The 140,037-nt window shown below is 38.7% G+C and overlaps 6 protein-coding genes and 9 non-coding genes across 31 annotated transcripts in view; 2 read left to right on the top strand and 13 right to left on the bottom strand.

The window, feature by feature from the left end:
- ppfibp2b (PPFIA binding protein 2b) overlaps positions 1-17,367 on the top strand; it is a 156,930-nt gene extending 139,563 nt beyond the window's left edge. For 5 of the 17 annotated variants that reach the window (XM_038268576.1, XM_038268574.1, XM_038268583.1 and 2 more), the window contains 11 exons: positions 743-775; positions 3,610-3,745; positions 3,835-3,954; positions 5,599-5,749; positions 6,115-6,226; positions 6,309-6,397; positions 6,479-6,601; positions 7,622-7,747; positions 7,825-8,013; positions 10,326-10,520; positions 12,960-13,650. In XM_038268576.1, coding sequence (XP_038124504.1) covers positions 743-775; positions 3,610-3,745; positions 3,835-3,954; positions 5,599-5,749; positions 6,115-6,226; positions 6,309-6,397; positions 6,479-6,601; positions 7,622-7,747; positions 7,825-8,013; positions 10,326-10,520; positions 12,960-13,130 — 1,445 coding nt within the window. In that variant the 3' untranslated portion in view covers positions 13,131-13,650. Of the gene's footprint in view, positions 1-742; positions 776-3,609; positions 3,746-3,834; positions 3,955-5,598; positions 5,750-6,114; positions 6,227-6,308; positions 6,398-6,478; positions 6,602-7,621; positions 7,748-7,824; positions 8,014-10,325; positions 10,521-12,959; positions 13,654-16,536 lie in introns of those variants that run through there. The other 12 variants (XM_038268579.1, XM_038268570.1, XM_038268567.1 and 9 more) reach the window with 8 other exon arrangements.
- A 1,155-nt stretch (positions 17,368-18,522) lies between these two features.
- Positions 18,523-21,568, top strand: rep15 (RAB15 effector protein). Its single transcript, XM_038268586.1, has 3 exons — positions 18,523-18,851; positions 20,511-20,843; positions 20,940-21,568. Exons 2-3 carry the CDS (start codon positions 20,562-20,564, stop codon positions 21,483-21,485), a joined length of 828 nt encoding a protein of 275 aa, XP_038124514.1. The 5' UTR covers positions 18,523-18,851; positions 20,511-20,561; the 3' UTR covers positions 21,486-21,568.
- A 4,119-nt stretch (positions 21,569-25,687) lies between these two features.
- Positions 25,688-31,268, bottom strand: poglut3 (protein O-glucosyltransferase 3). The gene is made up of 6 exons (XM_038268592.1): positions 30,939-31,268; positions 29,792-29,989; positions 29,300-29,583; positions 29,009-29,213; positions 26,511-26,707; positions 25,688-26,404 (listed from the first exon to the last, which is right to left on the bottom strand). The coding sequence occupies exons 1-6, from the start codon at positions 31,174-31,176 to the stop codon at positions 25,967-25,969; spliced, it is 1,560 nt and encodes a 519-aa protein (XP_038124520.1). The 5' UTR covers positions 31,177-31,268; the 3' UTR covers positions 25,688-25,966.
- Positions 31,269-32,156: 888 nt separating this feature from the next.
- On the bottom strand, positions 32,157-42,374 carry LOC119772239 (NADH-cytochrome b5 reductase 2). The gene is made up of 9 exons (XM_038268593.1): positions 42,216-42,374; positions 41,924-42,070; positions 38,433-38,505; positions 38,096-38,202; positions 36,274-36,403; positions 36,053-36,136; positions 35,783-35,868; positions 35,586-35,685; positions 32,157-32,386 (listed from the first exon to the last, which is right to left on the bottom strand). The coding sequence occupies exons 1-9, from the start codon at positions 42,228-42,230 to the stop codon at positions 32,214-32,216; spliced, it is 915 nt and encodes a 304-aa protein (XP_038124521.1). The 5' UTR covers positions 42,231-42,374; the 3' UTR covers positions 32,157-32,213.
- Positions 42,375-44,550: 2,176 nt separating this feature from the next.
- On the bottom strand, positions 44,551-79,718 carry LOC119772234 (ovochymase-2). The gene is made up of 17 exons (XM_038268589.1): positions 79,591-79,718; positions 76,440-76,535; positions 76,258-76,355; positions 75,986-76,083; positions 75,731-75,900; positions 75,565-75,660; positions 72,275-72,453; positions 71,951-72,152; positions 69,024-69,050; positions 68,853-68,943; positions 68,591-68,724; positions 66,147-66,290; positions 63,212-63,336; positions 63,033-63,126; positions 53,297-53,428; positions 50,431-50,478; positions 44,551-44,762 (listed from the first exon to the last, which is right to left on the bottom strand). The coding sequence occupies exons 2-17, from the start codon at positions 76,504-76,506 to the stop codon at positions 44,593-44,595; spliced, it is 1,875 nt and encodes a 624-aa protein (XP_038124517.1). The 5' UTR covers positions 76,507-76,535; positions 79,591-79,718; the 3' UTR covers positions 44,551-44,592.
- trnat-cgu lies at positions 56,298-56,370 on the bottom strand. Its single transcript has one exon. It is a non-coding gene; the product is annotated as a tRNA-Thr (tRNA).
- On the bottom strand, positions 57,513-57,586 carry trnat-ugu. The gene has a single exon. It is a non-coding gene; the product is annotated as a tRNA-Thr (tRNA).
- Positions 58,746-58,819, bottom strand: trnat-cgu. The gene has a single exon. It is a non-coding gene; the product is annotated as a tRNA-Thr (tRNA).
- trnan-auu lies at positions 58,940-59,013 on the bottom strand. Its single transcript has one exon. It is a non-coding gene; the product is annotated as a tRNA-Asn (tRNA).
- Positions 59,972-60,045, bottom strand: trnat-cgu. The gene has a single exon. It is a non-coding gene; the product is annotated as a tRNA-Thr (tRNA).
- trnat-cgu lies at positions 60,166-60,239 on the bottom strand. Its single transcript has one exon. It is a non-coding gene; the product is annotated as a tRNA-Thr (tRNA).
- Positions 61,205-61,278, bottom strand: trnat-cgu. The gene has a single exon. It is a non-coding gene; the product is annotated as a tRNA-Thr (tRNA).
- Positions 61,592-61,665, bottom strand: trnan-auu. Its single transcript has one exon. It is a non-coding gene; the product is annotated as a tRNA-Asn (tRNA).
- On the bottom strand, positions 62,628-62,701 carry trnat-cgu. The gene has a single exon. It is a non-coding gene; the product is annotated as a tRNA-Thr (tRNA).
- A 13,097-nt stretch (positions 79,719-92,815) lies between the features above and the next one.
- Positions 92,816-125,850, bottom strand: far1 (fatty acyl CoA reductase 1). The gene is made up of 12 exons (XM_038268588.1): positions 125,733-125,850; positions 125,133-125,249; positions 121,160-121,335; positions 118,919-119,098; positions 113,508-113,685; positions 113,055-113,099; positions 107,729-107,856; positions 107,592-107,659; positions 103,596-103,767; positions 98,458-98,587; positions 96,706-96,833; positions 92,816-95,534 (listed from the first exon to the last, which is right to left on the bottom strand). Exons 1-12 carry the CDS (start codon positions 125,802-125,804, stop codon positions 95,375-95,377), a joined length of 1,554 nt encoding a protein of 517 aa, XP_038124516.1. The 5' UTR covers positions 125,805-125,850; the 3' UTR covers positions 92,816-95,374.
- Between the last annotated feature and the right edge of the window lie 14,187 nt (positions 125,851-140,037).

Genomic DNA, 140,037 nt, shown 5'->3' with positions numbered 1-140,037 from the left:
ACAAACTGACTGCGAAGCATAAGTCAGTCTGGTACAGCAAAACACTGTGTGGTCTAAAACTGACTGGACCAATCACAGCATGGCAAGTGAGCCCATTATGCAACAGGGCTTTTCTGTAACTGCAACAGTCAAGTTTGCAGCTGCAACAGAGCGAGGTTTATATATATATATATATATATCTTTTAATTTAACTGGCTGCTGTAAGCGCTTTTCTTTTCTAAAGATGTTTTTGTGCCAAATCATTTGAAATTAGGCTCTACCTGCTTCTTTCCATCCTGATATGTGGTGAACATGGTGTAAGTCAGTCTGACTGGCCAGGCTAGAGCCGATAAAGGCCCCCAAATGGGATTGTAATGACTTATTAAGGTCTGATGCCAGCAACTCAGTGCAAAGTGGGACTCATGTGAGTCGTTGTCTTTGAATTTAACCAGATTATCTTAAAATGAATATCTGACCCCTTTAACTTTACCATTTCGAGGTGTATTTAGAAAAACAGAGGGGGTGTTCTATTGTTGGAAGTCCATTGGTAAGCTCAGGCCAAGTCAGTACCCAACTAACCTGAGTAAAGCCAATATGGCCTCCATAACAAATGTTTGCAAAGAGTTTAACATGAAGGCTCATTTTAAGTTCTGAATATGTCTTTTTAACCTACTGTGCCTCACTTGCTTCATGTTTTTGCTCTTTGTTTCTTTCCTCTGTCATCTTTGCTCACGGATTGTTCTTTTTCGTGTTCTGACAACAGTTCGGTGCAGGAGTGCCAGCGCTCCAGCTTTAGGTACTGTATGTCCTCACAGAGACTCAAAGGTCAACATTATTCATCCAGAAGAATTGATCCAAAACACTGACGCTCCTGTGCTGAAGTCAGGGAAACAAAAACAGCATTAGCTGCTGAAGGAAACAGGATTTTCCATGTCAGGGTAAAGCCTCCAAAGAGAGCAGAGTCAGGTTGGGTGAACGTTTTCCCCGAGGATCACTGAGGATTAAGCCAGGATTAGTAGGACTCCCTCATGACTCAAGAGGGCTCTTTAAGATAAACCCTGGCTCTTTCTCTGACATCAGCATTTGCTAAAACTTTTTAGTTGAAGCTATAAGCTCATAGCCAGCACACTGTTTCCATCCTTATGAAACCAGAGCTTAAAGTAGGAGGGGAATCAAAGGGGATGCATGAGAGGATGAGGAGTACACACTAATAGAAAGTGCTTGTATAGGGAACCAACATAAACAAATGTTACATGAACTTAATTCTCTGTTTCCTGTCCTCATGCAGTCTGCTCTGTCGGCCAGTTTAAAGAAAGTCCAGAAATAAACAGAAGTAAAACTGAATATTTAAATTTTAAATCATTCTGGCTTAAACATGTGTATAAATGTAGTTTTATCAGACCATATTGTCCCAAAAGTTAGAAAATTTCTATTTGAATTAAAACCCTGTCTTAAAATCGTTATTTTATGCAGGCTAGTTAGTTATACGTCGGCTCGTACACCTAAATTCGGCCAATCATATATCAACTTATGTATATGTCTTAAGTCGCAGCTAATATACGCAACGGTTGAAACCAGAATCCTTTCCTTTCCCATTGAGTTGCGTCCCAGTGTTCACGGGGATGGACGTCTGTGTCTTCGGCAGGCGTAGAGCTAACAGAACTGGCAGCGTTGCGAGGCAAGGGCTCAAACATGGACGGCTGGAAGCCTTCTACACCAAACCAAGCTTCTGCCGCCCTGGCGTCCTCTTCCACAACATCTTCGTCCCCGCTTTCCTCCTCTAAATAAAACAATTGTATGATTGAGTGTAGAATATTCTGGCTGGCTCGCCAAATATGGAAGCAGCTATACTGCCTTATATATCCTTATTCGTGGCCTTATAATCCTAGCAGTACATGCTGAAGTATGAGTCTTAGCAATGATCAGATCCCTAATGGCTGATTCGTACGCAATAAGATGATATATTAAGAGGTTTTTGGCATAAACAGAGAACGTCAGTATAAACATTCTTTCCAGTGTCAGAGCAAACTCTGGTTTCGACCAGCACACATGAATTCCAGTAAAAGTTCAACAATATTTGGTTGTGCATGTGCATCTACGTAATGCGATATTGTGACTCTAAAACAGCCTGAGATGAAATGAAAGTTGGGGAGAAAACTGAGATGTCTGACGATGTAGCGCTGAATTTATGAAGTGTTGAAAACAGCAGTAGGAATTCGGAATTAAAATAAATATTTCCCCCCTCCGGTGGATAAAATGATATGAATCGCGTTCAAGTGTCCTTTTTTCTGTCATAAGGGAATTCTACCAATGAGCTTGCACAGGAGGAGACTCATCCACGACCTCCGACACTAAACTCTCCTCCTCTTGCATGTTTCCGCTGTCCATAGCGTTCCTTGACAGCGTCGTTTCTAAGTCACCAATTTAGTGCTACTTGGTCCCAATGGAATTTCCCATTGGGAACCTACTAGCACTAAGTTGCTAACTGGTTAGCAAGATGCTTCCTACAAACCGACCACAACCAAACTTGCTTGTGAACCTTTCATCAATCACATTCACTATATTCAGTCGTGTAAAGTCGGGCACCACTCGGGAGAATTCGGAAATGCAACGATTGAAACAGCTGCTTCCCTTAGACTTCAACACTAGTGGTTGCAGCTTAAACTCTGTTCTAAAACTGTGAGAAAACGAGCTGCTTGTACCAATCAGAGGCTTATAGATGTGCTTGTCATAATTGTGAAAAAAGCAGCATTTGCACAGCATTTGTTTTAAAGATGAAGTACGTGATTAACGCTGGCCTCTGCTCTCTCCTCGCTGCGCTTATCGCCACGGTCTCAGGATCTCCGGGGAAACATGACCTCTATAATGTTGGTGGGTACAGCATTTCAACCCAACAAAGAGTCTGTAAACCAAAAGTAGCTGAGGAAATCTGCTTGGAGTGAGGGGGTGTTGTGTTTAAGTTGATGGAGTCGAACCAGTTTTTAAAAACCGGCTGTTAAAAACTGAGTTAAAGGAAAAAGATCACCAATGGGAAAAGTTGCAAAACATCTGGCTTCTTGACATTCCCCTTCAGATCCTGTTCATGCTGGTGGTAAAACTGTGTCTAAATGTTTGCACACTGAAGCCTTCGATTTTACCTTATATTTAGCATGCTTTCTACATGCATGACCCCCTAAATGGAGGCTGTGGTTTTATTTAATTTGTTAATTTGAGTCTGTTTGAATGCTTTGCACATCTTTGCTGTTGTTTGTTTGCATATTTGAAGTGCAATTCTGTTACTTTGAGGATTTAGCTTATTAGGCATCATTTTTTCTATCGTGTTTTTCTGTTTGTTGCTGGTTTCTGTTAGCATGGTCACATTGCATCTCATCCTGATCTTTTTTTCCCCTTGTTTTCAGTTCATTTTCACTTTCAGCATCGATCTGAAGTTTGTTTACAGAATTAATGTGTTTAAATGTGTTACTTAGAAAAAGTAGACGATGGACAGCCCTTGAATTTTGTTGCAGGTTATTGTCTTCAATCTCTTGTCTCCTCTTCAGAGCATGAGATGTTCTTTTTTGTTCAGTCCAAGTAAAAATAATCAACTGAAACGAAAATGGATTGAATTCTTCTTTTCTTTATTTCTGTCAGACCATCCGGCGGAGCTTGAGGAGCGCATGCTATCTGATCAGTCCCCGCTATCCTCTGGACTGGACTCAGGACAACAGTCGCCTGTCTCTCCTGAGAAAAGGAAGAACCACAGAGGCATTAAAAAACTCTGGGGACGGTAAGAATCCAACCTCTGATTATTCTCTCAAAGTAAACCTGGACGTAGAAAATGGACAAATAGAAATGAAGTGTCTCTGCTGTGTGGAGGATTCGCCGCAGTCAGTCGGGCAGCCCAGTTCAGCTTCATGATCCGGAGCTGGGAGACTTCAAGAGAGGAGGCTTCAGAGCGACAGCTGGGCCGAGGCTGGCCCGTCCAGGGAAAACACGGTACAACAACACGCTTATCAACTTTCTTATCGGGTCCATGTTTCATTTATAATGACGACTCTTAAAAGACTGAAGGGAAAACAAGTTAAAGGAATAGTACACCCAAAACATGATTAGCCTTCATTTTCTACTCACCCCCATGCTGAACAATGCGCACTTTCATCTGGTTTGGTCTGCCGCGGTTTCCGTAGACTCGTGAACGCGCTTTTAGGAAATCCTATACACTACTGTTTATGCTCTAAAAACATTCTAGATGACTTCGTTTCGAGTAAATTATGGACGCTACCCTCTCAGGACACTTGGAATACATTGGACGAGCAGTATGGAGGAATATTGACACGTTTTTTGTGGACTTTTATGGACCTTTCTGCCTCGGGCGCCATAGACCTCCATTATTTGAATGTCAGCAGACAGCAAGAAGCCTCCCAGATCTCCAGATGCATTTGAGATATCAAAAAAGTACTCCAGAGTGTTGTTCAGCATGGGGGTGAGTAGAAAATGAAGGCTAATCATGTTTTGGGTGTACTATTCCTTTAAAGTGTTGCATGGAGACGACATAATCTCATTCCTAAAATTTATAACTGGTATAGATTCGATGTTTCAACCCAGAGGTTTGGATTCATCCTGGTTCTGGTGTATCACACCCATGCATACATTTAGGGAACCCAGGGGTCCCCTAAATAGGGCCGGGAACCCACGGATGTCACGAGACACCCAGCAGGGGGTCACTAGATGGATTTTACAATCATTGCACTGGAAGAAATGGAAATCTAGATAGTAATTTTTTTTTTTAAATAAGTGCATTTGTTCTAGAATTTTTGACATAAAAGAGACATTTTGCAAATGGAACAAGACAATTGAGATCTAAACTTAAAGAACATTTTTCACATACAGAGAGAGAAATAAATATAGAGAGGTAATCATGAGAATTTTAGAGGATCACCAATCTGTTGCATTTTTATTCATTTTAAATCAGTCCTAGTTGTCTTTATCCATGCTGGGTCAGATCCTGATGTTTGAAAAAGAATGCAGGCAGAATAAAGCATTAGCCTCGCTGCATGCAGTTAGCCAAGCCTTGTAGCTAAACCAGGTCCTGGAAAAGGATGTTTCTTCCGCCATGTCTCTCTCTCTCTCTCCAATGCGTCTCCAGTTTCTGCAACTTGACATGTCAATCATCTGCAAAACGTCTCCACTGAGGCGGGAGGTGGTGAGCAAATTCATTTCCTGTCACCCCAGGGTGCAGATCTCCATCACCCCGAGCTCTCCTATACCTTTGTATTGCAGAGCAGCTACTGCGCGTGTAAAACTTTTCACGGGAGTCAATGGGCAAAGATTTTTGCGCCCTAGGACGGAAATGTGTCATCAATCTGATGAAAAATTATGTGACGCTTTACTCCTCATTAAAGATTATTTATCTTGAACATCTAAAAAATATATATGAAAATATTTCAAAATATTTAACATTTTAATTTAGAATTAAATTAGAAAAAATATATATATTTTTTTATGTCTTAATCAGGGTCATTGGGTGGGTGGGGCGGCACCCTAGCGCCCTCTATTGACCAGCCGCCACTGGGTGATAGATTAAACTTTCTATTTTATTCTGGTTTTAACTTTGGCTTCTCTTCCCTTCCATATGATCAGAGATCTGAAGCTGCCATTTTCTAAGTGGAACACCGAGCAGGTTTGCGACTGGCTTGAGGACATCGGACTCGGTCAATATGCCCTCCTCGCTCAGCAGTGGGTCAGCAGCGGTCAGACTCTGCTCGCGGCTGCTCCTCACGACCTAGAGAAGGTACGGCACACACAAGTATTCCTTTTAGATTTTCTGCTTTTCCAAAGCCATTTATGTCAACTGCATGTTTACTTGTCTGTGTGCAGCTTCTCCTCAGCTTTTTTCATTTCATATCTAGGGCAATCTAAGATGTCTGCAGGTGTATCCGTTTTCAGCTTATTGCTTCTCTGTCAGTCTGATATTTAACTACGCCTGTCTCTGCTTTTCAGACGGCTCTTTAGTTGCGCCCCCATCAATGGGAATTTTACAACTAATAATGACATTTCTGTCTCTTTTATAAGCATCATAATAATTAGTCAAATCAATCTGACTGTGCTTTGGTTCTCAGATAATCTGTTTGTGTGGGTTTTTCTGTCTGTCTTCAGGAGCTGTCAATGAAAAATCCCCTCCACAGGAAGAAGCTCCAGCTGTCCTTAAAGAACGTCTCCAGCAAACAGCAGGAAAAATCAGCAGAGCTCGATTACATCTGGGTCACTCGTACGTGATCTCTACTCTGTCGTATTGAGGTTTTTCTGAGGACTTTCCTCATTAAATCCTCTCTGTGCGTTTTTTTTTCCAGGTTGGCTCGATGACATTGGCCTCCCCCAGTACAAAGACCAGTTTAACGATGGGAGAGTGGACGGACAGATGCTGCAGTACCTCACCGTGGTGAGTTTCACTGAGATAAAGCTGGATGGCGTCTCTTTGCGTTCGTTCTTCCTGCTCTTATTTTGCTCTTTGCCTTCTTAGAATGACCTTCTGTTCCTCAAAGTGACCAGCCAGCTGCACCATCTCAGCCTTAAATGTGCCATTCATGTGCTTCACGTCAACAAATTCAACCCCAACTGCCTCAAACGCAGACCTGGAAATGAGGTACATGATTCATCTGTGCGAAATATAAATCCTTAATTTAAACCTTCTGGTTTTTATTTAAATCTGTGAATTTAAAGGAGGATTTCATATTCGTGTTTAAATTTGCTTTATGCCGTAAAAAATGTAAATCCCTAAAGTTCAACTCACACTTTTCTTTTACGACAAATCTCATAAAAGAACAGTATAGATTTAAACAAGTGGCTTCTAAACTCTAAATAGTTTACAAGGTCCAAACACTTTGGTTAACATAGAATTCAATAACCTTATAAGGTTCTTTCCAGACCACAAAAGGACCGCAAAATTTCTTCAATGATTCAAAACCGTACTAAAAAGTTTCTATTCATACAGATAATGTTTCTACCTATCAATATTCATAGCCAACAATATCTACATGAATATAGGGCCGCAACTAACAAAAATTTAGTCAATTGATTAATTAATTAATCGATTAATAACCTGATTAACAAAGTTTCCTTAAGAAAACTTTTTCCTACATTACAACAGGTGAAATTAAAACTTTTCCACTTGTGGAGTTCTGGATAGAGCATACTGACAGAAGAAACATTTTTTTTTTTTATCTTAAATTCAAAATATTTATATATATTTTTATAGTTTTGGTATAATTACTGCTCTAAGTGGGTTTCTCTGTCAGCTAAAGACATGTTTACAGTCTCTATACTCCAGTTAACGATGAATTGATTACTAAATTAGTTGAAGAATATTTCAATAATGGATTACTCCAAACAACTCTTTCAGCTCTATATGAAAATGTGAAGTGATTGTCAGATGAGGCTGTGTTGAAGAATGTGTTGCATAATAGTTAAAGTCTTAAAGTCCAAAATTAGCATTAAATGCTCAGTTTTCCAGGCATGGCAATTTGCTGACTCGGCAAATCTGAGCCAATGTGCAATTCACCCAGTGGTGGTGTGCATCCTGTTAGTTTATGCTACTTTGTTTAAATGTATTATAAGAGGACTAGTATTAAGGTTGATTATGTTCTCATGTCTCCTTGTACCTCAGTGTGAGTTCAGTCCCAGCGAAGTGGTCCAATGGTCCAACCACCGAGTCATGGAGTGGCTGAGATCGGTGGACTTGGCGGAGTATGCTCCCAATCTGAGGGGCAGTGGTGTTCATGGAGGGCTAATAGTGAGCATCTTTATTCAAACGATTAAAGACAATCATGAATCCAAATCACACTCCGCTCACTTTGCTTTTCCTGATAGATGTTGGAGCCTCGGTTTAACTCCGACACAATGGCCATGCTGCTGAACATCTCTCCTCAAAAAACCCTGCTGAGGCGCCACCTGAACACCAACTTCAATAACCTAGTGGGGGTTCAGGCGCAGCAGGAGAAGAAGGAGTACACCGAAGCAGCAGGATATTCCCCACTCAGCATCACCGCTAAAGTCAAGGTAAGAAAGCATGGAATGATAGATCTGTTCTAAAACACACCCAGTTCACCGATTTCCTTTTTAATGTGTGAAGAAAAACACCTTGATCTGTGCAGAGACCTCTGCATGTCAGCTCAGTTTAATCTATGAGCCCTTCTTAGTTTAATGCTGCAAACTGAATCCTGGACTCCCCAGCTTTTTCCTCTCCTTTTTAAGACGCTGAAATCTCAGCTTTGAGTCGCTCTGTTCTTCAATGAAACATGCAAGAATAATCCACCAGAAAACTTGAAATGGAAACATTTATGGTGCAAAACCTTTGATGTTTTTAAAGCTCCATGTTGACATAAGAGAGTTTAAATCCCTCAGAAACAGATTTATGAGACAGATTTGAACTGTCATCAGTTAAAGAAATTACTAAAAGTTTTTTTATTTATTTATTTAAATTTGAAAGTAATGTATTTCGGAAAATTAGCAAATAGCAGAAATAATGGTAGATTTCTGAAAATATTTCAAACAACCACACAATAGCGATTGGTTACAGGTTGGACATAAAATTTAATTAAATCTTCAGTTCCAAACAAATCTTATTCATTTGAACATAAATAGAAGCTTATAAAATATATTCAACGTAATTACTTTGTCAATTTAACTATCCTGAGATCAGACATTTTTATTATTGATTCATGTAAATTCGGAAAAAAATGGTCGTTAACGCAGGGTTCGAATCCTTTCCTATGTCCCTCCCCCTCTCTCAAAACCTCTCTCCTGTCAGCCTACTGTCGAAAAAACGAGCCACTAGTGCCGTAAAAACTCATAGAAAAAAAAAAATCTAACTATACAGAGACTGGAACCATGAAACTTCGGTCAAGGTTTGTCGACAACAAATACTTCAGTTGGATCAGTTGCAAAGTATGAAAATGATGAAAAGCACCTCATGCCTACCAATAATCTGAGGATCTGTGATGCTGTGGGACTGTTTCTTTTCTGAATACTTGTTTAAGTGCATGGCTTACTTTTGACTTTAAAGACTCTTGATGATCAAAACAGACTTTTAAAGAGAAACAGTTAAACATCCATCTCCAACAATCTAATATTTTATAGTTACTCTTGCAGTAGCTTCTGGACAACATTTCTACCAAAACAGGCTGGTCTGTAATTGTAGCATCAGTTCTTTGTTTAAAGCATAGTTACTAGTGTTTAAATCTTAAAGGTATAGTGGAGGATTTTAACATCCCTGTAGCTGCCCAGAAGCCCATTTCTCATTGTGCAAACTCTGTTTAAAAGTTGCCCTTTGCATCACTCGTACAAGCTTACTTTCCAAAAGCAGATTTGCAATTTTTCCCTGAGCATAACAGACCTCTGCTACCCAGCCTGGACCCACAGAGAATGGTTTTATCAAATATGGAGCAGAAAGCCTTTTACCACAGCTGCACAAAAGTCATTAATCAAAGAGACCTTCAGAACTGGCCATTCTGCATCTGGACTGAAAAACTTCATGAAAAAGCACCTTAGTGGAGGACTTTACACAAGCCTCCGATCAAAAAACCAACTGGCACGATTTTACACGGTGCCATCGCCACAAACTCGTTTTTATCCGTTATTAATCGGGGTGTTTTAAACGAGTGTCCATTCTGCGGTCTGTCTGAAAACATGTTCCACGTTTTTTATGGAATGCACAAGACTAAAGACAATTCTTAGCCTTTTAATTAGTGTTTTTAGTCTTTTTGGAACAAACACTCTTTTTATAGGAGGAGTTTGCCTAAAAAAAAGGAATAAGCCAAATTAAAATTTTATAAGCAAAGATGGCCGTTTACCTGTGCCGTAGAAACAGACTGCAGGAGGGAGGTCACCTTGATGCCGTGGCTCTGTGGAAGTGCAACGTTAAAGCCAGAATAAAGCTGGAGTTTCACTTCCACAGAGCCACACAGAACATGGCGGATTTTATTCAGTTGTGGGGTTTTAATAACATTTTATGTGACGTGTCAGATGATTAACTACATTTTAACAAGCTCCACATTTAACGATTTTTAGCTAACACTTGTTTTTACCTTAATAGTGATTTTTAACTGACAAACTGTGAAAATGGGGATGAGCATGTAGGACGGCCTTATGTAACACATCACCAGAATGATTGAAAATTAGGAGGACCATTTATTTTGCTGATCCACCCAGAAATAAAATACCCTCCACTATACCTTTAAATAAAACCTTTTAAAGAATTTGAAAAAATGTCAGAAAGTTGTATTGTATAAAGAAATTTAATTTAATTAGCACATGTTCTCCTATCACCTACAGTTTGGAAGAGTAAAACTGTTTTTCTGTCTTTGCTGCAGCCAAAGAAGTTGGGCTTCTCTAACTTGACGGGCCTCAGGAGGAGACGGACGGACGAGTCCACAGACTACATCTGTCCCGTAGAGTCTTCCTCGCCTGAGTCGGGACAGTCTGTAGCCAACGGGGTGCAGATGCGCCCGTACACCGGCTTCAGGGGTCTGAGTCCCATCCTGGACCGAGAGCTCCCCCGGGACCAGGTGGGGCATGAGGAGAGAAAAACTGACGCATCTCCATGACAACCCCAGAGATAACTCTATGGACACTCCGAAGTTTCCCATCAGCCAATCAGATATCCCCTACTGCTGCTTTGCCTACTTTGCTCGCAGCCTGACCCCTTCCTGCTCGCTTCGACTCCATTTCCAACCCCGTGCCTTACTCTAGCAGAGACTTGGACCTACCCTGATAAACCCAACCAACCTACAGTCATCCTGCAGGGTGCTATTTTGTTCTCGACTTGCAGCCAGATGCCTCACTAACCCAACCTCCACCTCAGACCTTAGACTTGTGCCTAACAACCCAACCATCCCATCATACTAGAACAAAGCCTTCCTCTTGATTCCTGTTGCATCAGCTCCTAAAAGTCATGCAGCATAAACGAGCAACCTTTAATGCATCTCACACCTCCTGTAGATATTTTTTTAATCGCAGTTAACCTCTGCATGGATTTTACCTTTTATTTTCTGATCAGGCTAAGAGCAACCTGTGCAATATTATAATGAAATATATGGAGGGATTTTATTTAATATTTATGTCACTACAGAACTAATGATACTACAACGTATTTTGTTTGATACCTAAGGTGTTGATTTTTATACCATTATTTTCTTAATCATTGTAATGATATTTTTATAGCAAAGAAGATTTGCTAAACTAAGATAAAATTGTAAATGTCAAGATTTATAAAAATACTTTAAGAAAATAAATCTTGTGTGTAAAGTTTGTTTCATTCTAAACTCAGGAGTCTGTTTTATGGAAAAGTTTCTTTATAGATTAAACATGTTGTTATATGCTTCTACCATCAAATGAAAAAGGAAACAGAAATCTAATGAATTCACTGTTGCAGCTCGCTTCAGTAAACTGCATCAAGCACTAACCTGCCTTCATCCTTACCATCCTCATCACCACCGTGGCCCTTGCAGCTTCAGCAACCACTAACCAATCAGAACACCATAACATCCCCATTACAGGTAACATGGAGGTGCATGAGCATGGCTCAGAATAACTGCAGGGACAAGAAAAAAAAAAACTAGTCAGCCAACAGTTTACACTCATCACTGGTATGAATACCATTTTTTCATGGCTGACTTGTGTTTACAATTATACAGCTTTGAATCTTTTTTTTTTTTTTATGGAAGTGGGTGCACAGATTAGAAATCTCATTTAACTATTTTCAAAATCACACATCCAGGCTTAAATGCATTAATTCAATTCAGTTTATTTCTATAGCGCCAATTCACAACACGTCATCTCAAGGCACTTTCCAGTTCACCAGATCATCCAGTCAGATTGATTCAAAGTTTTCTATCTAAGGAAAACCAGTTGATTGCATCGACTCATTGACTCGGATGCAATCCCTCACATTGAGCATGCTTGTAGCGACAGTGGAGAGGAAAAATAATTTTACATCATTATTCTGTTTTCTTCCAGCATCACTCAGACTTAGACAAACTTTGTCGATTTCGACGCATACAACTTTTCAACAGTGAATGAGGATTACTATTTATAAAGTGCAGCAGTGATCAGAATGTAAACAGTGCAGGAGAAAAGGAAACCAATTTAAAGTCACGGTGCACAAGGCATTGATATGGAAAGGTTTAGTGCATCGCAAAATAAATATGGTGCAAAATGCTGCCATATTTATTTATTTACACTGCATTCATCACTGAACTCCTGGCCTAATCCTGACTGGAAAGTATTTGACTACTTTGTCTCTTAGAAACAGTTAAGGTTATTGAAACTGGATGCTATCCAGGCATCCATCTGTCTTTAAGCAGAACTTATTTTAAGATCCTCAACTCAAAGTTCCAACAATCTTCCCCTACGGCAAATATATTTGTAAAGCACAGTTTACTACAAAGACAATACAAAGTGCAAAGGAAAATGAAAGCAGTAAAGATAAAAATAAAAAAAATTATAAGAGCATGTAGCAAAGTAAATGAAACAGTTGGTCCAAAAACCTAATGATGCCTCAGTTAACAGTTTGACTTTAACGGTCAAATGCAGTTCTAAATATCCCTAGAAAAAAACAAAAAGGCAGTTGCTTCTGCTACTCTGGAGCAATAAAGGAACGATCAAGTCTGTGATTTTGTACAAAAGTATAACCTATGGTTATAAAAAAAAGCTCAAGTATCCAGGCAGAATTTGGCTACCAAAATGACTGAGATACTCGATCCAAATATAGATTTGCATATTAGACAATTTTTCTATCATGCTTAAATTATTTAATTTTAAGAGAACAAAACAAACTGTAAATAAAAGAGTTTAATTGAATCTTTAAAAACTCCAAATAGATGAGATTCGTGCCAATGATGACCGAATGTAGACTTCTGATGGGAACTGTTGAATGCATTCCAGTCTTTTAAAATGCAGAAAATGTTTCCGTCTACATCAGTGACGGATGTGTGTGTGTGTTGCAGATGGTGAACGCAGAGAGCACCATTTTAGAAATAGAAGCTTTGTCTGAAAGCATCAACAACCTCACAGTAAGCACCAACACACACGAGCTGCTGCTTAATGGCTCCTGCAGCTTGCTTCCTGTTGTCTGTAGCAACAGAAGCTCAAATCTTTCAGATGGAAACTTCAGTTGAATATTTGAGAAAAACAGCTAATCAATGTAATGCTGCACAACTGTGTGAAAATAAGGCAATAGCACTATTTTTTTTTACAAGTGAGAAACACATTGTGGTGTTTTTCTTCTCACGCTCTCAGCTGTGTTTCTTTTTGCTCGGTTCTTTTCAGGTCATCATGTAGTTTTTATCATGAAAACGGTCTCAGTCTGTAGCGACAAAGAAGTTTTACCATCTTGGAAAATTTGAGTATGGAGTGAATTTTGTTCTATTATTGTTACAATCAAATAACATGTTTTGTAAATTGAAATAAAAAAAAAATGCAATCCAGAAAGGACATTTTGAAAAACATGAAAAATAAGACTTTGAGAGAAACTTTGCCGTTTTCTTTTTTTTATTTTTTTACAATTTGTATTTGTTCACATTCTCTTTAGTTCTGGGGGCGGGCCTTCCTCTGGTGTCAGGAGCAAAGATGGATTTCTATTGGTCTGCAGAAGAGAGAATGTTTGCATTGGTCTTAAAGTGAAGAGAATGTCATCTGTGAAATGCAATTTGAAAAGAATGCAATTTGTAAAAGCTAAATCCGAAAAAAAAATTGGGAAAAAAATTAAATGTGGAAAAAATATTTAAAAAAATATATTGCAATCTAAGGAAATGTGGAAAGTTTGTCTTAAGATCTTTTATTAATTAAAACATTTTTGTAAGTTTAAAAAAAGTTTTCTTTTCTTACAGAAATTATGGAACAAAATTGACTCCATATTTGAGCCGTAATCACAAAGCTATATCTAAGCTATAGCTGTTTTAATAATATTAAAAGGCTAATTTCAATTTTAAATGAAGTATTTTGTTGTTGCTAAAATAATATTCAGTGGCTGACTTGGGATCAGTTTGAATCTGTTAGACTTCTATTATTACATTATATTAATTGAAAATTCACAAGTTTTTCTTTGGATTTTGTCAAATTACTGTAAATTACTCATTTTCTATTCATCCTTTGACCCTGACAATGGTAACGCATTGTGTGATAGATTAAAAAAACACAAATTTTAAGCATAAGTGGAAAAAAATGCAACAAAACCTAAAGTATCAAGAGTTGATCTTTCTAATGAATGTTCCTCACATTGAAGCACTTGCTCTACTGTTGTGTCCCTTGTTATTGTAGTGATACATGATTTTTTAAATCTGCCATTTCCGAATCTCAAAGCTTATCAAGTTTAATTTATGATCAAAAGCTCTAAGTTGAATTCCTGACCTGCAACTTTGGAGCTACCTCACTGTGAATATACAATTCACTTGTGCCTATGAATTGGCAATAATAAAAAGCACTTCAAACAAATACTATCAAATCAAATTTTTTATACCCCATCACACTACTGCATGTCTGCTTTGTCGTTTAATGATGCTGAAGCATTTATAATGTGATCTCCAGTGGACGAAGGCTGCCACAGACTAATTCAGGACTTCCATGATTCATGAGGGTTGCATGCATGTAGAGTTAACATGTTTTAGTTTAATCCAGTTTATTTAAATAGTGGCATTTCAAAACATGTCATCTCAAGTCACCTTAGAGAAACAATTCAGTTAGATAATACAGTTAGATTGGTTTAAAAAAAACTATCATTGAGCCCTATAACGGTACATAATCTGGTGGTACCCTATTACGTCTTTCTTTATTGGCAGATTATCTATTCCAGTTGGGTCAGCTATGATCAGATTAGTTCATTATGGCTCTTGTCAGACTTAAATGTAAATTAGGAGAACCAAGGAAGGCTGTGGGCAGCTAGAAGAAGCAACCTGGTTATAGACAGGATATGGAGAGAGAGAGAAGCGGTATTAAATGGAAGGATATTAATTAAATTCAGTTTATTTCTATAGCACCAATTCACAACACGTCATCTCAAGGCACTTTACAGTTCAACCAGATCATCCAGTCAAACTGATTGAAGGTTTTCTAAGGAAAACCAGTTAATTGGATTGACTCATTGACTCTTCAGCAATCCCTCACACTAAGCATGCTTGTAGCGACAGTGGAGAAGAAAAACTCCCTTTTAACAGGTAGAAACCTCCAGCAGAACCAGGCTCAGTGTGAGCGGCCATCTGCTGAGGCCCACTGGGGTTCAAGGAGACAGAAGCAGAGATAGAAAAATCAACTGTAAAAGGCTAAATCTAATGCGCATGTAAAGCTAAGCTAACGCTACCTATAGCTAAAACTACCTATTGGTTGCTATAAAGGTGTTTATATACACAGGAAGCCCGACATCAAAAGGTTTTGACATTATAGTTCTCAAATAATGATGTGACTTGGAATCACAATGAGCAAGCTCTAAACATAGTAATAGATCCAGATAGCGACTAATGGAAACATTGAAAAGGTGAACTGAGCGCCTTTCTCACTTGTAAGTTGGTACAAGTGGGAAAGGGGCAAATACTGATGAAGGTACACTCTCCTCAGCATGCTGAATGCTTGAAGTGGCTCTGATGGCAGGGAAACTCCTTTCTGAGGGGTCTTTGACTCAAAATGGAAACAAATTGAAAGAAAATTCTGCACATTTAAAATAGAAGCTTAAGTGACAAACAATAAATAAATAAAAAAATGAATGCCAGATGCAGACCCAATAAAAATATCTGATAATTCTCTTTAACTTAGAAACCAAATGATAATTTTCATCTTCAGAGGGAACATTTTTATAGCAGGCTAATAATGGAGGAGCGGTTTGGTTTCTTTTCACTAACAGACTCTCACAGAATCTCAATTTATTCCCTTTTTTTCAGTAAACTCTGTGGTGATTCTCTAAAAGTCAGTTTGTAACAAAAAGCAAACTATTTATTTAGAATTATCCTACTATAAACTACAGGGCATTTTCAAATTCAAGCATAAGACCTATTTTCTTCAGACAGGCTTTTATCACTATAGTTTAATGTAGAGTTTTTATTTTTGTTATCAGTATATGAATAAAACTAAGTAGTTTGTTGTGTGTGAAGGTCAACGGTGGTTGATACACTGAGTGGTTTATCAAAAAGAAAAATATTGCTCTAAAATGGTCGAATGAAAATGAGTGAGAAATCAGATGAAATCCAAAGGAAAACTTTGAAAGAGCTGAGAAATTCCCTGAGAACTATTGAACTTTTTTTTTTTTTTGGAAAGACAAAGCAGGAAGAAATCATTTCAAACTGTTGCATAGCACTTGGCATTCATATTTAAAATTACAAGTGCATTTTCTCACCTCCGTCAAAAAGTTTTTTCTTCTTAGTGTTCTATCAATAATTGATCATATAAAAAGTAAAACTCTCATTCCCAGAAAACGCTTCTGATTTGATCAGTATGGTTTTAACTGTACTGAAAGCATAAACTGATCCCAGCTCAGTTGCAAACACCAGTGCCCAACCTCTCTGACACTCCCCCACTCCCATGATGCTTTGCCTCCAGTACCTGCTGAGCCAGGAGGAGCTGCAGAAGGAGCTGAGGCGGTCACAGACGGCGCTGGTTTGAAGGATGGGTCGTCGGTTTGCTAATGCTGCAGAGCATCAGAGACCTGCTGCCAGTGCGGCCCCTCAGCCGTAACTCTGCCCTGCGGAGCCGCTTCCAATCATAACTGCTGCTTCCTCATGTAACACCCACAGAAATGGACTGAAACACTGAGAAGCACTTCTTGGATCTCAGTGAAGAGTCAAAGTTTCTTACATTTAAAGACTTTTTGCTCCTTTTTAATTCTAGCTGTTTAATGCAGCCTTTATGAATAATACTGACCACTGTGATCTGTGACTGTTGTGTCATCAGAGGGTAAACGGGTGTAGACTAGTCTGATAACATGCAAACAGATGTTGAAGACCAAAAGCAGATGGAAACACTCTAAAGTATTTAAAATAAACATAAATATGTTCTAATATAACAGTTTTGTTTAACACCCACAATCCAAACCCCACCTGCTCTTTGCTCCATATTCAAAGGTCACTGTCAGTTCATGTCGCGGGTTCAAAGATGTCCCTCCGTCTAATTATTCTGCTCTGAGGCGTTTTGGTCTTCCTGGGTATTTTCCTTTCTCTGAATTGGCTGTGTGGTAGAATCCTAGATCAGCAGTTTGTGAAACATTACGACCATCTTGTCCTGCCAACCAAGCCACATTCAGGGTCATTTCAGTTTCCTTTTTCTATTCTGATTCCGTTTAAGTTTCAGCAGGTGAACTTTTCCATGTCTGGATGATCAAATGCAATAGACTGCTATTCTTGTCTAATAAACTTTCAGTACATTCCAGCTTCACCTTTGAGACTTTGGAGGTTTTCTTTTTTTTTTTTACTAACTGGGATGTTGGTTTTCTATTAAGCTTCAGAAAATTTATACAAGATATAATGAATCAGATCTATGAAAACTCAGGTCTTGAACCCTTCATCTATAGTTTTTGTCATTTCCCAGGATATCCAGGACAATTTTAACAGGTGGGTAGAAAACCCAAAACTTTATCTCAGTCAACGGAGGCACTACTTTAACATTTCTTTACTCAAGTAAAGCAGAAAGTTAAGAAACTGCTCAAATAAAAGTTAAAATGTAGTTTATAAAATGGCTACTCAATTAACAAGTAATTATTGGATAGTAGGATTGTAACATTTGATTTAATATTCAAAATGCTGTAATCCGATGGCAAATTTTATTGTTTTAAAACTATAAAATAAGAATGAATAAAAAAAAGAATAAATAACATGCTATTCAACTGATCTCAGAATACTCATGGTGAGTAAATTAATCAGAAAGTTTTCTTGGTCAAAGTGAAAAGTACAGCTAATGAGTCAGTGTAAATAGTTACTACCTACCTCTGTATTTTAATATTCATGTTTGTAAATTTTCCAGCAAAACCAGTTTTGACGTGACTTCAAAGTCTGTTGGTAGATGTGGGAAATCATCAGGTTTCCTCTTCTAACATAGTCGTCCTTTTGAACATATTCTGCTTTTTTAGCTTTCTACCTCTGTGGGGAAAAGTCGATGAACAGGCTGGATATATAATGGAATAACTTCACAGAGCAAAAAGTGTTGGGGCACAGTAGTGGAGAATAATGATCGGGGCATAAAGGAGGCCGTTTAATCTTGGTTGCAGATGATGCAGCTTTTAAGTTCATTTTTGGTGAAATGTGAGTAAATCTGAAGTTGGGCTCAAATTCAGCCATGCACAAGAAAAAGGATCCCTAGAATGTCTGAAAAACATTCACTGTGATTGATATGCTGGAGAACTATTTATATGGACCAGTTTTTTAATAATTATGAGAGCAGGGTAAAATTAAAAAGTAGCATAAATGATTTATTTAGCATAAATCTTCCATACTGCCTTAAACCCTGGTAAAAATTACAGTACGAGTCCCGCCTAACCTGCATTTTGATGAAACTTTAATGTCTCTATCTGGATCTTCATGTCTTCAGCGCTGTTCCTTTTTTGAAACGGGACAGTTAAGCGTTTTGTTTGCTGATCAAATTCTTCTAATGCTGATGGCTGTTAACTCCTAACAAGAATCTTTTGTTGACCTACCACGCTGCAAGGTGCAAACACCACACCCAATGCTGCCAGACAGCTTTAACTGTTCCTCCCATGAGTCCTCCTTGTCCCTCTGAATGTTGAGCTGTGATGGGTTATTTCTGAGACACAGGCAGACAGACACACACAGACAGACGGACGTTGTATATCTCGGCAAGGAAAGGCAGAGGAGCTCAAAACAGGCAGAGGAGTCCATACCGCAGCGAATTCAAGACCCATCCTGGTAAGTGTTTCTTTAAATATAAGTATGTAGCACTGGCAGACCAAACAATAACAGATATTTGATATATATATATATACACTATATTGCCAAAAGTATTTGCTCACCTGCCTTGACTCACATATGAGCTTAAGTGACATCCCGTTCCTAATCCATAGGGTTCAATATGACGTCGGTCCACCCTTTGCAGCTAGAACAGCTTCAACTCTTCTGGGAAGGCTGTCCACAAGGTTTAGGAGTGTGTTGATGGGAATTTTTGACCATTCTTGCAAAAGCGCATTTGTGAGGTCGCACACTGATGTTGGACGAGAAGGCCTGGCTCTCAGTCTCCGCTCTAATTCATCCCAAAGGTGTTCTATCGGGTTGAGGTCAGGACTCTGTGCAGGCCAGTCAAGTTCATCCACACCAGACTCTGTCATCCATGTCTTTATGGACCTTGCTTTGTGCACTGGTGCACAGTCATGTTGGAAGAGGAAGGGGCCAGCTCCAAACTGTTCCCACAAAGTTGGGAGCATGGAATTGTCCAAAATGTCTTGGTATGCTGAAGCATTCAGAGTTCCTTTCACTGGAACTAAGGGGCCAAGCCCAGCTCCTGAAAAACAACCCCACACCATAATCCCCCCTCCACCAAACTTTACACTTGGCACAATGCAGTCAGACAAGTACCGTTCTCCTGGCAACCGCCAAACCCAGACCCGTCCATCAGATTGCCAGATGGAGAAGCGCGATTCGTCACTCCAGAGAACGCGTCTCCACTGCTCTAGAGTCCAGTGGCGGCGTGCTTTACACCACCGCATCCGACGCTTTGCATTGCACTTGGTGATGTATGGCTTGGATGCAGCTGCTCGACCATGGAAACCCATTCCATGAAGCTCTCTGCGCACTGTTCTTGAGCTAATCTGAAGGCCACATGAAGTTTGGAGGTCTGTAGTGATTGACTCTGCAGAAAGTTGGCGACCTCTTCGCACTATGCGCGTCAGCATCCGCTGACCCCGCTCCGTCAGTTTACGTGGCCTACCACTTCGTGGCTGAGTTGCTGTCGTTCCCAAACACTTCCATTTTCTTATAATACAGCTGACAGTTGACTGTGGAATATTTAGGAGCGAGGAAATTTCACGACTGGATTTGTTGCACAGGTGGCATCCTATCACAGTTCCACGCTGGAATTCACTGAGCTCCTGAGAGCGACCCATTCTTTCACAAATGTTTGTAAAAACAGTCTGCATGCCTAGGTGCTTGAATTTATACACCTGTGGCCATGGAAGTGATTGGAACACCTGATTCCAATAATTTGGATGGGTGAGCAAATACTTTTGGCAATATAGTGTATATATATATATATATATATATATATATATATATATATATATCTGTGTGTGTTTAAGACAGAAAATTACGCATTGCAATAAATGTAACTTTTAAAACTAAATATTTTGATTTCAGTGTCAAACAGAATTTAACATTGCTGCCATTACACATTTTTAGATGCCTCTGGAAAAGGGTCATTTATTTCGTTTATTTCTATCACAATCATTCCTTTCAATTATACTGGGCTGCTTTCTATGGGAACCACTCACCTACATTTTCTGCTTTCCTCCCTCCACGTTAAAAAAGAAAAATACTTATTAATAACTTTCAGTCTAAACTAATTCCTACTTTCAGTGCATCAGAGAGACCAGCCTTTGATCTTCTGCCCTCCTCCGACCTTCCACCATGGGCCAGAAGATCAGCAACACCACTTCTAAAAGGACGCAGAACTCCAGTTTCCTCAGCTTTCTAAAACGCTTCTCACCTCAGAAATCCTCCTTGGATAAGATCGTATTGCCGAGGAAGGGCGTCCTCGCCAAGCTGATCACACCACCTGCAAACAAGTCCAGCGATTTCACACGTGTCATTAGTGACTGCATTTCTTTTGCATCGACCAGAACCCAGGAGTATCTTGTGTTCAAAGATCCAGAGGGCAAGTTTCAGCCGAGTCCTCAGACACTGACTCAGGTAGCTGCACAAATCACCTAGAAACTTGGTCAAAATGCATGGAAATACCCTGTTAGTGTCTGTGCAGTAGATATTACACTTTCCTTTGTCCACCAGGTATTCCTGATGACTTACATGACTCAAAGCGTTAACCAAGACTTGACAGAGGCCTTCAACTGCACCGCCATGACGCCCGAGCAGCGGATCCTCCTGGGTGCTGACTGGGTTTGGGCCATCCTGGAAAAACCAACCAAGAACCCTAAAATACAGATCGCAGTGCAGGTCCTCCACCTGCCGGACACGGAGGAAGCTGAAGAAAGAGCAGCCGCCAGGAAACCCGTCAGCGAGTCCATCCAGATGGCCCAGATGGAGTCCAGGAACCAGAACGCGTACGAGCGGATGGTGGACTTCTGCACCTCTATTGGCAAGGACTGCTACGCCCTCTTTCTGTTCTTTGGAAAAAGGGACGACATGGAAAATATCTATGGTGTCCTGAGCAACAACTTTGAAGCAGCTGTTGGAAAATATGACAGAATAGACAGAGCTCTGATTGAAAACTTCCTGAAAGGTTTAAAGTACTTCCATACACCGTTAGGCATGATGCAGGCCATCTTCACAAAGAAAACAGAGGAGGCGCTCACACTAATGATTAAATTTAGCTGAGAATTGGAGGCAAGACTAACATATATTCTCAGAACGTTGGAAGTTACCTCTCAGATACATTATCCAAACAATAAATATATTTATGATGGATGCATGGGAGCCAGAGGATGCTAAAACATTCTGACATAAAAATTGGGTTTTAGCATTGATCAAGTGAGATTACAGGATTGTGCTTGATAATGAAGATATCAGTTTCAAATGATGAATAATTATAAATGGGAGCGGCCATTTTTACCCAAATATAGTAGCCCCTCCCTCCTGCCATCTTCCCGCAATAATGTCACAGTGCGGTTAGCATAGCGCCATTCTCCCCGCTTTACAAGCTAAATCAATGGCAACTACTAGACACATCTGCAATCTCCAACAATTCGAGAGGACTATAGTTAAGCTGACAATGCCCACGTGCATGGCAGTTGGATATTGGAATACATCGGGTAAAAGAGAAAAAAAATTAGTTATTTCACCTTTCTGATTCATGATGATCCAACACGGACGGGTTCATCGTTTGATCGCCAACTTGAAGAGGGAGGATTTGCCATTGAAATCCTGACCAGAGAAAAAACACGTGATATGTAGCCAACATTTGGAAGAAGAATGTTTCCAAGATGACTTGGATAATAGCGCGTTGTGACAAACACCAGATACAGCACTGGGACTTGATCAACAGCCGATACCGCACCGTGACGTCACAAACATAAGGGTGGCAGTAGTGTTCTTTGACAAACATGGATGCCTGCGGTAAGAGACATTCGAAGGAAAATTACTCTTAAAGCGCCCACCCAATTTGAAGTAATCCTCGCCTATTTTGCATACCCAAATGGAAAAGAAAATAACTTAGGAACTGTAAGCCCAATTACACGTGTGATACATCATTTTAAGGCTAACACCTTCTAGTTTCTGAAAATAGAAATGAAAATATGTGAGTAAAACACAGCCTAAGCTGCATCAGTTCAAACATGACTCAAAATAGTTATTTTTCATTCTCAAAAACAATAGGTCTTTTTTGAACAGAAGAAATAAAGACATCCTTGAGAACAGGCATGTCTCATTTTATTACATTTGTTCTACATCATGTCAACCACACATTTCAGACCTCTGGCTACAACAGTTCCAGAGCTGTGGGGCTTCAAACTTTTGGTGTCACTAGTGTCTCCAAATCTCTCCACATGTGCCAGATTGTGCCAAATCCTTTTTCTCAACCATTTCACCCATAGAATTGGAGCATGCTCTTGTTCTGATGCCAGTTTGTTTCAGCCTTTATCCAGTCTCAGGTAGAAGAGCTGGTCACATCACAGGTTATGTTCATTACAATAGGGACACTTAGCAAGGTAGAGTGAAAACACAAACTTGAAGAGGGGAGAGGGGCTTGCAGGAAAACTGAAATTCTCTGAGACATCATTTATTGGACAGCATATACAAAAATTTATATTTAAAGTAATTTTAGAAGTTTGATTTCTGAATATCTATATAGATATATATATTTGGTAACCTTTTTTTTAACCAGGAAAAAATCCCAATGAGATTTAACACCTCTTTTTAAAAGGAGTCCTGGCCAAGAGGCAGCAAAGTTACATAATAAACAAAGATACGTTAAATTAAATGACAGGTAGATTAAAAACAAAGTAAAACAATTACAGATAACTGAGGCTGCTTCAAATTCTTTCACTTTCACCTTAAAAGCATTTAAAGATAAAAACTCAGTCAACTTCTAGTTTCTTCTTCCCTGGCTCTTTGCAGCCAAAGGAACAGTGAGCAACAGCTGATCGTTGGATCTCAGAGCATAAGAAGCCATGTTTTTCTGTGTAACTAAGGTATGTTAATATGGAAGTTATGTCCCCTTGATAGCGGTTGCGCCTCAGAACTTCCCTACCGGTTCTTTTTCTGGGAGCAGGTTATTTACTACTCTTAACTCAAACTGGGTAAAACCATATAAAAAGGACTATAAAAACAGGAGTAAACAAGTAACAGAGTTTATTCCAGATCCGGTCGTTAAAGGACAGAGAAATTGCTTGGAGCTTGCACAGCTGTGGGCTCAAAAAACGTCAGCGAGCGTCCGGCAAAGATTGAGCCCAAGGTAATCTCCTGCTTCTTATACCTCATTAGTCTATGTGTCGCATCAGGTGGATGCTTAGCTGTCCGTATCAGAAACTGACACGCCATCCATGCCCTGACCTGTATGCATCTTGCCTCTATGCCAAAGAATTACAGATAGCTCCCCTTTATCAGACCGGCTCTAAGATGTGCCCATATCCTGTGTATTTCTAAAGAAACGAAGGCTGTCCTGATGAGATGACCTCCATACACACAGTGACATCCACCATGTGAAGGAAGGCCCTCTACTCTGTCTAATCTGGCTAACACAATAACAATGCCCATGATGTATAAAGAATAAACCTAACAGGTACAAATATAAGAGGGCAATAATCCAAGAAGGGCCTTGTAAATAAAAGTGTACCAATGACACTGCCTTCTAGTAGAGAGGGAAGGCCATCCCACCTGAGAGTACAGGTCACAGTGATGTCATGGCTCTACAGTTTGTAATGAGCCTTAATGAAGCATGGGAAACAGAGTCCAACATTTGAAGACATTAAGAAGTAGCATTCTTATAAAAAAGGTAATCATAATCTAAGACAGATAAAAATGTGGCAGAGACAAGGCATTTATTTAACACCTATAGTTTCCATAGTGAACATGGTTTCCTATTTTGTCAGAATTTGTATTATGGCATCTTTAATATGTATGTTACCATACTAAAAAAAATGCATAAAGTGTAATTCATTATTAGACCAATTGTCAGGCTGTGATAACAGCTGATTTACGTAGCTATTACAGAAGAGTTACAAATAGAATCCAACTGAAACATTTGGAAGGTCCTTCCCCAATCCCAAACAAAACATCCAACATGGCTGTTATGAACACATGAAGGAAGTAGCTGGAGTAATTATTTGTTCATTTGGTTTTCCGTTTACTTCTTTGCTATAATTAAGGTTGTATTGTATCAGACTGTAGTTGAACTGAAATGTGAGCATGACTGGATTGTACTAGAATACATCAAATGGATTCTTGCTGAATTTGAACATACCTGTATTTAAATTGGAACTGCTTGTCTTGTGATATTTCTTGGAAAGACATGTGTTGTAATTAAATGCTAAATAAAACTAAACCAAAAGATAAGTATCCCATATCTGACTTACAAACTGAAGGGAGCAGAGCAGAAACAAGATCCCTGGAATGTCATCTTGTTTTTTCTCCACAGAGAGCAGCGCAACTAGTTAGCTTCATATGCTAACCAGATTCCCAGCGATACACATTTTGTACATTTTAACATTTAATGATATTCAAATGTATTTAGGCAAAATGATACATAATTATATGCTTTAAATTAACATTTGTTAATAAGCCTAAAAGTGTGGCACCTTTTATGTTTGCTGTAGGGGTGCACCACAATCAATTGCATGTGGCGGGAAACCCCACATGATGACATCTGTGGACAATGCATAGGATTCCTCTACAGCGTTCTTGATGCGGCAATCTCCTTTTGAAGGCCCACAAAGTTCTTCCGATGGATTTGGTGTGATCATCCTCTTATGACTGCAGGCTGGTCAGTCGCACTTTTTTCCCTTCCACTCAACTCTTTCGTAGTATTTCAGAATCCAGCAGAATGGGAAAACCCTACTGCCCTCTATGGGTCAGTCAGTAGTCTTCCCCGACTTAAATATCATCTAATCTTTTTCATTTTCATTGTGTTTATGCTTTGTTTCCCCTCATGTACAGCACTTTGGATTGTCGTACGACTGAAATTGCTATTTATATAACATTTATATTAAAACCGTTATTGTTCTAATCTTCTGAAACAAAAATTGGGGTTTTCTTTCTCTGAAGGTCAAAATCATTGAATTTAAAAGACAAAAGATTTGAAATATTTGACTATCTTCAAAAAATAAGTTAAAAATATACTTTAACTTCTTATGATATTTGTATTTTTAGAGTTCTAACTGTATTTCCTGAAGCATTTATTGGGAGAGCAGAACTAAACAGACCCGTTCACTAGATTCAGATTTTTTTTTTTTTTTATCTCCTTTCCGTCACCCCATATATTTACACAGATTCTAGTCAGGACTCTGACTGTGCTGCTAAAAAAAAAACTATAATATTACTTTTATTAAGAAAAATTTGGCAGTAAAATGTAAAATTGTTAGAGGTATGAATCATTTCTTCTTAGCTTTATTTCAAGTAAATAAAAAAAGAAAATATTATATACATAAAAAGGCACACTTTAAAAAAGCTACATTTTCCCAATATTTATAAATACAACTTCCTGTGGTTACTAACAGTAAAAAAAAACAGACTTTGTTTAATAAAAGTATTAAAAATGGAATGAAAACATCAGAAACATTCATCAGGTTTGTTTTTTTTGTTTCAGGAATGTTTTTAACACCAAATACCCATCAAAGTAGAAACGACTAACTACAGCGGCGCGGTCATAATTCGTTCTTACTGGATTTCTGTTTGTGACTTTCGCGCCAACATGAACATGCGGCTGTATGATCGTCCGGCTGAGGCACCAGCTCCATGTCTGCCTGCAGCGTCGGCTTCCCTTTCTGCCGCTCGGCGTACGTCTGCAGCACCCTGTAGTAGTAACAGTAGAGCCGGCTGGGCTGCAGCAGTTCTCTGGCCGCCGCCTGTCCCGCCCGCGCCATCTCCGCCGCTTCAGCATCGTTCTCTTTGGCCCATTTGATTTTCTCTAAAAGGTCCGACAGGTTTCTCTTCACAGAAACGTAGTGAGTGCCTGCTCGGAGGTGTCTGTAGAAGTGTTCGTAGTACTGAGAGTCCTGTTTCAGAATCAGGCTGTTCCCCAGCATCAGGTAAGGAAACCGATACGCTGCGACCGTTCCATCCACGTTTACCTGGTATTTGTACTGGAAGAGGAGATACAAACTTTTACTCTATGCACATTTTTTCCCTTAAAAAACTAAAATTTTCATCTGGATCATTTGTAACGTTTGCATTGAAGCTTTTTCCCACCTTGAAGAAGTCAAAGAATCCCACAAGCGGCGCTTTGCCCACTTGTTTCTCTCGGTCTCTGAAGAAGAACCAGCCTGTGATGCCGGCGTCCAGCAGCTCCGGGGATTTCTTGGAAAGAGAGACGAGCTGGAGACGCTCTTCCCGACTGTCCCGACCACGGAAAAATGCCCGCTCCGTTTTATTAGCCCATGGGGGACCTGGCAGAAGGTCAACCAAACGTTAAACATACTAAATGCTCAAAAGGCTTTAAAAAAAAAAAAAAAAGATGAAGCTGAATAAAAAGTACGTCTAGCATTTCTCCTGCTTGTTCATTTGTAACGTTTTACATTCATTTTTGTGTGAACTTTAAAAAGGAAACACATTTTTGCACATTTTCATTTTCATCTAAAATACTTTAAATCAATTTAACTGTATGATCTGGTTGAAATTTCTGTAAAACGCCTTCAGATGTAATGTATTGTGAATTGGCGCTATATAAATAAACTGAATTAAAGTGCATTTTGTCGAAAAAAACAAACTATTTAACCAGGAAAAAATCCCAATGACATTTAAAACCTCTTTAAATGCCAAAAGGCAGTTGTTTTAACTGGCAGTTACATATACAGTGGCCCGACGGACAAAACAACGACAAATGTAAAAACGCCTGTGATGCAAACTTCAAAAAAATACTAAAAAATACATTCATAAAATATGTTTCAAACCTGAAATGAACAATGTATGAGTATTTTCTTTTTTACAATACGACTTTGAATTATGGGTAATCCAGAACATAGATTAAATTCATAACCGTTACGTACAATGTGTTAGCGATGATGGATACCAAAAAGAGGTACTGAAGCGAATTCCAGACAAGAAAAAGCAAAGAAGAGCTGATGGAAGAACTGAAAAAAACTTCCCAAAATAAACACGGCTCTCTCTAAGCACTGAGAGGAAGTTGTAGGTGCCACCAGAAGGTACTTAATTTTACTGAGACGTCGGTAATCTAGAGTGGGATTTCCCCCAGTTATCCAGGTCGAAACCAGAGGATTGGTGTGCATATCGGACTAAATTACCTGTAGATAATGGGAAAGGTTTGCAGTTCTAATGCACTAGAACAAAGGCAAGGTCCTAGGGAATTGCCAACTCCCCAAGGAGAAATTTTTTATTTTATGCTAAGAAAATCGAAGCATTTTCCTGAAATGAGTTTTTTGGACTTGGGATGTCTGCGTTAAATGAGAAAGTTATGTCCCCTTGAAAGCAGCTGCGCCTCGGGGCTTCCCCACCGGTTCTTTTCCTGGGAGCAAGTTATTTACTACTCTTAACTTAAACTGGGTAAAACCATGTAAAAAAGGACTATTAAAAAATGAGTAAAAAAGTAACAGAGTTTATTCCAGGTCAGGTCGTTACAGGACAGAGAAAATGTTTGGAGTTGGCACAGCTGTGGGCTCAAAAAACGTCAGCAAGCGTCCGGCAAAGATTGAGCCCCGAACAAGGTCATCTCCTGCTTCTTATAGCTCATGAGTCTATGTGTTGCACCAGGTGGATGCTTAGCTGTCCGTATCAGAAACTGACACGCCATCCATGCCCAAGGATTACAGATAGCTCTCTTCTATCAGTCCGGCTCCAAGATGCTCCCATATCCTGTGTATCTTTAAAAGACATGAAGGCTGTCCTATTTAGATGACCCACTTACACAAAGTGACACCAGATAAAGTTGCTTTCGGGCCTATAGTTGTGTCACCATTGCTCCATCCTAAACATATGCTTTGACAGTAATGCGTTCTAAGTGCCAAAAGACAAGTCATCACAGCAGACAGAGTTAATAGCTGGTGTGCCTATGAAACACACGTTGACAAGATTATTTTTGCCCTCTCGAGAAAAAAAAAATTTAATCCCCACATGGTGAGTGCGGTGCTGCCGCACGCCGGAAATCCCCCACCACACCAGAGAACTTTAAGCCCTGTATTTCCAAACAACCGGTCATTTAATTCCTTTATTTGAGAACAAATGTCCCACTCATCTGTAGTTATGTCCATTGCTGTTTCCTGTGACCCTGTTGCTAGCCAAACTGCAACCTGAGAGTAATACTGCAGCTACAGAAACTCCAGGGGCCAAAAATGCACCACTATATAAAACAAAAATTATGTAAAATAAATGCATTATTTATTTATTTATTTATTTATTTTTTTCGCCTGCGTCAAATTAATTCAATGAAGCAAATTCTTTTGCCCAGGCATACTTGAAATTCACATTTCCTTTGGATGGAAACATGTACCGGTATACTGAAAACATTTATAACAAATCAATGCTATAACACAGGAACCGTTCTTAGGTAAATTTAGGTTTTGAAAATGAATTTTTCATACTAGGTTATCAGAAATTGCCTTGTGCGTTCAAAGTGTTATTCAGTGCGAGTGTTTGGCCAAACAGACCAAAGAAATTAGGTCACATGCAGTTTATTCGCATCGTAATAAACTGCAGCCTTCACAGTTTGACTAACATGCAGCTGTTTTGCTTACCTGTGTTACCTTGAACAGAGAGGAGGTCGTTGGTGACGCCTCTCATGGTCTCCAGGGTGGAGTGCGTCACCTCGTAGGTCGGAAGGACGACGTCCCTCGTATCCGTAGAGCCACACCAGGAGAGGATCGGAAGAGCTCCTTCAATCCTCGTCTCCAAAGGCCAGTCGCCCACATTCAGGAAAAACTCCACATCAGGCACTCTCACCTTAACCACATAACAAGTAAACATCCTAATAGCCAAGCAGCAACTATTACATTCCAGAAAAAGTCTATGAATCCACACAATCTCACCTTTCTGGTCAGCGACAGCAGCATTTCATCAGAGAACATCTTGAAGTCGGTGTACTTCCCCAGGGTGCGGCGGTGCACCTTGTTGTCAATGATGGCGTAATGGATGAGGCCTCCTCTGTTGGAGAATCGGAGGGGCACTTCCTGTCGGAGACGCTGCAGGTCGATGGTGGGAAAGGATTGGAAGTCGGCCTGGATCTGAGGTTCGTTGGTGGGACACTGCAGGACGCTATGCCAAACGGAAGCGTCAGATTCAGGGCAGTCGCAGAATTCATGATAAACTGGGCCTGCAAGGAAATGAGAAGGTTTCAGTTAAGTTAATAAAAGCGGTCAAAATACACAAGTAGAGCAGATAACAAAACTGCCTGTACGGTCATTTATTAGTCGTCTCTGACTTCACACATTGATGCCGCTGTAAAATAGAAAACAACCTTCTCATTTAAACTAAACAAGACCAAATTGATAACCCAAGTTAAAAAAAAAAAGGCAACACACCTTGGATGATGTAGGGCGACTTGGCCACAGCGACGTCTTGGTTGAAGATCTCCACCTTCAGGCCTTTGAGTGCAGATCCATAAAGGCGGTACCTCATCAGAAAGGACCCGTCTCCTCTGTCCAGAGGTGGAGGAACATGAACACGGATGTACTCCTCCTCATTGAGGGGACTTATCTTCACTTTAAATGTCTCTTTACCTAAAAAAACAAACAATTATTGAACACGGAAACATCTTTCATGATAAACACATTTGTAAAAGTGCTACTGACATGTACTTTTCACCAGATGGTCAAAGCAATTTAATTAATCCACACAGAAAGAAAGCAAAACAAAATCTAAAATGACAGGAGAAATGTTAAAAAGGCTTACTGTTTATGGAAGAAATGTATTTAATAATCTTATCTTTAATAATCTTTATTGATTATTAATAATTGATCTTTTATAATCTAACCTTTAATAATATTCTTGAGTTGATTGAACTTATTAATTGACTAACGATCAATTGGTAAAGCAGCAATTTCCATTAAAGCTGGTTTTCTCTGCTTTCAAGGACATCTTTCTAAAATATTAAAAGGTTAAATCTTTTTGTAATTGATTGAATAAAAAATACACATATTTATTTTTAATGGCACCAGCTGCATTAAATGCTGACTAAATAAACAAAATTATATTTTCTTACTTATTATTAAAATAATTTATATGATTAGAAGAACATTAACCTATAATGGTACTGAATTAAAAAAGAAAAAGAACCAGGTGATAGACCCCACCACCCATCCAGGGACACAGACCGGGTGATAGACCCCACCACCCATCCAGGGACACAGACCGGGTGATAGACCCCACCACCCATCCAGGTGTCCCCTTCGATGTCCTGCTTGTAAAAATGGCCTTCATTCCCACTCCACCTTGTTGATTTTCATTACACAAACATTTAAAATACAATTAATCGTAATAAAATCTAAACTGTACCTAAACCATGGCAAATTAGGGAACTTTATAAAAAAAACTTTTTATTATTATTATTATTATTTAGATTCAGTTAAACTATTCACACTGCAAAACAGAGACTAACTTCAGTTCGGTGGGCTAGCCAGGCTTATGATCACAGGAAGGACATTAGGCTCCGTTATAAGGATGTTTTACCTGGAGACAGCGTGAGGTTTGTTCCTGCAGGGCTCACCGCCTGGATGAAGAAGTAACGGACTGGTAAAACTGCGGCGGGATCCAGACCTGGACCCCAAACGAGACATCTCTGAGGGCTGATACCTTCACCCTCAGAAACCGGTAAGTTTGGGCCAAATACCAGCGCTAAAATTACACACTTATTGGTTAAAATCCTCAACATAGATGCGATTAAGTCTGCGCCTGTCCTGCACGACATATCTCTTCAAATGTCATAAGCTAAAATACATAAAGTTGCTAAAGTTTGGACGTCAGGTTCCTACGGCGACATGTTGGTGGAGGGGCACGCGCATTACTCTGTGGTGCGTTTAAGGGCAGTCAGATATATCAGATGCAGACATTAACCCTTTCCTGCATAGACTATACCCTAAACCAGAACGTTTTATGAAACTATATATATATATATCAATATATATATATATATATATATATATATATATATATATATATATATATATATATATATATATATATATATATATATATATATATATATATAATTATTACAATTATTATATTTATAACTAGTATAATTATAATTATTTTAAATGGCATCAGTTTCTTCCCATTTGTTTATTTAGAAGGAAAATATGGATAAAGAGCTTGACATTTAAAGATGACAAAACTGTTTAGGAAGTAAATGCATTATTATAAATGTCATATTTAACTTTTATGGGAACATTTTTATATTCAGTGACAACAGTTTTTTTTTTGTTTTTTTTTTCATTGCCTTTAGTTTCCCCACCCCCTTTTTTCTACCCTTCCTTCATTCAGTGCTTAATCTTGACTCTCCATCAAACCAACCATTTATTGCACAAGAAAGAAAAGACTTCTGCATTAAAGTTGGTTGCTTTTCCATCAAGTTTCTGCTTTTGTTTTAATTGACCAATCAATTAGCGTCAAAGTTAAAATACAATAAAATATATAATAAAAGTGAAATATGAAGAGATCTAATGTGCAATGGAAGCAGGTTTTCACTGATCACAGAAAACTGTAGTAGCTATAAATTTCAGGTTTATTTTTCTGCATCTTAACATTTCCTCTTTCAGCTGGAAGGTGTCAAAACAGCAGCAGAAAAAAAGAGCTACTGTAAACAAAACCGAGGCAATGCAACAAAGCTTTATTTTCAACTCTAGCATTGGGTGGTTCTTAAGCATTTAATAAAAGTGCACTGGAGTCTTTTTTTTTTTACCTTTAAAAATAAAAAAACAAACTTGACAGATTTGAGGAACATGACTAGTATGCAAAGATGTTTTCTTGTTTGTGTCCCAGTTTTTCCAGGTTTGGAAGGCAGGCGTTACGGATCATAGGTGCAGGTCCGCAGAGGACGATGAGGACATCTCCGGACGCAGCAGGAATGTGCTCCTTAATCATGTCGAGGTTCACAAACCCTGAACTGTACGTCCAGTCTAAAGAAAACATTAAAACCCAAAGAATACATTTTTTTTTTTTTTTGTGCATGTAAAAAAAAAATGAAATATAGACTTTAACATAATGATATTGAACAGCAGTAAAGATCCTCTTTTTTTTAACCCTCCTGCTGCTTCTCTTTCAATACTCAGGATTAAACACTTCCTCTACATCCTGTCTTGTTGAGAACGATAAGGACTATTTCTGGTTGCATGAGAAAGGAAAGTAACAGGAAACATGACAGAGTTTACTGTTTTTAGTTAACTTACCATCACAGATCTCTGATACGTCTATATTAAAGCTGAAGTTTGTCTCTATAAGGGACTGAAACAGATGCTGTTGTGTTGCGTTTATGTGAGGAACTAATGAATGAAAATAAAATACAAGTAGCATTTTAGGAGTCGGTGCTAACTTTAACTTACTTTAGGGATTCCAAAAAAAAAAAAAGTTAAAAACAATCCACTGGATTCTGAGTTTGAAGACGTTTTGCTTCCCATCCAGGAAGCTTTTTCAATTCAAAATGTCAGAAATAGCGTTGAGTTCGAGGTTTTATAGAGTAGCCAAACAAAACCTTGTTTTTCTTTTGAAAAAATGCAAATTGGACGAATGGGTTTGGAATGGGGGTCGTTTGTCTTCTTTTGTTAACCTGCAATACCCCATACCTGTCTATGTCTCTGAAAGGGGGCTCTTTAAAGGGGATTGTTGGCCTGGCTGAATAGACGAGGTCCTCGCTCTCCTGTACAGGGGGTGGAGCTGCTATAAGAACGGGAAGAGATTAACTCAATAGCTGCATTGTAAGTTTTTGAAAGATGGAACCTGAGTCCTCCCCCTCTGTTAAAGGAATAGTACACCCAAAACATGATTAGCCTTCATTTTCTACTCACCCCCATGCTGAACAACACTCTGGAGTACTTTTTTGATATCTCAAATGCATCTGGAGATCTGGGAGGCTTCTTGCTGTCTGCTGACATTCAAATAATGGAGGTCTATGGCGCCCGAGGCAGAAAGGTCCATAAAAGTCCACAAAAAACGTGTCAATATTCCTCCATACTGCTCGTCCAATGTATTCCAAGTGTCCTGAGTGGGTAGCGTCCATAATTTACTCGAAACGAAGTCATTTAGAATGTTTTTAGAGCATAAACAGTAGTGTATAGGATTTCCTAAAAGCGCGTTCACGAGTCTACGGAAGCCGGCAGACCAAACCAGCGCATTCAGCTCGGCAAAGAACTCATGCTCTTCCTCAACACTGAAGTCCTCAGACATTTTTCTTTCGTTGTTTCTTTCTTTGCACAGGTAAACAGCACATTTCTTCATCTACGCTTGCATTATCGGCAGAGCAGACGCTGAATGCGCACTTTCATCTGGTTTGGTCTGCCGCGGTTTCCGTAGACTCGTGAACGCGCTTTCAGGCAATCCTATACACTACTGTTTATGCTCTAAAAACATTCTAAATGACTTCGTTTCGAGTAAATTATGGACGCTACCCACTCAGGACACTTGGAATACATTGGACGAGCAGTATGGAGGAATATTGACACGTTTTTTGTGGACTTTTATGGACCTTTCTGCCTCGGGCGCCATAGACCTCCATTATTTGAATGTCAGCAGACAGCAAGAAGCCTCCCAGATCTCCAGATGCATTTGAGATATCAAAAAAGTACTCCAGAGTGTTGTTCAGCATGGGGGTGAGTAGAAAATGAAGGCTAATCATGTTTTGGGTGTACTATTCCTTTAAGGTTGGTTTTTCTTTCTTAACCTAGATGGCTTCCTTCATGCCCCTCCTAACCCACCTGTTTTCTTTATCCAAAATGTGAAAATTCTGGTCCTCCAAAGAATGTCCATTGTCCTTTTTGAGGCCCAGAGAGAGTGGGAGACCTCACCTATTCAGCCAGGTCAACAATCCCCTTTAACAACCTCCCTTTCAGAGACCTAGACAGGTATGGGGTATTGCAGTCTAACAGAAGAGGCCAAACGACCCCCATTCCAAATTGGTGGACCCCTTCGTTTGTTCCAGTTTGCATGTTTTCAAAACAAAAACAAGCCTTTGTTACTGTTTAAAACCTCGATCTCAACGCTATTCCCGACATTTTGAATTGAAAAAGCTTCCTGGATGGGAAGCGAAACGTCTTCAAACCCCGAAACCAAATCCAGGGGATTGTTTTTTATTTTCTTTTTGGATTAATATGACCTGGATGACTGAGAAGCTTCACCAGCATACTTTAGGGATTATGCAAAAGAAGAAAAGGTGTGTTTCATTGAGCCACTTTAAGTATTATTGCATAAAGATTACTAAACTAGTCAGGACAATAAATAAAAAGTTACAACGGCTCCAAAAATCCTAAAACGTAAAGGAAAACTGCAACAAACAGTAGCTTCTTTATGTCATCAATTTATTTTTAAGCCTTTTGTACCTATCTTTATTATAATCTTTAGTATAATTTGAGTCAGACTTTTTCTCAACTGGTAACAAATATTCAGGAAACATTTAGAATATAAGATGTACTTTTATCCTTTAGCGGAGAATAAGAAAGGGCATTTATACATTTTATTTATTCACTTGGAAGCAAAACATTAATAAATCTGATAACTTTAAGCTAATGATGGTGAAAGGATCAAATCTATCTATCTATCTATCTATCTATCTATCTATCTATCTATCTATCTATCTATCTATCTATCTATCTATCTATCTATCTATCTATCTATCTATCTATCTATCTATCTATCTCTATATATATATATATATATATATATCTATTTGAAATGTGGTTTATAACTTTTTTTCTTTAAAAGAAAGATTAAAGGTATAGTGGAGGAGGTTTTTTTTTTTCCCAGGTGGATCATCAAAATAAGTGGTCCTCCTAACTGTCAATCATTCTGGTGATATGTTTGCGTAAGGCCGTCCTACGTGCTTGTCTCCATTTTCACTTAGTGTAAAAATTGCATGAGGAGAAATTGGCTCGTGCACGCTTTCGCATGCGTTTATTTTCTAAGTGGAGAGGGCGGGTCTTATCAAAAATTTGCAAAAATCCTCCACAATACCTTTAAAATATGAAATAGTTCTAGTAAACTTATCTTCAGGGTGGAATATAAATGTACAAACACTAAATAAAACCATTAAATTCAAGCAAAGTTAGGTTGCAAAGATATTTAGCTGGAAAACGTAACAGTAAGACAATTAATTTCCTGCCATCTCACCTTTTGGAGGCCTGTCCAAAGAGTACCAGATTTTAACTTTCTCCGGATGGTTCTTCTCCACCTCCTTCAGCTCATCCCACAGTAAAATGTCCTTCTCAGTCTGAAATAAGCAAACTTCAATCAGCCATGTTTCATTTACCTGCAGTTTCCAGGCATTTACCAGGCGAACACTGGTGATGTTCGCCTAAATGACCCACCTGGTTGGCAAATATGAGGGAGCACTTGGTGTTGTCAGCAGGGTCTGATGTGATCCTTCGGATTAACTGCAGCATCGGGGTGATACCTGAGACATTCAGCACTAATTATAGAGCTTGGACTGAAGATATAGGAAGGTCAAATAAATGTTCTTTTTTTCACTGAGGTAAAGATATCACTTGATATCCAACTAATCATTTAACTGGGATTGATAGTCTTGGTTTAGCCTTATTAGGTGAATAAAACACCTTTAATAACTTATATAAATGTACCTGTTCCACCTGCAATCATTCCAACATGTCTGTACTTTTGAATCTTTGGCTCCGTCTTCTTGTTGGCTCGGATGGAAAACACTCCTTAGAAGAGAAGATTATAGTCTCAGAAATGAAGAGACCCTCAAAGCATTTCAGGCTCATATTTAAACACACTGCCATCTGGTGGCAGGAAAAGGTAAAAGTGCAGCAGCAACTTTGAGAAGCACCAAACTCCATACCTTTGCCCTTGTAGATGAGCAGCCCATTGGGTCCTCTGAAGTCAATAGTGTCTCCGATGGCCATTTTATCCAGATACTGAGACATCTGCCCCCCGTCTGGGTAGTTTGGGTGGGTGCCTTTGTAGTATACCTGAAGGAAAATGTAGTTTTTATTATAAAGTCTTTTTGAACTATCACACTAAGACATGAAAATAAAAGTTATCAGTTCTATGGTTCTTTATTTCACCCTTATTTATATAACAATGAAAATGAAAGAAAAAAATGTCTAAAATATTAATCCCCCTGATATCCCTAACATCCTGAGTAGTATCAGACATGCTGCACAATGGTGCATCCTGTGGTGTCATACAGGAAAGACATTTTTTATCAATATAATTTTTGATTACTCTGACTTCATTATTGATAAACGGAAATCTTTCCAAATCTTATCCTTTTTGATTTTGTCTTTAAGATATTCCCAACCTTTTTTTAAAAGAAACGTTCTCTCAATTGATAATTACTCTCACCTAGACCGCTGCTGTAAACAACTTCAGTTATAGACGACAGTGTTTGGCCTGTTTTTTCAGTGTTTATTCCTGTTTCTCTCCTAGATATAGCTATAGGCTCATCTTCGACTCCGACTAACTGGATGTAATCTCTTTCATCTGTTTGACATGACCACCAACCCAGGGCTTTTCTGCTGAAGTAGTTTGCTGTCACATTTTCTAACAGAAGTATTTATAGATCAGTGCTTCTATGTTCCTTTTCTGTGTCTGCTTCTGTCTCCTTGAATTTTGCCTCAACAACAGGCTGCTCACACTGAGTCTGGTTCTGCTACTTTCTTTCTGTTAAACAGCTGTTTTTCTTCTCCGCTCTTTTTATATACATGCTATATACATATATATATATACATATAAATTGTAATACATCTGACTGTGATCTGATTGAACTGTGTCTGTAAAGTCCCTTCAGATGACACTTTTTGTGTATTCAAGGCTCTATAAATACACTAAATTGAGTTAAATTAATCGAACTGACAATATATATTCCTTATTTGCACCATATGAATGGGTTAGGGTTAGTGCTATGTAGAGTATAATGGCCGCCAAATAGTATTTTTTGGGCCCGATACTGATACCAAACCAATACCATCTGTTAGAAATTGATGTGTGTGTGTATATATGAAGAACTGCATACTACTTGGATGTAAAATAATTGCCATCACGGCTTTTTCAAGCTGCTCCTACCTTTGTGAGGCAGGAAAAAGACTAAAACAAAGTGAATCCAGTAGAACTTTTTATTGCCTAAGTGGAATGGCTGACAATAGTTAAATAAACTTCTGGATCTCAAAGGCCAAAATAGTGCAAAATTCAGAAATTATGTTAATTTGTAATAGTAGTGCAACAGTAAGACAGTAAAATGACTTTAGTAGTTTATTAATCTCTTTTAAATCCTGAGTTTTGGCTCTCAAATGCCAAAATAGTGCAACTTTCATGAATTTATATAACATGTATAATACTAGTGCAACAGTAAGAAAGTAAAATTACTCTCATTTGTCTAGAGCAGGCCAATAGCTGCGTTCAAGTGACATACAAACATGATAATGGTATCGGTGCCCTATTTGTTGTTACTAGCGGGTTCCGATACCAGCATTTTAGTCCTAGATTGAGCCCCCGCCCCATACTGGTATTGGTATTGGTGCAACACTACCGCCAACATGTTTTAGCCAAGCAATTCTAATGATATAATTTGCTTACTGTTACCATTAAGATGACTGCTACCCAATACATTGGTTGCTTCACAGTTTTTGATTGTTGTTTTCTGTTAATCCAAGGTTACCCACTTTGACCACTAGGTCAACAAATCCCTGGTCCTCGTCACTGGAGACTGGAGTGTAAGGTCTGACCACTAGACAGCCATTCACCTTAGCCGACAGGTAAACATGCTGACCTGAGAAAAGGTGAGTAAAGGTGAAAAATGGGTAAATATGAAGTGTTTTCTCTGTAAATTACATGTAATTAGTTATTTTTGTTTTCTAGATGTAAGAGTGTTGTGTTCCTGTATTGAGATGCTTCCATTGCTGTTCAGTGGTTGAAAAAGGTGAAATTAGCTCAGATGTTTCTAAATTATCTCTACATAACAGGATACTTTGTGAGTTTTTATCAGAGATGTTTCATTACCAACTGGCAGTCCAAGGATATGAGACTCCGATGGAAGGCCAAACCGGAATTTCTTGGTGTCATGACTGATTTCCTGCACAAGGTCACAGATAGAAGAGTTAGAAAAGGCAACAGGATGGATTCTCAAATCGACTGCTAATAAAACGAAAACCTTCAGTCTAAGGCTGTGTTGATCCATAATGTTTCTACTGTGAGATAACTTGTTCTGTGACAAAGTAGGGAATCTTTCCCTAAACTAAACAGACATGGCTGCATTTTCAATTAAAGGAGAAGTTCACTTTTTAACACTTTAAGCCCATTTTCTGTAGTGTCCAGGATGAAATCGAATGATCGACACCAAAATTTTGACAATTGGTCCTGTCTCTGCTTTTTGGCTCATTTAGAATCCCCCCCTGGCTGCTTCAGAATGGCTGCCATAGTGCATGTCCGATAATGTCCTTAAAACAACCTTAAACGTTCTTTTTTTAAAATATGCTACTCACCGTGTCGTCAGCGCTGTTCAATGACGTTCCAAAAAAAGTTTCGTAAAGAAAAAACTTTCCTGTAGTGTTTTATTTAGCATTTTGTAAATCCCATTGATTTCTGTTGGAATAGTCAATATCCCTCCGCCACCGGAAACGGAAATGGGGCCTGTTTACACAGTTGTAGTCTTTTCGCTTCACTCTGTGTACTCCGACGTCGAGAATCAAGAATCCACCTTTCGTATTCCATTTTCAGAGTTTTTTAAAGTGTTTAACAGAGACGTTAGCACCTCGACGTCAGAGTACACAGAGTGAAGCGAAAAGACTACAACTGTGTAAACAGGCCCCATTTCCGTTTCCGGTGGCGGAGGGATATTGACTATTCCAACAGAAATCAATGGGATTTACAAAATGCTAAATAAAACACTACAGGAACGTTTTGTTCTTTACGAAACTTTTTTTGGAACGTCATTGAACAGCGCTGACGACACGGTGAGTAGCATATTTTAAAAAAAGAACGTTTAAGGTTGTTTTAAGGACATTATCGGACATGCACAATGGAAGCCATTCTGAAGCAGCCAGGGGGGGATTCTGCATGAGCCAAAAAGCAGAGACAGGAGCAATTGTCAAACTTTTGGTGTCGATCATTCGATTTCATCCTGGACACTACAGAAAATGGGCTTAAAGTGTTAAAAAGTGAACTTCTCCTTTAACAAATCTGAGCTTAAAAGCAGTTCAAATATAATTGTCATTTTATACACCAATAAAAGGGTTTCTAACAAAATAAAATAAAACGTCTTAAACGGAACTGAAGAAGTCTGGATATGCTCCCCTATAAATATCCTTTAGTCTTTTGGTAAACTCTTAACATTACCTCTAAGCCAACATCAAACAAGGCATTCAGCACTTATTTTTATTGAACATATTTTTTATTTTAGGCCGGGATTTCCCAAAGATTTCAGCCTGTGACCCCAAAAAATAACAATAGAGTTTAGGTCCCTACAAATAAATATTCACTTAATTATTCAGTCAGTATTTATTTATACTTATAAACTGACGTAAGTGTATTCATTTTTAATTACATGTTTTTTTAAAGAAAATATTTAATTTATAATTTTTTATTTAAGGGGACAATAAAATGTTTAATTGTGTATTTTAGAAATATTTAATGACATATTTAATATTTGAATCGAGTTTTATAAATAAATAAAAGTCACATCTGCTTATTGTTTATTTCATGGCCCTTCTAGCCTTCCATACAGTATATGGATATACCTGATTCCTACTTTGGGAACCCCTGCCTTAGGTTTTATCAAGCAGATCTTTATATGTATAGTTAACATAAATCTTCTTTACAAATTCATCAATAAGGTGAAATAAATAATAATAGGCTATATATCCTGCTTTGCTTGGGATTTTCTGTGCAACAAAAGAGATCAGCCATGAAAGTCTCCATTGACGTTATGCAAAAAGTGGTAAATTTGTTAATAAACAAGTATCTCAGAGACAAAATCGATTTGCTGTTCTGTAATTTGCTATTTTTCTCACCTATAGAAATATTTTTGGCAGGTAGCACCGTCACCACATGCTAACTCAGGATGAAGAATCGCTGCAAAGTAAACCACTAGATGCCCCTAAAAATATTTTGACCAAATTTCCATAAAGGATCTCCTGAATTTGTCTGTTTTCCATCACCATTTCAAATTGAATCCACCTACACTCTCCGGCCACTTTATTAGGTACACCTGTCCAACTGCTCGTTAACACTTAATTTCTAAGCAGCCAATCACATGGCGGCAACTCAGTGCATTTAGGCATGTAGACATGGTCAAGAATATCTCCTGCAGTTCAAACCGAGCATCAGTATTGGGAAGAAAGGTGAATTGAGTGACTTTGAACGTGGCATGATTGTTGGTGCCAGAAGGGCTGGTCTGAGTGTTTCAGAAACTGCTGATCTACTGGGATTTTCATGCACAACCATCTCTAGGGTTTACAGAGAATGGTCCGAAAAAGAAAAAACATCCAGTTCTGTGGGCGGAAATGCCTTGTTGATGCCAGAGGTCAGAGGAGAATGGCCAGACTGGTTCGAGCTGATAGAAGGGCAACAGCAACTCAAATAACCACCCGTTACAACCAAGGTGAGCAGAAGGGCATCTCTGAACGCACAGTACGTCGAACTTTGAGGCAGATGGGCTACAGCAGCAGAAGACCACACCGGGTGCCACTCCTTTCAGCTAAGAACAGGAAACTGAGGCTACAATTTGCACGAGCTCATCGAAATTGGACAATAGAAGATTTGAAAAACGTTGCCTGGTCTGATGAGTCTCGATTTCTGCTGCGACGTTCGGATGGTAGGGTCAGAACTTGGCGTCTACAACATGAAAGCATGGATCCATCCTGCCTTGCATCAACGGTTCAGGCTGGTGGTGGTGGTTTCATGGTGTGGGGAATATTTTCTTGGCACTCTTTGGGCCCCTTGGTACCAATTGAGCATCGTTGCAACGCCACAGCCTACCTGAGTATTGTTGCTGACCATGTCCATCCCTTTATGACCACAATGTACCCAACTTCTGATGGCTACTTTCAGCAGGATAATGCGCCATGTCATAAAGCTGGAATCATCTCAGACTGGTTTCTTGAACATGACAATGAGTTCACTGTACTCAAATGGCCTCCACAGTCACCAGATCTCAATCCAATAGAGCATCTTTGGGATGTGGTGGAACGGGAGATTCGCATCATGGATGTGCAGCCGACAAATCTGCGGCAACTGTGTGATGCCATCATGTCAATATGGACCAAACTCCCTGAGGAATGCTTCCAGCACCTTGTTGAATCTATGCCACCAAGGATTGAGGCAGTTCTGAAGGCAAAAGGGGGTCCAACCCGTTACTAGCATGGGGTACCTAATAAAGTGGCCGGTGAGTGTATATTCTAATGAAGAATCTGATTGCTTTTGATTGATTTATTAGGCTAAACAGTCATTTAATCCCAGTCAGAATCAATGTGTTTTTATGCAGCCTACTGTACCTGTTTGCTAATGAGTGGTAGTGGATATTTGATGGTGGAATCCTTTAGAGTCACGGGGCCTTTCCTCTTTTCTCCTGCAGAATCTCCAAGAAGGAAATACAACAACGTCACTACGACTGCAAAAACTGCCAACACCACCGGGATCATCTGCAAGAGCATACATTATATGTTTAAAATAACCACAGATGAATGAATACTTTAGCCATTTTAGAATGTGGGTTAAGAAACGGCGGTTTGATAAATATAGAATTTCTTAAACAAAAAGGGTAAAAAAAAAAAGCAATAATCTCACCAAGGTTGAGTCCATGGCTTTTTGTGTGTTAAAGTTTGTCCTTCCCTTCCAACAGTCTGGGACCAGAGTCCACAGACAGTTCAGGCAATAACAGACTCCCCTCCCACTATAACACACACACCTCCAGTGGGATGTGGCGTCCCTTTTGAGGAGAGAGGTGATGGGTCCAACGCACCAATAGAAAGACGGATCTGATCGTGACACATGGCACAGAGGTGGTGCTCTGATGGAGGGTAGAGCCTTGTAATCAGACCACTGACAGAGTGGGAGGAGAGAGACTCTGGATTACCCCTATGACCCACAGAGATAACCATCATTTCTCATTCCCTTTACTCTGAAAGCTGGCAAACTTGCTACCTACCAATGGCTCTGTGGTAGATCTACCGTACTCAAAGGGTTGTGGAAGGAAGCAACACATCAATATCAATCTGCACAGAAAATTATAATTTCCTTCAAGCTGGAAGAGTTGAGTTTAACTAAACCCCCAGACTCAGACAGTCTTTAGGAGATTTTTTTTACGTTGATTGTTTTTTTTCTGTAACAGAAACAAAATCCATGAAGAACTGAGATCATGTATCTTCATTTGGCCTCACCTGCTTACATCCCTGATATTTCATGCCAAACATTTTTTTTGTATTTTTCATGGGAAGAGATCAAAAGATCTCATTTAAAACTTTTTTTTTTATTGTTGGAGTTGTCTTTCTTTGACAGAGTTCCTTTTACAAATGCCTTATTAACCCCAAAGGGAAATAAAATCTTGCCGTAACTCATAGTTTACTAATACTAATTCAGCTGCTGTGGACAGGAAGTCTTTTCTGTAGAGGTGTGTCCTGCACCACGTCTGGAGAAGCCTCTGACTGAAGATACTTGCTAAACAATCTGGTGAAGAAAAAGCTCACAGCTATCCATAAAGTTCTTCACTTAATGAGGAATTTATCTCCAGAGGTTCTAGAGGAGTTCTTAGAACAGAGACGGCTGTATTTATTAGCTTAAAAACACCTTTTTAAAGCCAATTTATGTATCAGTCAGAGCTAAAAGGTTCCAGATTAACTTACAAAAAAAGTCCCTTTAATAATGTCAGATAAAATGAATGAATAAGCAAAGATGAATCAAACCACATAAAAAGAGAGGTACAGAAATCATATAAAGTTTGTATTGATATAGGTTGAAACTGGATGCATCATACATTTAAAAACAGAAACAAGATTGGGCAGTCATTAAAAGTCATTGAAACTTTAAAAATAAAAAAGGATTAGGGTTAGTAACCCTATATCTTTCTGTTCCTGGTTGGATTGGAACCCCGGGTCTTGCTACGGACTCCCGGATCTCAGAACTGTCCTGTTCTGAACTGTTTTCCTGAAATGGATCGGTCTCCTGCCTGCTCACTGGGGCTGCAGCATCGGGGGCCCTCTGGACGTCTCAGCACCGCATCTCTTTGGCAGTGCATTGGTTGATCCTGCCTTTGAGAGGATGGACTGAACTGTCCAACCAGTAATGAGCGATGCTCCACCTTTCCTCTACAACTGCTGCAGGTCCTCTGATCCACAGCAGCCCGCGTTTTGCTTCTGTTCTGTTTTATTTTGTAATTAAAGGTTTTAAACCTTCCCACTGTCTGTCTCGCCTGAATATTGATTCCATCTGTATGGAGATAGATTTATGTCTTTATAATTCAATTTAAAAAGAAGGTCATTTCAAAAAAATTATGTTCAATTAAAAGAAAAGTTTTTAAACTAAGAAAAAAGTATTTGAATGCTAAAATATAGTTTAGACTAAAAAAAATACATTTAAATACTGCTTTTCTTTGATTGAAGCCGAGTTTGTTTTTGTTTAAAGCTACTTTTTTTATTAAAGTAACATTGTTTTTTTGGTTGGACCATATAATGGGTAGGACCTTTGTGTCTTTATCATTCAATCAAAAAAGAAGTTGCTTCGAACAAAAGCAACAAAATTGTGTATTTTTTTTGGGTCTCAACTATATTTTTGCATTCAAATACTTTTTTCTTTGATTGAAAACTTTTTTTCATTGAAGTGAAGGTGTTTTCGATTGAAAATATATTTTTCGATTGAAGCAACCTTTTTTAAATTGAATAATAAAGACACAAATCTACCTTCATACATCTGTCCCCGTTTATGACACATGCAATATTGCTGTAAACATGCAGTAAACTCATACTCTTTATTGGTTTTCTAACCTATAGAAATATTAATATAAAAACAAAACAAACTAAAAAAAAAAGTTGTTTTTATTGATATTATGTCTAAATAAATTTAAAGTTACCTCACTGAGATTATTTCTTCACAAATAGAGCAACATTTAAGCAGGTTTATGTGAGGAATTAATGGTTGATCACTGGTAGAAAACTAGTTTATCTGTATCTTAATGGAGAAGTGTTTCCTTCCAGGGTCCATTTCCTGAGGATTCACCACTTTGGTCTTCATGAGCTGATTTCATTTCCACATGAAACCCCTGATCCTTTGACGAAGTGGGTTTAACAAGACCCTGATGGGTCAGAGCTCTGCTGTTAGACTGCTTCCTGGATGAATCTGCAAAAAAGAAGTTCATTTCAGCAAAGAGATTGATATATATATATATATATATATATATATATATATATATATATATATATATATATATATATATATATATATATATTATATATATATACAGGTGCTGGTCATAAAATTAGAATATCATGAAAAAGTAGATTGATTTCAGTAATTCCATTTAAAAAGTGAAACTTGTATATTATATTCATACATTACATACAAACTCATATATTTCAGATGTTTATTTTGTTTAATTTTGATGATTACAAATGACAACAAATGAAAATCTCAAATTCATCATATCAGAAAATTAGAATATTACTGAAGACCAATAAAAACAAAGGATTTATAGAAATGTTGGCCAACTGAAAAGTATGAACATGAAAAGTATGAGCATGTACAGCACTCAGTATTTAGTTGGGCCTCCTTTGGCCTGTATTACTGCAGCAATGCGGCGTGGCATGGAGTCGATCAGTCTGTGGCACTGCTCAGGTGTTATGATAGCCCAGGTTGCTCTAATAGTGGCTTTTAGCTCTTCTGAATTGTTGGGTCTGGTGTATTGCATCTTCTTCTTCACAATACCCCATAGATTTTCTATGGGGTTAAGGTCAGGAGAGTTTGCTGGCCAATTAAGAACAGGGATACCATGGTCCTTCAACCAGGTACTGGTAGCTTTGGCACTGTGTGCAGGTGCCAAGTCCTGTTGGAAAATGAAATCTGCATCTCCAAAAAGTTGGTCAGCTGCAGGAAGCATGAAGTGCTCTAAAACTTCCTGGTATGTGGCTGCGTTGACCCTGGACCTCAGAAAACACAATGGACCAACACCAGCAGATGACATGGCACCCCAAACCATCACTGACTGTGGAAACTTTACACTGGACTTCAAGCAACGTGGATGAAGTGCCTCTCTTCTTTTCCTCCAGACTCTGGGACCTTGATTTCCAAAGGAAATGCAAAGTTTACTTTCATCAGAGAACATGACTTTGGACCACTCACCAGCAGTCCAGTCCTGTTTCTCTTTAGCCCAGGCAAGACGCTTCTGACGCTGTCTGTGGTTCAAGAGTGGCTTGACACAAGGAATGCGACAGCAGAAACCCATGTCTTTCATACGTCTGTGTGTGGTGGTTCTTGAAGCACTCACTCCAGCTGCAGTCCACTCTTTGTGAATCTCCCCCACATTTTTGAAGGGGTTTTGTTTCACAATCCTCTCCAGGGTGCGGTTATCTCTCTTGCTTGTACACTTTTTTCGACCACATCTTTTCCTTCCCTTCGCCTCTCTATTAATGTGCTTGGACACTGAGCTCTGTGAACAGCCAGCCTCTTTAGCGATGACCTTTTGTGTCTTGCCCTCCTTGTGCAAGGTGTCGATGGTCGTCTTTTGGACAACTGTCAAGTCAGCAGTCTTCCCCATGATTGTGTAGCCTATAGAACTAGACTGAAAGACCATTTAAAGGCTTTTGCAGGTGGTTTGAGTTAATTAGCTGATTAGAGTGTGGCACCAGGGGCCATCAATTTTGAACCTTTTCACAATATTCTAATTTTCTGATATGATGAATTTTTCATTTGTTGTCATTTGTAATCATCAAAATTAAACAAAATAAACATCTGAAATATATGAGTTTGTATGTAATGTATGAATATAATATACAAGTTTCACTTTTTAAATGGAATAACTGAAATCAATCTACTTTTTCATGATATTCTAATTTTATGACCAGCACCTGTATATATATATATATATATATATATGTATATTATAACCATTATTACAGGACCTGCTGGTGGCCAAACATTTTAAATTTTCCGTATTTAAACTAGATTCAAGGGCGTAGGTTTGATCTCAACTTTGATAGGGACACTATTGGTCTTAAGTTGAATTGGTCTAATGTCAGTGGTCCTGCGCATTATGCATGCTCCAATTTTTTTTTATGCTTGATGTGAGCATCAGGGCACATTTTGTTTAAAGAGAAAACAGCATTTTTTGCTAAATTTATACAAATCTTACAAGCACTACACACACAAGATGCTATTTATCAATGTTTGAAGCATGGGTGGCTCGGAATAATGTGGGACAACTTTACACTTTGAAAAGGGTTACATTTGAACTTACCAGTGACTAAGACGGAAGGTAAATACAAACCTTTTTAACCAAATATAGTCTAAATATGTCTGTTGTATGTGTATTTATCCGGTGTTTTTTTTTTTTTTTTTTTTTTTTTTTTAAGAAATAGAATTTTGCACAGGTAAACAGAGGTAAAACCCACTGTTATTTTTTTAATCTGATATGCTGATATTCTCTGTATTGTAAAACAAAGCAAAATAACATATTCAAGGGACTGCAAATTGATGTATTGTATTTACATTGGCGCGGGAACTATAAGAGGAAGTGACACTTAGCATTTAAAATATTCACTTCAATATACAAGTTGTGAGAAATGAAGCAACTGCTGCAACAACACTGTTTTGTAAATTATAAACATGTTATTTAGGTAGAATTATTGTTAGGGACAAGTAGGTTGGGCCAAAATTTTGGTTTGGACATGTCCCTATGGCACCTATGCAAACCTACGCCCATGTTCATGCTAATTAAACAAATGAGAGAAATTGAAAGAAGTCTATGGTTTTATGGAGGAAAAACAGTTTAAAAACCTTTAATTGAAGGATTGGAAAAGATAAACTGAGCTGAAACTTTTGAGAAAATGATGTTGATGATACAGGAGACACAGAGACAAGTTCTATCAGGAACCGCCAACCTCTACGAGGCCAAATTGTTTTTCTGATCTTTCCTCAAAAATCCAGATGATGAAAATCATTATACCATATTTAGTGAAAAATCCACAGCTCATAACTTCTGTAATCAATCTAGTAGCAAATTTAATATTTTTTGAAAAAGTTTTGGACCAAAAGTCAAAATACTGTTTTTACTGGTCATTTTTTCCTGTTCTGAATTTTGAAAGAACACCTAAATCTTAAGTTTTACATCCAATATTGAGGCAAAGTTTATTTATGTTTACAGCTGGTAATTATAGACCTCATGTGAAGCTAAAATACAGAGAAATGTAAAAAATTAAGCTAGGTGACATCAGAAAATTGACTTTTACTGTACATAACACTATAATACAAAAAAAATCTGAGGAAATAGATGTAGTTATGATTAAAAAAAAAAAATAATAAAATTTAATTAAATTTATATTAAATAATTTTTTTCAGCCTCTATAAATCATAATATTTTGTCCATAGATATTAAACGTTTATTGAATCATTGATGGTGGTAAGTTCTACAAAATGTCAGCACATCCACTTTAGCTTGTATTTTCTCAAAACTATCAGTAGGGGGCGCCATATACTACAGTTTTCTAACAACATTAGGGGTTTGCAGAACAGTCAAGTTTAGCAAAATTTAAAAATCATTGTTTGACAATAATACCTTCCTTATATTGACTGTCAAATAATAGTGGACACAATAATGTTGGATTTTTACAAAAACCTAAAAACACCAATATCCGTTTCTGACTATTTATATACTGAGGGCATGTATGGACCCACAGATGAGAAATAAATAAAATAAACTGTACAGCTAGGAGAAATAATGGCCTGTTGGATGCAAACACAGAGACCTACTGACCACAAAACTGTTGTGTTGTTGTCTCATGTGATAACGACTTCTGCCAAGTTTCCTCAATCCGCTCTCTGTTCACTGTTTGGTTTTTAGAAAGCCAGTGAAACAGAGCAACACTAGCTCACAAATAGTCGCTGTACTGCTCTGGGCTGAAGGATCTGAAATTTGGACAGACTGAAATCAAATTAAAAAATCTATTAAAATAGGGGACAACCTCCCTCTGCCTGTCCATTAGTTCCAGTTTATACACATTCTAATGCTATCAGCTTTCCTCAGGCTTAAACATACTTTTTAAAAAGTTTCCTGGTTTTATATTCATTTTTGTTACAACGTTAACCTCAGAGACACTATCCAGATTTGAAAGGTTGAACAGGTCTACATGTTTGAAGGATCTATAGGGACCACATAGACCACACCTGTTACCTACACCTACTATGAGTCACTGTGGGTGGGGTTTGACTTCCACAGACTGGGAGAAGAAAGGGATTTAGCAGGAGGAGAAGCTAAAATCACAGTCTCTGAGGTACTGGGTGTGGTGAGAGTTCACCCTGGAGACAAACAGGAAGAAAAGTGGAGCTTAGAGACAAAAGGAAAGCTTAGAGACGAAGGTAGCGCTGAAAACAACTGAAAGAGGGTGACAGGATAACACCTATCAGACAACAGATATAATCTACGCCCATTCAAACTGTTAGGGGCAGATTAAATAAAAAACACTTAAAGACACATTTTTTGATAGTGCAAAGATTTTAAAATCTGCAGCTCTTGTTCTGCAGAAGTTGTGAGACTATCTGCAGTGGTAGATGACTCCCTGCTTAGCTCCCAAGAGCTGGAAGATCAAGAACATCCATTATTTACCTTTAAGTTTATGGTGCTGGTGGCTTTTATTCTGCGCATTAAAGGGGTCATAGAGTGCAAACCGAGTTTATATAGTCATAGATGAATAACAATAGTTCAGTGGGTGAAATGGACCTAAAGAGAAGTTCAAAAACCATTGACACCTCCTTTCTCTGCAAATCTCACTATTTTAAACTTCCACCATAAAGGCAACCCTGAGTTGACGTCAATTCGGGGATCTTGCCTTATTTGGTTCTGGCCTGTACTTTTGTCACGCCCTGAAATTGACAAACAGACCAGCCCACTGGCTCGCTGGCCCAATGGAGGGGGGGCATGAAGTGTCCTCTCCTGGGCCGCTGACTGGACCAGACCTCAGTAGAGAGCCATGAGCCGCCCGTCCTCAGCCGGAGGAGGGGGACTGGGGGACAGTAACAGACATCCCAAATCTCACGGAAGTACAGGGAGTCTCCTTGATATTAATAGTTGTTCACAGATGCCCGTGAGTTGGATAAATTATCCTGGATTTTAAACTACGCTAGGTGTTTTTTTTTGTAATCCAAGTGAGAGCGTGCAGGCAATACAATAATTCGTGCACCATGTGCGGATCAGAACTGCTTCGATTGTGCAGACAACAAGAGAGAATCAGAAAAATTGTCATAGGAATATTCTCCTTTACTCCCTCGCTTTGACTGTTTAAACTCTTTAGATGTTTCATTTTAAAAATATATTTTAGTATATACTTTGTGTTAAAGTGTGATACAATTACAGTGTCATCATTTTATCTTTTATTACTGGTTAATTTAGTTAATTCTAATAGAAAAACAAATTAATTACCTCAGTTTGATTAAAACTTCCTTCCTAAAAAATCTAGGTTATCCTGGTTATCATTGTTTGTATATTTAGATCCCAAACTTTCCCCAAGCTTTTTCTTAAGCTTTAAAGTAGACACTAGATTCTACTTCAACACTAACATATTGCTGACCAAATGTTTATTGCCAAATATTCTCTCTAAATGCCACTAGCTAACAGCGTCATTGCAGATATTCAGTGACGAAAGAGCAGCTCCCCTGTATAGGACACAATAACCTGCTCAGCATCGTATACACAGGACTGCATACATCACCATTCCTCTCTCCTGTTATACCACAACCATCTGACGTGCAAAGACAAAGCAGAGGCGGAACAAATCATAGATTGTATGAGGAAGATTAGCTGAAACATGTGGCTGAGCCTCCTTAACTGGTTCATCTTGATGATGCAGATCTGCAAAATAAAATTTTGAAAGATTGTATGAAAGGCATTATATTAAAAATTGACACTGCATCATCTGAGTAGCATGTGCTATATATCAGCCATGTCAGGTCTTGCTACAGAATCAAATGCATACAAGTGATATTATTAACTTAACTCCTTGTTTGAACACCACTAAAACGGGACACAGATGCCCAACAGACCTATACCCTCATATCTGTCTGGTTCTGTTTGTTTTTTTTTTTTTTTTACAAATATTCTCTACAGCCTACACTGTTGTAAAATATTATCCCTGCTCCCTTTTCTATGCAGATAAAACCCACATTTATTTATTTAACACAGTATCTTAAAAAGTAAATTATTAGTGCATATTCTTTAGTAACTATCTAAAAGTGTTGTGAAAAAAAAAAAACTCCTAAATTTTGAAACAAGGTGGAAAAACTGATCCATGCATAATCTGTAGACTAGACTTCTGGGTCTAGGCTGTATTAGCAGGGTGCAATTACAGTTTTCAAACCACAGTATAAAAAACCCAAAAAGCTGCAGCCAGGGTTCTGTCAGGAGGTATTATTCCTGCTTCTATAAATTGGCTTAAATTTCTCAATCCAAGACAAAACAATGTTGAAATTAATCCTTCAAAAGCAGTTATTATATGGTGCAGTTGGATTTTTATGGAGAGAATTTTGCTTGATTATTTTTGCAAGCAATGAACATGTTTTCTAAATGAAAAGTACCGGTATGTAAAAAAAAAAATCCAATTCATAAATGAAACTTCAAAAATGTTTTAATCCAAAAAAGGTTTTGAGAGTAACTTTGCTGTTCTCTCATGATTTTATTCAAAGATCTGACCCACATGCAGAGGACCAAACAGAGAGACCAGGGGAAGGTTTAACAGGTTTATTGTGAACTGGTAGAGATGGGTCCAGTGCTGCTCTGAACACTGGTGAACCAGGACTGAAAAAAGAAGGGGGAAGTTCCTGTGGTTACTTCAGGCTCAGTGGGAAATTTATGCTTCGATTTGGCGAAAGGGAATAAAGGCAAAATGACTCACTTTTCCAGAAAAAGGTGTCTTTCTCTGAATCCAGTCGGTGTGGGTTGTTCCAGTAAAAGACTTGCTCGTTGGAAGGCGGACAGGGTTTACCCAGGTTGAGGTGTTTCCTTGAGGAACGGAAGAGCTGACTGCCACTTAGATTTCCAATGGTACTTGAACGGTTTCTTATGGAGGTGAATATATATATATATATATATATATATATATATATATATATATATATATATATATATATATATACAATGTTGAATATTGTAAGTGCAGTTCAATGTAATACAAGGATGTGAATAGCTCTGAGTGAAATTAATGAAAATTTTTATTTTTAGATGGTTATCGTTTCAAATATGTGACGGGTAATATTTGTTTTATTGAAAGGTTTTTCTCTGTCCCTGTTCATATGGGTTTGGCTGACATTTAAGCCTGGATTTCAATAAGTCTGCACTGTTGGGGGCTATAAATATGATATTTCGCAATGACTGCACTTCTGCTGAAGCTCCTTGAAAATGTTATTAGAACCCAGAACAGTAGTGAGAAGTTCAGCATCCATTCTTTGCCTGTTTTGTGTATCAACTGTCAGGGTTGCTGGGCGACAGAGGATACGCTGAGTGAGGGGCGTTGGAGGTCACTGAAGGCTGGACCTGTTTGAATCTGTAGCCAAACTCTTTCGGTCTCCCTATTTTACGGACCTCGAAGGGTCCTTGGAGGATGCAGCCTCTGAAATAAAACACATCAAATCTCTTCACTGTTGGGGGCGGGATTTCCTCTGGAGTTATGAGCAAATACACATTTCTATTGGTCCGCCTCAATCCTGGCAACAGCATTTTAATTCGTCAATGTACGTGTTAAGCAATTGTTTGCATTGGGCTTGAAGCGCGGAGGATATGATCTATGAAATGCAATTTGAAAAGAATGCAATTTGTCAAACTCAATCTGAAAAACTGAAATTTTAACCAAAAAATAAAAAAGAAAGATTTAGATACAAAATCTGTAAATAATAAAAAAAAAATATTTTGCAACAATAAAAACATAAAAATATTTGAATATCATTTGAAAAAAAAAAAATAATATCACAAAACATAAGATCTGAAAAAACAACAAGTTCTCGAAGCCTTGTTATTGATCAACAAGTTTGATTTCCTGATAAAGTTTTATGTAAATATATATTTACAAAAAAATGTTCGTTGGTTGCAACAATAATGGAACAAAATTCCCTCCATCTGATCTTAGCCTGGCTAGTCGATTCCAAAACTTGTCCTTCTATGTTTCAGGTAAGTGATGGCAACAGCTAAAAAAATATACTATATTTTCTGCAATTTTCTACTTAAAATGTATCTAAATATTAGTAGAAGCTTCCATTTATATTAAAGTTTGTTTATTAAATTTGAGGTGTGAGATGAAGCAAATCCACAAAAAAATATTTTTAGTTTGTTTAGTGATTTACAGCTGATACAAACAAGGGCCGTCTTAAGTTAATTTACAAATCAATCACCCATCCATTCATTTTCTGATCTCCAGCTGTCAATGGCAAGAGGCGGGGTAAACCCTGGACAGGTCGCCAGTCCAATTTATTAACAGCTGAATCCAATCATACAGACTAAAGCTCAATTTATCATATAAAGTCAAACTTGTGCATCAATTTCTTTATGCCATCATTTGCTGCATTATCACTCCGTTGGTCAAACAAATGATTTAACCCCCTAAATTATTCTGACATTCATGCCATTAAAAGGTGAATGCGGGCTCCTGAGGAGAGCTGAATGTGGATTAGATTATACGTACCTTCGATCCTGATGAATGTCAGTGCTGCCCTGAAGCCCCTGTGAGGGATGCTGCTGTCTGAGGTGAAATGAAGCAGCATGACGCTGGAGAAGGAAAGGACTGCAGGAGGAACACTACCACCACACAACACAGCTATGGAAAAAGAAACAAAAAAAAACCTAAAAGATCATTTAAAAATTTGCTGCTTTTTTATTCTACTTTACTAAGACAAGAGGTTTGCTTCAATATAAAAAGGGAATCTAACACAAAAGATAATTTTTCATTTTTGTCCTGAAACATGACATGTAGTTATTTGCAAAACACAGCCAATCAGGAAGTATTAATTTAACTCCTAGGGAGTTACATTTTAACACTTAAAGTGTCTTTATTTGACCATAAGTTAAATACCATATTTAAAAGTTTTAAGCAGTTAACACTGTGAGAGAGTTGGAACTAGTTTAGATAAACACTTATTAGGGTTTAGTATCAACAGTTAACACTATCCTCCAGTGTTAACACCAGAATGTATGGATAAAATTAGCTGAGTATTATCAGCCTTACAGTGCTAATTAATCCCATGCTTTCCCAATGTAGCCACAGCTGCCCTGCAGGTGCTACTGAGCTCTCTGAACATCATCAGAACTTCACCAACGTGAGCTGTTGATGATTCTATCACTGTAGTTTTTTCATTTATTTTAATTTGTGCTTCATATTCATCCTAAGGTAGCAGTTATACCTGCTGCTTGTCCACCTTTTCCTACTGCAGGTTTTCCTTCAACTGAACTTTCTCTTAGTAGCCTCATTACCAATTTCCTTTCTCAGCTGACCCACCTTGGAGGATGGGAGTGACAGTTTGTTAGCGAACTGTCATAAAAAGGTTTCCGAAGCCAAATTATTTACAAAACTATTGACTTTGTGCTTATTTTATATTATTTTTATTCTTATAATGACAGGACCTGTCATTTAAATCCCATAATAAAGAAACTCAGAGAATTTTCTTTTTTCATCTGCACAATATTGCAAAAAGTTGAAATCCCCTGTCCAGGGGTGATGCTGAGAAACTAGTCCATGCGTTTGTTACTTCAAGGCTGGACTGTTTTTATTCTTTTCTACCAGGAAGTCCACAAACTGTTGTTAAAATCCTTCAGCTGATCCAAAATTCTGCAGCAAGAGTTCTGATAAATTGAAAACAGGGATCATTGCTCCTATCTCTCCTATCCTGGCTTCTCTTCATTGGCTTCCTGTTAAATCCAGAATAGAATTTAAATTCCTCCTTCTCACATATAAAGCCTTAAATGGCCAATCAGATATGATTGTTCCTTATGTTGCTATAGGCTTAGACTTCTGGAGGACATAGGAACCCCTTTTTCATCAATCTGCTTCATTCTATCTCTATATTCCCACTAACTGAACTAAAAGTTAAAAGATTGGCCTGTTTTTCAGTGAAGTCCTGTTTCTCTGACTGTGACTGGCTGGATGCGCTCTCTTCCTCTCCATGAATTGAATTAAATAACATATTTTTTAATTCTCTATTTGTTGTGAGCTGTTGATATCAAACTGAAAATAAATAAATTTGTGAAATATATCCCTGCATGCTCTAGATTATTGAAATGCACTTTTATTTAAAGAAGTGTACTGTAATGATCCAGCCACAGCTAAGGTCTATGCCGACCAAAAGTGTCACAAAGTTAGATGTCTTTAGTTGTTGACCTTTGAAAGGTTAGCCCAGCAATATTAGACACAAAAAATACATTGCTACAAACCATACCCAGCAGTTAGTTGAATCAATTTTCAAAGAATTTCATAAGGTATTCATCTTCAAAGAAATTGCAAAGCCAAAACATTTTCTGGTAGTGTTTTTGCATGATCCGGGCCAGAAGGACGCTCAGGGTTAATAAGATTCTGCCACGACAGACTCGGTGTTGAAACAGACAGAGCACTTACATAAAAATGGATACAGAAGCACTGGTCCAGCACTACTTTGGAAATGAGAGAAAAGTTCAAGGTAAGTACCAATAGCTGCTGCTTTAAAGGTGTGATCCAGATAACAAGCACAGCTTAGCACAGTGGTTCCCAAAGTGTGGGGCGCGCCCCCTAGGGGGGGCGCTATGCCATTGCAGGGGGGGCGCGGGAAGCGGTATGGATGAATGAAGAAAAAAACAGCGCTTGCTTGACTGAGCATAATGGACAGTTGTGACACTGCAACCCAGATTTGAGAAGATCTACAGCAAAAAGCAGGCTCACTACAGCCAATGAAAAGATGGGAGGATTAAAGTACAAAGAAAAAACTCTCAGGGAGCTGTTCAATGTTTTCTCTCCATTTTGCACAGAGGCTTTTTTAATGTATAGATTATAGCAAAGGTAAATATTGTTACAAATAAAAAAAAGAAATATGTTTAAAATAACACAGACAACAAAGAATCCTCTTCTAATCTACATTATAGAACTATGAAAAAAATACAGTTACACAAAAGTGTTCCACTGTAAAGATGGTGTAGTTTGTTTTGCTGCAACCTGAAGTGTGAAATAAACTTCAGTGGAGTTTGAAAACAAAATATGTGTATAGATTTATTATATCTGGTTGAACGATGGGTGTGCCCAGTTTCTTCTTTTTTTTTTTTTTTTTTTGGGGGGGGGGGGGGCGGTTGGTTGGGGGGGGGCGTGGAAATTTTATTGTAATCCAAAGGGGGGCCCAGAAGAAAATCTTTGGGAACCACTGGCTTAGCAGATGAGATATCAGCTACAATTCAAGTGTTTGAGGTATTAAAGTACAGTGCACTTTGCACGTGCCATTTTGTGGCTGTGTCGCAGTTTGGGAAAAAGCAGGGAAAGGAAATGAGTGTTGATAAGTTTAAGTGTGCCGCCATATGAAGAAACAGGTTCCTATTATTTAGTTGTAGATGGCTGAGAAGGACCAACTGAAAAATATGAAGGCTAGATGATATTTTTCCATGAGCTTCTTCAAGATGATTTACAAGAAGACTGGACATCATGACCACCAAAGTGTGAATGATTAGTTAAAAGGCACTGCCGGGATTTGACCCAGGTTCTCCTGTTTACGAGACAGGCACTTTGACCAACTAAGCCACAGCGCCTTCTGCATATACATTTTGAAATGATTTTGGATAAAATAAATCCTGACACCCCCCCAAAAAAAGGATGGTAAATATTTGGTGCTAAATAAACTAGTCAAGGAAGTTTGCATAACAACAGGTCAGGTACTGCTGGGATTTGAACCCAGGATCTACTGTTTACTAGACAGGCACTTTGACCAACTAAGCCACAGCACCTAAACTTTAAGGGAGGGTGCTGACCCCTCAAAAAATTCACACAAGCCACCTTTAAACGTCTTGTACTCAAAAGCAAGAAATAGTAACAATGCTAAAGGTCAAATTCATTTTTCCCACTACGAGGAACAGATTCATTTTGAAATAAAATCTCCTCCCCTTAACAGTCAGATGATTATACATCCTGACATAACTGTCTTATATAGTGACCATTTCGCCTTTATATTATTTTAAAGAAGTGTACTGTAATGATCCAGCCACAGCTAAGGTCTATGCCAAGCCAAAGCGTCACAAAGTTAGATGTCTTTAGTTGTTGACCTTTGAAAGGTTAGCCCAGCAATATTAGACACAAAAAATACATTGCTACAAACCATACCCAGCAGTTAGTTGAATCAATTTTCAAAGAATTTCATAAGGTATTCATCTTTAAAGAAATTGCAAAGCCAAAATCAATTGCTGGTAGTGTTTATGCATGATCTGAGCCAGAAGGATGCTCAGGGTGACGACCGACTCGGTGTTGAAACAGACAGAGCACTTACATAAAAATTGATACAGAAGCACTGGGCAAGCACTACTTTGGAAATGAGAGAAAAGTTCAAGGTAAGTACCAATAGCTGCTGCTTTAAAGGTATGATCCAGATAACAAGCACAGCTTAGCAGATGAGATATCAGCTACAATTCAAGTGTTTGAGGTATTAAAGTATAGTGCGTTTTGCACGTGCCATTTTGTGGCTGTGTCACCGTTTGGGAAAAAGAAGGGAAAGGAAATGAGTGTTGATAAGTTTAAGTGTGCCGCCATATGAACAGGTTCCTATTATTTAGTTGTAGATGGCTGAGAAGGACCAACTGAGAAATATGAAGGCTAGATGATATTTTTCCATGAGGTTCTTCAAGATGATTTACAAGAAGACTGGACATCATGACCACCAAAGTGTGAATGCTTAGTTAAAAGGCAATGCTGGGATTTGAACTCAGGATCTCCTGTTTACAAGACAGGCACTTTGACCAACTAAGCCACAGCGCCATCTGTATATACATTTTGAAATGATTTAGGATCAAATAAATCCTGACACCCCCCCGAAAAAAGATGGTAAATATTTGGTGCTAAATAAACTAGTCACGGACGTTTGCATAACAACAGGTCAGGGACTGCTGGGATTTGAACCCAGGATCTCCTGTTTACTAGACAGGGACTTTGACCAACTAAGCCACAGCACCTAAACTTTAAGGGAAAGTGCTGACCCATCAAGAAATTCACACAAGCCACCTTGAAACGTCTTGTACTCAAAAGCAAGAAATAGTAACAATGCTAAAGGTCAAATTCATTTTTCCCACTACGAGGAACAGATTCATTTTGAAATAAAATCTCCTCCCCTTAACAGTCAGATGATTATACATCCTGACATAACTGTCTTATATAGTGACCATTTCACCTTTATATTATTTTAAAGAAGCGTACTGTATTGATCCAGCCACAGCTAAGGTCTATGCCAAGCCAAAGCGTCACAAAGTTAGATGTCTTTAGTTGTTGACCTTTGAAAGGTTAGCCCAGCAATATTAGACACAAAAAATACATTGCTACAAACCATACCCAGCAGTTAGTTGAATCAATTTTCAAAGAATTTCATAAGGTATTCATCTTCAAAAAAATTGCAAAGCCAAAATCATTTTCTGGTAGTGTTTTTGCATGATCTGGGCCAGAAGGACGCTCAGGGTTAATAAGATTCTGCCACGACAGACTCTGTGTTGAAACAGACAGAGCACTTACATAAAAATGGACACAGAAGCACTGGTCCAGGACTACTTTGGAAATGAGAGAAAAGTTCAAGGTAAGTACCAATAGCAGCTGCTTTAAAGGTGTGATCCAGATAACAAGCACAGCTTAGCAGATGAGATATCAGCTACAATTCAAGTGTTTGAAGTATTAAAGTATAGTGCACTTTGCACGTGCCATTTTGTGGCTGTGTCGCCGTTTGGGAAAAAGCAGGGAAAGGAAATGAGTGTTGATAAGTTTAAGTGTGCCGCCATATGAAGAAACAGGTTCCTATTATTTAGTTGTAGATGGCTGAGAAGGACCAACTGAGAAATATGAAGGCTAGATGATATTTTTCCATGAGGTTCTTCAAGATGATTTACAAGAAGACTGGACATCATGACCACCAAATTGTGAATGCTTAGTTAAAAGGCACTGCTGGGATTTGAACCCAGGATCTCCTGTTTACGAGACAGGCACTTTGACCAACTAAGCCACAGCGCCATCGGCATATATATTTTGAAATGATTTAGGATCAAATACATCCTGACACCCCCCCAAAAAAAGATGGTAAATATTTGGTGCTAAATAAACTAGTCACTGACGTTTGCATAACAACAGGTCAGGCACTGCTGGGATTTGAACCCAGGATCTCCTGTTTAATAGACAGGGACTTTGACCAACTAAGCCACAGCACCTAAAATTTAAGGGAAAGTGCTGACCCCTCAAGAAATTCACACAAGCCACCTTGAAACGTCTTGTACTCAAAAGCAAGAAATAGTAACAATGCTAAAGGTCAAATTCATTTTTCCCACTACGAGGAACAGATTCATTTTGAAATAAAATCTCCCCTTAACAGTCAGATGATTATACATCCTGACATAACTGTCTTATATAGTGACCATTTCACCTTTATATTATTTTAAAGAAGTGTACTGTATTGATCCAGCCACAGCTAAGGTCTATGCCAAGCCAAAGCGTCACAAAGTTAGATGTCTTTAGTTGTTGACCTTTGAAAGGTTAGCCCAGCAATATTAGACACAAAAAATACATTGCTACAAACCATACCCAGCAGTTAGTTGAATCAATTTTCAAAGAATTTCATAAGGTATTCATCTTCAAAAAAATTGCAAAGCCAAAATCATTTTCTGGTAGTGTTTTTGCATGATCTGGGCCAGAAGGACGCTCAGGGTTAATAAGATTCTGCCACGACAGACTCTGTGTTGAAACAGACAGAGCACTTACATAAAAATGGACACAGAAGCACTGGTCCAGGACTACTTTGGAAATGAGAGAAAAGTTCAAGGTAAGTACCAATAGCAGCTGCTTTAAAGGTATGATCCAGATAACAAGCACAGCTTAGCAGATGAGATATCAGCTACAATTCAAGTGTTTGAGGTATTAAAGTATAGTGCGTTTTGCACGTGCCATTTTGTGGCTGTGTCACCGTTTGGGAAAAAGAAGGGAAAGGAAATGAGTGTTGATAAGTTTAAGTGTGCCGCCATATGAACAGGTTCCTATTATTTAGTTGTAGATGGCTGAGAAGGACCAACTGAGAAATATGAAGGCTAGATGATATTTTTCCATGAGGTTCTTCAAGATGATTTACAAGAAGACTGGACATCATGACCACCAAAGTGTGAATGCTTAGTTAAAAGGCACTGCTGGGATTTGAACCCAGGATCTCCTGTTTACGAGACAGGCACTTTGACCAACTAAGCCCCAGCGCCATCTGTATATACATTTTGAAATGATTTAGGATCAAATAAATCCTGACACCCCCCCAAAAAAAGATGGTAAATATTTGGTGCTAAATAAACTAGTCACTGACGTTTGCATAACAACAGGTCAGGTACTGCTGGGATTTGAACCCAGGATCTCCTGTTTACGAGACAGGCACTTTGACCAACTAAGCCACAGCACCTAAACTTTAAGGGAAAGTGCTGACCCATCAAGAAATTCACACAAGCCACCTTGAAACGTCTTGTACTCAAAAGCAAGAAATAGTAACAATGCTAAAGGTCAAATTCATTTTTCCCACTACGAGGAACAGATTCATTTTGAAATAAAATCTCTTCCCCTTAACAGTCAGATGATTATACATCCTGACATAACTGTCTTATATAGTGACCATTTCGCCTTTATATTATTTTAAAGAAGTGTACTGTAATGATCCAGCCACAGCTAAGGTCTATGCCAAGCCAAAGCGTCACAAAGTTAGATGTCTTTAGTTGTTGACCTTTGAAAGGTTAGCCCAGCAATATTAGACACAAAAAATACATTGCTACAAACCATACCCAGCAGTTAGTTGAATCAATTTTCAAAGAATTTCATAAGGTATTCATCTTCAAAAAAATTGCAAAGCCAAAATCATTTTCTGGTAGTGTTTTTGCATGATCTGGGCCAGAAGGACGCTCAGGGTTAATAAGATTCTGCCACAACAGACTCTGTGTTGAAACAGACAGAGCACTTACATAAAAATGGATACAGAAGCACTGGTCCAGCACTACTTTGGAAATGAGAGAAAAGTTCAAGGTAAGTACCAATAGCAGCTGCTTTAAAGGTATGATCCAGATAACAAGCACAGCTTAGCAGATGAGATATCAGCTACAATTCAAGTGTTTGAGGTATTAAAGTATAGTGCGTTTTGCACGTGCCATTTTGTGGCTGTGTCGCTGTTTGGGAAAAAGCAGGGAAAGGAAATGAGTGTTGATAAGTTTAAGTGTGCCGCCATATGAAGAAACAGGTTCCTATTATTTAGTTGTAGATGGCTGAGAAGGACCAACTGAGAAATATGAAGGCTAGATGATATTTTTCCATGAGGTTCTTCAAGATGATTTACAAGAAGACTGGACATCATGACCACCAAAGTGTGAATGCTTAGTTAAAAGGCACTGCTGGGATTTGAACCCAGGATCTCCTGTTTACGAGACAGGCACTTTGACCAACTAAGCCCCAGCGCCATCTGTATATACATTTTGAAATGATTTAGGATCAAATAAATCCTGACACCCCCCCAAAAAAAGATGGTAAATATTTGGTGCTAAATAAACTAGTCAAGGAAGTTTGCATAACAACAGGTCAGGTACTGCTGGGATTTGAACCCAGGATCTACTGTTTACTAGACAGGCACTTTGACCAACTAAGCCACAGCGCCATCTGCATATACATTTTGAAATGATTTAGGATAAAATAAATCCTGACACCCCCCGAAAAAAGATGGTAAATATTTGGTGCTAAATAAACTAGTCACGGACGTTTGCATAACAACAGGTCAGGCACTGCTGGGATTTGAACCCAGGATCTCCTGTTTAATAGACAGGGACTTTGACCAACTAAGCCACAGCACCTAAACTTTAAGGGAAAGTGCTGACCCCTCAAGAAATTCACACAAGCCACCTTGAAACGTCTTGTACTCAAAAGCAAGAAATAGTAACAATGCTAAAGGTCAAATTCATTTTTCCCACTACGAGGAACAGATTCATTTTGAAATAAAATCTCCTCCCCTTAACAGTCAGATGATTATACATCCTGACATAACTGTCTTATATAGTGACCATTTCACCTTTATATTATTTTAAAGAAGTGTACTATATTGATCCAGCCACAGCTAAGGTCTATGCCAAGCCAAAGCATCACAAAGTTAGATGTCTTTAGTTGTTGACCTTTGAAAGGTTAGCCCAGCAATATTAGACACAAAAAATACATTGCTACAAACCATACCCAGCAGTTAGTTGAATCAATTTTCAAAGAATTTCATAAGGTATTCATCTTCAAAAAAATTGCAAAGCCAAAATCATTTTCTGGTAGTGTTTTTGCATGATATGGGCCAGAAGGACGCTCAGGGTTAATAAGATTCTGCCACGACAGACTCTGTGTTGAAACAGACAGAGCACTTACATAAAAATGGATACAGAAGCACTGGTCCAGGACTACTTTGGAAATGAGAGAAAAGTTCAAGGTAAGTACCAATAGCAGCTGCTTTAAAGGTATGATCCAGATAACAAGCACAGCTTAGCAGATGAGATATCAGCTACAATTCAAGTGTTTGAGGTATTAAAGTACAGTGCACTTTGCACGTGCCACTTTGTGGCTGTGTCGCAGTTTGGGAAAAAGCAGGGAAAGAAAATTAGTGTGCCGAATAAGTGTACCGCCATATGAAGAAACAGGTTCCTATTATTTAGTTGTAGATGGCTGAGAAGGACCAACTGAGAAATATGAAGGCTAGATGATATTTTTCCATGAGGTTCTTCAAGATGATTTACAAGAAGACTGGACATCATGACCACCAAAGTGTGAATACTTATTTAAAAGGCACTGCTGGGATTCGAACCCAGGTTCTCCTGTTTACGAGACAGGCACTTTGACCAACTAAGCCACAGGGCCATCTGCATATACATTTTGGAATGATTTAGGATGAAATAAATCCTGACACCGCCCCCCAAAAAAAGGATGGTAAATATTTGATATATATAAGGGAAAGTGCTGACCCCTCAAGAAATTCACACAAGCCACCTTGAAACATCTTGTACTCAAAAGCAAGAAATAGTAACAATCAAATTCATTTTTCCCACTACGAGGAACAGATTCATTTTGAAATAAAATCTCTTCCCCTTAACAGTCAGATGATTATACATCCTGACATAACTGTCTTATATAGTGACCATTTAACCTTTATATTATTTTAAGCTCACACAATCTAACTCATTCATCTTACCAATCTCTTGGTGTCCTTCAATGTCTCCTAGAACTGTCAGTGAATCATACAAACATCTCTCTGATTCCTCGAGGTCAAAATCAGCAAAGTCCAGCTGTAATAAAACTTCAGATTTAAAAGCATACAGGCAAGGTTTATTCTTTTTTTTTCAAAGATGTGTTTATTGAGCACTTAATTACCTTATCTATCTGTCCAGGAGGAGCGTAGATGACCCAGCGGAGTGTACAGTTATCACCATAGGATTGTGGGTAATTTGGAGTATGGATTGAAACCTGATCCTCAACCAGAACCAGGATCCCACATGCTAATGAGACACACAGTGTGGGAAAAACACAAGAACGGGTACACGTGTTTTAACCTCAAAGGGGGCAATTAGATTAAGCATACTTACAGGAAAAAAGCTTCTTAAGCAGCGAGATTCATCATCTTCACTGCCTTTCATATAGAATCTGTTTTTGGGACATCAAGTCATGGGAAATTTGCTTATATAATGTAACAACACAGTGGTCCACTTGTACCATACAGTGCAAACACTTTTTCTCCTCCTTTGTTTCCTTCATATTTTGCTCCTTGTGATTTAAATTAGCGTTGAATGGAAATGGAGTCTGATTAGTGTTTTTGTTTTGACAAAGATAGAAATGCTAAACTGAAGCCAGATCAGAACCATAGATAATTTGGAAGAAGAGCAAATAATTTTTAACAGATAAAGAAGCAAAGGAGCAATTATAATAGGACTGAATAGAAACAAAAACAATAAAGAAAGTTATTTAACTGCGTTGTCTTTGATTGACTTAATCTTTCAAGACACTGAAATAATTTCACTGTGTTTTGTACCATATCTATTTATTTATTTTTGCACTCTGAACCTTCCACATCAATGCCTTTTTGCACCATGTCTCTCCTATACTGTTTAAATTTGATCACTGCTGCACTTTATGAATGTAAATGTTCTTTTTCACTCCTAAGCTGCTGCTCATTTAATGTTGGAAAGCTGTATAAATGAAATTTCCTTTTTTATACACACTGTGCAGATAAAATGACACTAAAGTTTGTCCAATTCTAAGTCGAAAAAATAATTTGGGATCATTCTTCTTCACAATATCTGCTTTAGTTCTTTCGAGCTTACAGGCTGTATCTACACAGACAGCTTTAAAATTTGCATAAGCCATGGCAGCAAGTTTATTTTCAATTAATTTGTAATCAAAAGATATTGGTCTGGTTGAATATTTATTCTTTAAAAATGGAGAATGATTTTGTTTTTGATTTGATGTCTTTTACCTCTATGAGCAGCAGAACGCTCTTCTTTAACAAGCATTGTTCTTCTAGTACTTGCAGTTCTGTAGTGTTTTCCTGTCTCTGACAGCAAAACGCGTCTGTTATGCAATTGGATGGTTAGATTTGTGATTGATGTGACATTAACCAATCAGCCAATAGGACCCAAGATCACAGATTGCACTTACAGCTTAATTTAGCACAGATTTATTCTTTGTATGTGTAAACAGACTATTTATGGGTGACCATGTAAAAGCATTTGTAACTCACAATAATCTCATCTCAGTCCTTTCCATCAGGTTTTAGAAAGAGCCATGTTTCCCTAATAGTTCTGTCAAAGGTGGTATATGACATTATTGTTTCTCTTGATAAAATAAAATAACATTAGTTTCTTTTTATAAATTTATCAGCATCTGTTTATCCTGTGAATTATTAAGCTTTGATAGTTAGACTTCAGCTCTACAGTTTTTCGGAGAAACGTTGCCTGGTTCAAACATATAACAAAAATAAGGCAAATTGCATTAAATATGATGATATTTGTTGTGCTGCTGTAGATGTTCACAGCGGGGTGCCACATGGATCGATATTAGGTCCTCTTATATGTATAATTATATATAAGGGGCGACAGTGGCGTTGGATGTAGGAGTTTGCCCTGAAATCGAAGTGTTGACGGTTCAAGCCCAGACTCCGACTTTCAGTGTCGTTGTGTCCTTGGGCAAGACACTTCACCTGCATTGTCTACTGATGGTGGTCAGAGGGCCCGGTGGTGCCAGTGTACGGCAGCCCCACTTCTGTCAGTGAGCCCCGGGGCAGCTGTGGCTACAATGTAGCTTGCCACTATCAGTGTGTGAATGGGTGAATGAATTTAGTGTAAAGTGCTTTGGTCAAGTCTCCTAACTTGAATAAAGGTGCTATATAAGTACATGCCATTTACCATAAATAAGGGCAGAATTGGCCTGATGCAGACTTACAATTTTATGCAGATGATTCTTTTATTTATTTCAGTGGAGGAAGACAACCGAATGCTTTTTTTTTTAATTTGAAACTTGTTTCTAATTCTGAGAATGTATTTTTCCAGATCTAAGGGGTTTCAATCTGCTGAGGAAATGAAATATCTGAGCATTTTGATTGAGGATGTCCTCACTTTTAAACCCCGAGTGGAAAATCTTGTAAATAGGCTTAAATTGAAGCAGGGTTTCATTTTCCAAACAAGTTATGTTTTCCTTAAGCTTCAAGAAAATCAGCTTGTAATTAAATGGATTGTATGTGATTGCTTCTTCAGAATGATGCTTGACTCTGTTAATCTCTCCTCTCTGACGTTCATTACTGTGAATTGTGAACACACTGTTGTGATTTATAGTCGCAGCTGTTATGGTTTGGTTTGGCTACTAAAAGGAATTCCCATTGGTTAACTTTTATTTACAAGGCATTACTGGACTGCTTCTAGCAAATACCAGTTCTACAATCACACTGAGACATTTTGACTCTGCTGCTTCTTCCTGTCCCTTTTCCTCGGACTGAATGGAGCAAGAAAGACATTTTTTTCACTCAGCTCCCTGCTCCTGAAACCTGTTAAACTTTTTAAATGAACTAAACTTAACTACCAAACTTAATAGCTTTCACTAAAACACTAGTAAACAAAGCAACAATAATCGTGGCAAAAACACAAAACCATGGCTGGATGCTTCTTTTTTGTCCATCCACATATTTTAGTCTCCAGAAGCATACTGTATCATGTTATTTTGTAGATTCTATGAAAAATAAAAGCATAAAACATTTTCTACATATGCAGTGTTTTTCCCGACACTGTTCCGGTGTTGCTGGAGGTGTTTTGCTCCATACCTGGAGGAAAGTGTCTCTTGACGCCTCGATGCCTGAGTGCAAAGCCTTGCCCTGTTCTGTTAATGTCAGAGGAGAAGAGCAGTATTGCATTCTGGGAATTCTGTAGAAGCACTGGGCCTGGTAATAACTGACCGCAGAGTATTGCTGTAAACAGAAACACAGCAGGACACAGGTGAACTTCAGTTTTGTTCTATTCTATAACAAGTTTACCTTTATTAATTTGCTCTTTTGTGTTTTGAATATTTTAAGTCATTTTTCTTTTAAATTTTGATCATTTTTTGTCAAAAAGTCAATTTTTCTTGGTTTGCATCTCTTATTAATAAAAGTACATAATTTAAGTTTTAAGTTTCTAAATTAAAAAAAGTTTTCCTGTCCTGAAAACTGCACTTTTCTAACCCCACAAAGTCTAAATGCACCATAAATGCATAATTACAGGCTCATTTTAACTGAACATTTTGGCAAAAATCTGCTGAATCATTAAATATTATGGACAAATGTATGACATGAGGTAGCATCTTCAGTGCTTTCCAGCCAGGCTTTAAATTATTCCATAGTGCTGAAGCTACAGCTGAAAGACATTCTGAATGACATGCATCTTTTTAATGATTGTTCTAGAACTACTGCTATGGTATCTCTTAACCTCAGTGCTGCATGGTTATTATATTATACTAAACGAAAGACTGGATAATGCATGGGAGTTTTGTGCCAAACTAAGTTCTCTTTTGGGGAACAGATGCTTCTGGGTTGACAAAAAAAAACAAGACTTGTGGGAATATTTACTTAAAGATGATAGCTGCAAGTTTGTTCCCCCTGCCCAGTAAGATGCAAACTCGCACTCATCTGCTTAACTGAATGTTTGCCAGATGGATGCCAGATCTGCCTCTTCTAATGCTCTTTATGGAGTTATTTCTCAGCTCTATCACCGAACTGCTGGTATCTATCAATGCCTGAGCTCCTTGACTTCAACCTAACATTCCTATTGGTGCAGAATCCTGATTGCTGACATTGGCATGATAACCAATTATATTTTATACAGAAAATTTGCTGTTATATTACATTTTTTCAGTAATATTAATACTTGCATTGTCCACCACTCTAGGCAATGTATGGATGATTTATTTCTGAAAAATGAATGCTTTTGATTCAAAAGTTAAAATATATACATTTTTTTTTTGTATTTCACCAGGTAAAAGCCAGTGAGATTTTAAATCTAATTTTATAAAGGTGAGCTGAACAAAAACAGCTCTATAGTATTTTAAACATAAGTTCTAAATGATCAAAATATAAATATAAGGGGAAAAAAGTTTCCCAAACAATACAAATGTTTAGCTAAGATTACAGATTACTACAATAGCTGTAGACAGATGGATATAAATACCACAGAGTATGCTGTTTGTTACCAGATAAGTTTACTGTGATCTTAGAAACATTGTCAGAGTAAAGAGTCATAAAAGGATACAGAAAAAACACTGAATGGTTCTATTTTCAGTAGATCAGATAGAAAAAGGATAGAAATTGAGATTTATTGATCTCATAATGGAGAAGACAACTTTCTGCATTTAGTCCATCGCCATGGGGAGCCAAGGGGAGCAGTGTTGGGCGAAGGGTCTTGCTCAGAGACTCAGAGTGCAGGCTGTGTGGATCGAATCGGGTACTTGCAACCTTCTCAGAGCACCAGTGCACTGCTCTAAGCACTAGGCCAACACTCCCCCACAGTACATAGCTACTGCAGTGTGTCTTTACTGGTCTATGTACAGGGAAATCAGGCAGCTGCCACTTCCGGTATATACCGGCAACATACTATGCCAGTTCTAAAATAACTTGCCTAGAAAACCTTGTGGTTGGATCCAGCAATTTTACATGTTTCAAAATCATCCATCCATCTTCTAGCACGCTTATCCCAAGTGGGGTCAGGAGGGGTGAGAGGCGGGGTCCACCCTGGACAGGTCGGCAGTTCATCGCAGGGCAACACAGAGACACACAGGACAAACAACCATTCACACACACACACTCACACCTAAGGGGACTGTAGAGAAGCCAATTAACCTAACAGCCATGTTTTTGGACTGTTGGAGCAAGCCGGAGTACCCGGAGAGAACCCAGGGATGCTCAAGGAGAACATGCAAACTCCATGCAGAAAGACCCTGGGCTGGGAATCAAACCCAGAACCTTCTTGCTGTAAGGCAGCAGTGCTACCCACTGTGCAACTGAGTAGCCGTTTCAGAATCACAATTACTTTATTAATCTATTGCGGGAGATTCTTTAAATACATTTTTTTCTTCTAAAAAAAAAAGGATTTTTACATGTTGATCACAGAATAAAGTTTTTGTTTTCCTGTTGTTTTTCCTTCAACGTCCTGTAAATCCTTTTGATTGCATTGTGTATGAATGGTGCTATATGGAAAAATACCTCCTGGGACAGAGGGAGAAGGTAAGAATACTCACCAACAGGCCTGTGTGTTGATCCTGAGACTGTGAGCCGGTCATACAGACAAGAAGAGTCATTTTCCACATCAAAATGCTCAAACTCCAGGAGAATACTGTAACCTGGAGGAACAATGATGCTCCACAAACACAACCTGCAGAAGAATACACCAAGTCGTTTACTGTTTTGCTTTTTTACTAGTTCATTTATCTTTCCATTTATGATCTGTTCCTGATGCTGCACCAGCTTAGAGGATTCTTCCTTCATCAAGAATTCACTCACTGGTTATTGTCATAGTGGGTGTTAGGAAGACTGGGGTTCCAGATCCAACCTTGGTTTTCAGAGAGCAGCCCATCTCTTACGCTGCAAAGTCCTGACAAGCATGCATAGATAACACATGTGCATGTTATGAAATAAACACGAATAAGAACTGGTGAGAAAAGGAGGCCTCACCCGATGTGTTTTGCTGCTGCTGCTCAGCTAAGGGAGACACAAAAAATCCACAGAGAAAAAAGATCAACAGCTTGTTTAACAGATGTATGCATTTTAGTCAAAATATATTAAATACATTATTTAATAGTACAGAGCACTACACAAGCATTAAGATACTTTGATTTAATTTATGGGAAATTAAACTGTTAATTGAAAGGTTATTCATTTATTGTTCACATTCACAGAATTCACTGATGACCTTTCAGGTGACTCGTATTTTCAAACATTTGGCTTTAGTGATATGTTGAAATTGGTGTTAAATCACTTTTATTTCTTTGTTTTTTTATTTTGAACATGCTTTAATGCTTTAATATTGCAGGTTTGTAAGCAGGTACAGTGCCTCGCCAAAGTAGTGCATTTAAGGCTTCATAAATAATATATTGTAATTCTTTGTGAAGAATCAACAACAACTGGGACACAATCCTGAAGTGGAATTAACATATTGGTTAGTTTACATTTTTCAACAAGTAAAGAGCAAAAATTTGGGTGTACAAAATTATTCAGATACTTTGTAGCGCCACCTTTTGCTGCGATTACAGCTGCCAGTCGCTTGGGGTATGTCTCAGCTGGAGCTCAGTGAGGTTGCATGGAGAGCGTTTGTGAACAGCAGTTGTTTTAGATCTCGATTGGATCCAGGTCTGGACTTTGACTAGGCCATTCTAGCACCTGGTCAACAGGTGCTATCTTCCCATCAATTGTAACCATTTTCCCCTTTTCCTGCTGAAGAAAAGCGGGCCAAAACCATGATGCTGCCACCACCATGTTTCACAGTGGGGATGGTGTGTTTAGGTTGATGAGTTGTGGTGCTTCTAAACTATAAATATTGTACCTTCATCCACGTTTGCTGTGTCTCCCAGGTGGCTTCTGGCAAACTTTAAAGAAGACTTTTTATGGATATCTTTGAGAAATGTCTCCCTTTCAGAAAGGCCAGAATTGTGCAGAATGATTGTTGTCCTCCAGTCAGAGTCCCCCTCCTCAGCTGTAGATCTCTGTAGTTCATCCAGAGTGATAATGGGACTCTTAGCTGCATCTCTAATCAGTCTTCTCCTTGTTTGAGCTCAAAAGTTTAGAAGGACGGCTGGATCTTTGTAGATTCGCAGCGGTCTAATACTCCTTCCATTAAAATAGTATAATGTTCCTAGGGATTTTTAAATCTTTGGAAATCTTTTTGTATCCAAATCTTGCTTTAAACTTCTCCACAAAAGAATCTCAGGCCTGCGTTCTTGTTCTTCATGATTCTCTGTAATCTTTAAACAGACCTCTGAGACGATCACAGATGAGTCTATTTATCATCATCATTTAGGTCAATATTAGATCATTCAGAGGGTTTGCTGCACTGAAAGTAAAGAGGCAAATTGGTTGTGCATGCCCCACTCTCAAGTTTTTTATTTGTTAAAGTTTAAAATAACCAATAAATTCAATTCCACTTCATGATTATATTACGCTTGTTTTTTATTCTTCACAAAAAATCAACATTTGAATCTTTAAGTTTGAAGCCTGAAATGTGGCAGAAGGTCGAAAAGTTCAAGTGGGATGAATTCTTTCACAAGCCGCTGTATTCAGGAACAGTTTTATCTTCCATCAGCTTCATATGTTTATAGGTTACATAATGCAATAAAAAAAAGGATGGGGGTTGAGAGCAAACTGATTTTCATTAGTTCCCCCTTAGGTGCCAACTGCAAAACAAGTTATCCTTGTTTAATGACATAGTGGTAGTTTGACTGTCGTCTCTAAATGACCCTGAGGTTTGTGTTTGAATAAATAGTTGTGTGTCTCTGGGTTGCCCTGCGATGACTCGCCAACCTGTCCAGGATGTGCCCCACCTGTCGCCCATAAACAGCTGGAGATAGGCACCAGCACCCCTCGCGACCCCACTTTGGATTAAGCGTGTCTGAAAATGGATGGATGGATGTTTAACTGCTTATAATATCAAGATGAAAGTAATAAAAAAGATGAGCAGACTATTTCCCTATAAATATATCAGTAAATTCATTAGGAAAGATAAACCTTCAAATCATAAATGAAAAAAATCTTCAGTAGCATACTACTTTAAAGATACTAAAGCTATGTTTAAAGTATCTAGGATCCTACTGACTCACATATTTTGTATGTCTGTATATTTTGTATGATGGCGAAACAGAGACTCAGATATTCATCGTTACCAAAACTGCTGTAAACCCCTTTTTTTTTTACTGTTTTTAAAAGCTAGAAAAATGCAAATAATTTGAGCTTAACTGCAGTAAAAATAATCACAGTAATTTACAATAATTATACAGAAACTGTTTATTCTTTACCCTGTCTGATTAGTAAAACATTTTGTATCTAAGATAATAAAAAACAATTTTATCTCCCATAACTATACAGAAGACAGAATCAAAATAGACAAGAGAATAGACTTTAAAATCCTTTTGTTAGTCTAGAAATTACTGAATAGCATAGCTACAAAATTACAGACTGGTTTTAGGTCGATCAAACATTATTAGTTAAGTTTTCCATCCAACTTTCATCTTTCATGAATTATTTCCTCTTTTCTTTTAATACAAAAACCTAATTTTTATTACACACTTTGATTCTCTTTAACTATTTGTTTTGTCTTATTTTGTCACGTCAATGTACTTTTCTCTTTTTTCTCATGAAGCTGTTTTTCCTACCATGAAATGTGCCATTATTTTTAATAAACTTGCCCTGCTACTTAGAGCAGAAACCTGCTTAGAAAATTACGTCTCATTAAGATTCCTTTTGACTTACATCTCATTCAGAGTTTGGGCCTATTGAATAAATACGATTTTGTGTGTCATCACACGTCTAACATATCACACAGTTAAAAAAACAGTAAAAAGGACTATCTTGGCTGCTTTATTATAAAACAATCATGTTGGCCTATATACCCTGCCTCAGCTTCTGCTTGATCCAGGGTAGCAGCATCCTGACATCAGTGAAAATCCCAGGAGATCCTCTCTTTGATGGAGTCCGGCGGCTGTTACTTCCCCAGCTCCTTCCACAGCCTTTACCCCAGGAAGTTATTCCCAGTGCAACCCAGTTACCATTTCCTGACCCTGTAGGACATACCAGAGGACCCCCGGAGTCTCCCTTCAGGAAAGATAAAGTGTGGAGGGAAGATATTTAGAATGCTACAGCTGATGAAGCGGTGCCAAACTGATGGGCTCCAACTGAAGCAGACAGATGTTAGAAACAGAATGAATCACTTCTACCTGGCAGGCGTCTCTTCCTCCTTCTTCTGGTCCAGCACAAAGAACCGTCATACCTGCGTTGCGCAATCTTTGTTTCTGTTTTGCAAATGAGCTTATGATCGTCCTTAGCGTGTATTTACACTTGGCTTGTTCTACCAACCCAAGGTTGACTTCTCTCAGGACTGTCGAAAGACGCCCCCCTGCCAAAAAAGAATGTTTTTATAAATACATCAGTATTAAGAGACAGCTTTCAAAGCATTTGTTGTTCAATGAAAACATTAAAACCCCTTAAAAGTTTTCCCAATTGTCAGATTACAGAAATACACTTCCACGTTATGCATTGTGGGCTTCTATTAGCATGTAATTTTAAAGTGGAATGAAAATATTATTTTCATTCAATTTGTTTAACAAATAAAATTTTAAAAGTGAAAATGGAACAATATGTGCAATAAATTAGTCTTAATGTGAGTAAGAATCCAGCTGTTCTGTGAGGACGGTCAGAAAACACTGGTGAGCAAACCGGTGATTTTAGCCACCAGGGGGCAATCAAACTGTGTAACTTGATTGCCCCCTGGTGGTGGTGGCCTAGTGGTTAGGGCATAGAGTTAGGAATCCTCAGGTTGTGAGTTTGAAACCCACTCCCACAGCTTGCACGCTGAGCAAAGACCCTTAACCCAACACTGCTCCCTAAGGGGAACGCAGAAAAAAACGCAGGAAAACCCCCCCAGAAATGTCCAGGTTTAGCGTCCCTGAAAGGCCACTGCACTGTCACAAAACCAATCAGTCTTGGAGCTTTGAAATCTGCTAGCAGACCAGTTTGGACCATTGATCTCTATTTATTCACTGGATTGCTTGTATTCTAAAAATAATTGAGCCACCGGCTGCCATATTGGTACTCCCCACTCCTATGGAGACACCCCATAAAAACGCCTACATGTGTAGCACTTGACAAAAACAAGCAGTTTGCATTTCACAGGTAATTTCACAGTCAGTGGATGAACTAACCAAGAAAATCCATATATACCCCAATGTATCCTATAGTAGAGCATGTAGCGTAACCTTAATCTGGCTATCTCGCACTGACTTGAAGATATTGACTGAGATGGCCATTGACATTGTGTCTAATGTTAGAAAATAGAAAGTTATTCACTGTGAAATGTCAATGTAGTTTTTTGTAGTGTTTGTTGTATTTCTTATCTGAAAAAGTCATGTGCTGAAATATTTTGCCTGACTTATAGACAAAAAAAAAAGGAACTCAAACATTTTTAAAGGCTAATGCACAGACAGAGCATAAAAGTATATGGCTCCCTTTTATCTGCTCTTTCTTTTATCTTTTCTCCTTTTTCCTTTCCTGTTCTACTTTCCCATTGCAGTGTCCATATAGTCTGTAATACTCCCTGCACGAATTATACTAAAGTTATTTATATGCATAAGTCAAGCAGAACACTATGGCGATAGCCGTACTGCTCCACTTGTGAAAGTAAAATGTGTTGGGCTCTTTTTGGCATCAAGACAATTATTCTTATTGCCACATTACCAGACTGGACACTGTTGGAAAAAAAGTGGTCGTCATGACTATAGACTTAATACTGACTATGCAATGTGATGTGCCTATTTTTTATTATAAGTTACAGTAATCTACTTATGCTATGAAAAAGCAAATGTTTGTCCAAGTTATAAATTTATCTTTTTTTTAAAAGTCTTAAGCCCGCTCACTGTAGCGCACGTATTGTTTACGCTGTGACCAGTCTAACTAGGGAGTACCAATATGGCGGCCAGTGGCTTCACTCAACCCCAGTGACTAAATAGAGGTCAGTGGTTTGGACGAGCAGAATGCATATTGATGGCATTACTTTTAAAGATAAGGCCACATTCATCACTCTAAATATTGTGATCTGTTTTGCTGACATATGTTCATGTAAATTCTTTAAAGAATAGAAACTGGGTGGTGGTGGAGTGGTTGGTGCATAAAAAGCTCATTTAATAATAGGTACAAATAAAGGAAACATTTGTTGTTAACAGATAAGACCCTTAGGCTACGTTCACAGTGCAGGTCTTGATGCTCAATTCAGATTTTTTGTTGAAATACGATTTTGCCGTTCACATTTCCAAATATAGGCGACTTGTATGTGATCTCATGTGTGAACTGCATTCAGCGCATGTGTCCCGCATGCGCAGTAGAGGACGCAATGACATCACAGCTCTGTGCTCTGTGTTTACCGAAGTAAACATGGATGGTGTTATGGTCCCAACCATAAAAACACAATATTTTCAAGATGGTTAAACATAAATACTGCTCTCCGCGTCGTCGTCCGTCATGGTGGTTGGTTTTTTTTATGCAGCTTCTGCGTATTAAGACCCAGAATAGTGACCTTTGTCGGGTATTAATGGCGTTCAGGCCGGATGAATGCGACCTAGCTGTTCAGACACAGGTCGCAAGGCTAGTGATCTGGGTCGCATTGGAAAATATCAGATCTGTGTTGTTCAGATAGCCATGAAAAGATCAGATCCGGGTTGCATATGGGCCAAACAATCGGATTTGAGTCACTTCAGGCTGCAGTGTGAACCAAGCCTTTGTGACACAGTTTTTTTTTCTCTAATTCACAAAGGAAGCATCATACACTGCAAAAACAATCCAGAAATAAGTAAAAAATGGCTTAAATTAAGTATATTTAGCCTTAATTTGAGCAGGTAAATAAGATGATTTGCCAATGGAATGAGTATTTTCACTCTTAAAATAAGATAGTTAGATAATATTTACTTGAAATAAGACGATAAAATAGTTTTTTCTTATTTTAAAAGGAAATTGTCTTGTTCCATTGGCAAAGTGTCTTACTTATCTCCTCAAATCAAGGAAAAACACACTTATTTTAAGAAAAAATAACTTATTGAGATTTATATTTTTTGCAGTGTAGGACTGGAGTCCAGCTAGTTTAAAAGCTGTAGCATCTCAAAGATTGGAGCTCTTGTACTTTGAACTGCATGTACGTTGTATTAATCTGTGAGAGCCTTAGTGCTAATTCTACACCAGCAAAGCTTAAATGAATTAAGGATGTAAAAAGTGTTACATAACTGCTATACCTGTTTTGTTAGGCAGTTGGCTTACTTTCAGTAAAACATGACTGCATGCAAAGTTAAGATAAACCTGATAATTAAAAAGATATCTATAATTTTCCTAAAACTATACTATAATGTCTACAGCATAAAATCCTAATACAATATGTCTGTTTTATGGTAAGAGAAAATAAAACATTGAAAATTTTTAAGTGGTTGCATTACTTCAAAACATTTTATGGAAAATAAATACAGACTTTCTTTTGTTTTTCCCCAGCCAGCAACAGCACAGTTGGTCCATGGAGGGATTTTTAAATCAGGCTGAGGGAGACATATCGGCGTGACACGAGCTCCTGTTGAATACAGCCACATGTCAGCAATTTTTAATAGGTAAAAAAGGGACTTAAAAGATTGAAAACTTGCCCATTGTGATGTGATGATCCAGTTCCACCAAAGCTATATCATAGTTCATTGGAAATGCTGGACTGTATTTCTCATGGACTGAAACAGACTTGATCGTAAAGACTTGCTCATCTTCTTCAACTCGAAGGTCAAACTCTCCCACCAGAACCAACACGCCACTCAGAAATTCTCTATGCACAAAAAAAAAGGATGCCGTTTTGGTGATTTTTCAGCGTCTGTCGGGTCATTGGAAAGATTGAATGCAGGTTTCTGTACTTTGATAGTGATGGGAAGCAGTGTGCTGCGGTCAGGACCCAGCTCTCCGTCAGAATGGCTCCTCCACAGAAATGAGAGCCTCTGTTCTGCATGGAAACCTCAATATAAAAACACAAGACCGAATGAAACATTAACTGCTGCATAGAGAAGACCCAAAATTATAACAGGAGACTAAAATCTGTATAAAGTATCAAATAATCACACATCTAGGGTAAGTTTTTAACTGTAAAAAAGTAGCTTTTAAAAGGAAACACAAAGCGTAAGTAACAGACCAGCCATGGGTGGGATCCATGTGTAGCTTGGGTTCCCCCGACCACCCTCAGGAACTGAACCATTGGGTTCACCGGCGGAGCGGCACCACATTTCTGATCTGAACAGAAAGATGTAGAAGAAGCCTAGGTGCATCATTTCTGAGATATCTTTGTATATTTTATACGGTAACCCAAAAACTCACCGGTCTGAACAGCAATAGCACCAGAGTTCATCCAAAAACAGAAGCAGAGCAGAACAGAGGCCCTCATCTCAGATACAGCGTCTAGAATCAGGCTCACTGCAGGGGCAGAAAGAGTTTATGACAGAGTTTATTAGCGGGCTGGTAAATGTCTGCGTCGGTCATGATTGGACAAGTTTAAACTGCAGAGCGGTGTGAGAAGTCAGCAGGAAGAACCAGACGAGAGAAGAAGATAAGGTCGTTATTGGTGTGAATCAGAATCTATTTACTTTATTTCTGTCAGAGAAACTGGGATTATCACAGCAGATCACAGCTTAGACGTGTCACACATGGATCTGAGCTAAAACGATTTAAATGGTGAAATAAAATAACCAGTGGATACAGACCTTTGCATAAACAAAGCTTCTTTGGATACAGTTTAGTGTTCAGTTTAAGCCGGGTAAACACTGTGGGATATTTTCAGTCATTGCATGCAGCTACAGCTCACACTGTACAATGAAACCTGAGGGTTTAAAAGTTCAAAGTGACGCTTAGTTCACAATGTACGTCTAAAAACCACCCGCCGGACCGTGCGCCGAGAGATGGTGCTGGTTGGAGTTGCAATCTGGAAGAAGAAAAGCCTTGTTTGCACATGCACAATGCTTGAGGTTCTGGTAAATCGGCTCGTAGCTCTGCTTCAACTGCAAGATTTGCCCACAAACACTTTATGAAGGCCGACTGAATTTCAAACATGTACGATTGTCTCGTGACCATACGATTCCTGTTGGAGAGGTGGTCGTGAGTGTATACTACACAACGCAGGACTCACCATTAAGCTGGAGAATCGGCCCAGCTTGTATAAAATATAAGACTATAAATGTATTAAAAATACTGTAAAGAAAAACCTGAACTATGTAGATAAAATAAAGCTGTCAGAAAACTCCAAAACAGCTTCACACACAGACAGCTACAGATAGTGGCATGGATTGATCAAACCATGCTACTATAGTTTTTAAAAATCTCAGTAATTAGGGGATGTCCCGACCTGATACTGATATCAGGTATCGGTCAGATATCAGACAAAGAATATCAGAATATATCGACCTGCATCTAAAATCTCTGATATCACATGTGGATAGAAACGCTTTGCCTCTATCTGCTTCCTTTAAAGTTTCATGGTTAATAGCAGACGGGTCATGACTATTCTTCTCTGATTGAATAACATCATGACCAACCCGCCTCTAATACAGGGGAGAATGGAGATGGTTGCAACACTTCTTTTTTTTAAACACTCTGAGATAGTTGGTCCCACACCAGCTGTTTGTTTATATAAATTAAATGGCGGAAAAATCTATTAAATCAAACTTTCATCTGTCTTCTAATACTGTTTTAATTCGAATACATGTAACACATCTTTTAGAAATTCATATGAAGAAAAGTCGATGGTTGCAGCATTTTAAGAAACCATCAGTTTGACTAATAAACTTTTTTTTGTCTAAAGCATATTATGCTGGTAATTTATATGGTTTATGAAAATATGATTAACAACTAAACTGCAGCCCTTGGTGCTCTGAAAAGTAGACATTTTGAACTACTACATTACTACTTATTGAACATCTCAAATTAACACTGTTAAAGATAGGAGGAAAAAATGAATTCTGATAGAAATTGTAATCTTATTAAGATAAGAGAAGTTGCTTAGAGTTACAGAAAGCAGCTGCTTACCAACTGGGCTCACATCTCATGAAGAGGCTCAGATTTACAGTTAAAGAAGCATTTTATACATCTCCAGTCTGACACATCATGACATCATACACATTTGCAGGTGAGGAGATGCATATAACATGTTAACCATGAAACATCATACAGTCAGGACAGAATGGCTAAAAATTAGCCTGGGTGCCATTCCGAACTTAGTCCCGCCCACAAGAATTGAGTAAGACTATGTCAGGCTAGCTAAAAATACCCCACATAAAAAAAAATAATATTTAAAACCTTTTTTTCCAATAAATAATCTTGAATGTGTTTTCTGTTCTGCTGGTGAAGGTGAGGGTTTACCTGAGCATGTGCAGAATCAGTGTCATTAATATAACGTGTCTGATTGGAGTAAAGGAACCTGTGTCCGTCTCCGCTACATAACTACAAAGTGAGAAATAAAGTATCTATGATTCGTACAGATATTGTATCGGAACAATATTGGTATAGTTTCTTGAATTAAAGAGTTTATATTGGGACACAGGCTGCATCTAATGAGTATTTGGTAAATCGATTAATCTGTCAATTTGTTTTTTGATTAATTGATTAATCATCTGATAGCTAAAGGTTCCTTAAAGATTTTTTTACAAAATCAAACAAGATGAAAATAAAACTTTTCCACTGGATAGAGTGGTATAGGCTGGATAGAGCATACTGACAGATGAAAAGTATTTTTTTTTTTTATCTTTAATGCTAAATTTTCAGATTTTTGTTTGCAATCTAAATATAATTAATGCCATGAGTTGGTTGCTGAAAAAATATGCTAAAGGAATATTTTTCAGTCTCTATACTCCAGTTAACAATTCATTGATTATGTCAATAACTGATTAATGACGAACAATCAGATTAATTGTTTAAGACCTAATTGGGAGACGCCTAACCAGCATCAAATGTTCTAAACCTGCTAATATTACAATTCATTCCACAAGCTTGTTACAGTGCTACACCACAAGCTGTAATAATAACTATTATTCATTCAGAATCTTTGTTATATTACAATTTTAACTATATTAATCAAGAGATGAATGGCTAGAAAGATGACAATAACAATTAAGCTATTTAAAGCAACCATGTCTATGTGTTGTTGTTTTTTTTAACTCTTAGTTTATACAGATTAGCCAGTATTCACAGAAACTTAAATATAAATGTTGTAAATGTTGAGATCAGAGATGCAAACATGTCTGAAACCAACCAGAACTCGACGCTTCTATCCCATATGATAAAACAGGTTTCCCTCCTAAACCCTTTTGTTGGCTCGGATGCTGGTTGGCTTATTAAGTCTGACCTTTAAGGCAGGGATTTATAGGACTGGAAACTGGACACCGAGGCCAAACCAAACTCCCCCTAACAGGTTAACATCTGCAGCTAGAAGAAGAAAAAAACATTAAAACACACAGAGAACAAAAAGCTGAAGTTTTACCTGCAGCCGAACAAAGCAACAAATTCTTGATCAGGGTTCTTGGTATTTAAATTCAAATTGAGTGAGCTTCCTTTTATTCCCATTTATAAGGAAAAAATGTGGGAGGAGTCACAGGGAAACAAGATAACTACCTGCTACTCTGTTTCTGTTTTTACTGGAAAGACATGAGGAATGCAGTTTCCCATAAACTGGACTTTAGATTCTGTTACTTTGGGTGCTGCTGTGGAGATTTAAAGCACCATTAAACACTAACTAAGTAATTTTAGAGAGAATTATTCTTTTTTATCTTTAAATGAGTTCTTGTGCGACGGATGATAACAGGAAAAAATAAGAACTTTCAATCTCCTAATAAACTAAGAATGCTTTTTTAACACTAAATGTTTATTTTTCCAAATAAAACAAATGTGTTTTTATAACAGAGGATAATATATATTTATATATAACATTTCTTACCAAAAAATGTCTTTTTTTCCCCCTTTTTAAACCACCACTACTCATTGTATGAGTCTCATAGGACTTCATTTCCATTTTTACAAACTGATGACTCAGTCTCTTTTATAGATATTTCATGGTTCTGTATCTTTGACTTGTAATGCAATTACCATGAACTCATGGTGAACTATTTTGCTGACACAAGTTCATGTAGCTTCTTTAAAGAATAGAAACTGGGTGGAAAGGTGGATGCATAAGAAGCTCATTTAAAAAACGTACAAATAAATAGGAAACATTTGTTGTTAACAGGTAATACCCTTAACTGGGTCTTAGACCCCATAGACCCTTCACAAAGGAAGCGAGTCCAGCTACCGGTAGTTTAAAATCTGTAAATCAGTGCCATGGTCTAGTTTTTTGGGTGTATATTGTGACAATAACCTACTCTAAAGGTTGGTTTCATGCTAATGGTTTATTTTTTACTGCACTCTAAAGCTACAACATCATTACTGCTAACAAGACTCAAATTTAATTATTACAGAGGTCAGTAGATGGTTAGAATCGGTCAGGGTTTAGTTGTGGTTTGAGGACCCAAATGCAGAGGCAGAGAGGCTGAGGAGATTTCTTGCAGTTTAATGGGGCAAAAACAGTAACCAAAGGCAGGAAACCAAAAATCCAACAAATGAAAACCAAAGCAGAACTATGGAGACATCTGGGGAAACCAACCACAAGGAGCCAGGGAGAGACGAGGTAGGTGGACAACAGCATGGGGGGACAGCAAAGACAAGGAACCAACAAGGAGTGAGAGCAGAGGGAGAGTATGGCTCTGTTCGAAAACCTAGGACGCATCCTTAGAAGACCGGATTCGAAGGTCGATTACGTCATAGCGCGCCGCAGAGGTCTGGTCGGATTCCAAGAGTCCTCGTTATGCGGCCTTAAAATGCGTCCTTCTTTTTGCCCGATTTGAAGGACGGGTCCGATGTATCCTCGGTATTCTTGGATATCCCAGGATTCATTGCGAGACCAAGCAAGCCGTGATCAGAGGAAAGGTTACTTGGCGCCGAACAGTGGTGAAAATTGGAAGTTCAGTTTAATATAATACAAGTCATTTAATAGTTCCGTCTGAGATAAATGAAAAATAGTTTATTTAATGGTTATAGAGTCAGATATGTGGCGGTAATGTTTGATTTATCTAAAGTTTTTTATCTGTTACTGTGTAAATGGGTTTGGCTGTAATTTAAGGACAGATTCTAATAGATCTGCAGGGTGGGGACTATAAACCTGATAGGAGTTTTATCTTTTCATTGCTGTTTTGCAGAATATGCTTAACTACGTATTTTTTGTTGTTGAATATTAGAGATTTTGCAGATATATTTTTTATAAATACATTGTTTAGATTTACTTATATATTTCTAACCCTTTTATAGAATACAATAGAAAATCCCTTTATTGTCCCACAATGGGCAAATTTACAGCAGCAGAAAGATTATTGAAATTGGTCACACAAATGTGGACCTTAGAAAAATGTATAAGAATAACATAATAGGGAAGAGTTAAAATATAAACAATAAAATACTGTAAAGTGTTTTAACAATATAAAACTGGAGAATTAATAACCAATATGCAGCTATGGACATTTTTACAGCGATGGATATTTGAAAATAGCAGCAACATCAGAGATGTGCAGAATGACAGCAGCAGGTTATTTAACTGACTAAGGTTTCTATCATTACATTTGATTTGATTCGTTCCTTCTCCCGGTGGTTGGAACCTTTATTCCACTCTGGATTCTTGTGAGTCTTTGTTCACTTCACAATAAAAAAGAAATAAATAAACAGTTTTGAAAACTTCTGTAATTCTTTTCCTGCTTTGTGTCTCAACGTTTACGGTTGCTAAGCAACAGAGCATACAGCGGTAAAACCCGCCGAAGGGAGGACCTGGTCGAATTCACAGACAAAACTCTTCCGGTCTCCTTATTTTCAAGGACTTCGAAGGATCCAGTCTAGGTAGACCGCGTCCTTGGAGGATGCGTCCTACGTTTTCGAACAGAGCCTATATGTAGCTGACTGAGACAATGGCAGGGCAAGATAAAATCCATTTTATCTTGATATTTTTTTTTGCCTTTTTTACATTTCTATATTTGATGTATTTTGCCCTGACATCTTCTTGTTTTTATATTACTTTGTAAAGCACTACCGGTATATGAACAATATTTATCATTTATTTATCAGCTAATTAAATAAACTTTGTTTTAAATTAGTTCCGGTCTCTTGTCTTAGAAACTCAACCTCTGGTGTATTTTATTAGGATTTCTATGTAACACAACAACAGAAACATTGTGTCTGACTTTGTAATCCAACAAAGATGATAACTTTGTACAAATAAAAACTGGAGTGTATTTCTCGTCAGTGACTCAATAATTGGCAGAAACACATTTTACTGGTAATACAGTAACCAATCTTAAAACAGACTCTAAAATGGATTCAGGTCTGAACTTTGGGCGTTAGGGTTGTGCAAATAATCAATGTCTGATGTATCATATATATCCTATAATATTACAACTTAAAAAAAGGCACAAAGCAATACTATCTGTTTAAATCTAAGGCTCCCTAAGGCAGGAGAATGTTTATCAGTTGATGGCTCATTTGGCTACTACTCCATCACCCCTCAGTGGGAGTAGTAAAGGCATTTGATGCTAATAATAACAGGTTATGGTGGAGCCAGACTGAAGCTGACAATTAGAGCTGAAAAACATAGGGTCACCTAGCAACCTACCATGCTGCTGCAGAGGATCACTAAAGAAAAGGATCAGTAATCTACACTGAAAACATGTGCATGAACCAGATCCTCATTTACAATGTAAAAATATTTTATCTGCAACAGAGCTGTTTATTTTTTAAACATTCGCCATAGAATGAACCTTTGTTTGTTCCTCACACTGGAAAAAACGATCTAGAAATAAGTAAAAATGTCTTAAATTAAGTGTATTTCCCCTTAATTTGCGTAGGTAAATTAGACAGTTTGCCAATGGAATGAGTATTTTTACTCTGATTAATAAGATAATTAGATAATATGCACTTAAAATTAAACAATGCTATTCTGTTTTCTTATTCTAAGTGTAAATTGCCTTGTTCCATTGGCAAGATGTCTCTTTTACTACCTTAATCCAAGGTGAAATGCACTTATTTTAAGAAAAAAATGACTCGTCTAGATTTTGATTTTTTCCAGTGGTAAATTTATTCTCTATGAGCTGCAAATCTATGGGAAAATGGAGACACACATGGAAAACTATAGATAAAAATTATAATAAAATAGAATCAATGCAAAACTGAATCAAAAGGAAAATTCTTTCCTATAAACATTTTAGTCCACAGAGTAGTGATACCTTTTGGTAATGATTTTTTTTTTCAATATTTAGGCTGAATCATTTCCTTCTTTGCTGTTTTATCCTAATCAAGGTTTAGATATTGTCATATTGAAATTAATAAAATCTTTACTGTCAACTACAGAGCACTCAGAGCCTTAAAATCACATATCCACTGAACTGACAACCTTATCACACCTGATTACTGTTTTATTTGAGCTTTATTTGGTTTCAGTTTCATCGTCCAGCTGGAAGGTGAACTTCCACTGAAGTCTAACGTTCTGTGCTGCTTCCCTCAGGTTTTCTTCCACATTTAGCCTTTTTTTTTGTCCTTCAAGCATCATCCTGAGACTAGATCTCCCAAATATGTTAAAGCCAAATATCCTTACAGCATGATCCCTCCAGCATTAAGTTTATTTTGGCAACAGTATGTCCAGTGAAGGCTTTATCTGAACAATTCTTCCACCAGATGTTTGCTTTGTTGCCTAAACAGCTTACAGCAAACTGCAATCAGGACTTTTTGATCGCTTTCCAAATTTTACAAATGGTAAGATATCTGTAGGGGCTGATTTTTCATCATTAAATCTTTTTTTCAAAGCTGCAGGGATCCTAAACTTGCTTTGTATGCAGTGAATTGTGTTTCAGTATGATTTCAAAGAAAACATTTTGTGAAAAAAATAAAATTCAGTAAAAAATGTAATCTAGGAAAATGGAACTGTGAAAAAAGATTTCATCCACAAAAAAAAGAGTTAAAAGTAACTTTGTTGTGTTCTCAGATTTTGTTCTTTTTTTTTGTTTTAACATTTCATATTTTTGACATTTAAAAAAAACAGATTTTAAATTTGATGATGTTTTTAAAATACAGTGGGAGGTTTGGACCTGCTGTGGCAGGCTGTGGCTACAGGACCCTATGCTGCATAAATATGCTCATCCTAAGTTGTAAAAATCTTTGTTATTAAGAGGCTGGAATAGTTACAAAATCACAGAACTAAGCTCTAGTTTGTTTTTAAGATGGGGCATAGTTTATATCTTAATACCTGCCAACATAACTGTATGTTATTGCACTGATGTGTCTCTATTTAGGTTAATTGACTGAACATTGCTGGATATATATTTCTGTTGGCGTATGACCAACATAAAGCTACTTTTTCATCCAGTATCTGCATTAAAAAGCAACCTACAGATCTAGATTATTCTGTTTTCTTTGCCTCTGATTTCACTTTAAGCCCTCTAAGCCCCCTGGTCCCTGTTTATGCTGCCCCGCGGCCCAGACCCTTGGCTGTGTATGGTTGGATGTGACTCAGTGCTTGGCGAGGTTGCTGGGCCACAGTTGTCAGGGATGTGTTGCCAAGCTTTGCTGGGAGAAGAAACAACTGCTCATTGTTTTCCAGACAAGACCTCAGCTCTACAAAATTGTTGCATCTTTCTGTTATTTGTTAATAAGTTTGTTATTGTTTAACAGGAACACTAAGGGTCCTTCATCAAACGAATCCACTTTGACTGTCAGTTATTTTTACTTTTGGCTTTAAAGTTCTGGATTATTTTTTTATTTGTTAAACTATTTAATTTGCTTTATTTAAAGATTTAAAAAAGGTGATATCCATATCTGCTGAGATGTCTATAAATGTTTATCATTCTACTGGGCCAGTAATTAATCTGCATATTCTAAAACTTTCATAGACCACAAGGATAACTTATCATCAAGCAAAATTGTACTGAAAATTGTAGAAATCTGATGTGCTGTTACAGCAGTGGTAAGATGAAAGCCCATCTTGTTTTAAGAGCAAATTGTTTAAAATATAAGGATAATATTACGGTAATCTGAGTAATAAAAGCTAACCTCTGTTGGTTGAAAGCCCATCCTGTTTTACTAGATTTTCCAAAAAGCCAGACAGTGTTAACTTGGAGGAAAAAAAAAACATGGGCTTGGAAATGAATTAACAAATTTAGTTTAATTCAGTTTACTTACATTACACCAATTTACAAAACATGTCATCTCAAGGTTTTACAAAGACAATTCAACCAGATCATACAGTCAAATTGATTCCAAGTTTTCTAAGGAAAACCAGTTGATTGCATCGACTCGAGGGCAGTGTCTCACACTAACCATGCTTGTAGCAACAGTGGAGAGGAAAACTCCCTTTTAACAGGAAGGAACCTCCAGCAGAACCAGATTCAGCTCCACAGGTAGCCTCGTCCAGGAAACACACAGCCAGGTTCCAAGCCAGCTCCCATGTCAGAGGATGAAGAGAGCAGTGTTGTATAAAGTACTGAAATGTCGGAGTCAAGTAAAAGTATAAGTACCTCTCCAAAGTATGACTTTGGTAAAAGTTCAAGTCACTGACTGAAATGTTACTTGAGTAAAAGTCTTAAAGTATCTGAAATGGCTTGTACTTAAGTATAAGAATTACTGTAAAACAGATGTACTCGAGTAATGTAGTGAAAAGTGTTAGTAAAAAGTAAGTGCAGTTTGAGTGACATTTTTTTACATTTTGGTAAACTTTGAAGGTTAAATTCACTTAAAATAATATAAACAACCAACAGTAGGATAAATTTAGACTGGCTTTGCCAAACAGGCGTATCCTATTGGCAGAGGTGGAAAGTAACAAAATACATTTACTCAGGTTACTGTATTGAGGAGGTTTTTTGTGTATTTTGTATTTTTCAAGCAGTTTTTAAAATCGTTAATTAAAATTTTCCTTGATTACGTTTTGAGCGAAGTATTGTATTTCGTTACATTACAAATCCCATCCGTTACTGAGTAAAAAAAAAAAACTTTAGAAAACAGAAAGGAAGACAAAAAATCGGGCCCGGAAGCACTACAGTGAGTGACGTGATCAGGATGTAGATCTAGGCTACGTCTTTCTGTAGGAGATTGGGAACGAGATGGAGGTGAATCAGGAGAGCGACGACGGTTCAGAGAACGTTTCACTAGAAATGCTAGCTGAAACATTGAATTCTGCTGTCCAAAACGACGAAAATCCTTGGCGTCATTTGAAAGACTGCTTTTCATTTAAATTCAAGATGGCCGACAGTATCGTCATGCAATGCCAGATGTGTCTGCCAAAGGTGACTGAACGGGCAGCATTCAATAACTCCACATCTAATCTGCGGAAGCATGTTTTGGTAAGTATTTAGTGCATCGGTACTTCAAACAAAGTTTTCACGACTAATAGCCAATTAGCAAAACAACCTGTTTCGTGGCATTGCTAATTTTGTCTAGCACAGGGGTCGGCAACCCGCGGCTCCGGGGCTCTGAGTGACTTGGGAAAATAAATTGCTAAAAAAAAACTACCATAAGTATTTAATTTAAGTCAGTGTTTCCCGCAGCACTATCTTGGCGAGGTTGGCAACAGTTTTTTTTAAATGTAATTAAGTAACTTTTACTTAAAATGCATTTTAAATTAGATACTTATTACTTTTACTTGAGTAATTTTTCTGATGGGTAATTTTACTTGTACTTGAGTAATATTTTATCCAAGTATTGGTACTTTTACTTGAGTATGATATTTTAGTACGTTTTCCACCTCTGCCTATTGGTGTTGATGAACAAGCCCAGGCAAGACCCGACTTTGTAGTCAGTAGGCGGGGTCAAAACACTAACCCTAATCCTTTTTTTTTTTTACTTAGTAACTAAAACAAATATTAAAAATGTATCGGAGTAAAAGTATGCAATTAAGTTCATAAATGTACTGAAGTAAAAGTGAAAGTTCTCAAAAAAATGTATACTCTTGGAAAGTATAAAGTGCTCCAAAATATACTTAAGTACAGTAGTGAAGTATTTTTACTTCGTTACTATACAACACTGGAAAAGAGCACATCCAGTTAGTCACAGTCAGAGAAACAGGACTACACTGGAAAACAGGCCAAGCTCCAACATCTAGAAACAAAGGTGTTGATGGCAGCAGCACAGCTGATATTTCTCTCCAGGATGGAGTCACAGCCAAACAGGAACAGACCAGAGATAGAATGATGCATTAGAATGATGAAATAGGGGTCCCTATGTCCTCCAGCAGTCTAAGCCTATAGCAGCATAACTAGAGACAGCTATGTAATTTAATTCCAATTTAATAAAACCATCAATCAAAAATGCTCATAATTGTCACATCACATTTTATGAGAGTAATATGACTACACTTCAGGTCTGCAGGTGGTGGTAATATGTTTTAAAATGGCGATGGTATGAGAGTTTTAGCTAGCACACTGATGATAGCTAGAAGTTAGCACAAAGGCAGGAAGAGGAGCCTGTAGACTTCCTTTTTTTAAATGTTTTATCACACTTATACTGAACATTTGTACAAAACAGATGTAGCTGAGAACATTACTCCAGCTGATACATATTTGAGGCACACAAAAATGAATAAAATTAAGCTAATCACTATGTTAGATCTAAAATGAAGAAAAAAAAGAAACCTGTATGCTTCCTACAATAGTTCACATCAAAGCATAGGGAGCTCAGGTCACTGCTGCCAACTCTTCAGGTAAGAGAGTCACTATTGGCCGTCCCAAAGGTCACTAGATTACATCATCCCCTAATTTGCATTTTGTGTCACTTAAATTCATCAACTAGGAAAGACGATCATTAACACCAGCAAGGTGGAAAGTGATTAAAACCATGTAGAAACATTTAAAACTAAAATTAAACACTTGATGAATTTCAACCCTGTTTTCAAATTTGACCTAAAGACGTTTAGCGAACACAGAGGATGAGGCTGAGTAAGAATGACAAGCAGGGAGGGATCTGTTTTAGTGAAACAGTTTCAAAGAAAAAAACTAAAGTTACGCTAAATATATTTAGATCCAGCTTTAAGAGGGGATCAGCGGAGGATTTGTCCAGTCCATCTCTATTAAAATAAAATATATCTCTTTATGTGTCTCCTGTGTGACACATGCAGCTTCAGGTGTTTTGCTTTGTGTAACTTGCTTTTTGTTTTTTTTTCTTGGAAGGCCGTAGTCCAGTATCGTTCATTTTTCAGACGCTTAACAACATACGTGTTAGGCTGTTCAGAATCACCTCAGCTGTCTGGACTTCCTGTTCTGCCCAGGATAGAGTTCTTATTGCTGAGAAGGGAGCCAGGAGGCTAGCTATCTGATGAATTCTGGGGCAGTCATTTAACATGTAGGAAGAACACATAAAGGAATAAAAAGACAAGATCTAGAACATGATATTAGAAGTATGGTAGCAGCTAGTATTTGGATGGCAGCCCAACTTTTATTTATCTAATTGCTGAAAGCACCAACAAGAAAACTCATTGTTTACATAAACATATTACTGGAAAGACTTATTAGATACAGGAATTTAGAAATTCAGCTGCCCAAATGGAGCGGATGTCTCCCATCCTTCCATTCATGGCGTCGGTTTTAATCCCAAAAGGCAGCATTAGGTCCTAATGGAGCTGTTCAATATGCCCCTTTAATCTGGCTTCCAGATACAGTGCTGGAAGTGGAGGACTGATCTGTTATGCACCACAGGAAACAGGTCAGCTGGACAGATTGAGACTAATGGTTCATTTATTCCACCCCTGATCTCTTCCACAAGCTTTTACTCAACTACAAAAACACAAAGAAGTTAGACTGTGGAGCAAGGGGTCAATTTATCCCATTCTGCTGTTAACCAGAGGATGCCAGCTGGTAAAGTCAACTCAATTAAATTCAGTCCGTTCATATAGTGGCAATTCACATGTTACCTCAAGGCAATTTACAGAGACAATTCAACCAGATCATACAGTCAGATTGATTCAGTTTTCGATCAAAACCAGCTGTTTGCATCGACTCATTGACTCAACGGCAATCTCTTACACAGAGCATGCTTTTAGCGACATTGGAGAGGAAAACTCCCATTAACTGAAAGAAACCTCCAGTAGACCATGCTCAGTGTGCGTGGCCATCTGGTGTTCAAGGAGATAAAAGTAGATATACAGAAAGAAGCAGAGATACAAAAGCTCTATATGACAGCTGTGTCCTTTTACTGCTGTATAAAATGACGAATGGTCATTGTATTCAGCAGTAAACAGTTTTTTCCAGACTAGGTAGGATGCCCTTAGACATATAGAGCATAATTTTCTCTCCAGTTTCTTAGCGTTGTGTTAAATGTTTAGCTCTGTATAAAACCAAAGAGCCAGCTTTACTTTTTAAAATTTTTCTTTTTTATAGTGATTATATTTTCTACTCAGGGAGCTAGTAACTCCATTAACAAGATCATACATTTGTGAAGGTGAATACATGAAATGGTTGCCTTCTGCAGTATTGTTCGGTGAAACAGGGAAGACAAAAAGTGGAACAGATTCTTTACAATTTCTAACTGTATTATCGTATAATATGCTAAAGTGAAACCTTCTTCTGGAGGAGGAGAAACCTCTCAAATTATTTGGAAATTTACTAAATCGTGTTAAGAGAGGAAATACTGGTATTTCTTTACATTCAATACCATGTCAGCACAAGGTTCAAAGTATGAAAATGACAATGTGTGGGACTATTCACATTTTGAACAAAGACAAGATAAGATTAAATCATTAAAGGCTGCATTTAAGCCATCACTGTCAATAACCGCATTGATGATTAAACCCCCACTATGATGACCCTTTGGGTATTCAACACTAAATCACATACAGGTGCTGGTCATAAAATTAGAATATCATGAAAAAGTAGATTGATTTCAGTAATTCCATTTAAAAAGTGAAACTTGTATATTATATTCATACATTACATACAAACTCATATATTTCAGATGTTTATTTTGTTTAATTTTGATGATTACAAATGACAACAAATGAAAATCTCAAATTCATCATATCAGAAAATTAGAATATTGTGAAAAGGTTCAAAATTGATGGCCCCTGGTGCCACACTCTAATCAGCTAATTAACTGAAACCACCTGCAAAAGCCTTTAAATGGTCTTTCAGTCTAGTTCTATAGGCTACACAATCATGGGGAAGACTGCTGACTTGACAGTTGTCCAAAAGACGACCATCGACACCTTGCACAAGGAGGACAAGACACAAAAGTTCATCGCTAAAAAGGCTGGCTGTTCACAGAGCTCAGTGTCCAAGCACATTAATAGAGAGGCGAAGGGAAGGAAAAGATGTGGTCGAAAAAAGTGTACAAGCAAGAGAGATAACCGCACCCTGGAGAGGATTGTGAAACAAAACCCCTTCAAAAATGTGGGGGAGATTCACAAAGAGTGGACTGCAGCTGGAGTGAGTGCTTCAAGAACCACCACACACAGACGTATGAAAGACATGGGTTTCTGCTGTCGCATTCCTTGTGTCAAGCCACTCTTGAACCACAGACAGCGTCAGAAGCGTCTTGCCTGGGCTAAAGAGAAACAGGACTGGACTGCTGGTGAGTGGTCCAAAGTCATGTTCTCTGATGAAAGTAAATTTTGCATTTCCTTTGGAAATCAAGGTCCCAGAGTCTGGAGGAAAAGAAGAGAGGCACTTCATCCACGTTGCTTGAAGTCCAGTGTAAAGTTTCCACAGTCAGTGATGGTTTGGGGTGCCATGTCATCTGCTGGTGTTGGTCCATTGTGTTTTCTGAGGTCCAGGGTCAACGCAGCCACATACCAGGAAGTTTTAGAGCACTTCATGCTTCCTGCAGCTGACCAACTTTTTGGAGATGCAGATTTCATTTTCCAACAGGACTTGGCACCTGCACACAGTGCCAAAGCTACCAGTACCTGGTTGAAGGACCATGGTATCCCTGTTCTTAATTGGCCAGCAAACTCTCCTGACCTTAACCCCATAGAAAATCTATGGGGTATTGTGAAGAAGAAGATGCAATACACCAGACCCAACAATTCAGAAGAGCTAAAAGCCACTATTAGAGCAACCTGGGCTATCATAACACCTGAGCAGTGCCACAGACTGATCGACTCCATGCCACGCCGCATTGCTGCAGTAATACAGGCCAAAGGAGGCCCAACTAAATACTGAGTGCTGTACATGCTCATACTTTTCATGTTCATACTTTTCAGTTGGCCAACATTTCTATAAATCCTTTGTTTTTATTGGTCTTCAGTAATATTCTAATTTTCTGATATGATGAATTTGAGATTTTCATTTGTTGTCATTTGTAATCATCAAAATTAAACAAAATAAACATCTGAAATATATGAGTTTGTATGTAATGTACGAATATAATATACAAGTTTCACTTTTTAAATGGAATTACTGAAATCAATCTACTTTTTCATGATATTCTAATTTTATGACCAGCACCTGTAGAAACTCTGAAACCTGATCTACAAATTCAGAGTAAGGAATTGGTGGATGATACAAAGTGAAAAAAGAACAGCTTTTGTTCTTTGCAATTTGGATGAGGGAAACTAAGGGTTAAATGTCCAAAGGAGTTGACATAATCTGTAACCAAGACCAAAGTAATTTCTGGGTATGTGAAAATTTATAGAACTAGGGGAAGTTAGTCCATTTATGCGCACATAATCCTCTTGCTGCAGCCAAGTTTCTGTAAGACAAATCATTGCGATTATCATAAATCAAGTCATAAACTAACAGAAGTTTTGAAGAAAGAGATCTGATGCTAGATAAAGCGCATTTAACCGTTAAAAACTTTTCCCCCAATTGGAGTTATTTGATTCTCATGATTTACTGATTTAGGATTCTTTTCTAATTTGATTTGATTTTGGTTGTGGGCAAGACACTAGATGGAGTAATGAGTGGGTAACAGTAAAGAAGCTGCACAGAGGCGCTTTAAATTTTGAATGTCCTTCCTGGGCCATCAGGGTTTTGGAGGACTAATAAACTTCCTAGAAAGAAGAGCTGCACCATACGTTAGTTTGGAGGGTGCAGTGGCCAAATCAGACCAGGATCTCCAATCATCAATGTAGCCCATTGTTTTCAGGACAACCAGCAGTTCAATGACAACATGCGGCTAAGCATGCCTTTAAGAATTTTAATTAAGATCACTTATTGCAAGAGCGATGGGAATGAAGTTCAGCAACATAATGTATCAGAAAACTAAGCTTCTAGCATGCTTAAAATAATTTGAATAGTTAAAGGTATAGTGAAGGATAATCATCAAAATAAGTGGTCCTCCTAATTGTCACTCATTCTGGTGATATTTTCACGTAAGGTCGTCCTATGTGCTCGTCCTCAGTTTGCCATCTTTTTACGCACTTTTACGTGGTGAGCTACAGTTTCAGACAGTCATTGAAGCTTGCCTTTGTCACCACAGTTCTACGAAAATGGCCTAAATTGGCCAAATTTAGGTGTACAAGCTGACATTTAACTAACTGGCCTGCATAGGATAATGGAAAAAAAAGATTTTTAAGACAGGATTTTTTTTTAAATACAAATTTCTAAATTTTGGGACAATATCATCTGATAAGAGTACATTTATATACATGTTTAAGCCAGAATGATTTGACATTTAAATATAATTTCCCTACGACTTTAAAAAAAGGAAAATACACACAAAAAAGGAGAAATGGATTTTATTTAACAGAACATACATATTCATCAACAATGGAAAAAAAGAAACAAAATGTTTATGACCTAATGACAAATCAATACTTGCTTTACTCGTTTTCTTTTGTTATGGTAATTAAGTGCAAATATGGCATTAAACACAGAAACATTTTAAAGAACTAGTTGCAGCTCGAGAGGCTCAGTTTTGTTCACTAATCGTCTCTAATGAATCTATGAAGCTTTCAAAACTTTTCTTTTTCATTGATTATTTTAAAAATGAGGAAACTTTTACAGAAAATTCATTGTAGTTGTAATTTTTCAATCAAAGAGGGAGGCTGAATTAAAGCCATTAAATCATTTTCCTTTCGCTTCACAGTAATGAGCTACTCTGTGTTGGTCCATCAGGTAAAATGTAACAGAAAGAGTCCAGGGTCACGAGGGAGGCACCCTCAGCCATACAATAAACTTTACTTTATTCACTAGTATTTGTATCAAATCTAAATTATCTTAGGCTCTTAAAAACATTGACAAGAAAATAAATGATTATAAAAAAGCCGCTTTAGTGTGGCTAACAGTTCCTGATGGAAATGATAGACTTTTATAAGGAAAAAGTCAAACTGGGAAATGCGCACATAGAGCTGCCACGACTCATAGCACAAGAAGCATCACCAATACAACAGACCAAGTCACTTACACCATTAGGAAGAGATCAGGCACAACAGTGAGAATTTATTCACTTAACCAGACATTTTCAAAATAAATCATTTCCTCTTACATTTGCAGAAGACAAATCTGACTTTACAAAAAGAAGCTTTTCTTTTACATACAGAGAAGGAATCATGTGCATTGACACAAAGAGCAACTAAGATTTCAAAATGGTGCCAAGCGGTCGCTTTTTCTTACCATTTACAACAGCTGAGTCCACTTCAGTTAGTTTCTGTACACTAGCCACGCACCCACAAGCAGAAAAACAGCTCTGTGCATCGCTCCAAGTCTACCCTAACCAGAGCTGGACATAAAACTATTTAGAAAAACAAAACACATCCGACTGCTCTTTTTCACATTCGCATATCAACAGTTGAGGCACAGAGTTCAAGGTTTCTGTATATTTCTTTATGCTGTGAGAATCACATTCCTTAAAGAGGCTGGTACACAGACAGGGCGGACATGAAGGCCTTTATCTGGAGCCTTTCAGAAGACAGGCAGGTATGATTAAAACTCACCGGCGGCTGGTGGGTTAAATAAATAAGGTAGGTAACAGAGGGAAAGTGTGACAAAGTGCTTACAGTAATGAGACACCGTGGCGTCAACGTTTAAAGCCCAGAGAAATTAGAAGAGAGTAGAAAACTTTGACAGGAAGAACAAAAAAAAGGTTTAAAATAAAAAGGTTGAATTTCTGTTCTGCTTTCTGAGGTTTATAGAAGCAGAAATGTAACAGGCAGACCCCACACAACCTGGGAAGAACGAGTACAGCAACAAACGCCAAGTTAGTTCTACAGGGAGAGAATATAGGCGGCGCCCAGGATATCAGCTCATCCTGAAGGTTTTTTTTTATAATTTTTATTTCCTCAGAGAAAGCAGGAGAAAGAAGAGGCAAAAAGATGAGCATTTCTCCTCCAAAATGCACCTGAGCCGCCTGAACAAAAGGAACTTGGCTAATTTAAAAACTGCAACTTGACACAAAAAATAAATGATCTGGAAAAAGACAAAAGTAAAGTTTTGCTGTTGCAAGAGAAGTCAGTATAGGCACTCAGTAAAGCCATCAGGATTTGCATTGTGCTTAGTTGAGGATAAAGAAACGGGCCGCTGCAGTCTGAGGAAGTTTGGGACTGCATCGTTGTTGACAGGTTATTTTCGCCCGGCAGAAACGGGGTGGGGGGTGAGCGAGTACTTCCTGTAAGGCATGATTCAGCACAAACACCACCCCAACAGCCTAAAACGTTGCTTTACAGCGGCCTTAATGGTGGAGGAAAGCGTCTGCAGTTGTGTGTGGTGGGGCGTTTTAACTCAGCGAGCTGATGGCGAAAAAACCCTGAAAACATTTGATGCCCCCACTGGAGAAAATGCACTGAGGTGAAATATCAGTGTTCAAAGCAACGTTTAAAGAAATTTAGGCTTGACTTTGATCCATCTAAGCTTATTAAAAAAGGGCCTGTTCATACAACACAAGAACAGAAGACTAAAGGACAAAAGCTGTGTGATTTTAATCTCTCATCTCTGGCTGAGTGAAATAACTTCTGCTCTCGAGGAGTAATTCAGCCTGACACAAACTAGCAAAAGGCTTCTGAGCAGAGCATCGTTCACCATAGCTTTGCAGAAGGAGCAGAAGGAAACAGAACAAGGTATTTTTCGTCATAAGCCCAATCGCTGCTGGTCTGAGTTTCATCCAAGGCTTCTATAGCGATCCATCAAGTTAGAGAGAAGTTGGGTATTTAAGGACTAAAGTCACTGCAGACTCAAGGTTCGTCCAGTTTCTGGTGTCGCTCCTTTCACCGTATCGAGTATGGTCTGCCGCCGCCATGTTCTTCAATCCTCCAACTCCTTTCCTTGCTCTGAGTCCTTTGTTCATTATCTCATGGTGGAGGAAGCTCTGAAGTAGGAGAGGAATTTGAAACAGAGGCTCACCACAAAGTACCAGATGTTGCGAGCCATCTGGGAGCGGGCGATGAAGACGCGCCAAATAAGAACCACCAGGATGGTGTTGAAGGTGTAGCGAATGTTCCTCAGCCTGGAGGAGCAGAAACATTAGACTTTATTCAGCTGATCACAAAAATACACCGCAGTCATTTTTACCACCGTCTTAAATATTTAAGATCTTCTGAAGAATCTTTCATTTTTTGCCCTTTACAAGCAAATTTTTTTTTTTTTTAAACAGGTTGCTTACAGCAGTTTCAAAAACACCCTAGAAGAACATATAACAGAGTAGGGAAGCATAGCCATGTATCAGCAATGCACAGTAAAACATTTTCACACATTTGAACCCTAAATCGTCAGAGATCAACTAAACCCGCTGTATTAGTCTACTGTTCCACACGCTACACTTTCTAAGCAGCTTCTTGTAGAGAAAAAAAAAAAAAAAGCCATATATTCATCTTCAAATAGAAACAAAACACACTAAGCATGCATCCTGATAGTGTTTACTTAGTCATTATATCAATAAGTATGTTGAGCGCCATCTGCTGGCAGCTTACATTACCTAACTGGAAGCTTAAATATTGAACAACAAACCCATGATTTAAAACTAAAACCAACGACCTAAAGGTTCTTTCACATCAAAATTTCTGCTTGGTTCATCTGAGGTTTGTCGCTAGGGATTTCAGCTCTGTCGCAAAGATCTGTGGTATGGCAAGCTATTTTAACTCTTAATCAGCTTAATTTGCCAGATTTATCAGACAGCTATGGCGCCATAACTGGTCTAACCTGCACAATCAAGTAATTCAGTTTTGACAAGGCAACATTATGTTTCTGATGATTACATCTTAAATTGTCTTGCCATACTTATGGCTACTGCAGAAAACTTTTGTCCAGTTCTGTTGTGCGTTTGGCTCACTTTACCCTAACTTTTATAAGCAAGCTTTGCCTCTGCTGTGTACCTTCACATGACATCACAGCCACATCCAAACCCTGATTGGTTAATGGTAAGCAAAATAAACGAATTTCAGATTTTTCAGCTTTTGCTTAATTTGGCTTCGTTCTCTCAAGGTTTCCACAGGCACTCATGTCAAACCATTTGTTAAAAAAAATTATGAAGTGTGACATTTTGGCCTCTATGCATTCGGCAAAAACGGAGAACTGGCCTCATTACCGTTTCAAATCCCTCAGCCACCTTTGGTAAACGTACAGCCTAATGTTAGCCCCGCCAGTGTCTCTGCATGCAGGCAGATCCACAGACGCCTTACTTGTTGAGGTGTTTCCGTGCAGCAGGCAGTCCAGACAGCTCCTCATTGAGGACGTATTTTTTCGTTCCCATGCAATAATTTTCCATGTACTCTGCCCAGTGCAGTTGGCGCACATCAAAGTTAAACACCTACAGAGAGAAAAAATCTCTACTTATCAGGGAAATATTTTTCCACAGTATTTTAATTCCATTGTTTCACCATCATTACCGACAGCTTCCTAACCTCAGGTTCTGCCAAACTATAAAATCCCAGACATCATTTTAGCCTAAATAAAAAGCATCATTTGATGTATTCATGTGAACATTATGAGATTCCTAAAATGTTTTTTCTAACATATTTGTACATATTGAATTTTTTTAACTGTAACTGAAAAATGTAAGTCACATAAATGCACAAATTAAAACATAAAACCACAGTTTCTGGAACAGAATATGCTCTTATGTATCCCCCATTAAAATGCATTAGCCATGTTAGGACTTTCAGGTTTTCCTGCATGCGCCCCTCCCCTCTGTTGTCATTCCACCTTGCAAACTGTCATTATTGCAGTGCCAATAAACTCATACTACCAGCCCCAGTGCATGTTGGAGAAGAGCTGAACCAGGCAGTAATGAGAGCATGTTTCAGATAGTTTTATCTACCATTACAATTTTGTTTTCCAACCGCTTTTCAATGTGGAAAATTTTATGATACATTTTTAAGTCTGTATTTTAATTTGTTCTTGAGTGTAATTTAGTGTATTAATAATATAAACAGTGCCTGACCATTTTAAGCTAGTGGATACTTTCCTCTTACTATAAATAGGCACTGCTCTAAATAATCTCATTTTCTATATTTAATCTTTACATCAATATCAGCTTCAGTTGTAAAATTCAGTTTAAGATATGAGATTTTTTTATTAAAGATTGATACACTCTGTTCCTGTAAAGTCTGGTAAACTGTCCATCCACCCAAAAATTTTTTTTAATCAGGTCATCTGTATGTCACTGCATTATAGGACAGAAAATGTTTTACTTTTTGATTTGATAAATCAATGAAAACAGACCGTCATTCCTATTTACACTGCTGCTGTGATCTGTAATACAAAGATGTGCATCAACACCTTGTGTGCATCAGTTTGTTATAAAAGTGCACACATCAGGGTGAATCTGATAATCTAATACATAATAGATTCCAGAAAAAAAATCTAAATAAAAACATTACAGCTTTTATTTACACTGCTTCTGGGTACATGAGACTGAATGGATTTTCCCAGCAGCAAAGCAGAGCACACAACATTCTCTACCACGCTGAATATATCAGGTTGAATATTCAAACGGTTGCATGTAGCTCAGCATCAACACGATTCAGGGTCTCTAATTTCAGCCATTCGTTCTCTATAGCTCCCTGTTCTCTGTGTTTCACTTCCAAATTATAGTCCCTTAATCAGATCAGCAGCGAGTTAGATGGCCGCCGACTCCGGAGGCTGAAAGTCCAACTGCTGGTGGCAAGAAGCATCTCATGGTAGGTGTCTTAACTTATTCCCAAAGCTATTGGAAAAACATTTTTATGTGTATTTTGCTCAATAAGAAGAGATGAGGTACATTTCTGTAGAGCCTCATTAATCCATCTAATTAAATCAATTACCAATGACAATAAATTAGATAAGCTCTTAAAAAGCAAACATTTTCTTAAAATTAAAAACCTTAAAAAGGGTAATTTTCACAAGATTATATAATTTAATCAAAGTTCGATTAAAAATGTGGTTAAAAATACCTTCTTATCCTCAGGGCTCATGTGGGACAGCAGCATGGCCACATTGTCTGTGTTCCACACCCATGAATTGCTGGTGAAATACTCCAGGACCATCATGGCCCTGTGCAGGCGAGTGATGGTCTTCATCATCCTGTCATATAAAACATGCAAGTGAAGGAAAGAACAGAGGAAAACAATGGAGATGGATGAGGCAAAGGGAGGGCTAAAGAGCAGAATCAAGCATGTTTCCAGTTTCAAACATTTCACCATGAGTTCACCAGATGGAGCAGAATATTGTCCTCACATATTAAAATATTTCCATTAAACTAAGTACTTTTAGAATATACCAGCCGCATAGGGAAGTATACAGTTCCCTCCATGCTTGACTGCACTTCTGGTAATGCCAACTTCTATCATCTTCTCTTCAGCCCATCTAGGAGCAGTGGTTCCCATCCTCTGTCCACATGGAGCCTGGTGCTCAGGGTTGTAGGTGCATCTCTGTTAAAGCAAACCTGATTTAAATTATGCTACTATTATTATGCCAATGCAATTTCCCAATGGTAACCTACTAGCACTAAGCACTAACTACCACTAAATGGTTAGCAAGATGCTTCCAAGAAACCGGCCATAACCAAACTTGCTTGCGAACCTTCGGCCACAACCCCCCATTCGGTTCACTTTATTCAATCGCGTAAAGTCGTGCACCACTCGGGAGAAATCAGAAATGCAAAGGTTGGAACGACCGCTTCCCTAAGACTTCAGAAGTCAGAAGTGAGGCAGCAAGAGGCTACCGAAACACTGTTTGCTAATCCATTCAAGTGTTACAACATTTAAGTACCGCCCCCCAAATGTAAAATTCATCAAACCAATTTTCGTTGTCACATTTCTGTCATTTAGCTAATTTTCTTTACATTTACAACTTTTTTCTCCAAACATTTAGTTGTCAATTCCAAATAAATGGTAAATCCATTTTAACCTCTTACATTGACCACGCCCCTTTCAAGGCTAACGCGGTGGCCATGCTTTAACATAGGAACTCATCCATTACAAACATGCCTTTAAAAATAAACCACTTCAGTTAGACGTCAACTGTAAAAGCAGTGTGTGTTTTTGGACATAAATGCCAATCACGCTATCAGTCGAGGAGCTTCACTCACTGATAGCTAGCTGCATTGATCCTGCCCTTGATAAAGCACAGTGAACCAACACCAGCAGCTGACAGGGCGCCGCAGACCATCACTGACTGTGGGTACTTGACACTGGACTTCTGGCATTTCCTTCTCCCCAGTCTTCCTCCAGACTCTGGCACATTGATTTCCAAATGATGTGTAAAACTGAGCAACAGTCCAGTGCTGCTTCTCTGTAGCCCAGGTCAGGCGCCTCTGCCGCTGTTTCTGGTTCAAAAGTGACCTGTAGCCCATTTCCTGCACACGCCTGTGCACGGTGGCTCTGGATGTTTCTACTCCAGACTCAGTCCACTGCTTCTGCAGGTCAACCAAGGTCTGGAATCGGCCCTTCTCCACTATCTTCCTCAGGGTCAGATCACCTCTTCTCATTGTGCAGCGTTTTCTGCCACTTTTTCCTTCCCACTGAGGTGCCTTGATACAGCAGCACTCTGGGATCAGCCTATTGGTTCAGAAATATCTTTCTGTGTCATCCCCTCTTGCTTGAGGGGGTCAATGATGGCCTTCTGGACGCAGTCAGGTCGGCAGTCTTATCCATGATTGAGGTTTTGAGTGATGAACCAGGCTGGGAGTTTTAAAGGCCTCAGGAATCTTTTGCAGGTGTTTAGATATAATTTGTAGATTCAGATGATTAGGTGCATGGCTCCTTTAGAGACCTTTTTCATGATATGCTAATTTTGTGAGAAAGGAATTTTGGGTTTTCATGAGCTGTATGCCAAAACTATCCGTCTTAAGACAATAAAAGACCTGAAATATTTCAGTTAGTGTGCAATGAATCTAAAATATATGAATGTTCAAGTTTTAAGACTCAAAATATTAGCTTATTGTGATAAAGTTAATCATTTTCCATAGAGTAATGACATTATGGAAAATGATTAACTTTATCACAATAAGCTAATATTTTAAGAAGGACCTGTATAGTCAAAAAAATGCATTTACCTTAACATTACATTGACTGGATTGTGAAGAATTAAATGATTTTTGACTGTACAGCTGAAATAAACCATTTTTTTTTATCAGTAGGGTTTTTTTTTTTCTGGAACAATAATAAACTCCCTGAGAACTAAAGAGAGCACCAGTGCCATCCAGCAGCCATTTAGCCTCCATACTGGGACAGAGGGAATATCATGGTACATCCACAACAACATCCGACTTCCTAAGTAAGGGATCTTTAAGTACATCTAGAAAATATAAAGCTAACTGTTGACGTTAATAGGATTGGGCATCGTATTCATCTTAGGACATTACTACATTTAACTTCCAAGATATTATGGAAATAGTTATTTCTTAGAATAACAGTCTAACGACAAAATAAAGATAAACATATTGAACAAAAATGTGATTCAGTTCATATTTTCAGGTTCAGTTTAAGACTTAAAAAAAAAAAAGGGATGATTTTCATTAAAACAAGCTTTTAATGCATCTTTACCAGGAGTGACAATAAGAGTGGAGGTTACTGTAACATATTCTGCCCCATTAGCTCTATCAATATTGTTACAGTCTTATAAAAGAAAAAATAATAATATAATAAAATTTCCTTTTGAGTTCTGGAAATATTTAAATAACTTTAATGATGGATGGTTGAAAAGAAAATGTTTTAAAAACAGCAACAATATTAAGCAACAATGAGGATGAATTCTGGAATATTTTGAAATAAAACTTTACAAATTAAAGGCAGATGGGAAGCTGCAGCTTTAAAAATGATCCTCCTTACATTTAATCACATCTCAAAAGCTTTACATTATACTCATTTTATTCCTCTCCTTTGATAAAAAGCTGCTTTGTGTTTTTTTTTTCATTACTTATTTATTAAAGCAAATGTGTCCCAATTTTCTACTTCGTCTCATAGAAAGGCTTTTTTTTTATTATTATTATTTTTATATAATAAATCTTCACTTCTGGACTGAAAATCATCCAAAATACGCTATCATTTTCTTCTACAATAATGATACATAAAAAATAAAATAAAAAACATTTTACTTTTAAGTGTCAAAAAAAAAAAAAAAAAGTTTTTCAAAATCTTTACTTAATAAAATTGCTGCACTTTTCATTTTCTGCCTTTCGATTATTTACATTTAACTGTATAAGTGTACAAAATGCAGCTTTATTTATTTATTTTTAAAATAATTCAATTATGCAATTTGAATAAAAAAATAGGACATTTGTTCTGAAATTATACTCTTCTGTCAACGTTAGACAAAGGTTAAAGCTGATGTGTAATCTAAACTATATTAAATATGTAGATTGCTTATCTGCCTTTAATTTGACTAATAAATGGCGTGATGATGAAATAAAGTAGGATCAAAGCTTCCATAGCGCCACCAAATTTGTTCCCTGAGGACATCAAGCTGGATTTATTCTGCACAGAAGAGGAGGAAAGGCTGCATACCTTTAAACAGCAGAAATTACATTATGCTCATATTGATTTATTCCCTTAAATGCTAAATATGCTCAATCTCGACGTTTATCCTCCTCCTGGTTAGTGAAATAAATCCAGCTGACAGATTTTATTTGGAGTGAGTTAAATGATCACCCTTCAATGATCACTTAAATAGGAAGAACGTGTGAAAGTGCAAAGAAAAGCAATGAAGGAAAGCTGCAGTCTGAGGAGAATCCAAGTCGCTTCAATTCAGCCAGTGTTGAATTTTATTCAACGTTTGGTTGCTCCATTTTTTTCACTGCAAGGAAAAAAGATCAATTTGACTAATGAAGGCTGACTAAAACAACTGATTCTCTCAGCGCGTGTTACTGATTGGAAGGAAGCATTAAACATGCATGAATGCCCAGCAAACGGTGAAAGGGAAAGCACTAGAGGCCACTGGTGAAAAAGCAAATTGTATTCAAATCGCACCTCTTAAATTTGATTCAACTTTAGCTGAAAGCTAAACCCATTTCAAATAGTAAAGCGGAGTTTAGACTGAGGCAATCTGTTGGCCGTCAGTGGGACTGCGAAGGTGTCCGACTGAGCACAGCTGTTTAAGATACAGTAGGTCATTTAAATTGGGTGAAAGGATGGGAGGAAAAGGACCAAAATGTTTCCAGAGTAGTTTTCTTCCCAAAGGAAACACTACTTGAAGTTTAAGAAGAAAGGCTTGGACAGAAACCAAATCCTTTTGTCATGACAAAGTACAGAAGGAACCCTAGAGATGAAATAAAAATCAAATTTGCCTCAGTCCCATTTCTTTCCCTCGTAATCTCAGTCGGAAAAAAAATCAGGGAGGAATGAGAAAGGACCCTTTGACAAAGTGAAGGCTTGACTGGCAGCAGGAAGAGGACTGTGAGGGGGGAGGAGGGGGCAGATGCGATCTTACCAGGGCTTGTGGCCAATCAGAGTGAGACAGCCGTCATAGAGCAGGGCCGGCAGCGTGTGGCTGACTGTTGTCCAGTACTGATTAGTAAAGGGGTTGGAGCGCAGATTGACATTGGGCCTTCTGAAGGCCTGCTCTAAGGGATTGTTCTTGAAGTTCATGTTTACACAGTACTCTGTAGGAGAGATACACACATGACGGGACATGGAGGACACAGAGGATAAGATGAGGAAGGTATATTCCCTCCTACAGATAAAAGAAAGTCCCGATTACTGGGTGGGTCTCTGCTAACCTATTCCTTTGCACTTGAGACTTGATGTGGTTCCAAAGTGTTTCTGCAAACCTAACGTCATCTCTGACCATTTAAGAGTCGGATTAGGTGAGCTGATATTTTGGACACTGAAATGAAAACAAACTAGAAGCAAAACGTCAAGAATGCAGAACCCATTGTTCACTGGAGCCATGGGTTATGCAATCTTCGACGCCAACTGAACTTCACAGAAGCAATAATAAACAGAGAAGCGCTGCATCTAAGCTTACAGGCAGCTACACTAGGAAGAAAGTTAGAGTGAAGCACCGAAGGTGTGCGTGTGTACGTGAAGGGACGACGGCCGTTAGGAAAAGCACAGATACAGCACATTCGAGCAGGCGATGGTGATGAGGTTACCTGGGCTCTCGTCCAATCAGCCTAAGGTACAGATCGTAAAGGAAGGCCGGAGCCTTGTGGCTCACGGTAATCCAGTACTGATTGATTAGGTGATTGGATGTGAGATTAACATTGGGCCGACGGAAGGCCTGGTCAAGGGGGTTCCTCTTGAATGTGGATATTACATGGTACTCTAAGAAGAAAAGGTTGTTCAACATAAGGGTCAATGACCAGTTTAAGGTTGTTTCATACATTCTGCTTAAAAGGCCCTAAATAAAGAAAATTCAAACTTTTTATGACCATTTTATTACTCATCTACTTATATATGTTAATATAATAAAATATTTCAGTTTTTAATAAAACCCAGTTTCATTACTCCAACTACCTACAGCGCCTTAAAGAAGTATTCACACCCCTTAGTCCCATGGTTCCCGGTCATGGCCCTTTGGACTCGGAGACTTATGTTTTAGGTCCATGAAACACCAGGGCCGACCAAGAGAGAGAAGCCTAAACTTGTTTGGTTGGCAGCAGAGAGCAATTCCACGTGAAAGTCATGAGTCAGACAGGAAGAGAGAGAGGAGAGACTGACAGGATCCTCCCTGCACTGGTTTTTCCACTAACAGAGCTCTGCATTGAAAATGGATAGAAAAAAGGAGAAAGCAAAACAGCAATCTCCTTTGAGCAGCAAGTCCTGCCTCACATCCACTGCCTGGCTTGTTTATGCCAGAGGATTATTCTTGTGTCAATACTTGGCCTGAGAGTCTGGTGGTCAGAAGACATTGGACATTGAGTCTTTTGCATTAAAAGCAATTCTGCTTCAGCAAGGCAGATTTAAATGATTAGTAAATAAAATGACATCAAAAGGCTGCAGAAGCCTGTTAATCTCCAATTAATTAAGGTCTGATGTGAGACTATGGAGAAACAGCTATATTATGAGGGACATTGGGAATCACTGCCTTTGATGATAATCAAATCACCACAGTTTAGCTTTCTACAATCATGATGAGCATTGGTACTCAGCCCACGCTCTCCAATACCTGCAAATAAAATTCAGTTTCACTGTTTACATCCACATTAAAACCTTAAACCTGCTTGTAATTAAACCTCCTTTTAAGGCCTCAGAGGCTTTTTAGAAAAAGTTACTTAACCTCATGAATACATAGGAACAGAGCAGACAATTTAGAGATGAAGACAACTTCCAAGATGCATTCAAATTTATATCCCAAACTAAATATTTCAGAGAAAATTGAATCCACAGATGTAGGATTAAAACAAAGGAGGGCACATCTCCAACCTACAAAGACCAGCCTGTTGGCTTAAATCAACCGGCCAGGCAGGGAATAAAAGTATCCATAGTAACCCTGGAGGAGCTACAGAGATCAGCAGCTCAGGTTGGAGAATCTGTCTAAAGGGCAACTATAATTCATAGACAATAAATATGGCCTTTAAGGAAGAAAACTGTTGTTGAAATGAAAGCCTAGAGAAGTCCTGGTGGAAGTTGGTCCAATTAAACGTAAACAACACAGAAGATGTGGAGGAAGGTCCTACTGTCAGAGGCGATCGTGATGTTCCAACACGCAGCCCTCTACATGAAACATGTGGACTTTCAGCAGGTATGAATACTTTTGTAAGGCTGTAAATAATAATTACAATAATAACTATTTTTTTGTTTTTTCCTTTTGATATGTTTGAAGAAATGTTCAGTTTGGTCACAGCTTAAAAAAAATAATAAAAAACATCTTTAAACAAAGAAAAAAAAACTATTTGGTGATCAAATCCTCTTGGTTAAATTTAGCTATGATGATAAAATATATTTGGGCTACAATGATCAACAACAAAATAATGTTTGTAAATGTTGAGCTAGTTTTTCTTTGCCTTAAAATTAAAAAAATTAAAAATTAAAAGAGGGAAAATATAACTATAAATATACCAGGAATTGTGTTTCTGAATAAAAGAAAACAAACAATTAATACACAAAACAAGAGTTTTGTGAAACTTGAAATAAAAGGTTTCATTCTAGAAGATCCAATCAACAGACAAAGGTCTTTTGGATCAGTTTGACAGTTTTTTTTTTTTTATATCAGGTTAAAATCTAAATAAACAGAAACGAGCTTAAACTGGGGTATGTTCAGTCATCCTCTGTAGGTCATGAAAGATACACAATCCAACCTTCTCTGCTGCTGACATTTGCTTCTAAAAGTGATGAAGTTTTTCTGTTTTACAGAACCTCTTCAGTGTAAAACTGTTTATTTTATTGCGCCTTTAGCCGTTTGTAATGACCAGCCCTTCATATTGATGAGTTGCATCGTAAATATAGAGCTGGGGAAAAAAACAATTTAGACTACAAAAAAATGTGCCAGACCAGGTAAGAGATCCAGCAGCTGCAGAGGTTGGGACTAGAAACATTTGAGCTTCAATTTAATCAAGAGTTTGAAAGTTTCATAAACTGAGCTCTGGGAAAAAAAATGTTTTTACCGTCGATCAGTTTCTGGGCCATTTAAGTAAAATAGGTTTTACTGCATAACTTGCTGTCAGTGCAGGTTTAACACATACGTTTTTCTTTGTCTATCCGGGTAAAACGTTGCCACACCCATCCAGGAGTCTTTGTCAATTGTTGCTGCTCGCACTAAAGCAACCTGTGGTCTGAGTGCTGATGTTTTATATTTAGAATTAGAGTGAACACATATAAAAAACTAAAATAGGACAATTCTGTAGTTAATGAGGTCCAGTGTGGGACTGACATGGCTTTTTCAGCTGTTTCTTTTACAGCTTTGCTTCACTTCATGCCTCCCTTGTATCAAACTGAAAAATAACTTCAGCAAACGTCACTAAAAGCTCTCCGAGAACCACTGCCTCAAGCCAGTTACAGACTTTAAACTTACTGTATTTTCTATAACTATAGAGGGCACCTCATTATAAGCTGTGCCCACTAAATGTTTTGAAAAAACTGGAATCGTACATATATAGACTGCACCGGGTTATAAGCCGCTGATATCTACTGAACCGTCTCCGACCAAACCTGTAGGGGGAGCTCTACATATAGAGTAGGAAGGAAAGAAGAATGCTAGCTCCCATTAGCTTGCTGGGTTGAAGCAGTAAGAGCTCCTAATGAAAAATGGAGCTCCATCTGCTCTTTATTTCAGCTCTGAGTTGAGCCCAGTCTCAATACTGGTTTGGCAGCTTTAATGTGGCAAATAAATGTCAAAATGTGTGAATTCGGGATTTTTGTTCTCCGCCGTGACTACTACCAGCATGTTCTTGTGCTAAATAAAAATTAGCCCCCTCTTATAAGCTGCATGGTTCAAATGTTGGGGGTAGTAGCGGCTTATAGTCCGCAAGTTTCCATCATCTTCTGTATTAAAGGCTTTTACCTGTTCAGTTTGAAGGGCATCCTATGCAGCTTGGTCATTAGGCGGGGCACTGGTTCCTCCAATCTAACCCAGTTAAATGCAGGACATTGTTTCGATTTGTGGGACAGAAGTGAAAAATGAGCACAAATCAAGACATCGGGAGGCTGTGGTTACACTTTTGGGCCTCCAGATGTTTAAAAACATCAGCACTCAAACTACAGGTTGCTCTACTGTGAGACGCCATTTTGCTTATAGCAGGTCAATTGGCAGGCAACTGGATAATTAGGAGTATGGGACACTTATAGCTAAACAGCATAAAAAAAAAACTTTCTGATAATCAAAAAAGCTCTTTCCAGCTGAAACTAAATGTGTATTTAGTTTGTATTCGCTGGATGTTAAGAGCTTGAAGCCTATATCAACATATCCCTCACATAACAAATGCTTGTGGAGGAGTAAAAGCAACAGCCACCTCCTGTGGAAAAACAGGCAAGCTAGAAATAGACGAACAAAAGCTTCTGGTTCAGGTGAGGAAGGCAGTGGATCAGGTTACAATCAGGGTTTTTCATTAGAGCTCGCATCTAACCGCAGCTTTAAGCTTTTATTGTTGAAGGCTTTCATAAGAACTTCTTGAAAATCAAACGGGTAAATATATGAATGTTTATCATACCGACTTCGCCCCAGTGAAATGGGTTGATCCCACCAGTTGTGCAGTTGTACACCAGGAGACTTTTAGGCCTGCAGATAGGAAGCAGCTCTTTAGGAAAAGATACAACTTGATCAAAATATAAGTGGATGATGTCAAACCTGTTGACTCTTTGAGATCCAGAGAACCAAGCTGCAGCTAGAGTTGCGTTAATGACCACATCTACTGGGACCAGGTCGGCCACAGCGTCGTTGGAGGCCCTCATTGTGCGCAGGATCCCCTTTCCAGCCTGAAAGAAGAGGAAACGTTAATATGCTAATGTTAAGAGACAAGAGGGAGCTCACAGAAACGTCTCCCAGGCGACACACTGACAGGATTCATGAGACATGACAACAGGTTGTGACAGAAATTGTCGTCTTACTAGACCAGAGCTATTGCTCAGGGTTAACGATGGCAGCGCTTACCAACATGGCTCACTTCTTCAGGAAGTCCGCTCCAAATCAGATTTAAAGAAACGTTTTATACACCCAGTCTGCCACATCATCACATCATACATGTTTGTAAAGGAGGAGACATCTCAAGAGATTTAGTCCGATCTGCCTGTATTTTGCCAGAGTAATGATCCCACAGAGCATAGGCGGATCTACTGGGGTGGCATAGGGTGGCAAATGTCTCCCTAAATGACAGCCTTGCCACCCCTGCTGCCACCCCAGTTGGCGGTAGGGGTGGCGAGGCTTATAAATTATGGATCATTTGAGAATTACGACCGCAAATTTCCAATGTCGGACTGCAGTGAATGCAGCACGAGATGACGCGAGAGTGACTGAGACTGATTAGTTTTGAAAACCGAATGAGGCAAAGCGAGGGAGCCAGGGGTCATGGGGAGAGGAGACACAGGATGAAACAGGTAAAAATTGATTAACTATCGAGAAATGAAATCATAATGAAAGCACAATGTTGCTAGCATAGCTGTAATGCTGATTTACAGATGATAAAAATCAGGTTGCAGAACGTTATTTCTCTATCTATGATGTTAGTTAGGCCTGACGTCTCAGGCTCATAAAGACATATTTGCGGTCAACTATGACAGAAAAGAGACGATCAAGTTTGGTTGTACTCAAATCAAAACGCACAAAGGCATTGGATCTAGATAAAGTTGTGAAGCATTTTGCTGAGCAACATGGAAATCGCTGCATTCAGCTGTTATAGTCATGTTAACTTTATGTTCTGCTCTCTGGTGAACCTTTACAGAGCCGTTACATTTTGTTTTGGCACCTGAGAAAATCTGATATTTCCTTTAATAAAACCAAAAGTGTTAAAAGTTAAAAATGTGAAACTGGTGTAAATCCTGCTTAATATGAAGCAGTGTTGTTGTTTCTTTTTTTGTATATATAGTATGAAATTATCCAGAAATGACCCGTATGAACCTACTCACAAGCAAAATGTATTTTTATGTTGCTTCTTTTCAGATTTGTGGAGATTTTGATGTAACAAACAGAACCCGCCTTTTTGTTGATTTGTTGATACAGCAGTATGGAGGACCAACTCTGCCATATTTAAAAATAAATACAGAAATAAATAAATGCTTAATAAATAAATAAGCATACAATTCATTGCCACCAAAAATACAAACAACAAATAAATGTAAGTAGAAATTAAATTATACAGCTAGTCATAAAGGTATATAATAGTGCTGTCAAAATTATCGCGTTATTATCGCGTTAACGCGAGGCCATTTTAACGGCGATAATTTTTTTAACGTGAGATTAACGCTATGTGGTTTTATGGTACAATTTTCCAAGTACATCCCGCTGCAGCCTGCGGGAAGGCGGGGCTATTTTCCCCCAGTCTATGCATTTCTCATAGGCTTCAAGAGCGGAGCTCCTCAAGGGAAAAAGACGCTCATACACTGGGTGGCGCTAGTGCCTTTTCTTTAAGCCCCACCACCAACAAACAAGTTGAGTGTCTGGTAACTAGTAGCAACCTGAAATACGCTGAGAAAACAGATTACTGAGGTGAAATGGAATCTGCTACGGCACTCTTGCTGTCTGTGTACGCCACAGGTCGGTATCGCGCGTGTGGGTGGGTGTGTCTGTGTGTGGGTGGGTGTGTGTGTGTGTGTGTGTGGGAGGGTGTGTCTGTGTGTGGGTGGGTGGGTGTGTCTGTGTGTGGGTGGGTGTGTGTGTGTGTGTGTGTGGGAGGGTGTGTCTGTGTGTGGGTGAGTGGGTGTGTGTGTGTTCTCATTTTTGTTAAGAGGCTGAAAAGTAACTTTCTAGAGCATAGACTACCTCCATCTAGTGATGTCGGTCTATTGATTTTGATGTATTGATTGAAAATTGTTCATTATTATCTTGGTTAATTAACATCTAATGTTAACTGTACTACATTTTATAGCAGTAGGGTAAAATGCTTGTCTTTGTTCAAAAGACTGTATTAACTGTAAAGACTGTCTTTTACATCAGCCTGTTTTCAGGGCCTTTTTTTTGGCTACATATTTGTTATTTTTTGCTACATGCCTCCCCATCTTCTTGCCATATGTTTCTATGGCATAAATCAGTGTCTGTGACCTGTTTTCATTTAAAAAAAAGAACATTGGCACAAACCTAGCCTGTATGTATTTTTTGTATGTCATCGAGAGTATTTAAATGATTTTCAATCAGAAAAAAAATTAGCGATTAAAATGCGATTAATAGCGAGTTAACTTAGGCATTGATGCGATTAATCGCGATTAAAAAAATTTAATCGATTGACAGCACTAGTATATAACTCTTAATTGGCTTCTTTATTTCTCTGCCTTTTTAATATTTACCTTATTTATTTTTTTGTCATTTATTATCTTCAACTTCATTTTTTAATTACTTATATTTTTAAGTATTTATTTATGTGCATGTTATCATATTTTTGTCTGTTTTATTCTTCCTTTGTATTTTTTTACCCTAGTTATTTCTTCGCCGCTATTTCTTTCTGCCTGCCCTTTTAACATTTCTGCCTGCCATTATAATATAATTTCTAATTGTATTTATTTGTTGATTGTATTTTTGGTGGTAATTAATTGTATGCTTATTTATTTATTGAGCATTTATTTATTTCTGTATTTATTTTTAAATATGGCAGAGTTGGTCCTCCATATACAGCTCTATCTACAGCAGATCTACATGCATGAAATGTCCCTTTCATGTTGCCTTAACTGCTGTATGTCAAGTTACTGAGGAACAAATGGGGTAAATGTGTGTTCAGAGTAAACATTACATAGATGTCCAGTACCTTGTTCGGGCGCCTTGACCCATTTATTTCTACTGTGTAGTTCTGCTCACTTTAGTGCAGCTCAGTCCATAGATCTCTGATGGGAAACTTTTTCTTTCTATAGTTTCTTCTTGTGCAAATGCTGCAAAGCTGCCTCTCTGACAGTCAATCTCACACATCTATACTCAGCACCTGTGTCTTACCTTAATACCTTTCCTGTGATAAGGCCCCTCTAGAAGTAGTGTTATCATTCTTCTATCTCCTATTAAGTGAGATCACATTCTACCATGTATTATTAATATGAACTGTTTCACATGAAACACTAGTACTGTACATACTATTCTCACCAAACTGTGATAACTGTGATTAAATTCAGTGTAAACAAATGCCATGTGTTGCCACCCCTAAAAAAATTCCTGCCCCCCTCCTGCCACCCCATAAATTTTTTTCTAGATCCGCCCCTGCCACAGAGGAGAGTTCAAAGAAATACAGTTCAGACCACAATTCTATCCTCTCAGGTCCAAATCCCTGGGATGCCGCTGATTAGAGAACCATGTACCTGAAGCATCAGATATGGTGTCAGTTAATGGAATCAGCAGAAAGCCTAATGGCACGTTCAGGGCATCTGGTTTATATGCAATGGGTGACCGCATCGAAAGGTCCAGCAGCATGATATGAGAGTATGGAGCAGTGACTCTGGCAGCGCTGAGCTTCCTGGCATCGAGCGTCTAAAGCAGCAAAGGCCAGAGTTGGAAAATCTGAACTTTTGCAGCTCTACACGGAACATCAACCAATCAGAGCAGCTGGTCCAAGAGCTTTCAGTGAGACAGACACTAAAACAAAGCTGTGATCTCTCCTCCTGCAGGGTGGTCAGCATTAATATATGAAAAACAAATCTAAAGGACAACAACTGCACAGGTTTCTCAAGAAAATCCAGCAGAACAGATTTATTTTTATTTTTTTATGGACAAGTAACAGTGCTAGGCCAGTCACGATAACAAATTTTGCTGAAAGATTGTCTCAAAAACTATTGCGATAAACAATAATATTGTTTTAAGACCTTTTTACACTGATTTAATGGAAATGACATAATAATGCATGCATTTTCCTGCCAAAGATAAACGCACTTTATTTTCAACAGAACACTTAACACTGGAACTGGTTAACAAAATAAAACGAGAAATAAAAATCAAATGAACTCTCAGTCTCTGTTAACTAAAAATACACTTGAATAAAAACTATCCATCCATCCAGGAAATCCTATACACTCCTGTTTATGCTCTAAAAACATTCTAAATGACTTCGTTCCGAGTAAATTATGGACGCTACCCACTCAGGACACTTGGAATACATTGGACGAGCAGTATGGAGGAATATTGACACGTTTTTTGTGGACTTTTATGGACCTTTCTGCCTCGGGCGCCATAGACCTCCATTATTTGAATGTCAGCAGACAGCAAGAAGCCTCCCAGATCTCCAGATGCATTTGAGATATCAAAAAAGTACTCCAGAGTGTTGTTCAGCATGGGGGGGAGTAGAAAATGAAGGCTAATCATGTTTTGGGTGTACTATTCCTTTAAGGGTGTGAACGGACCACTGTAAAGAAAATCAGCCCATTTAACTGCACTATGGTCATGTAGATGAGCAACTTTATGGTAATGGAATTTCAGTTTTACCTCCAGAGGTCTGAACGTTTGTCATTTGGTAAATAGTTTGGTTCTTCAAGGTTCTTTCAATGTTACACAGGTACAGATTGGAGGGAAATTTAACATTCGGGAATACTGCCAGCTATTTGGGTCAAACCGGAAACAAAAAAGCAATATTGAAAAGTCTACAGCCTCTTAGTGGTTTTTGGCAGATATTAAAAAAAAAACATACTACTTTGCTCATGTTGTGCTTTTTCGTGCACAGAGTTCATGAAGAAACTACGTTTGAAATATTCCAGTTAGAAGGAAACTATTCATTTCCATTTGAACCAGCTGGAAGTTATAATCTGTGGTTTCAGGACAGCACTGTTGCAGCTTTAATAGGTGTAGCTTTATAAACATTTTTTTTTGTTTTTTTTTGTGGAAAATTTAAAATTGCTTCATTTTCAACGGTATTAACGCTTTCTATCCTTACAATATCACAATTTTCATCCTGGAAGGGCTCCAAGCTACCGGAAGTAATTTTTGGTTTCTGATCAATTTCAAAATGATTTAATCAACCCAATTATTTTACGGCTATATTAATTTAATCTCTTACTGCAATGAATATCCCACTGGGTCCATTGAAGTTGTCGATCCAGCCCTGAAACAGAATCAGAGAAAAAGCATCGAGTGAAAAACAGGATCATTAACCGACCAAACCTACATTATTTTTTCCTGTATATCTGACCAATTTACAAAACAGATATAAAAAAAATGCAATTATTTGTTCTCAAATCATAAATCAAATCTGTTACTGGATACTTTTTACATTCCAACAAAGCTATGAGGATCATCCGGGCCAGAACTGAATCTCACACCTTCTTAGCCACAGGTGGAGGTGAAATAAGACACTACCAGACCTTTAGTTACCTAAAGATGAACTCACACTGATTACCATTTTCTGCATTACCATCTTCTTTTCATTATAATAGCTTTAATAGGTGGAGAAGTTTTTAAAACCCTTTTTTTTTTTAATCAAAACCCCTCCTGAAACGGCATAAAGACTAACAGGGAACGGCTCCTTCCAACTGGCTCCGATGATGGAGGGTCTGATGATGGCGACGTTGAGCTCTTCAGCCTCCTGCTGAACCAGATACTCAGCCAAAGCTTTGGTGAAGGTGTAAGTGTTGGGACGCTCTCCGATAAGCTTGGGGGTCAGCGTTGCTACCAAATCGTCGTCCATCCAGCTGAGGGCAGAGAAAACAGACACGTCTTATTATATATTCAGTTTCCCTCCCACAGATTAAAGAGTTCCGATGTTTCTACTGGAGAAACGCAGCCTTCTAAAGAGGCTTTTCTGGTTGAGCCTTTAGTAGCTTCACCTCATTACCTGTGATATTAACTCTTCTGGTTTTAAAAGCAGCAGGCTGCCTTGGTGCATGAAGAATAATCAAGGTATTTTACTTTCATGCATTTCACCATAGAACATGATTACAGTTTACATCAGTTATCTGCATTATAAACAATCTGTTATTCATCCTCTGTGCACATAAAGTTGCGCTTTCACTAGTCTTAATACAGGTGCTGGTCATAAAATTAGAATATCATGAAAAAGTAGATTGATTTCAGTAATTCCATTTAAAAAGTGAAACTTGTATATTATATTCATACATTACATACAAACTCATATATTTCAGATGTTTATTTTGTTTAATTTTGATGATTACAAATGACAACAAATGAAAATCTCAAATTCATCATATCAGAAAATTAGAATATTACTGAAGACCAATAAAAACAAAGGATTTATAGAAATGTTGGCCAACTGAAAAGTATGAACATGAAAAGTATGAGCATGTACAGCACTCAGTATTTAGTTGGGCCTCCTTTGGCCTGTATTACTGCAGCAATGCGGCGTGGCATGGAGTCGATCAGTCTGTGGCACTGCTCAGGTGTTATGATAGCCCAGGTTGCTCTAATAGTGGCTTTTAGCTCTTCTGAATTGTTGGGTCTGGTGTATTGCATCTTCTTCTTCACAATACCCCATAGATTTTCTATGGGGTTAAGGTCAGGAGAGTTTGCTGGCCAATTAAGAACAGGGATACCATGGTCCTTCAACCAGGTACTGGTAGCTTTGGCACTGTGTGCAGGTGCCAAGTCCTGTTGGAAAATGAAATCTGCATCTCCAAAAAGTTGGTCAGCTGCAGGAAGCATGAAGTGCTCTAAAACTTCCTGGTATGTGGCTGCGTTGACCCTGGACCTCAGAAAACACAATGGACCAACACCAGCAGATGACATGGCACCCCAAACCATCACTGACTGTGGAAACTTTACACTGGACTTCAAGCAACGTGGATGAAGTGCCTCTCTTCTTTTCCTCCAGACTCTGGGACCTTGATTTTCCAAAGGAAATGCAAAATTTACTTTCATCAGAGAACATGACTTTGGACCACTCACCAGCAGTCCAGTCCTGTTTCTCTTTAGCCCAGGCAAGACGCTTCCGACGCTGTCTGTGGTTCAAGAGTGGCTTGACACAAGGAATGCGACAGCAGAAACCCATGTCTTTCATACGTCTGTGTGTGGTGGTTCTTGAAGCACTCACTCCAGCTGCAGTCCACTCTTTGTGAATCTCCCCCACATTTTTGAATGGGTTTTGTTTCACAATCCTCTCCAGGGTGCGGTTATCTCTCTTGCTTGTACACTTTTTTCGACCACATCTTTTCCTTCCCTTCGCCTCTCTATTAATGTGCTTGGACACTGAGCTCTGTGAACAGCCAGCCTCTTTAGCGATGACCTTTTGTGTCTTGCCCTCCTTGTGCAAGGTGTCGATGGTCGTCTTTTGGACAACTGTCAAGTCAGCAGTCTTCCCCATGATTGTGTAGCCTATAGAACTAGACTGAAAGACCATTTAAAGGCTTTTGCAGGTGGTTTGAGTTAATTAGCTGATTAGAGTGTGGCACCAGGGGCCATCAATTTTGAACCTTTTCACAATATTCTAATTTTCTGATATGATGAATTTGAGATTTTCATTTGTTGTCATTTGTAATCATCAAAATTAAACAAAATAAACATCTGAAATATATGAGTTTGTATGTAATGTATGAATATAATATACAAGTTTCACTTTTTAAATGGAATTACTGAAATCAATCTACTTTTTCATGATATTCTAATTTTATGACCAGCACCTGTAGTCTTGGTCCTGCTTCCGTCTTTAAATTTGTCATGAATTTTGCCAAAAGTTGTGAGAAGTTTGGGGAGTGTTGGCCTAGTGGATTAGAGCAGCGCGCTTGTGATCTGAGAATCTTCCAAGTATCCGGTTTAATCCCCACAGCCTCCAGTCTGGGTCCCTGAGCAAGGCCCCTAACCCCACACTGCTCCCTGCAAGACGCACAATGGCAGCCCACTGCTCCCTGAGAGGATGGGTTAAATGCAGAGGTGAATATTTCCAGTGTGAGATTCATAGAAAGTTACAATTATTATTTTAAACAAATGGGCATAATCTGCTCTTCAGGTGTATTTTGAACATATGTGTGCAATTTTAATACCATGAGGCCTTCATTATGTCACAATTATCAGTTAATCCTCCTCCACAGCGCTCTCAAGCTTTAATGAGCGCATTTTAAATAAAACTGCTCATATCGATATTTATTAATGTCAGTAGTTTTGGCAGAACTCTGATCTTCTATCTGCATAACGCGAATCAAAAACAGAGGATAAAGTAAGAGGAGTGGCTCAAAGAGACCAGTAAGATCTATAACTCTCTAAATGACATTAACAGATGAACAAGTTAAGACTCAGGTTCATACATGCACTGAATCCTTCTCTATATTTCTGAAGGATTTTTAGGACCTACAAGCAAAATATGAGGAATAAACAAACATTTAGCCAGAAATCCATTTTTAAATATAAATAATTTGATATTAACTAAAAAGATGAGTTTCCTTATTTGTTCTCAGACATGTTAATCTCTTAAAGGAAATCAGCAGACCAAATAAATTTGATTTTATTTGTTTTAACTACCAGTTTTCTTGAAGTATGGGTGTTACTAGATTACAAGTGAAAACCTGTTTGTCGAAAATCAACAGTCAAACTAAACGATCCTTGAAGTACAAAGAAAACAACAGGATTAAGCTCCAGGTCGACCTGTCAGACCGGTTCTTAAAGTTAACACTGTTCCAGTGCAACTAAGATCTAAGCATCTTTGGGCTTCGAAAAATGACTGCTTTGCTTTTCTTTCCATGAGCTGAGCAGTTATTTTGTTTTATATCTGGGCAGAGAAAGGAATCTTATTCTAAAGCAAAAAGTTTATACAATACTCCTGAAGTGAATGGAGTTAAAAATTATTATAAAAACCCTGAAAATGAAGCAAAGCTGAAACAAAGCTGGATAAAAGTCACTTCAAATTCTGTTGGTTTCAGCAGATTCACTGCTGCGTTTCCTCACAAAGAAACATGGCTGAAGTAGTGCACTCTTCATGCCATCCTGTTGGTTCACACTAAACATGATCCCAGTGACAGTGATGTCACCTTCAGGTGCCGCCGCTCGTTTCACATTTGGCCAGCAATTTGCATGGTGGATGTCGAGGTCCACTCCTGTCGCTCCACCTCCAATCAGAGCTTCCATCTGCATCTGGATTTTATTCAGCCAGTTTTTCTTCAGTCATGATGGGAAGCAGTTTCTCCTGGTTCAACAGATTTTCCAGAGACGGAACCAGTTCACCACCAGCTGCTCCAGCAGCGGGGTCCGGATGACGGTCCTTTACAGCAGTCAGTCTGAAGACCTGCTGTCCCACGTACGGGGACAATCATCCTGCGGGACACCAACTACAGGAGCTATAGGCCGTTTCTTAATTCACTAGAACGCGGGTACGGACGCGTGTCCTCGCCAAGTATGTTCTTGAGAAGAACACAGGAAAGTATGGACTCAGAACGGGAGCACACAAAATAAATCTGGGTCAATTGGAACAGGGGTGTCACCACATGCCCGGCTCGTCTAGAGCTGCATTTCACCTTATTAATAGTATCTAGATAATAATAAATTATTACTTTTTTCATTTATTGTGGGAATAATAATTAACACAGTCAAATAAACAGAAATCAAATGAACATTTTGCCAAATAAAACAAAAAACATTCCCATCAGAGCCAGCGGTCCTTCACACAGCTATGCCGAGAGAGAGCCGCTGCAGACGGGCTAACGTTAGCCCTGGCTGCCGTTAGCTTCTCAGGTCCATTGGTTCTCGCGGTCCTCTCAACTTTTTAAAAAAAAAATTATTACGCATTAAATCAGTAAATGGACCATATAGCGGCACTTTAAAGTATTATATTCTCGCCTCAAATTATCTTGAAATGTACTTTTATGAACAACAGCAACAGAAAAGAGAACTTTTAACTTAATACTCGGAGCTCTGCGAGCGCTCCATTGACAGCTGCTGCTGCCGCAGTGCATGCTGGGACAGCTGTCGTTCTCAAGAACGGACAAGTCTGCTCTGACGCATGCTGGGTAAATAGTGAGGGGCGAGAACAACATCCGGAGACTTTTTCTGTTCTCGGTCTGCTGTTCTTGTGAATTGGAACAGTACTAGGGCGTTTCACGAGCACACGAGCAAACGAGAACGCACAAGTACACACATTGAGAAACGGCCATGTACTTGCTGCAGAATCTCTGCCCATCTGTTTTCCGTGAGTGAATCAATCACAGCTGGGCCGGAGTTTCAACTACAAATATTTGGGAAATGTGTTTGACGACAACTTCCAATTTGATGTCAACACCGATATCACCAAAAAAAAAAAAAAACAAGAGGGCAACGAGTTTATCTGGGGCACAGAATACATTCCTTTGTTGTTGATCTCAGATTCTAAACCTGTAATTATGTTCTTAAAACTTGAACTAAGCGTCCTGCTTGTATTTCCAACCGCTGTGTGTTGAAGGTTGTAGAACAGACTCATCTGATTGTCTGCATCTGTCTGACCAGGTCGATGTGATGAATTACCCTTAATGGGATTAATAAAGTTATTCTAATTCTGACAGGGTGAGGGCGGTCAGGAAGAACACCTCTGCCGGTCAGAGGCGGGGCAGCAGCTCTACAGTTTAAAGAGGGCGACAAATGATTAACGCTCCCAAGAGCCAAACTCAAACGGCTTCTTTAAAAGCCCTCGAATATGTCATCTTGTTTTTCCATCTTTATTTTCATTGGAAAAAAATGAAAAATCTTCCTCTGCTGGACTCCTTCACCCTACATCACAGCCTTATCCAGCCCCTGATTGATTGTTGCAACGTGACAGAACAGTTCAGGTGTTTGGTCGCCGTCGCCTTGCTGTAATCAGAGCAGGCAGATCTTTGCTTTGCTTCTAAACACGCTTCTACATAAGCATAAATCAAAACAGGGCAAAAGCTGCCATGTCCACTGCATTCAGGACTCCGGGTAATACACAGCATTTCCTGTTATCAAGCATCAATGTGCATTCTGACAACTTACTCCAGAGTGTCGATGAGTTTGCGGTAGTTTACAGGAGGAGGGTAGACGACTTCCTCGATGAGGTCCCTGTCACAGTGGGCGTACGCTGTGGATACGTGAATAAAGACCTCCAAATGCTTAATCTTGTGGGCCAGCGCCAGCATCTTCTGTGTAGCCAAGACATTCAGTTGCATCGCATCCCTAAAGCACCAAAAACAGAAGTGAGAAAAGGGATTAGAGCGATTTAAATCGGCTAGAGGAACTCCGTGTAGATGATTACTGTCCAAACATAACGAGAGATTCAAGCATTGTTATGGAGGCTGAGCTTAGAGAGGGTAAAAGAGAATCAACATCTGAAATCTTAAAGATGTTTAAAGTGGTCATAGAACGCAAAACCGATTTCCATTGTCATAGATGAATAACGATAGTTCAATGGGTGAAATGGACGAACAGAGAAGGTCAAGCCCCATCGACTCCTCCTTTCTCTGCAAATCTCACAATTCTAAACTTCCACCGTAAAACCGGCGAATCCAAACGAAACCCTGAAGTGACGTCAATTCGGGGATGTTGCCTTATTTGGTTCTGGCCTGTACTTTTGTCACGCCCTGAAACTGACATACAGACCAGCCCACTGGTTCACTGGCAAAGAACATGAATAGAGGTAGATGTAAGACACCAGTTTAGCTGTTTAGCCTACAGATGGGTTTATTTCTACAAGAATCACAAAGCAGGACGTTTCTCTATTGAAAATGAGCCAGAACCACGGGCAGAAATGCAGTGTTCCAGGCTGCATGGAGAAAGGGGAACATTTTCACAGTCTTCCAAAGGATCCGAAGACTCGACAGGCATGGATTATTTTTGTCTATCAGAAGATCCCTGCTAAGTTTGATGCTCAGCTGTTCATTTGCTCGAAGCATTTTACTGAAGACAGCTTTCTAAACCTTGGACAGTTCAAAGCAGGATCTGCTAAACTTCTTTAACTGAAATGAGAGGCTGTTCCGACCATAGGGCCATCACAACCCTTAGCTGTTGCTATTATTCTGTCGCTAAGCTGTTGATAGCATATCTGGGTGCTTGTTGCTATGATGTGTTTTTGCTCAACAGCTCGTTGTAAATCACCCAATCAGAGCACAGCTCCTCTAAATATTCATGATCAAACCATAAAAGGAAGAAAACCTGTCGTTTCATTCTAGGGCTTTTAACCAGGCTGCATCAGGGTTCATAGAACAGCTAATATGCCATTTTCAGCCCAACCAATGTTACACACCCTATTCAGAGACCTTAAGGACCACATACCCTATAGAATCATTCTATCACCCCTTTAAAGAGAAATAAAAATGTTTTTTTTTTATTATAGAAATACTGATTTGCTACATTAAACTTGTGATTTTATATATTTCATAGATTTTATTTTTACTTTAAACTATATTTTAAACTTCTTTTTTTTTTGTCCTTTTAAAGATGAGCATTTTGGCCAAGCTAGCCGACAGTTAGGAAACAATTGGTCTAAGATCTGGATGAAATACAAGGGCTGGGGTTCCTGTGATGGTAAAGTTTGATAAAAACATAAATAATAAAAAATTCTATGCAAAAAAAAAAAAACTATGCTGAGAATAACTTTGCTCCAGTGCTGTGGCCTCTAAATGGTCAATCACCTCTCATGACAGGAAGGCAAGAAGAATATCTTAAATGCCAATTCCTTCGATTTATCAGGTTTAAGAATTTCCTTTTTTTCTCACTCTTATTCATACAATAATAAATCTGACACTAAATGCTCATCGTTGCATAGCTAAGGTGTTTGCATGTGAGGCTGCGTGTTGAAACATCACGGAGCACAGCTATTTGGCAGCAAACAGGCCAAATTGTTTTGGCTTCATCAAGTCGAGTTCAATACGGCTGAAAAGTTCCCGAAGAAACTTCTTAGAAAAATCAAAAGGCAGTACTCAATACTGGTGAAATCAGCCTTTTAAGACCACCTAAGGTAGGAGATAAGGAAACCTGTTCTTCCTGTGTTTTTCTAACAGGCTGTGTGGGAAGTAGACTTTAATAAGCAGCTGCATCTTAACCTTAGGAGAAACAGAAAGGTGTGCCAGGTGTTCTGTTTCTCTGTACTGCAAACAGAGGGCCCATTGTGTTGGAGCAGGGCCAGCAAACCTCCTACCGACTCTCCTGCCTGATGATTAATCATCGTTACACCAAAGATATTTAAAAAACAATCCCAAAAAGATATAAATAAAATAAAATATAGACACTTTCACTCACTTGAGGGGCTCATTGAAGCGGACTGTTGCAGCACAGTGGAAGACTATGTTTACGTTTTCAGCCAGGATGCCCTGATCCTCTTTGCTCAGATCAAGCTCCAGTACCGTGAGGTCGCTGTTCACAGCTACGATCTTCTCTGCAAAGTCTGGCTGCTCCGCTTGCAATCTTTCAAACAACTGAGACAAAACATAAAGAATTAGAACCATATCAGAACTTCTCTGCATACAAAAAAAAAAAAAAAAAAAAGTTAAAACATTAGCTCAACTTTTTAAAGTCTGCTCTGCCAGCTTAAGGCACAACACAAATCTTTCAGCTGCAACCACGTTTTAAAATTTCTATTGCAGAATATTACAGAAGGTGGAGGAAATCTACAAAGTGTAAGAAATATAAATGTTTAGTAAAAACACTATTTTGACCTCATTAGCATTAAATCCTCTAGTTCTACAGTAGGTTTAGATCAATTATGATTTCAATTAATTATTTTAAGATTTTTTTTTTTGTATAATAATCTTTAAAGGAAGAAAGAAATTTCCTGAAAGCTTGGTAGCTTTGCCCTAAAACAGGAACAAATCTGATTATTTTCTGCATGATTTAGCCAAGCTTAGCAGTGTGCTCTGCTGATTTCCTCAGAAAATAGGTGACTCATTTCTACTGGAGATCAGTAAAAATTCAAAGATAAACCATAAACAAGGGAAGGACTGGTAGCACTACAGCAAACAAGGTTTATTTACTAACCACCATCGTCTAAGAACGACTACAAATAAAGGCTAAATGTTTAAGGAGATCTGGATGTGGATTAGGAAAGCGACACGAGCGCATCAACAAATACTAAAGGTCAGATAAAAGGCTCACACTGGGAGTCTAAATGCTTTTCTAGTTCATCTTTAAGACTTGGACTCATGAAATAATTTTGAGTTATTCCGCAAATTAGAAAAGCTATTTCAGTATAGTCTGAATAAGACATTTGCCTATGTTAATGAGAAGGTGCAAACATTTGTAAATTTTATGGTTGTTTAAAAACAAACGCTTTGACTTCCAGAGGGAGGAGCTAAAAATAAACACAAATTTAAGAGCCTTTAGTTTTATTCATTATCTATTCATCTTTGAATAGAATTTCAAATCCTCCTCCTCACATATAAAGCCTTAAATGGCCAAGCTCCATCTTATATCAGAGATATGACTGTTCCTTATGTTCCTAACAGAGCACTTTGCTCCTAATTTCTAAAAGTAGAATGGAAGGCAGATCTTTTAGTTATCAGGCTCCTCTCCTGTGGAACCAACTACCAGTTTTAGTCCGTGAGGCAGACACCCTGTCTACTTTTAAGGCTAGGCTTAAAACTTTCCTTTTTGATAAAGCTTCTAGTTAGAGTGGCTCAGGTTATCCTGAGCTATCTCTATAGTTCTGCTGCTATAGGCTTAGACTGCTGGAGGACATAGGGACCCCTTTTTCATCATTCTATCTCTATTCTCTGACTCTGCAGAATCTGTTAGTTCAATATGTAATGTTATGCCCTCTCTGCTTTTCCTCATAGCTTCGCCTCGTCTGTTCCTGTTTGGCTGTGACTCCATCCTGGAGAGAAATATCAGCTGTGCTGCTTCAATCAACACCTTTGTTTATAGACTTTGGGGATCTGCCTGTTTTTTCAGTGTAGTCCTGTTTCTCTACAACTGGCTGGATGTGCTCTCTTCATCCTCTGACATGGGAGCTGGCTCGGAGCTCGTCTGCCTCGCTGTGTGTTTCCTGGACGGGGCCGCCTTTTACTGTTGCTTTTTGTATCTCTGCTTCTGTCTCCTTGAACCCCAGTCGGCCTCGGCAGATGGCCGCTCACACAGAGTCTTGTTCTGCTGGAGGTTTCTTCCTGTTAAAAGGGAGTTTTTCCTCTCCACTGTCGCTACAATCAAGCTTAGTGTGAGGGATTGCCTTTGAGTCAATGAGTCAATGCAATCAGCTGGTTTTCCTTAGAGAGAAAACTTTGTATCAATTTGACTGTATTGATCTGGTTGAATTTTAAAGTGCCTTGGGATGACATGTGTTGTGAATTGGCGCTATATAAATAAACTGTATTGAATAGTTAATAAGTTATCAGTCACCAGAAACACATCCAAACCATCAAGAATACCCCAACAGGTCCCAGTGAATCAGAGCTACACAGGTGGAGAGTTTCTTCTTTACAGCCCGGTTTAGTCCAAGTTTTAAGAGTTAGGATTAAAAATAAATGAACAACTAGGATGTCAACCTCTATAAATAATAATGACAGATTATCGCTACCAATTATAACCTCGTATTAATGGACCATTGAAGAAAAGCTATCCTGGCTCCATAAAGTTGATTGAAACCATTTGACTGATTAGAGGACAATGCCTTTTCCATTTAAGGGGTCAAACTCTGACATCAGTGACCCAGTTCTGCACGCTACCATACTCTACATCCAATCACCAAGCCGGCCTGGCTGCCTGCTGCATTTTGTTTATGTAAAAACTTCCCTTATCTGGCTCATTGTTCCTCCTGTTTAATGCAGCCCGATAGGTTTTTGAGGTTGGGTCTGTTCCTGCTTTCACCAATCTGCAATTGTTCATTAGAACTCTTGAGTAATTCATTCTTCCTTATTCAGTTTCTCAAATCAAGGCTGTTACCTCAAATAACTCGACAGTCAGGGATCATTACAGCTGACAGGCGAGCTTTCTTGGTAATGAACATGTGAAGCATCTATTACAGGTAATTGTGATGATACTGGCTCAGTTCTAAAAGTCTCCCAGAAAAGTTTTACATTAGAAAAAAATACATCTAAAAGATATAAGCTAACTAAGAGTGGATGCACTTTGTTTTGTTTACTTCTGCTTGAATTCATGCATCAATGCAGCACAGCATGGAGGAGATCCGCCTGCGGCTCTGTTGAGCTGTTGTTGAAACACAGCTTGCTTTATTCGTCCTCTTCAATTCTTCTGCACCATTTGGTTTGTTGTCGATCATCTTAATTCTGACATTACTCCATAGATTCCCTGTAGGTCAGGCAGGTTATCCTGATCAGTCGTGTCATGCTTATTAAAGGAGTTGCGGGTGCGTTCAACAGCAGCAAAGTCCTTCTGGTAAATAAAACCATCTCCATTGATGGCTTTTGCTTCAAAATCTTCAAGGCTTAAGGACTTAAAGGTTGGTCCCATTTTAACTTCTAGACTTTTTCCATCCACTCGCTATCTTGCATCAAAAAGGTCTTTGTTTTGATTCCCTGTCATAGATGTTTATGGAGGGAGTTTGCATGTTATCCCTGTGCATGCTGTGATTCTCTCTGGGTACTCCAGCTTTCTCCTAATTGGTATCTCTAATAAATGGATGGTTATGCAAGTGTGTGCGGGGCTGTATCTAAATAAATTACATAGGAATCCAAATGAACAAAAATATTTTTCTTCCACCATGACTCCACATGGTCAACTTACAATTTTCCAAATCAAATAAATAAAAAATTAAGATGCAATTAAGTAAATACAAATTTCAATTAGTCAACTGTTCTTCTGAAGGTCTTGGCTAATTGAAGAATCTGTGCATTACTCATCGTTATCATCCAATGTAGAAAAACTTTTTTATTTTGGATTTATATTAAAACCTTCTGAGGCACTCCTGATCTTCTTCATGTAGCTGACATCTTTGATTAGAAACAAGAAGACTTTTTAAAGATTTCTCAGCCCAGTTACTTCCTAAAGCACATTTTAAGTGGCCTTCTGACACATTTAATACCAGATCTGGCTTAAATGTAGCTGAAAGGTGGTAAATTTGCTTTACATCCTAACTGCTTGAATGCAAAAGTAAATCAACCGCATGAATAACAACAGGTAATGTAAACTATGCAGCAGTTTGGGGAGGGATAAGTGAGAGTTTCCTCTGTGCTCTTAAAGAACAATGACTGGACTGATAATAAACCGGTCCAACAGGCTTTTCAGGAGCTTCTCATCTTTCACCACTGACCCCACCTCTCACCTTGCAGTTGACCATTTCAGCTACCCGCGCCTGTGGACTCTGGCCGGCTTTTGACCTAACCAACACGTAAACTGCTTTGACCTCTGGGCAGGACCTCAGCAGCTTTTCCAGGAGAACCTGAAAAACAAGGAAGAAAAGAAAACATCCATAAGAAAACGGAATTTTGATCCAGAATTTAATCCCATTTCCAAAGGAGCATTCAAACAGTTTTAATCAATAATACTTGTGCAAAGGTTGGAGATTTTGGGTTTTTCTTAAGGGGAGGGAATTGTGGTTAGCCAACAGAAGAAAAAAAAAAAAAAAAAAAAAAAAAAGAGCATGCAGAAATAAATGTATTAGAACATTAAAAAAAAAAATTGATTAAAATGTAACAAATGGCCCAAACTATTTAATTTAAAAAGACTGAAAACAACTAAATGAATTAAAAACCATCTAGTTAAACAAAAACACTTTTCTTGCAGCTATAAATGCACTCCATTCAGTGGCTCGTTATTCATTTTACTGCATTACTCAGGAGTGACAGGAATCCAACTGAACGATTTCCAAGTAGAAGTTCAGACTTCGGCCAAATTTCAAATGACAGTAGAACCACCAGCATACCTTCCCCATGAAGCCGGTTGCTCCAGATATTAACACATTCTTCCCTGCATAGTATTCTGGGATGTTCACCATGATGTTTACTGGAGAGCTGCTTTGTCGAGTTCCTCAATGACTCCACCTGCACGGCAAGAACAAATAAATATATGAATACTTCAGTGAAAGACTTCCAAACAGGAAGGAGAGCACTCTGATGTTCTAATGTCATACATGTGGCTAGGAGGGATTGCTGAAGGTTGTCAAAGGTTGCAGAGAGTGGAGTTATTTTTATATCAACCTGCTGCACTCTGTCAGGAACACATAACTGGAATGGGGACAATATTTCCAGTCAGGCTTCATTTAAACAATAAAATTTTTTTTTAAAAAGCTCCTCAGTTTTAGTTGCTCAATAATAAATATCAACCAATACAAAAAACATTTCTATTCAGAAATAGCCTAAATGGCAGGAGCATTTTCCCAAGTGTTTACAGTTAATAATGTGTAATAATGATTAAAAGAGCTTCACTATCCTTTCTCTGCCTTGCAGCTATATTTGCTGTGATCAGTGGGAATAAAGTAGTTTTAATATGTTTTTAAGTGAGAAAATCCACCTGAAAACGTAATCAGTGCAGTCAGTTCATTCAGGTTATTATCCTGCCTCCCAATATTTTTTCTGTCGGAGCCGCTCAGACCCCCACATACCAGCGGTGCGCCGACAGTAGGAATCCCTTCAACAGCAGCCTCTGGCCGGGTCGCCTCCTCGCGGTTCACCGCGGCAGCTGGTAGGTGTTTTTCATCTAAATAATCCAAATCCATTCATAATCCATTTTAAGTTAATTTAGGCGTCAATAAACTGTTTAAGAGGAGTGATCATAGCCTCTGATCATCAGCGCTGTGTCTCTCTCCCTGCTTCAGCTGCTCAGACGCGCTGGGCCTGCTGCTCCTTTGCTGCGCCTTGACGCGCGTCAACCATTGACTTTGCATGTAAACTCGCTGCTTCTGTCGCGCCAGCTGCGGTGTGAACGCAGCATTAGTCATTCGTTGCGTTCGCCTGTCTGCTAAGCTCAAAACAACCGCGCCTGGCTTGACGGAGAAACCAGGAGAACAGCTGTGCATATTTACGACAGTGCACTTTTACTTTCGCCCTCTGGGGGGAGTCTCGCTGGAAAATCAACACCGGTTGCATAGTGTACCTTTAAACGCGCCCGACGCGCTGCTTCAGCTGCTCAGACGCGCTGCGCCTGCTGCTCAAAACGCGCCGCAGGACCTTTTGCTGCGCCTTGACGCGCGTCAACCATTGACTTTGCATGTAAACTCGCTGCTTCTGCTGCGCCCGGTGTGAACGCAGCATAAGACATTCAATATTAATTTTTCAGGTGTATCTAGATTATGAGGCTTTAAACCTTGTGACAACTGAGGTGAAGGTGAACATCATGGTAAGAACTAATGACTTAAGAAAGCAGATTGAAACGGATCACAGGTCTGGTAAGGGATTTAAAGAGGCATCAAAAGCATTCGACATTAGCATTTCCACTTTACAGAAACTAGTTCACATGTGGAGGAAGTTCAAACCAAGTGGCAGCATGCCCAGCTCTGGCCGCCCAGACTGGAAGACAGGCTTTTAGATAGAAATGCGTATGGGTGAAAATAGTACAGCCTTTACTTAAAAAAAAAAAAAAAGAAGAAAAAGATACATTTGTTCGGCCTGTTTTTCACAAGCAGCAGAAACTGGAGTTGGAAAAACTGTTGCTTGACGCGGCATATCAACCAATCAGAAGCTGATCTGGGAGCAACAGGGAGACTTACAGCAGTGCTGATGTAGATCACTATGATCCCTCCACTGTATCAGTTTGTTAACGCCTAAATTAACTTAAAATGACGACAAAATATGTTCACTTATGATTCTGGTGCCTGCAGCTTGTACCATTTAGCTGAAAAACATGTACTTCCAGTCGCTAAGAACAGTAAGGGAAAATCCCCTCCAAAAGGTGGCTGGGCCTGAGGCAGGTGCTGCTGAGGATTCCCAGTGACAGCGTGACGCCGGTATGTGGCGGTCTGAGCGGATGTTTTGGTTCGACTTTCTCGTATTAAAATATATTAAAACTACTTATCAAAGCAAATATAGCAAAGCCGCTCTCTGCTACTGAACACAGGAGCACCAGCAGACACATCCAGACACTCTTTATTGGACACTTTACAGGAGCATCAAATTTGCTCTTTAGATGCATCTGATCTTAACGAGTACAAGCATCAAAAATGAAGCAGCGGGCCCTTTTTTGCTGCTCAAATCGATCTGAACGTAGCTTTATACTCTCTGATTGTTTGAATTAACCTATGAAGCATAATTATCTCATGTCTTCCTTATGAGATTTCCACCTCTAGTCAAGCACACATACTTCCCTTAATCAGGACCAAAGAAGCGTTGTAACAAAAGTTAGCTGCATTCCACTTCAAAATGCAGGAAATAGTGTTTCAGAGTCTAAACTTCAACATTTCTGGGGGAGGATACCCTCGGACCCCCTACGCCACGCAAAGCCTGAAGATGTGATACACCAAGGTGTATTCCTAGCTATAAGCCTGCTGGAAGATGTCACAAAGAGACTCCAAAACCTCCAATAGTCAATGAGATCACAGCTCTTCATCTTATTCAGACTCAGACAGTGAAGTTCCTCAGTCTGAATAGAAGCAGCCTTTTAATCAGTAAAAGACCAACAATCCAAAAATTCATTTTAATTGTTTTTTCGGTAGCAAGTGTTTTTTTTTTTTTTTCCATTTTACTGATTTTATTTGAATTTGTTTGGGCTCCACTCAAATACATTTCTGTTAACAGAGACCAGGAGTCCATTTTTTAGTCATTTTGCTGATTTATTTCAAATACTGAAAATATCTTACAATTCCAGCGTAACATATTCTTTAGAAATGAAAAGTTTAATGGTCTTTTAGATGATCTCCTTGCATCATTATGCTATTAGCATTAATTTAGTTGAAATTAGGCGCTGGCTGGTTACTTGTTTCACTCCATAAGCCTGTCAAATCAAACAAAGGTTGTTCTCTCAAAGGCTTATTTAAGTAGCACTTTCCACAGATAAAAAAACATGTAGAATAAGGCATACAACGTAAATTATTTAACATTCACAGCATCATAGCAGCAAAATAGTTAAGCAGAGTCAAGATGACAAAAAGATGGAGGCGACACACCAGCTAGCGGGGGCTTAAACATACAGGGCTCTAAAAGTAAGGTCTAACGTTTCAAAACTGGTTCTAAAAATGTACAGGAAGCCAATGGAAACAGATTAAAACTGGAATTGCTGTTCTCTGTGTTTGTTAACAGCCTTGCAGCAGCATTCTGAATTGACTGAAAAATCTTTTTTTGTTCAAAATATTGAATTAAATTCAATTCACTTCTATAGATCCGATTCTCAACACATAAACTGAAGGTTCATTACAGAGACAATTCAATCAGATCGTCCAACGTCTGATTCATTCCAGGCATTACCTTTTCTCCTGGACTAAGGTGTGGTGACAGTAGGGTTGTCACGATACTAAACTTTTCAACTCGATATCGATACTAAGGAAAATATTCGATACTCGATACCATTTTCGATACCACAAGGATAGAAACAAAGACTCCAAAAGTCTACAGAAATATTTTCATTAATAAATAAAATACAATAAATAAACACAATAAAGGTTGTATGCTGTGCATAATATTAAGCAAGCTTGATAAAAAACTTATCAAATTAAAATTAAGTGTTCCTTCCTAGGCTATGCTTTGCACACATAACAATGACACTAGCCAAACCGGCTAAGAAACAAAAATAATTCTCAGCAGCTGCACCTGTTACAAAAAAAAAGTCTGAAACTGAAAAGTGCGTAGAATTATTCAATCACACAGTGTTCTGAAAGTGCATTGTCCTCTATTCTGCACTTTAGCTGAATGACTGCTTAGGTGCCACTGGTGACGGCACTGTATCGATACTTTTAAAAACGAGTATTGTATCCGGATACAACATTTCAGTATCAACCCTAGGTGACAGTAGTCAAAAGACTGTTACAGTGATCCAGAATGAGACCAAATACAAGTATGAATATTCATTTCCAACATAAAGTTCAAAGTTTAGAAATATATTTTTAGCCTTGGTTTTAATGAGTTATTATTTTGTATGTAAACCAGTAGCTTAACTTAAATATCTTCTCATGGTCTGAAAAAAAAAAACTCAGTAAAATTATATTTGATTTGAAACAAAAGTGCTTTGTTTGTACAGTTAGGGGCAATTCTGGAGATAAGCTATCTAATACTAGCCCAAATAAAGACCTGTGTGTAAAGTGGTTCGTCAGGAGTCTGCCGAAGTGTTCCAACAATGGGGAAGGCTGACTTTACCACCAAGGTTATTTCACTTCTTGTGTCTCAGGTCCTAAGAAGGCAGCCTAATGGCTCCAACTGTTTGGCGTGTGTAGCTTGTTTAAATCCATCATGAAGGTGGCTCATGTGTCTACCTTAGACTTGCTGTGCCCGTAAACTATGGCTGCAACTAACGACTAATTTGCAGATTGACTAATCTGTCGATTGATTATTAATCGGATAGCAAAAGGTTCCTTAAAGAGGATAAACCAGGTGAAAAAAAATTTCCACTTGAGTTCTGGATACAGCATATCAAGAGAAGAAATTTTTTTTTCTTCTTAAATGCAGAAATGTTTATATATTTTTTCACAATTTGAGTGTGATTCCTGCTCCAAGTGGGTTGCTTTGTCAGCTAATGACAGTATTACAGTCTTTATAATCCAGATAACAATTAATCAATTACTATATTCGTTGGCAATTTGATCAATAATCAATTAACTATGATTAATACATAAACTGTATCAGCCCTAGAGAAAAGGCTTTACTAGTTTGAGATACAACAATACATGCATATACTGAACATTAAAAGTCAACTGAGGCGTTAATTGAGTAAATTTAATAAAAAAAATGTAATTATAAGTTAAAAGCATTACATATTTGATCATTTTTTGAAGAATGTTAAATTTTCATAAATCATTACAAATAATTTCCCAGGAAATTAGATTACATAGGAAAAAAAAAGGTGAGAAATACTGACACCTTTTCTAAAAGCTGGCTGTTCACAAATTGCTGGATCAGTGGAAAGGCAATGAAAAGTTTTGTGGAAGGAAAAAAGGTGCCAAAAGAAAAGGGTGCAGCTGCAGCCTGAAGTCGACAGACAAGCAGAGTCAGTTGAAAAAGGTTTAGGAGATTCACATGGTGTGGACCACAGCTGGAGCCGGTGTTTCCTGAGTGAAGTTGGCCCCCCCACCTTCTTCAAATCAGACAAAATTAGTGGGAAATGTTTGTGCTACATTTGTGAAGCAAAAATTTTCTTTTGTGCTGCTACCATTTTATAGATATAAAGAAATATTTCTAGAGGTCATCAAAGGTCAACCAGCCCCCCCCCCCCCCCCCCCACACACACTTTCTTCAAATTAGACAAAATTGGTGTCAAAGGTTTGTGCTGGTGCCAAAGCAGCACAAACAATTTTTGCTGCACAAACGTTTGACACTAATTTTGTCTGATTTGAAGAAGGTGGGGGGGCCAACTTCCCTCAGGTGCCGGTGTTCTGTCAAATGAGCATACCCATAGTCAATATCTGTTTATCCCTTTAGTTTATCCCTTTAGTTTATCCCTTTAGTTTTGTAAGAAAATTACACTTTAAACTACCTCAACGGGCACGTATCCCTCTAGTCATGTACAAGAACAACTATTTAATTACTTACTTACTTTTTGGTGTTTTTGTGAAGCGTATGGCGATCTGACCTTAAGTTGTCGTTTTGAGTCCTCTTCAGGTTAAAATACATTTCAACATTTTAAGACTATGGTTCTAGGTTTTGGAGAAGGAGAAGCTACTTTATATCAGCTGTCTAGGTTTCAGTCGATGAAGGTTGGGGAGCCCCGTTTAATCACACTACAAGTCAGAATAACGTCAAATTTTAAAGCACGTCATTTTTTTGTTCTGCTGACAAAAATCAGGAAAACACTTATTTTCTAGAAGCACTTGGCACTGGCCCAGACTAAACTAGATCACCTGGTTTAATTATCCCCAGCAAACAGGTCTGAGCTTAATGACATAAATAATCAATGAAGAAATACTCCATATCCTTTATGCAACAAATTAAACTTGTGGGGGACAAATGAGGACAAGCAGCTTCAAGCAGGCTTGTTAAAAACAGCTTCCTCTTCACAGTTCACATCAGAACAAAAATGACACATTGCACTTTCTAAAATGCCGGTTCCAACTTCCTCATTTCTGATGAGACTGAATTTGTTATTGTCGCAGGGCAGGAAAGTTTTTATCATTTGAAGAAGCTGGCCAAAATAAAGCCAACACTTCAAGGAGTCAGTTTTTAATGGTAATCCAAACCTTTGTTACTACTCTGCTGGATTACTGTAATGTTTTCTCTATGGGTGTTAAGGCCTGATTAGACTTCTTCAACTGCACACATCAAATATTGGGTCTGGTAGCGAACCAGTTTTGCTGGTATGCTTCTGCACAGTCAGTCTGGAATGTCTAGGGACGCACAGCAGTTTCCCACCAAAGCACAAGGGGGAGCATATTCAAGAACTGGGCAGATGGGTGGCACTGGCGGGAGTGTTTATCTTCCAAAACCTCTGCAAGATATCACGGAGATGGATCTAGAGTTGCTAGACATCGAAGAGGAACAGGTTCTGTTAATGGAGTTGGCAAAAAGACAAGGAGGAGGCGTAGGTGGTCTGTACACCCCTTGAATCAGACCAGGGATGAAACTGGGAGTTTGTGACACTAGTCCTGGCACAGGACGAAGAGCATCACTTTAAGAAGGATGACCACACAGACAGCCTGAAAGTCATACCAAGGACAGCTTTTTTTTGTCTGCGCACTTCTGCTTGAGGTCTGCGCGGGTTTGCGACCGTCCGACGCATAGTCAGGAGGTGCTCAACGACTGTTGCAGAACCTCTGCGCGGGGGGTGTGGCCACGTACAGAGACAGATTTGACGGTAGCATAGGCTATGCGTCAGAAGCATAAATTGGCCTTTAGTGCCTCCTGCATCTCCCGTCTCCACATGGTTTAAAATACTGAAGCATGCCTTTTAACCGGCACATCTCCCCTGTTTTCGCCTCACTCCACTGGCTGCCTTTATATTTATATTTTATACTTCACAATTCAGTTTAAAATGATTTAATCTTATTTTTTTGACAATTAAATTAAATAAATTAAAAAGAGCAAACAGCATATGTGGAGCCACAGAAATGTTTTCACCTGCCTTTCACAGTTTGAGCTTAAACTTTAAGAGTTGCGCAACATTTCGCAATACATTTCTATTCTTTGGTTTAGTTCAGGTGGCTAAAAAAAAATGTTTTTAGCAAGCTCTCATTTCCTTTTTGACTCAATTAACTCATGCCGGGTAACATTATCAATAATTTTAATCAAGTTCCAGTTTATCCTTCAACAGCGTTTTAATCAGATTTGAAGGGTTAACGTACTATAACACAAACTAGTGGAAATATGCAATAGATATGAGCAGTTTTCACATTTTTTTCTTAACATTAAACAATCCAGTTTCTATACCGTAAGCAGAACTTATAAACAGGTTATTGAGGTAGCTTTAAGAGCGATAAGGCTCAGCTCGACATTAAGCCACGGATGTCACCAACAATGGCTCTTACTGCTAGCATCTCTTTATCATGTTATTTTATACTTTTTAATCATCAGATCCTCTCCTTATAAGGAGACGTATATACACACACTGCAAGATGCTTTGGTAGCCATGCTGGTTAAGTATGCCTTCAATCCCCAATAGTGTCACCAGCAAAGCACCCCCACACCATCACCCCTCCTCCTCCATGCTTCAGTGGGAACCAGGCATGTAGAGTCCATCCGTTCACCTTTTCTGCATCGCACAAAGACAAATGAATCTCTAATTTGGACTCAAAAGAAGCACACATTTCCACTACTCTGATGTCCTTGTGTTCTTTAGCCCAAGCAAGTCTCTTCTGCTTGTTGCCTGTCCTTAGCAGTGGTTTCCTAGCAGCTACTTTACCATGAGGGCCAGTTGCTCTTCTCAGACATGTCTGCTGCTAGAACTGTGTGTGGCATTGACCTGGTCTCACTGCTGATTGGCTGAAGCAAGTATTAAAGGAGTTTTATAAACTTTGTGAAACAAACTCAAGTTTGTACAGAATTCTGTTTAAGGCATTTTTGGCAGTCTGAGGCTTTTATTTAGTTTATATCAATATTATCAAACATGTCATAATAATAATAATAATAATAATAATACATTTTATTTGAAAGCGCCTTATCACAACACCCAAGGACACTGTACAGGCAGATAAAAACATTAAAAACAGGGAGCTAAAAAGTACAAGCATAAGATGCCACAGAAAACAAAACAGCAGAAAGTAAAATAAAACCAAAGGAAGAAAAGGAAGAGAACAATATTGAAGTAATGCGTAAGAACTAGATGGGATAGGACTGTCTGAACAGGAAAGTTTTGAGTCTGGATTTGAAAAGAGGGAAGGAGTCCAGAGTACGGAGATCCGGAGGGAGGGAGTTCCAGAGGTGGGGAGCAGAGCGACTAAATGCCCGGTTCCCCATTGTGACCAGACGGGCCGAGGGAACGGAGAGCTGGAAGGAGTGGGAGGATCTTAGGGAGCGGGTGGGAGTTTTAACGTGAAGGAGATCTGAGATGTAAGATGGAGCCAAGCTGTGGAGGGCCTTGAATGTAGTTAGGAGGAGTTTGAAGAGGATTCTTTGTTTGATGGGGAGCCAGTGGAGTTGTTGCAGGATGGGAGTGATGAGAAATGGGGGTCCGAGTGATCAGGCGTGCTGCAGAGTTTTGGAGGAGCTGTAGTTTCTGGAGGGACTTGTTTGGAAGGCCAAAAAGAAGTGAGTTACAGTAATCGATGCGTGAAGTGATGAGACTGTGCACAAGAATGGCGGTAGTTTGGGGAGTGAGGGAGGGACGGAGACGAGAGATGTTACGCAGATGGAAGTAGGCAGACCGGGTGATGTTGTTAATGTGGGACTGGAAGGAGAGGGTGCTGTCGAGGACGACACCCAGACTCTTAACCTGAGGGGAGGGGAGGACAGTTGAATCATTGATGGTAATCGAGAAGTTATTAGCTTTGGAGAGAGTGTGAGGTGTGCCTACTAGGAGGACTTCGGTTTTAGAGCTATTCAATTTGAGGAAGTTGGATGAGAACCAAGAATGGATTTCTTGGAGACAGAGGGTGAGGGAGATTGGTGGGAGTGAGGCAGATGGCTGAGTAGAAAGGTAGAGCTGGGTGTCGTCCGCGTAGCAGTGGAATTTGATATGATGCTTACGGGGGATGTAGCCAAGAGGGAGGATGTAGATAATAAACAGGAGGGGCCCCAGGACAGAACCTTGGGGCACACCAGCAGAAACAGGGAAGTAGATGGACTTATGAGATTTGAGTTGTATGAACTGTATCCTATCTGAGAGGTATGAAGTGAACCAGGTTAGAGGGGTGCGGCTGATACCGATGGATGATAGTCGACTGAGGAGAGTGGCATGGGAGATGGTGTCGAAGGCTGCTGTGAGGTCCAGGAGAATGAGGATGGAAAGTAGTCCAGAGTCAGAAGCCATAAGGAGGTCGTCAGAGATCTTGATGAGAGCTGTTTCAGTACTGTGCAGAGGACGGAAGCCAGATTGAAACTGTTCGTAAATATTATTGGACATCAGGTGGTTGTGGAGTTGGGAGGCAACAGATTTTTCCAGAATTTTGGATATGAAGGGTAGATTGGATATGGGACGTAAGTTATTGAAGTCGGTGGGGTCCAGGCCAGGTTTTTTCAGAATTGGGGTGACTGTAGCGGTTTTGAGTGCAGAGGGGACTGAACCAGAGCTTAAGGAAGAGTGGATGATTTTGGTGATGAGAGGAGCAAATGAAGAGCAGCAGGATTTAACCAGAGTGGACGGGAGAGGATCGAGCTGACATGTGGAAGGTTTGGATTTATGAATGAAGTCAGAAATGGCTTGAACAGATGGAAGGTCAAAACTGGAGAGGGTGGTTGCAAAAGATGGGTAGGGGGTAGCCGGGTCGCCTCCGGGAGCTGCAGCTCCAGAAGAGGTCAGGTGTTTATGGATATTTGTGATTTTGGAGATGAAAAAGGACATAAGGTTATTGCAGAAGTCATCGGATTGCATATGATAGGGAAGGGAGTCGGGAGGTTTGGTGATGGAAGTCATGAAGATGACACCACGGTGGTGGAACTCAGTGATGACAACGACCAGAACTACAGAGAGGAGGTGGAGCAGCCAGTGGACTGATAACAGCCTGATCCTGATTGTGGAAAAGATGAAGGAGATCAGCATGGACTTCAAGAAGAACCAGTCTAACCACGCTCCACTGCACATCAACAGTTCAGCTGTAGAGGCAGGCAACAGCACCAAATTCCTGGGGGTGCACATCACAGACACTCTCAACTGGAATGTAAACACCTCTTCACTGGTCAAAAGGGCACAAAAGCACATGAACTTCTTGCAGAGCATGAGGAGAGCCCACCTGCCCCCACCATCCTCCCCACCTTCTACAGAAGCTCCATAGAGAGCGTTCTGACCAGCTGTCTCACTGTGTGGTGTGGAGGCTGCAGCGCCTTAGACTGGAAGAAGGTGAGGAGAGTGGTGAGAACAAAAGAGAGGATCATCGGGGGCTGCTCTTCCCTCTATTAAATACTTTTCATCCCAGCGCTGCGTGACCCGAGCCCGTAACATCATAAATGACCCCTCACCCCCCCATCAAGGACTCTTCTCCCTGCTGCCCTCTGGGAAGAGACTTTGTAGCGTTGGATGGAGGTCCAGCAAATTCACGAACAGTTTTTCCCCCCACTGCCATTAGACTGTTCACTGTTATGTAAAACGGGTTATAAAAAAAAAAAAAAAGAACAAAACCTGAATGTTGGAACTATAACTATACAGTCATGTGTTTGTTTATCACTTTTTTTTCTCCACCAGTGATTTTTTTCATCACAATGTTTTCATCACTGCTGCTTACCTTTATCAAGGCTGCACTTTAAAAAATGAAAACTTCTAGAGAGCTGTGCTTAACAAAATTTATTTTTGTATACAATTGTGTGTAGCTACAAAATGACAAAATAAAATCTGTCTAAGTCCAAGTCTGAAATTTAGACCATATTAACCAGTGCAGTCATTCTTAAAGGACACATTTTTTAGTTCTGTTGTCCATTTTGTTCAAATCACTGATGTTCATGTAAACTGTGTAATCTGGTTTGTTTGAGTGTTCAACAGGGATGTTTTTTTTCTTACAAGAGGATCGTCCCAACATCACACTGACTTCTACTCATTTGTAAGTAATTTCTACAGCCCAATTCTGACCCAAAACCTAACCATCACAAGTACCGTACATAATTAACCCCAACCAAACCTCAATTCATACCTTAGTCCTAAACTTAACACCTAAGCCTTAAAAATGGTCATCTCCCCGATGGGGACCTGGCAGAGGGCCCCACAAGGACGGGGACGTCTGTTTTTAAAAAAAAACTGCCCAACCATGCAGGAAAAATAAGTACATAAATACATACATTCATATACACATATAGTATATCATATTTTAGCGATTTATTGTTGACATAAAACAAAAAAATCTTAACCTATACATATTTAAAATATATAACAGGAACCCATTAGTAGGTAACTGACAAAAAAAAAAATGTTTTTCCACACTGAAGCTGTCCCCCCTGTTTATCCCAATAACAATTTCACACATAAAGAGAATATCAGGGAGCAAGACAGAGGAACGTCTGGCCTACCACACAATCACGTTCTCCATTAACAAAACACAGTTTATCTTAACCGAGCGAGTTGTACAGGAAGCTAGAAAATGTCTGTATCCTAAGCAGGAGGAGTCACTACTGCAGATGTTAGGTTACGTGTTAACGGCATGGTTTAATAAATGTAAGTTAGGAATCATCGGTTTGCATTATCTGCTGTTCGTTGAGTATTTGTGGACAATTATAGTTAAAGTGAACTCAACTTCAAAAGTAATCAAGCAACAACCATTGCTTTTGTCTCATATTTGTCATTTTTATGACCAGTTTTAAAAAAAAGACATTTTCTCTAATGGGACACTAAGGAAGGAGGGGACATGGAGGGGTCAAGAAAGCTTCAAACCTGCGGAGACAATGCAGCAGAATATCAAAGCCTTTGCTTTCTTCTACAGAGGGCTAAACAAAGGAGCACAGAAACAACAAAAAGCACCAAACCAGTCAACAAATCAAGCCGCAGCCTCTTGGAACAATAAGATAATTCTTCAGTATGACCATTAGCTTCACTTTGGATTGATTATGGATTCTGCAACACATTTCCTCAAACAGTTCCATCAGTATCTTTGAAAAACAACCCCATGTGCTCTGGTTATTTCTTATAAGCAACCAACAACAAAAATTTATTTTAATATTAGTATAACTTGACAGTCGGAGCCATTATAATGCCCAGACGTAGTTAGAAAAGCACAGTATAACAATTAAAGGTAAAGTTTTTTCCAAAGATCATAAGCCATACCTATTTTAGAATAAATAAATACTGATCACAGTTGGCGTGACCCAGGTCCTGACTGTGCAACAGCAAACAAAGCTGCAATCTCCTAATCTTAGGCTGCCCCTGGACCCAGCCAGAAGCTCCTGTGGCCTTTGATCGAGTGTCTGTGAAAAGAGCTACTGTAGCTTACAGTCAGACAGTGAGGCAGCAGGTTGATCCCTGATGCTTTAGGATGAATAATTGATGCAGTGTGATTTAATGCTTAAACTAGGCACCTGTGGAGGCAACAGTTTGGAAACAAATGAAGGATTCCACAAACGGCCTCCAGGGAGCAATTGAAGTATTGAAAACAAGATAAAAACCATTGAAAAGGCGTTTTCATTTAGGCCAAAAAGGACCATTTTGTTGTCTCACTCCCAGCACAGATGATGACTTCTCTCCCCAGCTCTGCTGGTGGTCTTTGATCTTCTGTATACACCTTTCATCCCCTGCAGTTAGCCTAGAGGCTAGATCCAGCTACCTTTAGCCACTCCTAGCTCTGCCTCCATGGCTGGCTTCTCCGATGTAGACCTACTTATTCCCGGCTGTAGGCTCTACCACGACTTCAGTGTTGTCTTGCCAACGGTTTTATGAGAACTGCCGCTGATCCCCTCTGTAGCTTAGAATCATCACAGTTAGCTTCTGTAGCTAGCTTGAAGCCAGCTTTAGCTTTTATTCCTCTGAGGAATCCTCAGATCACCCGCTGTGGTTTGTTAGTTGTAGCTGGTGACATGGCTGGCAGCCTGGTCCCGGTTATGTTTTTTTCTCTGCTGTGATTCAGCTGTAGCTCCTGGACTCTCCAAACTGGAAGCATCTCTGAAGGATCTGATGGGGGTTCTGTCCAGCTCTTTAAAGTAAAGTCGTTGTAAAGTCCACATCCGCCATATTGAGGTAAAATCGACAACATGCAGATCAGATGACTCATCGAAACCTTTCGCCTGCCATGTGAATTGCTGACGCTACTCAGGCTAATTTCTGATAAAATGTCAGAAAAGCAGAAGCAGACAAAAATATATCTATTTTTTTGTTTTAATCAGCCCTGACTGCCTTAATTTTTTGTTGATTATTGATCAGCAATTAATTGAATTGATCCTTGCATTTAAAACAAATACCCAATAACCACACAGAGCACTGAAAGTCAGCTCCCATCCTTCTCTGCTCTGCTGCGTGAGACCTCCCCACCAAGTCACATCTGTTTGTGTGCAGTGATTTCGCCCAGAGGGTGAACTTAATCAGCCATGTCGTTGGTTTGAAATTATTTAACAGGTAAAGAAAACAAGCAAAGGATTGAAATTTGTAAAACACGCAAGGCCAACATAAGTAGTGGTGGAGGTGCAATTTAAACAACACAACAAACCTCAATTGCCAGTTAAAAAAACAACACCATACTGCCGCCTATGCAGCATTTGAAGATAGCAATCAAGCTACAGCTGAAGTAAAAACTTGTTCAACAAAGTTTCTGGGAAACATCAGTAACCTGTTAAAAGGCAATGAGCCTTTACCAGCTTTACCACAGATATCTAGACTTTTGATTTAACTTTAATATCCATGTTGAGTCTTACCGTGCAGTGGATAGACGAACTGAACATCATCAAGTCACATTGTCAATCTATCAGCCATGTTTAAGGTGATGCTCGATAGGTAGAAAATTGACCATGCGGGAGTTCATGTAGTTTTACGGGACAGTGCTTATAATGTGGTCAAAGCACTGGATGATGCCACCTAACTGTAACAATGGCAGC

The sequence above is a fragment of the Cyprinodon tularosa genome, unplaced genomic scaffold (genome assembly GCF_016077235.1).
Source record: "Cyprinodon tularosa strain WSP-4 unplaced genomic scaffold, ASM1607723v1 ctg703, whole genome shotgun sequence".
NCBI classification, from domain to species: domain Eukaryota; kingdom Metazoa; phylum Chordata; class Actinopteri; order Cyprinodontiformes; family Cyprinodontidae; genus Cyprinodon; species Cyprinodon tularosa.
The sequence above is the reverse complement of the archived record's forward strand: the minus strand, read 5'-3'. Positions and strand labels throughout refer to the sequence as shown.

Coding starts and splice junctions, on each gene's coding strand:
- rep15 (XM_038268586.1), top strand. CDS start 20,562: ATGGGCCAGAAGATCAGCAACACCACTTCTAAAAGGACGCAGAACTCC. Junction 20,844..20,939: donor GTCCTCAGACACTGACTCAG/GTAGCTGCACAA, acceptor TTTGTCCACCAG/GTATTCCTGATGACTTACAT.
- LOC119772239 (XM_038268593.1), bottom strand. Junction 38,203..38,432: donor TATCCTTGGACTGCCAGTTG/GTAATGAAACAT, acceptor ACCTTTTCTCAG/GTCAGCATGTTTACCTGTCG. Junction 36,137..36,273: donor GCTCATCTACAAGGGCAAAG/GTATGGAGTTTG, acceptor TTCTCTTCTAAG/GAGTGTTTTCCATCCGAGCC.
- far1 (XM_038268588.1), bottom strand. CDS start 125,804: ATGGTGAACATCCCAGAATACTATGCAGGGAAGAATGTGTTAATATCT. Junction 107,660..107,728: donor GGATCTCAAAGAGTCAACAG/GTTTGACATCAT, acceptor TCCTATCTGCAG/GCCTAAAAGTCTCCTGGTGT. Junction 103,768..107,591: donor ATTTCACTGGGGCGAAGTCG/GTATGATAAACA, acceptor TTTTCTTCTTAG/AGTACCATGTAATATCCACA.
- poglut3 (XM_038268592.1), bottom strand. CDS start 31,176: ATGTCGTGCAGGACAGGCGCAGACTTAATCGCATCTATGTTGAGGATT. Junction 26,708..29,008: donor CTCTGTTCAAGGTAACACAG/GTAAGCAAAACA, acceptor ACCTTCTGCCAG/GTCCCCCATGGGCTAATAAA. Junction 26,405..26,510: donor GATTCTTTGACTTCTTCAAG/GTGGGAAAAAGC, acceptor CTCCTCTTCCAG/TACAAATACCAGGTAAACGT.
- LOC119772234 (XM_038268589.1), bottom strand. CDS start 76,506: ATGAGGGCCTCTGTTCTGCTCTGCTTCTGTTTTTGGATGAACTCTGGT. Junction 50,479..53,296: donor GACATTCATCAGGATCGAAG/GTACGTATAATC, acceptor TTTATTTTGCAG/ATCTGCATCATCAAGATGAA. Junction 44,763..50,430: donor GGAGGCTCAGCCACATGTTT/CAGCTAATCTTC, acceptor ACTTCTTTTTTG/CAGATTCATCCAGGAAGCAG.